The following is a 144,179-nucleotide window of genomic DNA, read 5'->3' on the forward strand; positions in this document are numbered from 1 at the left end:
CTTTATGTTTAAGGCCTTATGCATAGAGCTTTATGCATAAGGCCTCATGCGTAGTTTTATGCTTAAGGCCTTATGCATAAGGTCTCATGCATAGTTTTATGCTTAAGGCCTAATGCTTAAGACCTTATGCATAGTGCTTTATGTATAAGCCTTATACATAAGCTTTATGCTTAAGGCCTCATGCATAGCTTTATTTGGATAAAGCTTTTTGCATAAGGCCTAATGCATAATGCTTTATGAAAGGCTTGCGTAATGGCTTGCATAAGGCTCGCATAATGCATAGTGTGTTAAACATAATGCATAGTGTTTTAAGCTTATACATAGTACTTTAAACATAATGCTTGCATAAGGCTTCGCTAGCTTGCATAAGGCTTGCATAATATTTTTTTAATATTCTCTTTGTTTGTATAGATGTGGCATGGGTCGTCATCCTCTTGTCCCACAAACCCACAGGTTTAGGCTCTCATTGAGTCTCAACGACAGTTTTCTAGGGAAATAGAGGGCATCTTTGGCTATACTCCCACCCGTGAGCAGTTGGCAACCTATGCAGCAGGCACCCCTTTATCATCAGGTTTGCCCATAGCCCACAGACTCTCTTACCAAGCATGTTACCCTTGCCAGGCACTTCACCTGCCTTTCATTCACCCCTCATCCATTAGTCCCAAAGTTAGTGCTACAACATCTCCTACACCTCCACCTTCAGGAGATGTCACACCTCACAGTTATCATGTCTCTCATGAGAGTGGCAGTCATCGTCCGTTAGGGAGGGTAGTTGTGGAGATAGTTGCGATCGTACCTCATGCCGCACTAGCACTGAGAGTGGAGGTAGAGGATGCCTAGGGTAGTGCTTTGGGGGTGGGGATAGTTCTTTAGAGTCACCACCACATCATGGTGATATATCATATTATGATATCACAGATGTGGGTGGCATAGTTGATGACTCTCTGGGAAGGAGGTGGTAAACTACTTGCCCCATGCAGTTTTTGCACACTATAAAGACTGCTTTATACATTTTAAGCAGCAAAGGGAGAGCTTAGTGGATGATTGCATTAAAGATATCCACAAGAAGTATCCTAGTCCTCACAACCAAAGGTTTAACAGTAGATGGGTGTGACACAAAATCAAAGGTTTAATAGTAGATGGGCACTGCGACACAAAATCAAAGACATACTTAAGAATAGGTCTCTAGTAATAAGGAGACATGCAAAGGAGGAGAAAGCCCGAATGGATGCGGTCAAAATGGACAGAGTAAGCCATCTACTACTCATCATCATAAGGGTGAGTGGAAGAAAGCCAAGAAGGAGCTCTTAGAAGGAGTAGTGAACCAGCAACAAAGAGAAGCACGGCGAATACAAATGGAGCGATATGGATCATCGCACTTCGGATCTAGAGGTAGTGCATCATGGGAGGCCGAGTTTGTATGTATAGTGCAACTTCATGTCTTTTCTTTGTATTCTCTCTATTTGAGTTGTGTTATAATGTTTTTGTGATGTAGCGTGACATTGTGGGTAGAGATCCTACCCCAGCAGAGACTGGCTACCATCATCGCCACAATAGAGGAGATACACGGGATTACCTTCACGATGAAGGGATCATCTCCGACGAACAATACAATTGAGCAAGGAGAACACCAATGCAGGTAATACTTTTTATTTTTATTTACAAAACATGTTTCAACCTTTATAATACTTTCTATTTTTATTTATATATATCTTCACTTTGTGTAGGCACAAGGTGGACAAGACGGAGGACAAGATGACTCGGAGAGTGATGACTCCTCCGAGTAGTCCCCCGCTAGTTTTTCTTCATGTATAGTTTTGGTTTATGCATTCTAACGCAAAGTCTGACAACTCGTCTCTTTAGGAGAGTAATATCTTCCAATCTATTTGGAATTAGAGAAAAGTCAAAACGAAAAAGTTTTAGAAATTATAATGCTCAAACAGCGAATTAAAAAAAGAATTACAAAAGAGAAGAAACTCTTCCAATCAACTAGGAGCGTCATTGGATATTTTGCTTTAAAATATCAATTATTTTCTAGTGCAAGTGTCAAGATGTTTTTTAACTTAAATCCATACACAAAAATTTCTATATCATGCAAATTAACCATGTCCACACGTTCACAAATTTCACTACACGTTCACAAATAACAATACACATTTCTACATTGTGTGTTGTACGTAGTGAGTTATCAACAAACTGATATGTAATAAAATTGATGTTACTTTTAGACTCAATATAATTTGATGAAACTCTTACATGGGGTTAGTGCATTGTCTAAGAAAATAATTTTTCTTTGTGTATAAAGTTGATCCAATGAAAGATGTCTCTAGATTTAGATAGAAATCTAATGATCCAAATAGTCAAATTTTAGATGATAGTGAGTACTATAATTTATCAGTTTACTTTTTTTATATATAATAGTTCGATTTAGAGTTATAGTCTTTGTAAAAACACAGTTTTCAGTTTATAATGGATAGATTTTGAGCCATGAAAATGACAACGGTTTGTCATTTTGAAAAATTGATGGAAATTTGGATTCCAGAATCCACTTTGACAAAGTGGATTCTCGAATCCAAATTTCATTGAGACTAACGTTTCTATCGCGTGACATCAAAATTTTCATCCAAAAAAAGTGAAATTTTGGTCCATAATGAATGAAAATTTTGCTTTTATTAGATGAAAATTTAGTCCGTCAAAAATTTTCGTCAATGGAAAAAAATTTCATCAATTGAAAAAATTCCAATCAAAAAATTCGGTCGACGGAAATTTGAATTCCAAAATCCAAGTGGATCCAAATTTTCATTGACCGAATTTTTTTCGTCAATAGGATTTTTTCCGTTGACGAATTTTTTTTTCAATTGACCGAAATTTTCTACGAATTTTTTTTTAACGTGGATAAAAATTTTTGATGGATTTTTTTCGATCAACGGATTAAATTTTTTATCCATTACAAGTGAAATTTTCGTTCATTATGGACCAAAATTTCTCTTTTTTCGGATGAAAATTTCACTCTCACGATAGAAATGTTAGTGTGTTCGAAATTTTGGATTCTAGAATCCATTTTGTCAACAAAGTAGATTTTGGAATCCATATTTTCATCAATTTTTCAAAATGATTGATGTTGTCATTTTCATGGCTCAAAATCTAACTGTTATAAACTAAAAACTATGTTTTTACAAAGATAATAACTGTAAATCGAACTGTTAGATCAAAATAATGATAAATTGTAGCACTCACTACCATCTAAAATTTGACCTTTTAGATCGTTGGTTTTCTATTTGAATCTAGAGAAATCATTTCTTTCAATAAGCCTCTTCTATGGCCATGGACTTCATTATCTTAACATCAAATATATGCTCTAATTCAATGATTAGATGATGTGCAATGATTGGGATGAGGTTAGTTAAATTTTTGGAGAAGAAAAATTACATTTTTATAATTCTAAGTAAAGAATGTATTATACATTACATAGACATGCATGAATTATTAGTAGTTTTAAAGAATATTAGATCTTGTATTGACCTTGTTTTTTTCATACTATTATTTGACATGAAAAGTGGAAATTTTTTCACCTTTGAATTAGCAATATGTACATTTTTTCAATGTCTCTAAAAGAGTGTAAAATTGATCAATATTTAGGACTAGTGAAAAATCAAGACAACTTGTTGCAAACGACAACTCATGACTCTTTGTCGTTTTTCATGACTCACTGTTTAGACTATACAACATATCTCCATTATGGTCTCTAAAAATAAGTTCTAAGGTCTTTTTGAGAGTATGCAAAATGGCCAAAGTTGTGTTTTTAACATAAAACAGCCAAGTGCCCCACTTTGCACTCGAATAACTAAAAAACAAAACAAATTTGGCTTTCTAGAGTCTCATACAGTTTTGTAAAGTTTCCCATCATCTAAAACTTTTGTTTTTATGTGAAAATTGGATTCTAAATACACGGAAAGATAAATGTGTTGCAAAAATTGCATATCTAAATTGCCATTATGTAGAAGCATGTCTGCCATGGTTAAATAAACTTTTATCTTTATTAGGGAGTGATATAACTTTGATATACTCTGGAATTCACACCATCAAGGCCAAATAAAAAGCATGCCATAAATAACAGCTACATGAAACCACCACCACTTGACTTGCTTTGGTAGTGTGTGAAATGGAATCAAAGGTGATTTGAATTACAAAGATCCACTATATATAGGTAGATAAAAATATACATGTGACTAAAACACACAAAATCATGCAACTTACTCCATTTATATCAATCAAGACACATCCAAACCAAATTACAAGTTTATGCAAACAAAACAATGATAAAATATTTAATATATATATCCTTTATTAAGCCTTTCCTGCAAGGCTCTCAATGTCCTTGCATAAGGTAAGATAAAGAAAAGGTTTAGAAAAAAAACATGACTTTTAATTCTATGAATATTAAAAAGTAACTATATTTTATCTTACTTTCTCTTTCATTCATCGCCACTTGATATGTGTGAACATGGAATCACCACAATAATCCATCACATCATATAGAGGTAGTTAATAAAGCTTTTGGAAGAGTAGCCACATCCTGGAATCACCACAATTATCCATCACATCAAATAGAGGTAGCTAATAAAGCTTTTAGAAGATTAGTCATATAACATAATAATATCCTTCAAGAAGAATATGCTAGTCCAACTCTACACATTTGGAGGATTGCTACAGATTGGATGGCATTGCATCTATGAGAATGATAACATGTAGTATTACTCCACATTGGACGGAAACAACTCCAACCTAGGACCATCACAATAATGGTGAGATGTTAGAAACATGTTCCATTAGCTTACTAGACTTGTGACCATGGAAATAATGGAGATGTTTAGAAACATGGTTCATTAGTGTATTAAACTTTGTAAATTGAAGGCTTCAAAATATAATTAGAAGTCATACGTACCCAAGATACAAATAAGCCACATTATCTTCTTAGGCTGATTTTGGAGATTCTTCGATTGATTTTTCAACTACTATTTCTGTAGACACTCTTGGATGGTATAAGTTGTTACTTAGGCACTCTTGGATGGGATAAGTGCTCAAACCCAATGAGGGAACATTGGCCCCTATAGCAATAGCCTTTGATAGCTACATATGTCCATGAAACCTTCATAAGCTCACCTATGTTTCTTTATCACATAACTTTGTCAAACAATGAACCATAACTTCTTACCTTGAGTTTGAGAAGATTGTTTTCTTCCTGAAGAAGAGCTTCCTGTAATAAGCAAAAAAATTTAAAAACAAAATGCAACACACCACACAAATTACTTTTAATATTTTCAACAAAATCCACATCTTTAATTAATTTCAATATTTTCAACAAATTTCACATGATGTTGATGCTCTCATAGTGGACCACATTGACTCACCCACTCATGTCACACTCAAGTCACACATTTAAGTCATGCTCATTATGGAGCATTCTTAGAATCCCATGCACTTTCCTAACATCTCATCCACTTAAGATCTCTTATGCATGCCTAGCTCATTATCATTGTTGCAGTTGTTGGGGACGTTCAAAGTATCACAACTACCATTTTTTGAGGTAGATAAGGAAAACTAGAAATAGAATATACTCACTTCTTTGATCTGACACCCAATGAGGGTATGGTGATTCCTACTCAAAAAATTATCGTGTATATAGAGTTTATGGGTATGTTATGTTAGGTAAGTCTTATAGTACCTCAACTCCTCATAAGGCAATACTTGGTTGTTTTCATGCTCTTAACTAGTTTGGTAAGGTAATGCCTTGGTGGGTAACAAAACCACTCTAACAATTGTGAGAGATAAGTAATGACAATTGTTTCTATGTTTATGTCTGTGGGTGGCATTCTAAGGCAATGTTAGTCCTTGTCATCTTAGAAAACAAGATAAAATACAAAAAGTTGTTTTCCAACACCAAAATATTACGGACTCTAAATGCTATAATCTAGAGTGAGTCATCCCCAAAAGTGTCATAATCAAATTAAGCCTAGAGTGAGTCATTCCCAAAAGTGTCGTAATCAAATTAATCCTAACAACTAGGAACCTTAGAGCATCTAGAAACTACATGCTAGCATAAATCATTCCTAAAACGAACATGATCAAAGGCCAAGGATGCCTTTTAGAACTATTAACCGCATACTGATTTTTTTTTACTAGCCTTAGGCCCAAGATCCTCTTGTAGTTACCATTTTTCACCACCCATAGTAGGCACTTTTTATCCGCTTGTAGGCTATGCCACAGAGGAAGCACCTTGTCAGGTTTTGAAATAAGGACCTCCTAGTCCTTATTTCAAAGGAAGCACTTTTTATCCGCTTGTAGGTTATGCCACAGAGGAAGCCCTTTTTATCCGCTTGTAGGTTATGCCACAGAGGAAGCACCTTGTCAGGTTTTGAAATAAGGACCTCCTAGTCCTCTTATGCCACAGAGGAAGCACCTTGTCAGGTTTTGAAATAAGGACCTCCTAGTCCTAGGCATACACCTTCACCATTTGGGCTATATCCTCTCATTGGCTACATATTGGTGTTTTAGAAAAAATATTTACTGGGATGATCCTTGATGAAAAATATAGCTTGGAAAATATGCTTATAAGAAAAGTCTATAAATGTGCATAAAATGGATCTTCTTAGAAATTCCTCCTAAGAGAAATGAAATGGATACAACTTAATATAAGTCTTTTATATTTTAGATTTCCAACACTCATGCCATATGAAGAAAGAATATGCAACACAATGAACCTATATGGCCATATGTACAAATAAGAAGTCTCTCACTAAAAAGAGACACCTTATGAAGATGTCTATTTCTGAGAATGTAACATAGTTGGACCTAAGGTTGTTTTGCACTCTTTTTCATATTATATTTTTTTAAATACTATTTATTTCATTGATGCTAAATTTATATTCTCTATCTTTTTACCCATGGCATATGTATGATATATGATGGTCAAGTGTTATTTACCATCCAATATACAAGTTAGAAGGATAGGAGCCTTAAAGTTTTAATTTTGTTGTGTTTTTTTTCACTCCTATTATGCCTATTATTTTGTTGTAAATATGTCGACTCTTATTATGCCTATTATTTTGCTATAAATATGTAAATTCTTATTATGTCTATTATTAGAGTACACAATTATTACTAACTTGTTTCTATTACAAAGCTATTCATTAAAATTCTCTTTGGTAAATTTATAACTCAAATAGAAAAACATGTTTAGATATTAAATCAACATATCAGAGACTAAAAATGATATTTGTCATCTTATTATTGTTTATAAATCTTACCCTTTCAAAAATTTCTTGAGCTTTTTCTTGTAATAGTTGCACCTGTTTCATTGAACATAGAAAAATAATAACATTAAGAAAATATGATATTTTTATCATTTTGAATAATATTTTCACATACCATCCAAAGAAAAAATTTGTAATAAAATGTAAACAACACTTACCATTCTTTCTCTTATCTTGTCAAGTGCAATATCAATTCTATTTTCAATATCTTCAATCTCACCAAGATTCAAGTGCATGAGATTCTCACCCAACATGTAGCTGTAAAAGAGTTAAGAATAAGTGTCACATGATTCTTAGAAAAATTGTCACATGCAGTATACCCAATGTATACTAGACGTTTTAGCATAGTTGAGTGAACTTTTAGATCTACAAAGTGTACCTTTGTAGATTCTTTAAGTAGTCTATTTTCTCCCTTGCTATAAGAGCTTCGCGCCTCCAATACTATTTGAACAACCATTACAAACAAATGAAGATTACAAAGTTATTTAAACAAGAAAGACGAAAAAGATATTGTGTGACTTTATATACGTAAACAGAGTTCTTAATGATCCACTACATGTTAAAAATAAGAGGGTTGCTTAATGGTGGAAAAATGGACTAAAAACTAAGCTTAAAATAACATTCACACATAGTTGTTTCTCATACCACGGTACGAATCTATTCATACAGTACAGTTCCATACGATATCGTACGCTCTCGTAATGTACGAACTAAACTTTGAAGCTCTAGCCCCCCCTCTCTCTCAACTATCAAGACTCTCTCTCATGCTCTCTCTCAACTCTCAATCCTCTCTCAAGCATCTCTCTCTCTCTCCCCTCCCTCTCTCTCCCTCAACTTCTCAATCCTCTCTCTCAACATCCAGTCAAGCCTCTCTCTCTCCCTCAACTTCTAAACCCGTCTCTCTCTCTCTCCACTTCCTCTCTCTCTCTCTCTCTCTCTCTCTCTCTCTCTCTCTCTCTCTCTCTCTCTCTCGTGTAAAAAAAAACTTTATTTTATCGTACAATATCCCAAAACTTCATATCGCACCAAAAATTCCTGTACGATACAATACCTTACATCGTATTTTCATACTGTAAAAACTATGAATTCACATAGAGTAACTCACACAAAGTGTTGATTAGTAATAATAATAATGAGATTAACCATAATGAATAAGACTAATCACTATGATTAACTCATAAAGACAAGAGAACAAGGGTAGAGCGCACAAGGGATGGTGAGGACAATACAGGAAAGCCCGCTCTTGAAGAAAGGATGTAGAAGTGCCAACTAGAGCCAATTATAGCCCAGAGCAATAGAAGCGTCTTGAGAAAAGAAATGGAAGGAATCCAGATAGGGAAACTGACAAGAAAAAGTGAGGAAAAGGAAAAGGAAGCAAAAGAGGAAGAAGAAAGAATGTACAGAGGTCAAGGCATGCCAACTGACAAGGAGAAAAGCAACAACTCCGTGAAGGATTATCTACCCTTAGCACACTTGAATGATTTCAAGGATAATATATACCCTTATAAAATCAATATGAGTACAAATATGATAAATGCAAGTCCAAGTTCTACTACCTATACAATAATCCCATTTAAAGCAAAAAATGTTATTAAAAAAAACATGTTTTAGATTAGTGATTTGAGCTCTCAAATGATGTTCATTGTAACAGGGGGATGTCGGGGCTTTTAATACTGCTATGGGTAGTGCTTTTTCACTGCTCAGTAGCACTTTAAAAACGTTGTTGAACAACGTTTTTTTTTTGCTGAGCAGCACTTTTTCATTTCTCAGTAACATTTTTAGTACAAAAAAACACTTACACTGTTAAAAAAATAAAATACTACTTAGCAGCATGACCTAGAAAAAATACTCTCGCTTTTTTACCTCTGCATCGATTTTATCATTTGAATATTCTAACCTTCATACCTTGGGTTTTCTTGTAGGTTTATGTCTAGTCTATCACTTCTACCTCTCCCACCCTATCCTCCTCAAGCTCAAGCAAGGTATCTCTTCTCTTTTCCTTCATCTTCTATACAAACAAGTTTTCCATGAAAGCTTTCTTGTAAGTGTTTTCCTTATCTTTCCTCTCTTTACCTTTATCTCCTATGCAAATAAGCTTTCCATGAAAGCTTTCTTTTGAGTATTTCCCTTCTTTTCCCTCTCTTTTAAGTTCTTCTTTTTTTCTTTTTTCCTCATTGAAGCTTAATCCTAACCCTAGCTTTTATATAAAAACCTTAACATGCTTTCATGGAGAACTCTACATCAAAGCTCTCTATTAGGGTTTGTATGTAGAAGCTAGGGTTAGGATTAAGCTTCAATGAGAAGGGAAAAAAAAGATTCAATAAGTTTTCTATGTGATGCAAAAAAAAATTCAATAAGTTTTCTATGTGATGCAAAAGCTTTCATTAAGATTTCTATTAAGATTAGGGTTTTGTATGTGATGCAAAAAAAATTCAATAAGTTTTCTATGTGATGCAAAAGCTTTCATTAAGATTTCTATTAAGATTAGGGTTTTGTATATGCTTTTTATTAAGATTAGGGTTTTGTATATACTTTCTATTAGGATTAAGATTAGGAATACTAATACTTTTTTTTCTTTATTTGGTTTGATTTTATAGGTTATCCACACATACAAGCCTCATAAAGTAAGAGATCTCTCTCTTTTATGTTTTCTCTCTTATGCTTTTACATGTTATTAGGTTTGTAAGTTTTAGGGTTAGGGTTTGTTATTTTCTCTTCCACCTATAGACATCCTTTTGAAATCTATGCTTCTCTCAAGAGGTGGCCATATGCCTTAACCTCATGCATGAGGCTATACATAAAACTTATGCATAAAGCTAGTGCATAAACCTCATGCATGAGACTTATGCATAAGCCTCATGCATGAGGCTTACATATAAGGTTTTTGCATGAGGCTTATGAATAAGTTACATACATGAGACCTATGTATGAGATTTATGCAGTAGCGATAAGCCTCTATGAATGCGTTTAGAGAGCTCTTCATCTCTTAAGAGGTGGCCATATGCTTCATGCGTTTACATTTACATGAGGCTAATGCCTAAAGCTTATGAATCCATAAAGCTTATGCATTAGCCATATTAAGCCTCATGCATGAGGCTAGTGCATAAGCCTCATCCATGAGGCCTATACATTAGTTGTATACATAAGCCTCATGTATGTGGCTTATGCATGAGGCTTATGCATAAAGATTATGCATGAGGCTTATGCATAAAGACTATGCATGAGTCTTATGCATTAGCCATATACATAAGCATCATGTATAAAGCCATATGCATAAGCCTCATGTATAAATCTTATATATGCATAAGCCTCATGCATAAGCCTCATCTATAAAGCTTATGCATATGGCTAATGCAAAAGCCTCATCTATAAAGCTTATGCATATGGCTAATGTATAAATCTTACATATGCATAAGCCTCATCTATAAAGCTTATGCTCATCTATAAAGCTTATGCATATGGCTAATGCATAAGCCGGATAAATAAGCTTTATGCATAAGGCTTTATACATAAGCCACAAACATGATACTTATATATAAGCTCATACATAAACCTTATGCATAAGCTGCAAACATGAGGCTTACGTATTAGTCTTATGCATATGGCTAATACATAAGCCTCATGTATGTGACGGCTTATGTATAATCTCATGCATAAACCTTATGCATAAGTTGCATACATGAGGCTTATGTATTAGTCTTATGCATATGGCTAATACATAAGCCTCATGCATGCGACGGCTTATGTATAAGGTTTATGCATGAGGCTTATGCATATTTTTATGTAGGCTAGGAATGCATAGCCACCTAGCCTCGTGTAGGCTATGAATGCTATGTATAAGCCTTATGCATAGTATGCATAAGGCCTATGCGTGCGTCTTATGCATTAGCTGAGTGCTACCTAGGCATGTCGGTAAAACTACCCGAATGCATGGATATCCCAATATGTGTCCGGTGCTACCTAAGCATGTCGATAGACTTACCCAGGTAGCTATCGACACAAAGTAGCAGCTCCCAATGCATGTCCGATGCTACTTAAGCATACTGATAGCTATCGGCATTGTACATGGCCCTCTAAAAGGTTCTGTACAAGGCATTAATAAATAATACATCACTCAACACCACTCAAAGCACATCAGAGCGCAGACTCTGATTCATCGTGACAACATAATGATTGCACAAACATCAAGAAAGACATGATAAACACTGAGCAAAGACATAGTAGAACTTCTCCTTCCTTCATTCATTAGTGATCAGAATCAACGTTCCATCCATCTAATCCCTAGATGCAACTGTGAGGGTAATAACTACTCGATTCAGATCCCAAAGGGTACATCCACACGTAACTAACCCCCCAAGCCCTTTGACTAAGGTCTAAGAATTACATAAGAAAGCCCTAACACTTGGCACAGCCTGGTGGCTAAATTTTTCCCAAAAATTTGACCTGAACCCATCAATCCCTGATCAGCAAAATCTGATTTCTGCAGTAGACCTCTGATCATATAAAGAGTGTCTAGAACAAAATAAAATTTTCCTAAAAAGAAAATGCCTAGTGTTTGTTTGTTTATTTTATTTTATTTTTAAACTAGTGTTGAAAAACACTGTGGTAAACATTCCGAGCATCACTATGTCTGACCCAGTTGGTCAGTCTGAATCTCTAAGACCTACTCTCTGCTGTGCTTCCACGTCCATTTGAACCTCCTTTGCAATGTGGATCACCGTCTTAGGGTCTTCATCATCTAATAAAGCTTTATCCATACCCATCAGCAAGCTCACCTGCTCATCAGAGCTCTTTGTCTGAACAGCTCCAGATGTTTGTCCTTCAGCAGCACCTGCTCCTTCTTCCTGTGTTTGAAAAAGGGCTCTAATCTTCTTCAGCTTCCCTGCAGACGATTTCAACTTAACAAGCTTAAAAGGATTAGAACTTGGACTTTCCATCCCCATCATATGAGACTCCTCTGGTCTGATTGTGCTTTTCAGAGCAAAACCACTCGGCGTCTTATATTCCAGCATATCCTCTGTTTCATCCACCTTGCCCTGAAATTTGGACTTTTCAGCTACAAGCTGTACCACCTCAGCTTCCAATTGAGCAATGCGCTTCAAATTCACCTCTTGCTCCATTGTGTTCACAACGCCTTTGAGGTTCGGATATGGCTTGAAAACAAACTGCCCAATTCTTTCTCTGGTCTCTTTCCATATCACTGATCCCTGTTGGATCATTTCTGATTTGATTCTCCCCAGATCTGCTTCAGAGACCAGAACACCTCCTATAGAGAGTTCTTCATGCTCACTTTATATTTGCTCCTTCATCTGTTCTAAGGGTTCCAATCTATTTAGAAGCATCTTATTCTCTATTTCAAGCTCCACCTGTCTTTCAAGAAATCTTTGCATCTCTGACTCTACACTATCCTTCAAAGATGCTGTTCATTCTTCAAACAACTTCAGAGACAATATATTCTTAACCAAGTGACTAGTCTGTTCAGAGATCTCCTTAGCTGAAGAGACTTTCAACTCAGCCATGTCAGCATTTAGAGCTTTCAATTTCTTGAGCTTTTTCTACAAGCATTTGTCTAAATTGATCATTAGCCTTCTGCAACTGCTCTTCTACATAAGCTCGATTTTGATATTCCCTAATCTTTTCAACTTGCTGCAGACAGAACTGCCTTTAACTGCCGGACGGAGTCGCCTTCAAAGGCATCCCTTGCATCTTCAATAGATCATATCTTTTGCTGCCTCCTGCCACATGTTCCTTTTCACTCAACTGCATCTTCTTTGCCAACTTGGTTTGAGAAAGAGTCAGAGATTGCCCTATTCTAGAGACTTTTGTCCCTAAAAATGGTTCATCATCATCATCTATTCCAGACTGCAACATAGAAGTTGTAGCCTCTTCCAAACTATATCCTGCCTCCAAGAGACACCCTACTGTTTTCTGCTCCTCCTCTGTCAAACTATCTATCCCTAAGTTTCCTCTTCAGAGTCAGAGCCACTGTATGTGAAGAAAGTCTAGGGTCCACAGGCTTTGCAGGTATAACTATTTGAAAAGAGTCATAATCAAATAAGGCCTTAAGGAAAGGGCCTAGCCTTCTCTTACTAACTGCTCTCCTTTTATCCTTCTCTCCCACTTCAATCATAATCCTTTGATGTACCACAGTGGCCCAATCCACATCCACTCCTGCCTCTGCTGTAGCTAAAGGGGTATAAGATTCCTTTGACATATAATCTCAACCTTCTGGAGTAAAAGAACACGCTCCATAAACCATCGCAATTGCTGCTTCCTGGTGGCTTCTACTATCTTCAAATGATAATAATGTCTGGAGCCCACAGGATTCCCAAATTCTTTCTCCATATCCTCAGTAGAAACTAAATTCAAAGCTTCCAAACCTGGGTTAAAAGGTAATTCAAATACCTGAGAAATCAGAGGTGGAGTTACCCTTGTACCTCCTTTGAGTACTCCCTCTGTCTTTCTCAGCAGAGCTAGCTGTGTGGGAGCATATATATTGTCTTGCCACTCAGCCCAGGCTAACGTTGCATACCCGATCAACCCAATTGAAGTAAGCATATATATTGTCTTGCCACTCAGCCCAGGCTAACTTTGCATACCCGATCAACCCAATTGAAGTAAGCCACTGAACATTTACGTTATTCTCCAAATCCATGCTGTACTTGAAAGGTGCAAAATTTTCCATTAGGCTACCCACAGCAGTAGAAATATCCTTCATAGAAGTCTCCTCTTGTTGCTCCATCTCTTTAGAATCCGAGGTAAAACACTGCTCCACTTCTTTGCTTGGCGCTGAATGCTCTCGCAGGGACCGTCGAATTGATGTGGTCTCTGCCTTAGGTCGCCCTTGCTGCATAGCCTGCTTACCCTTCACCATGGCTAACCTCTGCCTAACAGTATTCAGAGCAAGAAGGTCCGGCCTAGTGGTAGAACTACGGGGCATGTGAGCAGGGAAATAAGGAGAACAAAGAGAAGAAGAATGAGGCACACAGTACATAGCACAATGAGGCTCGATGCCTCTGAAACGCAGATGTCACCTCTCGCAATCTCCCCTTCCATACACTGCTAGAATGGGCTAGATGAATTGGTGCATGCCGTCCTTTATAGGGATTCTCATGCATCACGTCGACCATTACCGCAAATAATGTCAGACAAAAAGTTAAATCAAGCCAATTGACAGTCGACTCGTACGAAATGTATTCCCCACCGTTCAAATTTAAAAATCCAAGCGGACTCTGATCCACACACAAGCTCTGAATTTCCTCTGTTCTCTGATCTTTTACTCTGCCCTGATCTGAACATGTACTCTGAACTACAGGGGGAGTGCCCACAAATGGCTTAAGTCTAAACCCATTCACCCCCTTTGGTACCAATGTTCCAAAGGCATCTGAAAGCATAAAGGTTCCTTGCCCCAAGTCTTTTTCAATTCTGTAGGGTCCAATGTACCTGCGCCTCAACTTCCCTGGGTGTGGCTAACCTCTGCCTAACAGTATTCAGAGCAAGAAGGTCCGGCCTAGTGGTAGAACTACGGGGCATGTGAGCAGGGAAATAAGGAGAACAAAGAGAAGAAGAATGAGGCACACAGTACATAGCACAATGAGGCTCGATGCCTCTGAAACGCAGATGTCACCTCTCGCAATCTCCCCTTCCATACACTGCTAGAATGGGCTAGATGAATTGGTGCATGCCGTCCTTTATAGGGATTCTCATGCATCACGTCGACCATTACCGCAAATAATGTCAGACAAAAAGTTAAATCAAGCCAATTGACAGTCGACTCGTACGAAATGTATTCCCCACCATTCAAATTTAAAAATCCAAGCGGACTCTGATCCACACACAAGCTCTGAATTTCCTCTGTTCTCTGATCTTTTACTCTGCCCTGATCTGAACATGTACTTTGAACTACAGGGGGAGTGCCCACAAATGGCTTAAGTCTAAACCCATTCACCCCCTTTGGTACCAATGTTCCAAAGGCATCTGAAAGCATAAAGGTTCCTTGCCCCAAGTCTTTTTCAATTCTGTAGGGTCCAATGTACCTGAGCCTCAACTTCCTGGCCCTAACTTGGAATTGTAAAGCATGACCCAATCTCCCACTTTGAAGACTTTGAACTTGACATTCCTATTCACCCAAGCTTGTCTCCTTTCTTGAATAATCTCTAAAACATAAGCACTCATTGCTCTGTCTTTCTCCAACTGATTCAGATTGTGCTGTCTATAGATCAGAGATTCTCTGAGTGGGAGTCTGCTTTCTGCAGCAACTCTCAAGCTAGGCACCACAAACTCCATGGGTACTACTGCTTCTAACCCATAAACAAGCCTAAAAAGGGTCATTCCAGTGGTTACTTTAAAAGCTGTTTGAAATGACCATAAAGCTGAGTCCAATTTCATATCCCAATCAGACTTGTTGTCTTGAACAATCTTCTTGATGATTTTAAGCAGGATTTTGTTTGAACTCTCAGCTTGTCCATTTGCCTGGGGATGATAGGGAGTGGAATTCTTATGCAAAATCATATGGGTTTGAGTCAGCTCTCTGATAACATCATTCAGGAAGTGTGTTCCCTGATCACTGATAAGCTCAATGGGACATCCAAACCTTGTCATGATGTTACTATACAAGAATTTGGCCACACTAGCTGCTTTATTGTCTCTGAGAGCCATTGCTTCCACCCATTTAGTACAGTAATCTGTAGCCACCAGAACATAACTCTTACCTGTCTTGCTCTTTGGCTTAATAGGACCCACAAAATCTAATCCCCATTTTTGAAATGGATCTAAAGGTAGCACAGGGTGGTCTGACATCCTACCTTTAGAATTGGGTTGGCCCACTTGCTAACAAACCAAACATTCCTTGGCATATGTGTGAGCATCCTTCAAAACTGTTGGCCACCATAGACCTGATTGTAAAATCTTCTTTCCTGTTATTTCCCCTGAGAAATGACCTCCAGACAACCCTGCATGTGCCTCTTGTACCACTACTGCTTGTTCAAAATCAGGAACAAATCTTCTTATTATCTGATCTATCCCCTTTCTATATAATGCTCCAACAATGACTAAAAATGGCTTGCTTTTCAGCACAAACTTCCTTTTCTGATCCACACTCATCTCTTATGGTAACATTCCATCAGTGGAGAAACAGCAACATTTGATCATAAAAGGAGTCAGAGCTCCAGCTCTGAACAACAAACAGATCAGAGTTAGGGAAATAATCATTAACTCCTACAGCATCTTCTTTACTTTCAAGTCTGCTTAAATAATCTGCCACAGCATGCTGATTCCCTGGAGTATGTAATATCACAAAGTCAAATTCTTGCAACAACAACATCCATCTTGCTAACCTTCCTGTCAACTGTGGTTTCTTCACAAGAAATAACAGAGCTTGATGGTCAACATGGAAGAAGACTTTGTTAGCCAAGAGATAATGTCGAAATTTCTGTAAAGAGAACACCATGCCCAAAGCTTCTCTCTCTATAACTGAGTAATTTCTCTCAGCTGAAGTTAGCATTCTACTTACATAGTAGACAGGTCTGAACCAATTCTTGATTTTTGCCTACATAAGAGCAGCTCCTACTGCAATGTCTGAAGCATCAACAAATACATGGAATGGTAAAGACCAATCAAGAGGCTGCAAAATTGGAGCTACCACCATCATCTTCTTTAAAGTCTGAAATGCCTTTTCCTGGGCCTCTGACCACCTGAATTCTACTCCTTTCTTGGTTAAATGTGACAAGGGTGCACATACATCTGACAAATATCTTAAATGTCGACTGTGCCACTTGATCTGACCCACAAACCTAGATGTTTCCTTCAGATTCACTGGGCTCTTGGACTTTATGATGCTCTGAATTTTTCTTGGATCCACCTGTATACCTTCCTCTAAAATTACGTGGCCCAACAAAACTCCTCTCTTAATTGCAATTGCACATTTGTATGGATTCAATGACATACCATACTTCCTGCATCTCTCAAAACCTTTCCTCAAGTGCTCCAAATGCATCTCTTTGGATCCAAACACAAAGAAATCATCCATAAATACCCTCATAAAAGGAGACAAATAGGGCTCAAACACTCTACTTGCCACCTATGAGAAAGCTGGTGGTCCATTTTTTAATCCAAAGCTCGTCATTGCGAGCACAAATGCTCCCCACTCTATAATGAAGGCTATTTTGTGTTCATCATCAGGGTGCATCCTGATTTGATTATATCCTGAGAACCCATCCAGAAAACTATACATTTGATGCCCTGCAAAACTGAATCTAGCAGAGTATCTGCAAAAGGTAATGGAAAAGGATCTGTGATGGTAGCTGCATTGAGCTTTCTATAATCCACACAAACTCTAATTCTTCCATTTTTCTTAGGGACTACTACAATTGGAGATAGCCATATTGCTTCATGTACCGGCTTAATGAATCCCACCTTGAGCAGCTTGTCAATTTCATCTTTAACCTGGATTCATTCTGTACCTCTGTTGGATAACAGGCTTAGCATCTTGCTTCAAATTAATCCTATTGGAATAAAATGCAGGATCAATCCCCTTCATATCTGAATATTCCCATGCAAAAATATCCTTGTATTCCATTAATAATTTCAAAAGATTGTCTTTGAATTCTCCTTCCACATGAACACTGACTTTGACAACTTTAGGGTCATTCTCTGTTCCTAAATTCCATTCATTCAGATTATCCTCCATAACTCTAGCTGATTTCTTCATACTGTTTTCATATCTTTGCTCTGCTATTGCAATAGCCTGATCAGTTGATAAATCATTCTGCATCTCCTCTAAATGTGATAGCTCTGATTCCTGTAGAACTCTGAACTGTTCCTTAGTCATCTCAGTCCCTATTTGAATATCCTATAATTGCTGATCTCTCTCCTCTTCTGCAGCTACAGCAAAACAATCCTCATAATCTCCCAAAATAGTCATCACATTTATATCAAACAGGGGGACAACTGCTGGATTGGCCTTCAAATATTCCTCTTCTTCATCATCTTCTACTTCATCTGCCAGGTGTATGCCTTGTGGCCACAAAGCTCTTTGCTCCTTTGGCATAAATATAGTAGATGTCATGGGTAAAGTCTGTTTCTGGTTTCCCTGTTTCAAGATCACCATATTAGCTCCCCAATCTTGCTGTAACTTAGCCTGCCTGAACCAGGGTCTTCCAAGGAGCATTGGGTAGGCCAAGTTCCCTGATTGCATCCTGAGTACTACAAAGTTGACCATAAACTTCAATCCTGCAATGAAGATCTCCTGGTTTTTTAGCAAACCTAAAGGTTTAAATCTCCTGTGATCAGCCATTTTAACCTGTAAAGGTGTTGGATGCAACTTTTGGCTCCCAAATTGAATATAAACTGACTCAGGAAGTATATTAACTCTTGATCCACCATCCAAAAGAACTCCATGTATGGGCTGGCCCTGATATTTGACTGATATGGCAGGAACTTTGAAATTTACATCTTCCACCTGAACAATATTACTCATTGAAAAAGTACTTTGAGGTGAATCAATACCTTTTCTTTGAAGAATTCTTTGAAACAGCAAATCTCTGAACCCTGGTACTAATGTCAGCAATTGGTCAAGAGAAATCTGAATTTTTGAATGCAACAGAGCTTCATAGAGTGAGTCAACAATAGAAATTTCCTCTTCTCCTTTGTCCTATCCTTGTTCTTTACAAACCCCTTCTATTTGTTCTAACAATAGTTCTTCCAAAGCTGGCTTCTTCTTGTCCAACTTCCTCTGAACCTTGCTTCTAACTTTCTCCTGATCCACCCATTGAATTGGACCTTTATTCAACTTTGTAGCTCGTCACTGCCAAGGCAGGAATCTGTTGTTTCCCATCCTTATCATTTGCATGGACTACACATCCAGAACAATCACAAGCAACATTCTCAACCATATCAGAGTTACTCTGAAACTGGTCCTCTATCACTATCACTGCATTTAACTGTGTTATTTGTTGGTTTTGCTGCATCTTTCCTCTCTGATTTTGATCTACTATAGGGTACCTTACAATTGGGATACCCCTCTCTCTACTATGCTTGCACCATAACTCACAAGCTGGACCCTATCTATGACCCTCTTTGTCACAATAAGTGCACTTCAATTCTCCTCTAAAATCAGATTGCCATGTTTGTCTAGGCTGTGATCTGAACTGTCTATTTGGTCCTCTAGCTTGAGTAGGAAAGACTTGATTAGATGAAGTTTCGTTCTGCTGCTGCTTTGACCTTTGTACATCGAGGGGAACTCTTCCTCTGAAATTTGGGTTATACCAGCAATTGGTTGCTAAATGTCCTTCCTTTGAGCATATCTGACACACTGGTTTATCATTTGTTAATATTGAGGCATACTTCAATGCTTTAAGCTTCTTTAACAGTTGTTCATCATCTAATCCTTTCTTCTTCTTTTTGCCCTTATCTTTGGACTTAGAAGATTTCTTCTTCTTTTTCCTTTTCAGGCTAGTTGATTCATCATCTGAATCTGAGTCACTATTATATTCTGAATTATCATCAGAGCTCTCTGAGTCTGTGTCTCCATCAGAGTCAGATTCCAAGTCTTTATCAGACCTCTTTTTCTTTTGCTTCTTCTTGGTAACACCCAACCTCTTTTCTACTCTTACTGCTGCTTGCACCAAAGCATCAAAACCTGCAACAATGTCTACATTAGCCACTGTTGTTGCTGATCTGATTTTCTTCCTTAATCCATTCAGGAAGCTAACATTTCATTGGAAAGCCTATCTACTCCTTCCAATCTTCGAGAGAGAACCCTGAACTTCTGAGCATAGTCCTCTACTAGCATTTCTTTTTGTTGAAGATCTTTAATTTTATTTATGATGTCATTGGCTATTTTCTCCCTTCTAAACCTAGCCAGAAAACTATCTCTCAAAGCATCAAAGTTTCCAAAATGTCCCAAACCATACTGGCTAAACCAATCCATTGTTGAGCCTTCTAAGGTAGCAGCAAACTGCATCTTCTTCACCTTTCCCCCATAAAGTGTGTCATAGCCACTAGCCTCCCACCTTGTTTGGAATTGGGCTACATGGCAGTCAGGGTCCTCCTTGGGTTTTCCCCTGAACTTTGCTGATCTCACCTTTGGGTTCTGTGCTGGTGGATTTTGAGGATTCATTGCTACCCCTCTAACCAGCCTCCTTGCTAAGACTGGTAATGGTTGAAACTGCAACCTTCTCCTACTACTTCCCCTAATAACTCTATTCAACAAGGTTCCCCCAAGAAATGTCCTGAAAGTGCTTGAGAATACTGGTGGATTTTGAGCATCCCAACATTCCCTACTTTTGCATTAACATTTGAATCACTATTTAAAATTGGAATGCCCAAATCCGATTCAGATTGTACCAAACCTGTCGAAATCCCTTCTCCTTGAACAGCATCCACAAACTGATCATGTACTTCTTCCTCATCATCAATATCCTCTACTTCTTGATCCAATGTTTCCTCCTCTACATCTTCTTCCAAAACAGTTTCCAATGCTCCACTTGTTCTCGGAGGAACTTCATAATCTGAATCATAATCATCACCTTCTTCATCATCATTTCTACCTGTTAAAGTAGCATCACCATCTTTGGCCCTTAACCTTGTATAATATCATCTTGAATTCCCCGAATTATCTTCAGACATCCGAGGCTAGCGGTCCTCTGAATATGTCATATCCTCCCAGAACTCAGGGCATTCGAACCCGCAGGATCGCCAATGTGTACATAGCCCTCTAAAAGGTTTTGTACAAGGCATTAATAAATAATACATCACTCAACACCACGCAGAGCACATCAGAGCACAGACTCTGATTCATTGTGACAGCATAATGATTGCACCAAGAAAGACATGATAAACACTGAGCAAAGACATAGCAGAACTTCTCCTTCATTCATTAGCGATCAGAATCAACGTTCCATCCATCTAATCCCTAGATGCAACTGTCAGGGTAATAACTACTCGGTTCAGATCCCAAAGGGTACATCCACACGTAACTAACCCCCCAAGCCCTTTGACTAAGGTCTAAGAATTACATAAGAAAGCCCTAACATGCATGCATCAGAAGAACCCAATGCATGCCAGTAGCTACCGGCATCCATCGAGAGTTCCCATTATGTGTCAGGTGCTACCTAAGCATGTCGGTAGCTACCTGCATGCCTAGGTACCTACCTGCATGCACTAGGAGATATGTATGTTGGGTATTACCTATGCATTCCTGTAGCTCTGGGGATACACTAAGAGCTTTCAATGCATGGCAATATCTACCGGCATGTCGGTAGCTTCCAATCTATGGTGGGTGCTACCTAACCATGTCGGTAGCTTCCAATGTATGCCAGTAAACTATCGACATGCATCAATAGCTCTCAATGCATGCCAATAACTATCGACATGTAGCAAGAGCTCCCAATACATGCTAGGTGCTACCTAAGTATGCCACAGTAGCTTCCAATGCGTTTTAGGTGCTACCTAGGCATACTGGTACATACTGACATGCACCAAAAGCTCTTGGAATGCATGTCGGGTGCTACCTGAGTATGCCGATAGCTACGAGCATGCACGAAGAGCTCCCAATTCGTGTCGGGTGCTACCTGAGTATGTTGATAGCTATGGGTATGTATCGGTAGCACCTAATGCATTGCAGGTGCTATCTAGGCATGCGAGTAGCTTCCAATGCATGCCAATAGCTACCGACATGCATCGGGATCTCCCAATGCATGCCAAGTGCTACCTAAGTATGTTGGTCACTATCGTTATACACTACGAGCACCCAGGCATGCTGATAGCTTCCAATACATGCCAAGTGCAACCTAGGAATGCCGATCGCTATCGACATGCACTGAGAGCTCCTAATGCATGTGCTAAGTGCTACCTAAGTCATCATGCTATATCTCATTGGAAAGATCTTAAAGACTAGATTCGTATTTTACAATCTTTGAAAAAAGTTGATTTGATTTGAAAAAAAAAAAAAGACATCAATCCATTTTTCTAAAAAAAGTTGACATGGCATTTCTTAGAGGAACCTTTTTTTGAGTCCAAATTTTGACTAATTTCTTCTCGTCTTTATTTCTCATATAATAAAACGTAGTTTACTTTTAAATTTATTTATGTGGAGCACTAATAAAGTGTTGATCACTAATTGATTTATTTTCATTTCATTTTGTAGGCTCGTCTTTTACATCTTCAAGTCAACACAAACGAGCCTCTTGAAGTAAGAGCTCAATATGTACACCTCTCTTGATGTTTTTCATTCTTATGATACACCCCCGAGTGCTTGGGAGTTTTTTTTTTAATTACTTATTTTGTAGCTTTATGCATAGAGCTTCATGAAGCTCTATGCATGAAGCTGGGATAGATATCTTTTTCTTAAAGTTGGGACAAATTGGGGAGTTCTATGAGAACTTTCCAGTATACCCTAGGTTTTTTTTTACAAGTTTATTGCTGTTGAGCCACGTTATTTCACTACTCAGTAGTGCTCCCAGTGCATCGAATATAGTACTGTATGTAGTAGTTCAATGACCCCAACATTTCACAAGGTTTGTAGTTATAATAACACTGCTAAAAATGTTCCTATATTGTCATTCTGTTATAGTGGTTGAATTGTTAATAGGATGCAAAACACATAAACATCAACACCCTATTTATAGGTTTGAACCCTCAAGTGTTGACATTAACACTTTACTTAAGCATTAATAACTCTATTTGTAGGGATTTTATACTATGCAAACTAAGAGAAGATTGAAGATTTGAGTGGAATAGAGAGTAAATGAAGCTATAAGACTTGTTGTTGTGAGCATGGAGAAATGATAGCTAAAGATTCTTTTAGATTTAATTAACATGATTTATACTACTTCTTGTGTTTAACATAAAGATTAAGAAATGCCTCCCAGTTTGAACCGCTTCAGATACTTGACGTAAGGTGATGTTCGTGATATCCTTGATCTTGTGGGGACTTATATGGGGTTTAAATTTTTAGTAGACTCCCTCCAATCAATTGATTTGAAATGATTTAAGTGAATGGGTGAAATAAAAAATTAGATTAGCAAATTAATTAAAGCTTGATAGTATTTATTAGTTAGACATCTTAGAATGCATACATGGTTAAGAGATGGTGGTAGGCTATGACAACAACTTAAAATTAGCAATTTAGGAGTGATTAGGTATAGATAGTAATGGAGTAGACTTTACCAGTTTGTATAATCCAAGTATAAGAAACATAATAAATACTATATTGACAAGATAATGATAATGCTAGAGAGTTGATCCAATACACACAAATTAGATGGGGGGCTTTAAATAGGTTGAGTATGGATTACCTTAATTGAGTATGGATTACCTTAATCCTCACCTACACATATGGCAATCATCTCCTTTGATTTTAGGTTCACCTCCCTTAAATTTGAGGCTCACTCAATGCTTATCGAAGACTTTTGTGCACAACAACACATGCCCACTTGAAGTAGATGCATTCTGGTGGTAGCACTTTTTTAGGTTTACAATTTACCAATGCATTTTCTCATAACCTTAGCAACACTTCTATATCTAAGGTGCATACACCCCCTCATTTTCTCATAACCTTTGCAACAATTCTATCTCTAAGGTGCATACACCCCCTCATTTCTAATTACTCTTGATCACTTACTTTCTAACAAAATAGTCATCTCTCCGCTCTAGGAATCTTAAAGAAAACAAAAACATGTGTGATGACTTCTAGCTCTAGGGTTTTTATCTTTAATATACACACATTAGTCAAGAACTTCTCACAAATTATTGGTTAAAAATGTTATATAACATTTTGTACATAATATTAAACTCATTGTAGAGTAGCTAGTACTTTTCTAACCATTTTCACTAGAAAATATTAAAGGTTTACGTTCCATTTCAAAGTTGGTGAAATTTTGTGAAATGTATATGGCCATTTTCACCAAAACCATAAGGCATAATAACATACTTGAAAATTAAACCTAAATTATTGAGTTCAAAGAAAAGAGCTAATGTCATTCATGTAAGATGTTTCTAGTATTCAAACATGGAGATATTACATAATGTGATAACTAAAATCCATATAGCAACATGATCTTTAAATTGTTCACAATTTTAGAATCATTTCAGATAGAATATGCACAAAAAATACTCCTTAAATATATAATCCTTGAATATCCGAATGAGAATGCATGCACTCACATAAATAAATTTAAGCATCAATGACTTAAGTTTATATAGATACAAAGATAGAGAGACAAACTTAAAATTCTACAAAACTAATACATAGTTTATTTCTATTTGGATGAATACCAATTTAGAGATATAGAGGAAAAATAAGAAAAGAAAAGAAATAAATATATACTATGTATTTTTATTAGATGAAAAATAAGTGTTATCGCCTTAATTTTACCTACCTCAACATCGTGAAGAAGACATTGTTTGGAGTCTTTTTTGTCTGCATACTCTTGATATCTATCCACACCATTCGACATGCTAGAGACATTAAAAATAAATAAGACATGTTATTTTATGATCTAGTCGTGATTAAAAAAAGAATAAATTCACTAATCTAACAACTTCAAATTTCTCAAAACAAAAGAAAATCATAAATTGAATATTTAATATTTTTTAAAGACCATGAAATCTTTTCTAATGATACTTTATTTTGAGTGTTACCACTTGTATCATATGTGGTGAAGTATATGAAGAATGTAGAAATTTGTAACCTTAATATTCTTACTATGTAGGAATAAAAGCATGCATAAATACCTATGATTCAAGGTTTTTAAAAAATACATCAATAGGAAGTCCATATTGTTTTTCAAACTTCACAAAAAAAGGTTGATCTTGATTCCATGTGATTTACAGTATCAACTTAAATCACACCTAATATAAACAAAAACAAATATGAAATCTCACCCATATCATCAATGCTCGAGTGTATGTATAGTGTGTACATAAAGATATGTCACTCTTGTAAACAAATATTATTTGATAGAAGTATTAGCATGATACCTCATTGAAACATTATATTACTTTGGATAAAAAGAGTCGATATAAGCCAGTTTAACACAACTTAGTGCTGCATGTGTGGAAGCCTTATTGTACTGATCCATAACCCTATGCTTGATTAAGAACAATATGCTAAATAAATATGATCTGCTCTGGCACTAGCATGGTTAGGCGCATAGACATTGAGCACGCCAAAGAGCTCATCATGCATCCTCAGAATAACATATTGTGCTCTACCCGGCATAATGACCCCGCGTTCCACAATGGCCTGCCACCATGCATCTGCAACAATGACCATACATGCTCCTCCATGGGGCCAAACCCTGCAGACCAAAATGTGTCCCATCTGCCAGGCATCACGGAACAATATCTCTGAATCCTGCTCTCACTCAAAATGGTGCTCCTACATCATCAGAATATCAATACTACCCCCAACCAGGCATCTCTGAAGCTCCTGCCTCAAGCATCCACGATAGCGTACATAGTGTGCACCGCCAAGGCCCTGTACATTCCATGAGATTATCCTCATGGATGACCTACTGAGGTGGAGGCTATCTCAGCCATACGGCGGGCCTTCGCAAGCGGCTTGGATGGAGAATAGTCCCCATCTGAGCGGCTACGAATCTGCCCACCCGGTGTGCTGCAAGAATCTCGGATCAGGCGCCAGTGGGGCTGTCCCATGGCGACTGCCTCCCGCTCAGAGAGAGCAACCTCGTGTATACATACATATCCAGGGTCGCGTGCTAGGTTTGCCACTATGCGAACCACTAAGTGGCGAACCTCGGAGGCATCCGCACTCCCGGAATCAAAGAAAAGTCAACTACCAGAGTCGGCCTATCACGTCTGTCACCTCCAGATCGCTCACATGGTGAGAAAACTCAACTGCCTGAGTCTTCAAAATGCTAAGAGTGAGATCCAGAGTCCACTCCTGGGAAGTGAAGAAAAAAGCGGAAGGTGCTCACAAAAAGTGACAAAGTTTGAGTCAAAGTCAGAAGTAGAAGGTCAAAGTCGGTAGCTGAGGGAGGAAGGATGATAGAGTGTCCACCTCGTCACCAAATTTAGTAGGAGGGGACATCATGTGCACACCCGTGCCATGACTAACCTTTAGCATGAACAACATAATCCCTATTTAGGACAACAGACAACATTTAGGACATCATTATCATCAGTATCGACATTATCACCATTAGCATCATTATCATCATAAGCATCATGGAGGACATTAGGGGAAATTTGGGCTCATTTTTGGGCTCTCTAAGGAATGCCACATCATAAAAAATGGGGCCATGGTAAATTTTTTGTGTAAAACAACTCCAAATTTTTCGGAGGTTGCATATACAAAATCTACTCTTCAAGATATTTCCATTGATATATAACATGATGGGGTCTGGACATGACCCATGGAAGATGTACAAAAAGTAGGTTCAGAAGTGATGATGTGGACCATTATGGTAGTCTTTAAACTTGATTTTGAGAAAAATGGTATATTATGAGCTTAGCAACTCCAAATTTTTTGGAGTTTGATATTATAATATCTACTTCTTATGATCTTTCTAATGATATGTCATATGATGGGGTTTTAATATAAGGTAAGAAATGTTCACCATGGCCCCCATTTTCAAGGCAAAGATGGTAAAAAATCCCTTAGAGGGCCCAAAAATGAGCCCAAATTTTCCCTAATACATTGGTGACCTCTCACACAACAACCATTAGTAGGACATTAGGACCTCAATGGAAGGCTTCTTGGGCCCTTTTATTTGGCAGTTTAAGGAGTCAAACCTTTTCTCTTAAGAAGAAACGTTTTCTAATTAGAAGCTTCAAAACGGCTACTTTATTCGAATTTGAATTTTGGGGGGAAAATGAAATTTAAAATCTAGCGGACAAAACCATATCATGTAACATATCTATGGAAAGCTCTTGATGTGTAGATCACGGATCTATAATCTCCACTCAAATCGGAGCTTGTATGTAGAAGTTATGGAGGTCCGAAATTTGTAAAATTGCCTCCCCCCCTTTTTGGGGAGAAAAGTGCACCCTTTGACCACTCTTACACCTCTCTTACAAACCCAACATTTCAGTCCACATGGCAACCCCCCATTTGGCTATTCCTTAATCACCTTGATTAGGCTTGGGCAAATTAAAGGGCCCAAGAAGACCCCATTCACTTCCTAATGACAACCAACAGGAACCTTGGCACAACAAGGGGGGACACATCAGGCAGCTAGGTGCCAAAGTGTAGGCCAAGACATGGGCAATCATAAAAGTTAGTGCAACATTTAATAAAAACATTATATGAATATGATTTGTCCAAGAATAGGTGGCGGACGACAACAACAGTAATAGCTCCTCTAGCATATATATAAGCATAGAGTCATAAATCATTCATTCATATCATCATGTCATAGATGTTAGAAGTCTATAAGTTAGTAGAAAGCATGCACAAGGCTAGAGGTCACCCTATTGGAGTAGACCAATAGCATTGAGCTCAGCTCTTTTTTGCATGCTGTAGCCTTGACACGGCTGGGAGAGACACGAGAGCGGGAGCGCTGCTTGAGGCGTAGCCTTGCTTCGCTCCAGCGCCTTCAAGAGCAGCAGCCTACATGTGAGTGGGTGGTGTCCTAGCTGAGCCAGGCACGCCAGGAGGTTAGAGAGGTAGAGGAGCATAGACATGAGTTCTACTATCATCGTCACCAGGCCGCACAGTGGACGTAACTTGGTGATAGAGTGACTGGGGAGTTCTTTGAGATTATCGGACCCCGCCATGCTCGAGCAGGTGTACGCCAGCTCAGGAGACAGGACGGCTCATTAGCCCACTGAGCCTAGGGAGATTAGAGCCATTGCCACTGAGTTCTATAGAGACCTGTGCTCTCAGCGGAGCCAGCCCCACCGAGGCACGTGATGCTTGCAGACAATGTACAGAGGAGGGTCACAGATTGTATGCGCACAGTTTTTGGTGAGCCTCTTTCAGAGGATGACCTGGTTGAGGCTTTGAGGGTCCTTCCACGCCATAGTTGCCCTGGGGAGGAAGGTTTGACGCCAGCCTTTTTTATGCGTTATTGGGACATTTTGGGGCCAGGCCTCCGCAGGGGCTTTCAGTATGTTTTGGACACTGGGGTGATGCCACAGAGCCTTTCAGAGGGCTTGATCTTTCTTATCCCCAAGGGGGAGGGAGTGTCTGATGATATTCGGCAGTGGAGACCTATTACGATCCTCAATACTGTCTACAAGGTCCTGGCCAAGGCCTTGAGTTAGGATCCAGCCCTTCCTTGGGGAGTTGATTCATGCTACCCAGATAGGATTCGTCAAGGAGCGCAGTATCCTTGACAACATTTTCACCTTCTGGGAGGCGATGGCCCAAGCTAGATTTCTCGACGAGGACCTGGTCATTATGCATCTCGACTTTGAGAAGGCATATGATAGAGTGGATTGGGGTTTCCTAGAGGGCACTATGCTTCGCATGGGTTTTGAGCCAGTCTGGATTCGAGGGGTGGCGGCTCTATATTCCACAGCTCGTAGCCAGGTGCTGATGGCAGGAGGACGGTGGCCGAGTTTTGAGTTAACCAGATCAGTCCGTCAGGGATGCCCTCTCGCCCCGTTTCTTTTTCTCTTCTTTGCTGAGGCCATGAGTATGTATCTGACAGCAGAGGAGGTTGGTTTGAGAGGACTCTAGCTCCCAGTCCGAGGAGGTTGGTTTGAGAGGACTCTAGCTCCCAGTCCGAGGAGAGGACCTGCTCGATTCTGAGTTTGCTGATGACACGGGATTATTTTTGCATGGCCAGGAGGCCAATCTTCAGAGGGCACAACAGTCGCCTACAGGTTTTTGGGGCAGCTTCAGGAGCATTGATCAATTGGCGCAAGACAGTGGCCTTTTGGATCAGTAGCACTCCCACTCTGGCATGGAGCCCAGACCCAGGTTTTAGATGGATTCCTCCTGGCACAGCAATGCGGTATTTGGGATGCCAAATTGGACTTGATTTGTCACCTGAGCAGCAGATCGCCCCGCTTCTTCTGAGTATTCAGAAGAAGCTTGTGTATTGGAGTACGGCTCGGTTATACTTGGCTGGGAGGGTGGTGGTGACAAATCAGGTGCTTTTAGCGACCATGTGGTACATCACGTCTTGCTGGATCTTCTCGAGCTCTTGCATCAGCCAGGTACAGAGGCTGATCAGGAACTTTCTTTGGTCTGGGCAGGACGGTCAGCCAGCCCGGATTAAGGTTGCTTGGGCAGTTATTACTCTTCTGCTGGCCCAGGGGGGCTTGGGCATTATAGATCCAGTTGATCAGAGTAGAGCCTTATTGGGGAAGCTTATTGTTCGGGGGTTGCTTCCAGGTGCTGAGCCTTGGAAGGAGCTTCTTTTTTAGCGACTGCAGGCTAGGGCTCCTCCAGCAGGGGCTTGGGCACCAGAGATACGATGGATATTCATTAGAGATGAGGAGGACAGGCCTCGGTAGAGGATGGGAGGACAGATTTGCCTTAAGCATCCTGCGAGCTTGGGAGCTGCTGAGACCGGGGCTTTCTTAAAGACCTCCTACTTGTGATGAGGAGCGGGCCAGACAGCCGCTCATATGGAGCCCTGCGGTACGCACTGAGCAGGGTCATATGTTAGGTTCTCGGCCTCGTCTAGCCTGGGGACCATTGGCGGCAGGCCCAACACGCAGTTTTGGAGACTGGCAAGCCTTTTGCAGTCTCCCAGAGGAGGTCCAGGTGGAGAGGCTAAGTCACTTCAGAGGGGGGCTGATTATGCGGGATGACATTCAGGAGGCACTCATTGAGGAGTGGTTCACGCCTTTCGAGCCAGTGGCCCCACGGTGGATGGGAGCCTTTACATAGTTGAAGATCCTGATTACTGTCAGAGCTTGCACTGAGGATGGTAAATGCCTCTACAATGAGATCCAGGATGAGAGCAGACTTCAGAGAGTGGAGGCGGAGTCGCCTTTGGTTGCAGAGTGCATCTTTCAGAGGATACGGATAGTGGCCACCGCCGCTGCTTCCCGGAAGTGGCATATTGATCCAGACCCTTGCAGATGTGGACTCTGATTGGCGCATTTGGGCATATGATGCGCACCCGACCAGTGGGACCCTGGCGAGTACGAGTGGCATGATCCTTATGCGTCCCCCGAGGCCACAGAGATTACCTTTTTCCAGTACACTGTTCGGTTGGGGAGGCATATTCTGACTGTGAGGAGGATGGTATCTCCAGCCGCAGCGTAGCATTGGCGGCTACAGGGACTCTCACAGGAGTTCCTGGAGGATTTGTGGGCCAGGCTCTGGGCTAGTCGACAGGCACACAGGATCTCGACTTTTCAGTGGTGGCTGGTTGCCCCACAGGGGCTCTGTAGTTGGCACCTGGCTTGTTGTCTACAGTGGTCTTCCGGCGGCCTGTGTCTGATGCGGCCACCCTTTGAAGACACAAAGACACTGCCTATGGGACTGTCGAGACAGGCGCAACACATTTGGCCGAGGATGCTGTGCATTTTGGTCCCCCTCTCTCCATAGGGCATGGCATGTATACGTGGGGTGCCGCTGCTTGGTCGACATCGTCAGGGCCTGCTCTGGGATACGAGTTGGAGCAGGACAGCCAGGCCATCAGATTCATTAGGGGCCAGCCTGGCCTTGTTCCTTCACTGGACTTCTCGTCCGTCGTCTGGACACAAGAGAGGGACCTACGATGGGAGCTCCTCAGCAGCCTCACCATCTGGTTCACCTGGAGAGCCCGGTGTTTCATGGCCTTTGAGGGGAGATTGGAGCCACCAGCAGAGACTATTTGAGGGATTTGGCAGGAGCTGATCCACACCCTGCGCGGACAGTATGACCGCATCCGGGGCGACTCGGCGGTGATCTTGTGACGCCAAGCCTTCCACACCGCTTGGCGTACAGCGACCCCTTCTATACACTACACCGCTTGGCACGCAGCGACCCCTTCTATACACTACACGCGGGAGCCCCCCGCTGGCATTACAAGCCACCTGTTTGGCTTTCCCTCCCTCCTATTGTATGATATAGCTCTCAATCTTTTGTACTGATCTTTGTACCTTTTTGCACCTAGGGAGAGTTTCCCTAGCTGCCTTGATTGGATCTGTGCTCTGCCTTCTTATGAGCAAGAGAGGTTTTTTATAGCCCAGAGGGCGGTTTTTTAACTAATGAAAGGATCTTTTCTCGAAAAAAAATAAAAATAAAAAAATACTACAACTCTCTTATACAAAGTTTTTCCAAATTCCTTTTGGAACACCTTCAAAAACGGACTACGAAACAGGGAAAAAATTATCGAAAAAAAAATCCATCTCAAGACACTGATGAAAAAAACATTTTACGACCTCCTCTTCCATCTCGACGAAAGCTACTAGCATGCACCTTTTCCGAAAAAATATCTCTAAAATCGTTCATGTGCGTGTAGCACCTAAGCTAATTAGGGCAAACAGACAATTGTTTGACCCAACGAAGGGTATGTCAGGCTTCCTAAGGCTATAAATAACGGGCTGTCATAAATCTAGAAAGCCAAAAAAAAACACGTGTGCTTGCTCATTAAGGAGCAATTGACAGCGTCAGACATGGCAACGATATTAGAGAGACTATGTGGGCCGACATTCTCACTAAACCCAATGGCTGACATCTTCGAGCCATTGAGATCCATGCCATAAATGCACCTCCCAATACCATTTGCAATGCCAATAACAAGAGTGTTATTGGGTTTTGCACCCCCTCTCACTTCAATCCCATCGAGCTTTGGTCTTTTACCTAACATTTCCACAAATCCTATAGGTATCAACCCTTTCCAACACTTGGATGCCCATACCTTGGACATATTGACTAGTTTAGAAAGGTGGTTGCCCAAGGACTAAGTGAGTCCCTACCAACAAGAGCACTCACATATGCCCTCAGTGACATACAAAAATATGGCCGTACAGATTTTCAAAATTCTGGGCAAATACAACGGAACAACCCATTCTGTTCAACTCATTTAAATGCTTGAATAGAGATGTGAAGCCTTTGAAATTCATAATTGCCCCACCAAGGTACATGTGTTGAACCTATGCTTGGTGGAAAAGGCTAGTCGATGGTTCATCACATTGATGTCGGCAATCAAGACCACCCTCAGAACCTTGAAGTCAGCCTATATCCATGGCTTTTAAGACAAGGTGATCAGTGGAGTGCAGCAAGAGAACTATATTCAATTGAGCGTAAACCAAACGAAACCATTAGAGACTTTAACCTTCGGATAAAACTCTTGGACTCACGATGTGAGTCATGGGAAAAATTAAATGATTCTCATTTGAAGAGATGTTTCATAATGGGCTTAAAGAAAAACAGCTTACACAACTTGATCATTGTATCAAATCCAGAAACATTTGATCAATGTTGTAAAAACGCAATACATTTAGATGACAACATGATGGAAGATGTTCATGATATGAGATTTCCTCATTTAAACCAAGTGAAGCAATGGCTAAAGAACAATTGATCTCGGAATTGTCATTTCCTGAATTCTATGCAGCCTTGCTTAAAAGCTCTCAATTGACATCTCTAAGAGAGGATGAGATCCTTCAAAACCAAACATCCTTAATTCCTCTCCAAGTGATGAGTGAAATGCCTTGTGTTAAGTGCAATCACTGCGACCATCCCAATCCCCATTGTGCGTACAAGGCACCTGTTTTTCTGTACTACATATATTGTAAAATCTTTGGTCATGATACTACCTAGTGTCCCAATTCATCAACAATTGACTGAAAAGCTCCATCTCTCGTGCACCAAACAGAAACAATCACAAGGGTAGAAACCGCTCAAGAAGCAGTTAAGTAAACACCTGAGTGTTTCTATTATCTTCGTGGACCCCACAAGTGGTAGACTGCACAGTTTGGAATACTTCCATGCCCATAATCACTGACACTTTGCAACTCATGTGCGAACGATGTGGCATTGATCATATGTTCCAAGATTACCCAAGGTGAGTTGCTTCACTACAACCTGTCTCACAAAATACAACTCTAAACATATTAAGTGTGCAAAATGAGAAATTGTCCACGGTACCCTTGAATGTGCGTATACGCTTACAAGCTAAGGCACGAGAAACAATAAAAAATAATGCAAAAGAAAACACTTACAAATGGATAGAAGAACATGCTTTAAAGCAGAACAACCCAAAAGAGAAAACAAAACCTTCTAAACCCAAGAAAAACAAGGGACAACAAACTATGGAAACCAAGGTTGAAAGAGAGGAAAAGGAAAAGGAGCCTGTGGAAAACATACAGCCAAAAGCTACACATGATGCAAAAGCATCCACCTCAGAGTCTACCACACAAACCACAACACCCATATATGCGACACAGAATACAAAGCCCGAAAGAAAATTCATTCTTGTCACATCATGGGCAAACATTATAAAAACCTGACAATCCAAAGAAAGTTAGAAGGTGAATCAGTTTCTAGTACGTCACTTAGTGAAGAAACAAGTTTTGACTTTTCACTCAGTGCACTTAATAGACCAATCACGAAACTAAAACCCGCCCAATCACCCCAAATTGAAAATCGTGATCATATGACATATGCGGAATGCAATAATCAAGCTTAGGAGAGCATGCTTAGCATTGTTGAGTGTTATACAGGATCACCGGTTGTGATTGAACCTCATAATGCCAATCCTAAAAAAGCAACCAAAATACAAGAACCAGAGGAGTATCACTTCCCCTTTCAAGAGGAAGATGTACTCTCTACGGAAGAGTCATTAGAGGCAGATTGCATGAATTATGTGGTTGAAAAAGCACGTAAGGAATTCAATGAATCCCTTACAAAATTAAAGCAGTCTCTAAAACCTCATTTGGAGGAGTGCTCTTGTCTCATGGTGAAGCTAGTATAGCATCAGCACTTGCACCTTTAAATGTTGGGGTAAAGGCATTATGCCCACCCTTATAGTGTGTACTAGCCCATAAGTTATAGTACATAGTACACTTAGTACTTTTAATGCACTAAGTGCACTATGTGTACTTAGTACACATAGTGCACTAGTGCAATATACATGTGTGATAGGGGAGTCACACACTCAATGCTTGAGTTGACTTATCCCCACAACTCTCTCTCTCTCTCTCCCTTGTTTCTCTGTGTATGTCTCCCACATGAACTCTAACCCTAATTCTTCTTCTCCCATTCAACTGGTATCAGAGCATTCTTGATCCCCTCCCTCTTCTTATGATGGCTGCAACCTGTTTTTCTCTTACAGAACTGTAGAGATTCCCTTCTTCACTCCTTTGCCCAGCTGCTGGGCAGCAAAGTACAGTGCGTGGGCTAATGGCAAAGCTCCACGAAGAAGCCAGATAACAGGAAGGCATAGGTGGAGAAGAAGGCGAAGAGCTGGACTTTGGCGTGAGCAAAGCATAGGGCAGAGTTGCATCGCTTTATCTGCAGCAGCGCTCACAGCAATCGCAGGCAGGTGAGCGGAAAGAGAAGGTGGCGGGTGTCCATACTCAGGCGATGAACTAGTCGTCTCGCAGGTAGTCGAGCGAACATGTCTATGAGTCAACACACGCAGGCGAAGGCAGCACGGCAACCGACGTTGGAGTGTTGCGAGACGGCCACTAGGCGGAGGCGGCATTCAACTGGCAGGTGGCGCTCAGTTCCCATCACGTGTAATGCTGGCAAAGGCGTAACGCTTACGTGTCCCCGTGGATGTCCTGTTGCCCACGAGGAGAGCTACGTAGCCCACACGCTGCCTGCTGCTGAGGCAGCTTTACCTGGCCGCCTACATGCTGCCCTGCAATATTGGATGTAGCCGTGGGGCAGCGTCAACAGCAAACGTGAGTAGGCATCGCTTCAGCAGCAGCAACTCCCGATTCAGCAATATCAACAAGAAGCACCCCCCCTTTCTGCAACAGCATCAACTGAAATTCAGCCTGCAAATCAGAGAAAAAATCAAAAAAATACCTGAGGTATTTGCTTCAATTTTTTGGAATTTGCATGTCCAATTTGCAATTGAGTAGGTACAATCATCAATTGAGTAGGTCAGGTGCCAAATTGCTCAATTTCTGAGCAAAATTAGCAAAATTGGGTGACATTGGTCACAATCAGGATCAATTTGCAAGAAATTGGATGTTGAAATTTGGGGCTTTTGATGTAATTATGCAATTAAGCATTCATACATGCTGTATGATGTGAGAAATCGCACATTCAGGCAAAATTGCAGCAAATTGCAGCGCAAATCAAGGGGCTTTTGTGCTGATTGGATTGATTTGCATGCAGGCACTCGTATTTGATGCTTTGGGCAATGTGTTGATGCCTGTCAAGCACTCAATGTGCTTGTAAATCAAGGGGCTTTCATGTATTGGATGTATATGGGGCCAGGGGGAAGCACTGTAAAGACTCTGGATGCCTTCATGTGCGTCAATGTACCATGTATGATCAGCAATTGATCTTAAATCAAGGGGCTTTTCAAGATTTTATGCTTGTTAAGCTTGGCAAAGCAGCAGGCAAGACTTTTATGCCTTGAATCCTCAGAAATCAGCTTGCAGTCAAGGGGCTTTTGCCTAATTTTCTGTTTGGGACTGTTGTATGCAGTGTTCGGGACTATAAAAGTCTGATTTTCACTCATTTAGACAGCCAAGAGAGCATTTATTGCTACTGTACCTGCTAGTACAGATTTGGTACAGCTTTGTACAAGTTTTGGCATGGCTGCACATTGATTTGAGTGAGCAAAAATCTCAATTTCAGCTGCTGTACTTGCCGGTATAGGTTTGGTACATCATTGGTGAGCACTTAGTACTGCTGTACAGTACTTTGGAAGGGGAACAGAGCACATTTAAGGTGCTGTCCTAAATCTGCAGCAACCAGATTTTGGTGATTTCATCACATACAGTGGGAGAAAAATTGCATTCGTGCTTCCGCAGTGGGAGATAAAGCTTGGGAGAACAACTGTGAGCACTTTGTGTGCTTTTGGTGCAGTGTTTGCACATTTTGCAGGGAGTCAGGCATTGACAGGTTGCATATTGCTATGGCAACCACAGGTGAGAGCTCTTTATTGCTTCACATCAAGAAGCTTGAAGGCTCACATAACTATGATATTTGGCAAACCCAGTGCTATAATGTGTTGCTCCAGAAGAAGCAGCACAAGCCTATCAAAGAAAGGGGTGTAATGCTTGCTTCTCTTACTGCTGAAGAGTGGGAAGATATGGATGAGCTGGCAAGATCCACCATCATGTTGTCTGTGTCAGACACTTTACTTTTCAGCATTCGTGAAGAGAAGACAGCTTGGGGAATGTGGCAGAGATTGCAGGACTTGTATGCCCAGTAAAGTGCCTCAAGCAAAGTGTATTGGTTGAAGAAACTCATAGGTCTTCAGATGAAGGAAGGGGCGTGTATGGCAGCCCATCTAAATGAGTTTAATGGTATTGTCAGCCAAGTCATTAATGAAAAGTTGGCAATGGACGATGAGTTCAAAGCCACTTTTCTCTTATGCACTTTGCCAGAGAGTTGGGACACATTCAAGACAGCCACTAGCAATTCGAATGCTATGCTGTCATATGCAGATGTTGAGGGTGCTCTTCTTCAAGAAGAGATGAACAGGAAAAACAACTCTGTTGGAAAGTCAAATGCAATGAATGCACATGGGAGATCCCAGCAAAGGGGTAAAAGCCAAGAACGGGGAAGGAGCAAGTCCCGCTCCAAAAAGGACTTGGAATGCCATTATTGTGGCAAGAAGGGACGCATCAAAAAGCAATGCTACAAATGGAAAAATGATCAAAAAGAAACGGGAAAAGGCAAAGATAAAGACAAAGATGAAGCCAAAGATGCAAAGCAAAAGGGCAAAAGTGGAGTCAAGATTGAAGAAATCAATGTGTCACATGCAGGTGACAGTGATGATGAGGTCCTATTCACGTCTTCACTTGATGCCCGTTCACTTCTTACAGGAGATGGTCATGGTATGCACTCATGGATCATTGATTCAGGTGCCTCCTTTCATGTCACAGGTTGCAGAGACTTGTTTGTCAGGTATACTGCTGGCAATGAAGGAGTAGTTTATTTGGGTGACAACCATGCATGCAAGATTCTTGGCAGAGGTGATGTGAGGCTTGTGTTTTCAGATGGCTCACAGCTTATGCTCCATGATGTCAGGCATGTGCCTGAGATCAAGAAGAACCTGCTTTCTACTGGACAGCTTGATGATGCTGATTATGTTACCACATTTGGTCGTGGAAAGTGGAAGATTAGTAAGGGCTCACTGGTTGTTGCCAGAGGCTCTAAGGTGGACACTCTTTACTTCATGCATGCAGGTGTTTGTCACCATGCTAATGTAAATGCAACCGAGCTGCCGGAAATCTCTATGTGGCATAGCCGGTTGGGACACATGAGTGTCAAGGGAATGGAGCAATTGTCTCGTTTTGGTTACTTGCCTTCTCTAAAGTTTTCAAGTTTTCAGTTTTGTGAGCATTGTATATATGGTAGGCAACTATAGTGCCCCCACAAGAAAGCTCTTGGACAGAAAGATGCTCAGTTAGAGCTTGTGCATACAGATGTATGTGAGATGCCTCAGCTTTCTTTGGGAGGGGCAAAATATTTTGTGTCTTTTATTGATGATGCCACACGCAAGGTGTGGGTTTATCCTCTTCGTTTGAAGAGTGATACATTCTCAGTGTTTGAGAAGTTTGTTGCTCTTGTTGAGAATCAAACTGGCAAAACACTGAAGGCTTTGCGTTCCGACAATGGTGGAGAGTATATGTCCAAATAGTTTCAAGACTTTTGTGATGCTAAAGGCATCAAGAGGGAGCTCTCTACTCCTTATGATCCTCCACAAAAGGAGACAGCAGAGAGGATGAACAGGACCATTAAGGAGAAGGTCCATTCTATGTTGTCACATGCTGCGTTACCTCATGGTTTTTGGGCTGAAGCTGTTATATGACAGCCGTTCATCTTATAAACAGGTCACCTAACACGAGGCTTGGTGGGAAAGTGCCAGAGGAAGTATGGACAAGGAAGCCTCCGTCATACAAGCACTTGAGAGTGTTTGGTTGCATTGCATACGTGCACATACGTAGGGAAATGCGCACCAAACTTGATCCTAAGTCTCACAAATGCATATTCCTAGGATATGGTGACAGAGGTGAAATGGGGTATAGACTTTGGGATCCCATGAATAGAAAGATTATACGCAGCAATGATGTCATTTTTGATGAAACATGCATGTATAAGGAGCCTGCAAGGCAACAGGAGCCTGGCAGAGTCATCTTTGATGATGATGGACATCATGGACAACAACCAAGGGCTGTAAATCAGCCATTATTGCAGCAAAACCAGCCCTTAAATGGTGCTGAAAATGGTCCAAATGGACAGCCAGAGATGGCAGAAGATATCCCTATGGATATACCACAGTTAGAGGAGATACCAGGCATGGAACAAGAGCCACCAATAGGTGATATGCAGGCTGGACAGCAACTTGCAAATGATGGTCATTGGGTATACCTATGGATATACCACAGTTAGAGGAGATACCAGGCATGATTTTTCAGCCTTATGGCATGGAACAAGAGCCACCAATAGGTGATATGCAGGCTAGACAGCAACCTGCAAATGATGGTCATTGGGTACGGAGGTCCACAAGACCCTCCAGAGCCCCTGTGACACAGGTTTGTTCCAGGGGTTGACTACTTGCTCACTGACTATGGGGAGCCCTCATGTTATAAGGAGGCTTTACAGAGGCAGACAAGGCTCTTTGGGAGCGTGCCATGAAGTCAGAGATGGATTCTCTGCACAAAAATGGTACATGGAAGTTGGTGCATTTGCCTACAAACAAGAAGGTTTTGCCTTGCAAGTGGGTTTACAGGCTCAAAGTTGCACCAGATGCAAAGCCAAGATACAAAGCCAAGTTAGTGGCTAAGGGCTTCAAGCAGGAATATGGTGTGGACTTTGATGAGATCTTCTCTCCAGTGGTCAAAATGACCACACTTAGAGCTGTGTTAGCTTTGGTTGCACATGATGATCTGGACTTGATTCAGATGGATGTGAAGACTGCTTTTCTTCACGGTGATCTCCATGAGGAGATATATATGCAACAACCAGAGGGTTATGCAGTAAATGGAAAGGAGAAGCTTGTATGCAAGCTGAAAAAGAGTCTTTATGGGCTCAAACAGGCACCAAGGGAATGGTATCATAAATTTGATACATTCATGAAATCCCAAGATTTCAGGAGGAGAAGTGACATAGATCACTGCTTATACACCAAGAAAGCTTTGGATGACAGTCTATTGATCCTCATCTTGTATGTTGATGATATGTTGATTGCCGGGAAATCTCGTAAAGAGATGGATGCATTGAAGAAGAGGCTGCATCAAACCTTTGATATGAAGGATTTGGGTGATGCAAATCACATTTTGGGTATGCGGATACTTCGGGACAGAAATCAGCATGTGTTGTATTTGTCTCAGAAGGAATACATTGGCAAAGTCTTGCAGAGGTTCAATATGGACGGGGGGAAGAAGGCTAGTACTCCTTTGCCTCCATATGTGAAACTCAGTGCTATGGACAGCCCATAGTCAGATAGTGGCAGGGCTGATATGGCCAAGATTTCGTATGCTTTAGCTTGTGGCAGTCTCATGTATGCCATGGTTGCTACTAGGCCGGACATTGCATTTGCAGTGGGAGTGGTTAGTAGATACATGGCCAACCCTGGCAAGAAGCATTGGGAAGCAGTGAAAGGTGTCATGAGATACCTGAAGGGCACACAGGACATGTGCATTTGCTTTGGCAAACAGGATGCATTAGTGCATGGTTACACGGATTCGGATTATGCCGGTCATCCAGATAACTGGAAGTCTACTACCGGTTATGTGTTTACATTCACAGGAGGTGCTGTGTCATGGATATCCAGGATGCAGAAGTGCACTGCCTTATCTACTATAGAGGCCGAGTATATTGCAGCCACAAAGGCTTGCAAGGAGGATTTATGGCTATCTCGGTTAGTGGTTGATTTGGGTTATACAGGGGATATTCCATTGTTGCATTGTGACAGCCAGAGTGCCATCCAGTTGGCAAAGAACCGTGTCTTTCATGCAAAGACGAAGCATGTGGATGTGAAGTATCACTTCATCAGAGAGTTGATAGAGAACAAGCAAATTCAGCTTGTTAAGATTCATACGGATGACAACCCGGTTGATCTATTGACAAAGAGTTTGCCTCCGGAGCGGTTTACGCATTGCAGACGCTTGATGGGCATTGGATGAGGCCAGTTTCAGCCTTGATATGGCCTTGTATATTATCATGTACATGCTGATTTTTTCTTTTCCTTCATTTAAGGGCACTTTGCCTTTAAGTGGGAGGTTGTTGGGGTAAAGGCATTATGCCCACCCTTATAGTGTGTACTAGTCCATAAGTTATAGTACATAGTACACTTAGTACTTTTAATGTACTAAGTGCACTATGTGTACTAGTGCAATATACATGTGTGATAGGGGAGTCACACACTCAATGCTTGAGTTGACTTATCTCCACAACTCTCTCTCTCTCTCCCTTGTTTCTCTGTGTATGTCTCCCACATGAACTCTAACCCTAATTCTTCTTCTCCCATTCAACAAAGGCTAAACATGAGTTATACCAAGACATAAAGATCTCCATAGAACATGACTGTGAGGACTCAAGTTTCCAAACAGAACTTAGTTAGAATTGTTAGAGGACCAAGTGTGCCATTGTACACATTGGGTACTCTTGAAAAATCTGAGAGCCAAAAAGAGGATAAGAGTGAATGGGAATATGAAACCGAAATGGGATCTAAAGCTAAAACACAAACTGAAATATCCATGGTTCCTCTTGAGGATTCTATCATGGTATGGTTAGATTTCCCTGTGGGCAATGATGTTAAGCACAAACGTGCATTGATTAGCCCTCGAGCTAGTCATAACATAATGACAATAGACACTTGGGTGTCATTGGGATAACCTAAAATCATTCCTAGAGACAATGGTCTTGCAAGAGGAGCCAATGGACAAAACATTGAAGTTCCAAGTTACTTTAGCTATGCTACTCAAACAATCGGTGGAGATGTGAAATTTTGATTCCATGTTACCACAGATTCCTTTGAGTATGATGTCATCCTTGGTGGAACTTGGATACATGAACTCGTTGTATTCAAAACACTTGATGAATCCATGCAAACAGTCACCTTGAACACTTCTGCTTCCTGCTGCAGACATTGTGCAATTTCTCTTACGGGAGGAAGAGACCTTGGAGGAGTTGAAACTTCCAACCTATCTTACTGAGCATATTCTAAGAAGTATGGTTGGATTGGAACTTTCCAATAAAATCACCACAATTCAAGCACAACTTTATCCAACACGTGAGAACAATCTCATGACCCTCGAGTTATGGCATTTGTTAGGTCAACCAACACTCACGGCTCATAACAGCGAGTCATGAAAAACGATAACAAAATCATGCAAACGACAACTCAAGTCCATTTTTGAAAAAAAACCAAAAATATATATTTCTTTTCAAATTTATGGAGACAAAAGACACACTTTCATGTCAAACATTTAAAAAAAACACTACTTTTGTGAAAAAAATGCATAAAACATTACTTACATTTTACTCCAAACCCAAAAATGTCCAATTAAAAAAGAATTACAAAAGAGAAGAAACTCTTCCATACTACAAGAGTCATTGGACCTTTTGCTTAAAAATCTCAATTATTTTTTGGTGCAAGTATCAAGAAGTTTTTTAACTCAAATCCATACACAACAATTTCTATATCATGCAAATTAAGCATGTTCACCCGTCGATAAATTTCACATTTCTACACTGCCTGTTGTACGTAGAATGTTATCAACAAACTGATAGGTAATAAAATTGATGTTACTTTTAGATCCAATATAGTTTGATGAAACTCTTACATGGGACTAGTGCATTGTCTAAGAAAATAAATTTTCTTTGTACACAAAGTTGATTCAATGGTTGAGTTTAAGCATATTTTAATATTAAGACATAGGTTTATGGAGTCCATGGCCATAGAAGAGATTTATTAAAAGAAAAGATGTCTCTTGATTTAGATAGAAATCCAACGATCTAAACGGTCAAATTTTAAATGGTAGTGAGTACTATAATTTAAATGGTAGTGAGTACTATAATTTATCATTTTACTTTATTTTGATTTAATAGTTTGATTTAGAGTTAACACCATATTAGATAATTTGGAAAAAATCTCATTCCCATTTAAAAAATGGGATCATAGTGAACTTGTCCAAAATTTTATCAAAACCCCCTCATGTGATATATCATTGGAAAGATCTTGAAGAGTAGAATCTAGATCTTGAAGATCTTGAAGAGTAGAATCTAGATCTTCAATCTCCAATAAATTTGGAGTTGACTTGTTTAAGATACATATAAAAGAAAATGGAGTGATTGATTCCCAAAATATGAGATTTTTTAAAAATTATCTAATATTGACTTAGTTATAGTCTTTGTAAAAATAGAGTTTTCAAGTTATAACAATTAGATTTTGAGCCATGAAAATGATAACAGTTAACGTTTTAAAATTTGGATTTCACTTTGTTGACAAAGTGGATTTTGGAATCCAAATTTCCATTAAGACTAACGTTTCTATTGTGACATTGAAATTTTTATTTTTATTTTAAAAAAATTGATCCATAATGAACAAAAATTTCACTTTTATTAGATGAAAATTTAGTCCATCAAAAAATTTCATTGACGAAAAAATTTTTCGTCAAAAACTCCATCGATGGAAAAAATTCTCGTCAAAAATTTCCGCTGACGAAATCCAAATTTCTGTCGCGGATTTTTATTTCCGTCGATGGAAATAAAAATCCATCAATGAAAATTTGGATTCCGGATTCTAGTATCCAAATTTTATCGACGGAAGTTTTTCTATTGATGAAATTTTTTTCGTCAAGACGGAATTTTTTTGGTCGATGAACTAAATTTTTCGTTCAATGAAAGTGCAATTTCTGTTCATTATGGACCAAAAGTTCTCTTTTTTGGATAAAAATTTCACGCTCACAATAAAAACATTAGTGTGTCCGAAATTTTGGATTCTAGAATCCATTTTGTCAACAAAGTGGCTTCTGGAGTCTAAATTTTTATCAATTTTTCAAAATGCAAGATGTTGTAATTTTCATGCCTCAAAATCTAACTGTTATAAACTAAAAACTGTGTTTTTGGAAAGACGATAACTCTAAATTGAACTGCTAGGTCAAAATAAAGTAAATTGATAAATTGTAGCACTCACTACCACTTAAAATTTGACTGTTTGGATCATTAGTTTTCTATCTAAATCTAGAGAAATCATTTTTTTCAATAAGCCTCTTCTATGGCCATGGACTCCATATACCTCCTTATCTTAACATCAAATATATGCTTTAATTCAATGATTAGATGAGGTGCAATGGTTAGTTAAATTTTTGGAGAAAAAAAAGTATATTTTTGTAATTCTACGTAAAGAATATATTATACATTACATAGACGCATAAATTATTAGTAGTTTTAAAGAATATTAGATCTTGTATTGACCTTGTTTTTTCCATTTTGTTATTTGGCACAAAAAGTGAAAATTTTTAAATTAGCAATATGTATATTTTAAAAAGAAGTTTAAAACTATGCTTATTTTGCAAAAAAATTAAAAAAATTTCTCTTCAATGTCTCTAAAAGAGTGTAAAATTGATCAATATTTAGGACTAGTGAAAAATCAAGACAGCTTGTTGCAAACAATAACTCACGACTCGTTGTCGTTTTATATGACTCACTGTTTGATCTTGAAAGAATTCCATTTACACAAGACTTGAACATGCCATGTTTGGGTTATTTTTTGTGTTTGAGTATGTGTTGGAAGCAGATTTGATCTTGAGGCATAAATGGACCATTGCTGGCCAAGCACCACTGTGCTTTGCTAGCGATTAGGTCATCAACATGATGGTCAATGACACAAAGTTGATAATACCATATTACACAGAAGAGGATCCAACCCTAATGGATTTCTATGATGCTCAAGGCAAATGGTCACAAGCCTTTTTCACAAAAGTCCCTCTACACAATGACCTACCATCTGCCTTAACGACCAACTCCGATTAAGCATCTACTCCTTCAACTCCATCCTCACCAACAAAGTTCGATGCCAAAACCATGTAATCAACCACTATTCCTAAAGAAGATACCCAACCAAAACCATCTATCACAAAGAAGGAACTCAAGGGAAAAGCCTCGGAGCAAATGCCTCTTCATCAACCAACCTCGCCAAAAGAGGGAGCTACATGCTCAAAAGCCTCCACATCAGTAACCACCACTCTACAAGGAAGAGACTTGAACCTCATCGTCAAACAATGCCCATAAGTTTGAAACTTGCAACCTTATTGCCAATCAATGTGAAGGAGGGCCCAAAACCTTCAACTTCCACCAAAAAGAAAAATCCACCAAGACAATACAAATCAAGTATCTTAATGGTATCAAAAGGTGGGTGGAGAAGAAATTACTTGTAGCCCAAGGCTCCTACGAAGGCCCCAATCCAATCTGGGTACCTTGATCATCAAAGCCTCTTCCTCAACCCAGCACTCAGAGGCCAAGGAAAAATAAAAGTACTCCCCAACACCGTCCACAAATGCCTATGTGAGTTCCTTAAAGAACTCCACCAAGTCAACAAGTGTGGGTACCAAAAAGATTACAAGCACAAGGGTACTACCAAGATAATACTAAATCTTGGATTCCCAAGCGCATCAAAAAGTCCCCTAAGCTCATTCAAAGAAACAAACCTTAGCACCAAAGGCATCAACCACCAAATTATAACGTTCATCAAAGATAGATACCTATGCACGTGCTTCAACAACAAGGATACTATGATGGAAATCCCATCATATGGTTGCCAAAATCAAACAAAGTGAAGCTAGCCTCGCTACCAACTTTAGCCCCTCAGCTTCACCTAAAGTTCGATAAGAATGGAGACCCAAGAAACACCAAGCAAGTCACTGAACCACTCTTGTGCATTCCCACAATGGTAACCAACTAGAAGCCTTACACTTGTGCACCAAAAATTCAAGAATCAATTTCCACGTATGCAATGGAGACTTATGAGCGCATCAAGGCAAACTTACAATGCTCTTTTCATCACCCCTCATAGGATGTGAAGCGTAAGTAAAGCTACGTGGTAGACATAAGAACCTATTCTGTCAATAAGGAGAGTAGGCACAAGAACCTTTTTCTCGTAAGGCAGTAACCAAAAAAAAAACATAAACATAAACACAAAGGAGTACCTATAAGTGGTTACAAACAACTCCCAAGGATCTTTCTTTTTTTTTCGAGAAAAGATCCTTTCATTAGTTATATAAAAATGCCCATAGGACTACAAAAGATCCTCTCTTGCTCATAAGAAAACAAAGCAGAGATCCAAGCAAGGCAACTAGGGAGACTCTCCCTAGGTGCAAAAAAATACAAATATCAGCACAAAGACTGAGGGGCTATATCATACAATAGGAGGGGGGAAAAGCCAAACAGGTGGCCTGTAGTGCCAGCGGGGGGAACTCGCGTGTAGAGTATAGAAGGGGCCGCTGTGCCAAGTGGTGTGGAAGGCCTGGCGCCGCAAGATCGCCTCATCCGAGTAAGATGCGGTCATACTGTCCTCGCAGAGTGTGGATCAACTCCTGCCAAATCCCCCGAACAGTCTCTGCTGGTGGCTCCAGTCTCCCCTCAAAGGCCTTGAAACACCGGGCTCTCCAGGTGAACCATATGGTGAGGCTGCTGGGGAGCTCCCATCGTAGATCCCTCTCCTGTGTCCAGCCGACGGATGAGAAATCCGGTGAAGGAACCAGGAGAGGCTGGCCCCTAATGAATCTGATGGCCTACTGGCTGTCCTGCTCCGTCTCATAGCCCATAGCAGGCCCCCTGACGAAGTCGACCAAGCAGCGGCACCTCACGTATACATACCCTCTGGAGAGAGGGGGGCCAGCATGCGCAGCATCCACAGCCAAATCTGTTGTGCCTGAGGATAGTCCCATAGGCAATGTCTCTGTGTCTCCATACGGTGGCCGCATCGGCCGCCGCAGGCCGCCAGAAGATCGCTGTAGAGACAAGTCAGGTGCCAACTGCACAGCCCCTGTGGTTGGACGACCAGCCAACCACTGGAAAGTCGAGATCCTGCGTGCCTGTCGACTAGCCCAGAGCCTGGTCCAAAAATCCTCCAGGAACTTTTGTGAGAGTCCCTGTAGCTGCCAATGCTCCAATGCAGCTGGAGAGACCAATCTCCTCGCCGCCGTCAAAATATGTTGCCCCAACCAAATAGTATACTGGAAAAAGGTGATCTCTGTGGCCTTGGGGGATGCATAAGGATCATGCCACTCGTACTCGCCAGGGTCGGCCTCGTTTAGCCTGGGGACCATTGGCAGTAGCAGGCCCAGCACGTAGTTTTGGAGACTGGCAGGCCTTCTGCAGTCTCCCAAAGGAGATCCAGGTGGAGAGGCTGAGTCACTTCAAAGGGGGGCTGATTATGAGGGATGACATTCAGGAGGCACTCCACAGAGGAGTGGTTCACACCTCTCGAGCCAGTGGCCCCACGGTGGATGGGAGCCTTTACACAGTTGGAGATCCTGATTGCTGTCAGAGCTTGCACTGAGGATGATAGATGCCTCTACTATGAGATCCAGGATGAGGGCAGACTTCAAAGAGTGGAGGTGGAGTCCCCTTTGGTTGTAGAGTGCATTTTTCAGAGGATACAGGTAGTGGCCGCTTCTCGGAAGTGGCATATTGACCCAAACCCTGCAGATGTGGACTCTGATTGGCACATATGGGCTTATGCAGCGTGCCCCTTGGCCCAGCTCTAGTGGAGAACCCAGCATATGACATTGCTCTGTGTGAACCGCTGGGCTCCAGATGAGCGGCTGTGCCGCTCCTCATCACAAGAAGGAGGTCTTTGAGAGAGTTCCGGTCTCAACAACTCCCAAGCTCGTAGGATGCTCAAGGCAAATCTGTCCTCCCATCCTCTACTGAGGCCTGTCCTCCTTATCTCTATGAAGATCCATCGTATCTCCGGTGCCCAAGTGCCCCCTGCTGAAGGAGCCTGAGCCTGTAGCCACTGCAAAAGAAGCTCTTTCCAAGGCTCAGCGCCGCCTGGAAGTAGCCCCCGAACAATAAGCTTCCCCAATAAGGCTCTACTCTGATTAACTGGATCTATAACTCCCAAGGATCTTAAATAGCCATTCCATTTTCTTAATCTTATAGCTTAGTATTCTTGTGGCTAAGTTAATGTAGCGATTGCTCCATGAGTACATATCCATACTCATGCACTGGTGGACATTTGTACCAAAGCCTCACCATTAACAACTTTTCAGGTACATCTTTGGATGGGGGGAGGGGGGGCATGGTGGGCAAAAACCTAGTCAATGGTACAACCCATCACCTGGAATTTTCCTTCAAATTACAAACCTCTCCAAACAACGCTACCATCTTCACAAATCAATGATCTCTAATCCTTAGTGAAAATATCCTCACAAGTCGATGTAATTCTTTCAATCCTCACCAACAAGTGGCTAGTTCAACAATGAGTAATTCAATAAGAGTCTATATGACTCACTTCTTGTACTTCATGTATGTCTGCTTCATAAGAGCACTTCAATATACATAAAAACATAAAAAGCACATGGGAAGAAGCATGCATGAACAGGTCCTACTCAACAACATTTGACAAGAATCCTACCACATAAAGGGACATCATCGAAGGCCAATTTCTTCAAATGATCAATGCTGCTTCTTCGATGAATCAAATGAGGAACTGGGAATTACCATCTCGTTCTGATGATTATGACTACGTTCCTCCGGATCCTTTCCTCTTCTCTCCCATTATTAACACTCTTAGCGTCCCCACACTAACACAATCACATGTAACCTTGCTTATGATTGCCAAAAACAAAGTGAGCAAAAAACCCCAAAAAAAACATGCTCACACATATAAAAATGCAATCACTTGTAAAAAACCCTACCCTCCAACCCCATTAGGAATTCCCAACAAACCACTAACCTTTTCATTCACTAACTAGCTTTTCTTATTCCTTCCAGAGGAACAAAGACCATTGAAGGTCACTCAACATCAAAGCCATCAAGGATACTCTCCTATTGTGCAATAGAGTCTTGCTCTTGCTAATCCTCTTGCTAATATCTCTCTCTAATGCATGCTAGTGAGTGTGTGTGTGATCTGAGATGAGAGGAGGGATGCGTACCCGTAGTGTAATGCGCCGGTGTGACAACGCTTGCAAGAGGCGCGATAGAATTGCTTCTCAAGGAGTTGTAGAGCTTGGAGACCTCAAGGGTTACGAGCTCGGCCATTGGAAAGATCCTCAGTTGCGGTTCACCAGGTAATCTCTTGTTGGATGTGTTTCAAGGGGGGTTAGGGTGAGCCATAACAACCCTTATCTCTTGAAGTTCCATCGCTTGCTTAGATGGATGCCTCCTTGGCATAATGGCTGAAAATGGTAAAAACATAATAGAAGGTTTAAATGAGTCGGAATTTGATAATCTAGGGCTCTATGGATAGATCTTTTGGCATAGTATATAAATATGCAATAATAAAAGATTTTAGGATAGCCCTAATAGTCTCTGTTTTAAGGTTTACGACACTGAAAATAGGAATTAGGCTATAGAGTACTCAAAAGTCATCGGATTTAGATGAATTTTGTTGTGTGGTCTTGTCATGACAAGTACTTACTATTTCTAAGAGAAGTTTTGACCAGAGTCAAAGTGCAGATATACTCTATTTTGGCTTTTTCCATATGGGTTTGACCCTCCAAAACGACATAGGATTCAGGTGTACTATGGATTGTTGGAAAGCCCTAATGATGTGCATCCATCCTATGATGTTATTTGTCCCAAATAGCTCGTTGTTTCTGAGGCTTGTTGGGAAGGTGTGAGAGAGTACTAAGAGCATATATAATCACAAAAACTCCATCACTAATGTGATTTTATTGAATTAGGGTTCTGTGAATCCGTAAATTTTGCTCAAGAGTTCTTTTGGTATCCATTTGCCTTCTGCATGTTCCACATGTTCCACCCTTGCTTCCGAGCAACTTTAGCATCCTAAAGCACCTTATGTGTGTCCACAAATTTCCTCAATCCAATCCATGCACGTAATTTTTAAAAAAAATTAACATTGTCTCCTTTGTATTAGTGACCAAATCTTAAATTTCCTATGTACTCAATCTATAATCAATATTCTCTTGACATTTGGCATAGTATCAAAGCCATATCCTCATTGCATCATACATTGCCCAATGGCATATTTCATGTGACCTTTTTGTGAGAAATATTGATTGTTGAGATGAAGAGCTTTGTTTGTTGATGGTGGAGAGATTTTCTTGTTGATCTCCTAGCAGCCAAGCCTTCTCACCCTCTTACCAAAGTTTAAATCCCATGGCAAGAGTTGAGGCCATGTCTTCACTCCATGTACCTAATCCTCCGATGTACCACTTTTCCAAGGCACTCATGCACACCAGATTCAAGACATGCTCTCCTTGGCTTCTCCACTTTAGCATCCTAAAGCACCTTATGTGTGTCCACAAATTCCCTCAATCCAATCCATGCATGTAATTTTTAAAAAAAATTAACATTGTCTCCTTTGTATTAGTGACCAAATCTTAAATTTCCTATGTACTCAATCTATAATCAATATTCTCTTGACATTTGGCATAGTATCAAAGCCATATCCTCATTGCATCATACATTGCCCAATGGCATATTTCATGTGACCTTTGTGTTGAGAAATATTGATTGTTGAGATGAAGAGCTTTGTTTGTTGATGGTGGAGAGATTTTCTTGTTGATCTCCTAGCAGCCAAGCCTTCTCACCCTCTTACCAAAGTTTAAATCCCATGGCAAGAGTTGAGGCCATGTCTTCACTCCATGTACCTAATCCTCCGATGTACCACTTTTCCAAGGCACTCATGCATACCAGATTCAAGACATGCTCTCCTTGGCTTCTCCACTAATTGCCAAGGTACCCTCACACACATTCAAGATTCTAGGAAGAGAAATGTGAATATAATGTGTGTGTGGGATTTGTGTAGAATGCTTGAAGCAATTAGTAACTTCACTTACAAGGTTGTTTGCATGATCTCATGTCAATATCATAACCATTTACATTTCATAGCATGTTCTCATCTTCAAGGCATAGTTCCATAGCTTGCAAAGGGTCTCAACACATCAAGTGTCCATAGTATGCCCTTACCATGGCATGAGAGAAGCATAGGTAATCCAACAAAGCATCACTTAAGCATAGATTGCATCAAAGCATTTGTATAATGAAGACACTCTCAAAAACCCTTGATTGGATATACCAATTGACTCAAACTTGCTTTATATGTGTGAATGTTGCGTGACGAGTGGTGATCAAGGCAAGGATGCAACACAAAGATGGAAGCAGGAAAACAAGAGACTTGACATTCTTATTTAGGGCTCTTGTAGAGAGTTCCAAGTTGTAGGTAACAAGAGTTCCAAGTTGTAGGTGAGTGTGGGAGTGGGCTTGAGAATAATCCCACATGGGAAGTTTTGGGAGTTTTAGGAGTTTTAGTATAAATAGTGGCTCATTTGAGAGCTCACACACACTTTGGGCTAAACTCATGCTTGAGCTCTCTTGAGACTAGCTTTCCCTCTTGTTCATAGATGTGCAAGCTCTTCTTTCTCCCCATCTACACTATTGTATGAGCAATGCTCTTCTAATTCAATGCAATGAGATGATGTTTTTCTCTCTTCTCATCTCTTCTCTAGTGTGCATGCTTCTTTGTTGATGCTTGTGGATTCTCTATTAGGCTTTGTGTGGTAGTGGATTCAAGCTTAAGCTTCTCCATAGCTTGTAGCTTATCCATGGGCAAGGCATTGCTTGAGTAGTAGTGAATGAGAATACATGATTATTTCAAGTTCCATTAAGCTTCAAGGTTTGTGTGCATGCTAGGGAAGTAAGTGCTTGAGAATGAAGTGTGCTTTGAGCTTGTGTGCTTATGAGTGAGCTTGTGAGTGCATTAGCTTAGCTTTCTTCTTGTATTGGATGTATGAATGAGTGGGATGATGAGTGAATGAGCTATGGCAAGATTGAGCTTGTGCGTGTAAAGTCTATGTCAAGGTAGTGGTGTTCATACCATTCTCTCCCGAAAGGGATAAGCTTCCATGCATCTAACCGGGTTGAATCCCCTAGCGATGACAGGAGTGTTTATCATTCCATTGGTGAGCTAGAAGTGTAGTCTACTTGCCTATATTGCATATGTAGGGAGACGACCGTCTTTCGAGTGAATCATGCAAGGGAATCTCTAATCAAGGCATTAACCATTCCATTATGCATCAGTTGTCTCAATCTTGTTAGATATGGTGTGAATTCTCAAAAATTATGAGGCATGCTTACCCTAATGATAAATCCCCAAACTTATCCATGGAGAAACACAAGACATAGCTCATAAGCCTTAAGACTTACCATTTCTTTCAAGCTTTGAAATATTGAAGCCATGCAAAAGAAGAAGACTTACCATTGTCCATATCATTGATTTTGGCATTCAAATCATGGTGAATAAGCTCCCAATGTGATAAAAAATGGGTGCAACACCTCTATAGAAATCACATGAAAAGTCGACCAGGCAACCATTCCATTGCAAAGGACAAATGTTGCCAAGACTCTTAGCACTTATTTAACCATGGATTTGGCGCCATAATGTTGATTTATCTTACAAAAAAAATGGCGCAGCCCTCTGTTATCCTCATAGCAAAAATCACCAAATCACCACTCCATTGGAAAACCTAGTGCTAAGCTTGATTAAGCTCTATTGACCATTTATAAGTGCTAATTCCACAGAAAAACGTGCAAGTGTGCATAAAACGATGACTACAAAAAAAAACATCCTTACAAATGAATATGAGCTTGATTGTGCTCTATGTGAAGAGAAAGATATGCACAATGAAAACGCTAAGGTTTGGTCAACAAGGATTGCAAGATGAAGGTTTAATAGCTCCAAGAATCAAGAAAAGGTGAGGGAGAAGGAAAACATTTTGATTAACCATGTTAATCTTGATTAGTGAATTAATGTATCTCTTCCCCAAATTTGTCCTGAAATTCAAATTTGATAAAGCCACCCCAAATTATTTGGTCCACCATAACCCATAGCCCCTAAAAGGCTAGGAAATAGATCAAAAAGATCAACTCAACTCAAGCAAGATCACCATATCTCCATTTCTTGATCAAGAAATTCAATAAAACTCAAAAAAATTCAAAAAAAATCCAAGAAAATGGATCAACATCAAAGCTCTGATACCAATGCAAGAAAGCAAAAGACCCACTCATAACATGGAGTAGATAACATGGGTGTATTCACCAACTTCGTCTCTAAGGGAGAAGAATACCATTGAAGCTTGGGCATAAGAGCTTCAAGAAAGGTAAAGTCAAAATGATCAAAAGGTTGTACCATGCCCATGAGCCCTATGTGTAATATAGCCCAAGGCCTAAAAGTACACATGTAAATGACCCTAAGCCCCAGTGCCTAGGCCCCATCCCCCATGTGCATGTAAACCAAATCTACTTCATTATAGGTATGGGCCTAGGCACATGGACCTTTGGTCCCTTGAGCATAGATTTGTGGGCATGAACATATTGGTTAGCGAGTGTGAAATAGCCACGCACTATATAAGTAATCTTGATCTAGGCTAGTATACCTTTTATCACCTTTATCATCTTTTGACATATATCTATTACATCTGCTTGGAGCTTACTCTTAGGTTTTCATGGTTGGTATCAAAGCTCTTGGCTTAGACCTTGATGTTTTGATTAGAGAATAATAAGTACTTAATCAATTTTTAGATTAGTGCTTTTACATAGTTTTTTGATTTTCTTTTGATGATGTTTTGAGTGCATTAGTAATAAGATTAATGGTAATCATTTTCTAATATGTGCTAATCACAGATTTCAAAACCCTAATTCCTACATAGATATGAGAGAATCTTGACTTTCTTTATTTTCTTGTTTTTTAAATTAAGGTTTTCAATCATTTTCTGAGTGATTTTCTACGAACTTTCTTGCTAAATACTCTTGATTAAAACTTCTTTTCATCAAGTCTATACATAAACATTAATTTTCCTCTATATTTGTCTAGTTTTGGAGAATCATTATAGTTTTGGAGGATATTGAAGGTTGCTGTGTATAATTTTTTTTTTTGGAAAAACGATCCTTCTATTAGTTAATGAGAAAACGCCAGCTCACCTCACAAGGAGGGATAATAAACACAGTGAACACCGGAGCTCCACCCCCGTGGGGCTGGCCGCTCTCTGGGGGGGGCTACCTAGTAGTACATGCGGGAGGTGAGAAGAGCCAAACTGGTAGTGCCAAGTGACATCCTCGCCCCTCTCGATGAGGAAGGGGCCAGGCTACCAAGTGCGGAGGAACGCCTTGCGGTGAGCTCTCATGCGATCCGAGTCGCCCTGAAGTTTCCCCCACTGTCCTCTCAAGGTGTGAATGATGTCCACCTAGAGGGCCTGTATGACCTCCGCTGGTGGAGTCACCTGGCGGTCTATGGCCTCCCTACATCGGGCTCTCCATATGTGCCAAGCCGTCATGCTGCTGATCATATCCCATCTATGCCCGTCCCCCTCCTGGGAGACTGCCGAAGAGAAGTCCCACTGCCATCGCCCTGTGAGAGACCTGGATGGTCATACTGCCAGGGACGTCCTCGTATCCAAGGGCCGGGCCGCTGTCCGTGGCCCAAGCCACCGCACCCCACGTCACCATCATCTCACCTGGCGAGCCTGCAAAAACCATCCTGAGAGCGCGCTGTCAGACCTGCTGTGCCTGTGGTGGGCAATCCCATAAGCAGTGCCGCTGCGACTCCTATGCATGGCCGCACCGAGGGTAGGACGCTGGGTGTCTGCCAAAAGCTAGCCAAGCCCCCACAGCCAGTCCTCTATGCGCTGTAAGCTAGAGAAAAAGCGTCACCTTTCGGGGCCGGAAGCTGGCCCAAAGGCGCTCCCAGAAGTCCCTAAGGAAGGCAGGGGAGAGCCCCTGTCGCCGCCAATGCTCGGCCGCCAACAACGGGGTGCCCGCTATCCTGTGCCTCTGGATCCGCCGCCCCAGCCTCGCTGTGTACTGAAAAAAGGGGGTGCCTGGGCTGGTAGGGGCCAAGTAGGGATCTCACCAAAGCCACTCGCATGGATCCCACTGATGAAGGCGAATAAGAGGCCTGCTGTCCCAAGCCCATAATCTCCAAGAATAGTCCTCCCCTAACGAGGCCGGTGAGGGGTCTACATGCCACTGTCTCTGATGAAAGCCGACTGTCACAATCATTTTTCTGAAAGATCTTTTGGGCTCGTGTACATACATGTGCATGGCAGTTGTGAAGAGTTTGGCTTTTGAATGCATTGGCAGAGTGATTTTGTGGATGGTTTTGTTTTGAGGCCGGTCCGGAACGTGGTCATCTTGAGTTGATATCAGCACTCGGCCGTCTGAATGTGTACACGTCCAAGAAATGGACTGGGCACCTGGTTGTGTTTGAAGATGTGGAAAGCATGGGCACTGGAAGGCTGGGTTTGAATGTGTGTGGAAACCGGGAAGCAATATTTGATGTGGCCAAGGTCATATTGAGTATTGGTGTGAAAGCTATTGGGGGTGGCCATCTATTAGGCTTTAAGTAAAATAAAAGAAATATAATAAGCGTGGCCAACCAAAGTAATAGCCACGTGGAGGCATATTTAACTGCCAGCGTGCAATCCAGAAGCTTGGCGAAGAGGTGGCGAGTCGGCAGCCTGCAGAGCAGAAAAGGGGAGACCGCTTCGGAGATGTGGGGGTCGCTTTGCTGAGGAGGCTCTCAGGCGAAGAGTTCTGGTCGTGTGGGCCGTGTGGAAGCTAATGGAGGCGACGCTCTGGTGACTCTACTGCTGCCGACGTGTGAGAAGCAGCCGTCTTGTACAAGGTAGCTGGTCGTGTGAGCGACGTGTTAACTGTTGGGGCCCCCCTTGTGAAAAGCAGCGAAGACAGTGGGTAGCTGCTGGCGTGGAGAGCATGACGTGTGGGTTAACGGGCTGTCCAGCGCAAGGAGAGAGAGAAAGGCTGGCGTGGGGGTTCTCTGGCACTACTGTAGGGCGAGCTGGTGGCGTTGAAGGAGACGGACTGGTGGACGTAGCTACAGACGTGAAAGAGAGCATGGAGAGGCAAGGGTGATGCGCAGCGTATGTGGAGGCGCTTTGGTGAGAGCAGTTGACTGGGCTGACGGGCTTGTGAAGTGTGGGCTGGCGTAGCTGAAGCGCAGGTGCTGGAGTCAGCCAAGGAGATAAAGAGAGGCTGGCCGCGTGTGGGAGCCAGTGGGACAGGCCGTCTTGGGGTCTAGGTGACTGTAGCGAGAGCGCAGAGTTGAGCGCCTTTGAGGTGTGCATAAGTTGCATGGGCTGGCGTGAGGAGGCCGCCTATGGGCAAGGTAGGTGCTGAAGGCATGCGTGGAGGGCACGCGCAAGAAGACTTGCAGGGTAGCTGGATGCGCAGAAGCAGAGAGGACGGGCTTGGTGAAGCTGCAGCTAGATGAGGAGCTGAGAAACGGCGACTGCAGGGAAGCTGCCGTGAAGGGTTCGGTCAGTCAGAGTGGACACTGAAGACAAGTGGACAGCGTGTGGCTGTGGACAGGTGATCTACGAGGGCTGGTGTGGGCCGCGTAGGTGAAGCCGACGGTGAAGTGGGCAGAGCAGGGTGCCGAGTGAAGGCAGAGACAGAGACAGGTGTTGCTGCTTGGTGGTGGGCCGGTAGCAGGGCAGATAAGCTGCTTGGGTTTGTTGTAAGGCTGATAGAGGATCAACACAGAGACTGAGAAAGAGATGATGGTCGAGCTGCTGCTGACGACACATGCAGAAGTGATGGGCTGTAGAGAGTTGAGGGTTAGCTGGTGTGGGTGCCTTCTGAAGTGAGAGTGGTCGGGTTTGTTGGGGTAAAGGCGTTATGCCCACCCTTATAGTGTGTACAAGCCCATAAGTTATAGTACATAGTACACTTAGTACTTTTAATGTACTAAGTGCACTATGTGTACTAGTGCAATATACATGTGTGATAGGGGAGTCACACACTCATTGATTGATGAGTTGACTTATCCCCACAACTCTCTCTCTCTCTCCCTTGCTTCTCTGTGTATGTCTCCCATGAATGAACTCTAACCCTAATTCTGGTTTTCTCCCCATCAACTGGTATCAGAGCTGGAGCTGGAGCAGGCCCGTCCTCTCTGTTTGATCGAGCAAAGAAACCTCTGTTAGCTGAGTGCTGGGCGTGAACGAAGGCAGCAAAAGAGGCGAAAGCAACACAGGCTAAACTGCAGGTGGCGCTCATAAGCGTGCGAATCAGTAAGCGATAGGCAAAGTGTTGGGCGGATGAGCGATGAGCGTGGACTGTCGACTACAGATGCTGTGCGTAGACTGGCGCTAAGCAAAGACGTCAGCGGCCAGTAGCGAAGGGAGCCCGTCGACGGCGAAGCCAGGCGAATACGTGGCAAAAATTGTAGCGCGTAAGTGCGCTAGGCGAGCGAAGCGCTACCAGGCGGGCGTTGCATCACAACGCAGGCGACAAGCGCATTTGATCGGCTGGTCCACAACTCGGGCTCGGGGCATGGTGGATAGCGATTCACGTGCAGCAGCTGCCTTGATCCTTGGAAGGTTTCTTCGAAGAAAAGGGCAGGCAAACCGAGGCCCTCTGAAGCACCGGCTGGACTGCAATCCAGCCTCCGTCCTTCTTCACTTGAAGGCCAACCACATCGTCTTGCAGCAACAGAGTGAGGCCGCCCACGTAGCCAGCCCACGTGGCCGCCCAGCACCGAAGGCGCCTCCGTACAGCACAGCAGCAGCAGCAGAATCCTCCTTTTTCTGCAGCAGCATCATCATAACCCCCCTCTTTTCCTGCAACAGAAATCAGAAATCAGAGGTATTTTGCTTCAATTTTGGATTTTCCTTGTCAATTCAATCAATTGAGCAGGTTCAGGTGCTGAATTGCTCAATTTTGAGCAAAATTGGCAAAATTGGGTGACATTGGTCACAATCAGGATAAATTTGCAGGAAATTGGTCAAATCAGGATCAATTTGCAGGAAATTGGATGTCGAAATTTGGGGCTTTTGATGTAATTGTGCAATTAAGCACTCATACATGCTGTATGATGTGAAAAATCGCACATTTGGGCAAAATCGCAGCAAATTGCAGTGCAAATCAAGGGGCTTTTGTGCCGATTGAGTTGATTTGCATGCAGGCAATCGCATTTGATGCTGTGGATAATGTGCTGATGCCTTACAAGCACTCAATGTGCCTGTAAATCAAGGGGCTTTCATGTATTTGATGTATATGTAGCTAGGGGGAAGCATCGTGAACACTCTGGATGCCTTCATGTGCGCCAATGTACCATGCATGATCAGGAATTGATCTCAAATCAAGGGGCTTTTCAAGTTTGTATGCTTGTTGAGCTTGGCAAAGCAGCAGGCAAGACATTTATGCCTTGAATCATCAAAAATCAGCTTGCAGTCAAGGGGCTTTTGCCCAATTTCTGTTCAGGACTGTTTTATGCAGTGTACAGGACTGTAAAAGTCTGATTTTCACTCATTTGGACAGCCAGGAGAGCATTTATTGCTATTGTACTTGCTGGTACAGATTTGGCACAGCTTTGTGCATGTTTTGGCATGGCTGTACACTGTTTTGAGTGATCAAAAGGTTCAAATTCAGCTGCTGAACTTGCCGGGACAGGTTTGGTACATCACAGGTGAGCACTTAGTACTGTTGTACAGTACTTTGGAAGGGCAAAAGAGCACATTTAAGGTGCTGTCCAAAATCTGCAGCAACCAGATTTTGGTGTTTTCATCACATAAAGTGGGAGAAAAGTTGCATTCTTGCTTCCGCAGTGGGAGATAAAGCTTGGGAGAACATTTGTGAGCACTTTGTGTGCTCTGGGTGCAGTGTTTGCACATCTTGGGTGCAGTGTTTGCACATTTGCAGGGAGTCAGGCATTGACAGGTTGCATTTTGCTATGGCAACCACAGGTGAGAGCTCTTCATTGCTTCACATCAAGAAGCTTGAAGGCTCGCAGAATTATGATATTTGGCAAACCCAGTGCTACAATGTGTTGCTCCAGAAAAAGCAGCACAAGCCTATCAAAGAAAGGGGTGTGATGCCCGCTTCTCTTACAGCTGAAGAGTGGGAAGATATGGATGAGCTGGCAAGATCTACTATCATGTTGTCTGTGTCAGACTCATTACTTTTCAGCATTCGTGAAGAGAAGACAGCTTGGGGAATGTGGCAGAGATTGCAGGACTTGTATGCCCAACAAAGTGCCTCAAGCAAAGTGTATTGGTTGAAGAAACTCATAGGTCTTCAGATGAAGGAAGGGGCTTCTATGACAGCCCATCTCAATGAGTTTAATGGTATTGTCAGCCAAGTCATTAATCAAAAGTTGGCGATGGACGATGAGTTCAAAGCCACTTTTCTGTTATGCACTTTGCCAGAGAGTTGGGACACATTCAGGACAGCCACTAGCAATTCGAATGCTATGCTGTCATATGCAGATGTTGAGGGTGCTCTTCTTCAAGAAGAGATGAACAGGAAAAACAACTCTGTTGGAAAGTCCAATGCAATGAATGCACGTGGGAGATCCCAGCAAAGGGGGAAAAGCCAAGAAAGGGGAAGGAGCAAGTCTCGCTCCAAAAAGGATTTGGAATGCCATTATTGTGGCAAGAAGGGACACATCAAAAAGCAATGCTACAAATGGAAAAATGATCAAAAGGAAAAGGGAAAAGGCAAAGACAAAGAGAAGGATGAAGCCAAAGATGTAAAGCCAAAGGGCAAAAGTGGAGTCAAGATCGAAGAAATCAATGTGTCACATGCAGGTGGCAGTGAGGATGAGGTCCTATTTACTTCTTCACTTGATGCCCATTCACTTCTTACAGGTGGTCATGGTATGCACTCATGGATCATTGATTCAGGTGCCTCCTTTCATGTCACAGGTTGCAGAGACTTGTTTGTCAGGTATACTGCTGGCAATGAAGGAGTGGTTTATTTGGGTGATAACCATGCATGCAAGATACTTGGCAGAGGTGATGTGAGGCTTGTGTTTTCAGATGGCTCACAGCTTATGCTCCATGATGTCAGGCATGTGCCTGAGATCAAGAAGAATTTGCTTTCTACTGGACAGCTTGATGATGCTGATTATGTTACCACATTTGGTAGTGGAAAGTGGAAAATTAGTAAGGGCTCACTGGTTGTTGCCAGAGGCTCTAAGGTGGACACTCTTTACTTTATGCATGCAGGTGTTTGTCACCATGCTAATGTAAATGCAACCGAGCTGCCGGAAATCTCTATGTGGCATAGCCGGTTGGGACACATGAGTGTCAAGGGAATGGAGCAATTGTCTCGTTTGGGTTACTTGCCTTCTCTAAAGTTTTCAAGTTTTCAGTTTTGTGAGCATTGTATATATGGTAGGCAACTACAGTGCCCCCACAAGAAAGCTCTTGGACAGAAAGATGCTCAGTTAGAGCTTGTGCATACAGATGTATGTGAGATGCCTCAGCTTTCTTTGGGAGGGGCAAAATACTTTGTGTCTTTTATTGATGATGCCACACGCAAGGTGTGGGTCTATCCTCTTCGTTTGAAGAGTGATACATTCTCAGTGTTTGAGAAGTTTGTTGCTCTTGTTGAGAATCAAACTGGCAAAACACTGAAGGCTTTGCGTTCCGACAATGGTGGAGAGTACATGTCCAAACAGTTTCAGGACTTTTGTGATGCTAAAGGCATCAAGAGGGAGCTCTCTACTCCTTATGATCCTCCACAAAACGGGACAGCAGAGAGGATGAACAGGACCATTCAGGAGAAGGTCCGTTCTATGTTGTCACATGCTGCATTACCTCATGGTTTTTGGGCTGAAGCTGTTATGACAGCCGTTCACCTTATAAACAGGTCACCTAACACGAGGCTTGGTGGGAAAGTGCCAGAAGAAGTATGGACAGGGAAGCCTCCGTCATACAAGCACTTGAGAGTGTTTGGTTGCGTTGCGTACGTGCACATACGCGGAAATGCGCACCAAACTTGATCCTAAGTCTCACAAATGCATATTCCTAGGATATGGTGACAGAGGTGAAATGGGGTATAGACTTTGGGATCCCATGAATAGAAAGATCATACGCAGCAATGATGTCATTTTTGATGAAACATGCATGTATAAGGAGCCTGCAAGGCAACAGGAGCCTGGCAGAGTCATCTTTGATGATGATGGACATCATGGACAACAACAAAGGGCTGTAAATCAGCCATTACAGCAGCAAAACCAGCCCTTAAATGGTGCTGAAAATGGTCCAAATGGACAGCCAGAGATGGCAGAAGATATCCCTATGGATATACCACAGTTGGAGGAGATACCGGGCATGATTTTTCAGCCTTATGGCATGGAACAGGAGCCACCAATGGGTGATATGCAGGCTGGACAGCAACCTGCAAATGATGGTCATTGGGTACGGAGGTCCACTAGACCCTCCAGAGCCCCTGACAGGTTTGTTCCAGGGGTTGACTACTTGATGCTCACTGACTGTGGGGAGCCCTCATGTTACAAAGAGGCTTTACAGAGGGCAGACAAAGCTCTTTGGGAGCGTGCCATGAAGTCAGAGATGGATTCTCTGCATAAAAATGAAACATGGAAGTTGGTGCATTTGCCTGCAGGCAAGAAGGTTTTGCCATGCAAGTGGGTATACATGCTCAAAGTTGCACCAGATGCAAAGCCAAGATACAAAGCCAGGTTAGTGGCTAAGGGCTTCAAGCAGGAATATGGTGTGGACTTTGATGAGATCTTCTCTCCAGTGGTCAAAATGACCACACTTAGAGCTGTATTAGCTTTGGTTGCACATGATGATCTGGACTTGATTCAGATGGATGTGAAGACTGCTTTTCTTCACGGTGATCTCCATGAGGAGATATATATGCAGCAGCCAGAGGGTTATGCAGTGACTGGAAAGGAGAAGCTTGTATGCAAGCTGAAAAAGAGTCTTTATGGGCTCAAACAGGCACCAAGAGAATGGTATCATAAATTTGATACATTCATGAAATCACAGAAATTCAGGAGAAGTGACATAGATCACTGCTTGTACACCAAGAAAGCTTTGGATGGCAGTCTATTGATTCTCATTTTGTATGTTGATGATATGTTGATTGCCGGGAAATCTCGTAAAGAGATGGATGCCTTGAAGCAGAGGCTGCATCAAACCTTTGATATGAAGGATTTGGGTGATGCAAATCACATCTTGGGTATGCGGATACTTCGGGACAGAAATCAGCATGTGTTGTATTTGTCTCAGAAGGAATACATTGGCAAAGTCTTGCAGAGGTTCAATATGGACGGGGGGAAGAAGGCTAGTACTCCTTTGCCTCCATATGTGAAACTCAGTGCTATGGACAGCCCACAGTCAGATAGAGACAGGGCTGATATGGCCAAGATTCCGTATGCTTCAGCTTGTGGCAGTCTCATGTATGCCATGGTTGCTACTAGGCCGGACATTGCATTTGCAGTGGGAGTGGTTTCTAGATACATGGCCAACCCTGGCAAGAAGCATTGGGAAGCAGTGAAAGGTGTCATGAGATACCTGAAGGGCACACAGGATTTGTGCATTTGCTTTGGCAAACAGGATGCATTAGTGCATGGTTACACGGATTCGGATTATGCCGGTCATCCAGATAACCGGAAGTCTACTACCGGTTATGTATTTACATTCACAGGAGGTGCTGTGTCATGGATATCCAGGATGCAGAAGTGCACTCCCTTATCTACTACAGAGGCCGAGTATATTGCAGCCACAGAGGCTTGCAAGGAGGCATTATGGCTATCTCGGTTAGTGGTTGATTTGGGCTATACAGGGGATATTCCATTGTTGCATTGTGACAGTCAGAGTGCCATCCAGTTGGCAAAGAACCCTGTCTTTCATGCAAAGACAAAGCATGTGGATGTGAAGTATCACTTCATCAGAGAGGTGATAGAGAACAAGCAAATTCAGCTTGTTAAGATTCACACGGATGACAACCCGGCTGATCTGTTGACAAAGAGTTTGCCTCCGGAGCGGTTTGCTCATTTGCAGACACTTGATGGGCATTGGATGAGGCCATTTTCAGCCTTGATATGGCCTTGTATATTATCATGTACATGCTGATTTTTTCTTTTCCTTTACTTAAGGGCACTTTGCCTTTAAGTGGGAGGTTGTTGGGGTAAAGGCGTTATGCCCACCCTTATAGTGTGTACAAGCCCATAAGTTATAGTACATAGTACACTTAGTACTTTTAATGTACTAAGTGCACTATGTGTACTAGTGCAATATACATGTGTGATAGGGGAGTCACACACTCATTGATTGATGAGTTGACTTATCCCCACAACTCTCTCTCTCTCTCCCTTGCTTCTCTGTGTATGTCTCCCATGAATGAACTCTAACCCTAATTCTGGTTTTCTCCCCATCAGGGTTCATTCTGGTGTAGTTGGTACAGCATGCAAGCGAGTGGTTCGTGGTGATTGGGGATGTGGTGTATCCTCGGCAGTGACAAGCCTGAGTGTTTTGTTAATGGTTGTGTGAGTAAAGCTTCTGTGTCGGGAGAAGCTTGTATACAGTGTTGTATAGCTGGAATATAATTGCTGGGTGTTTGCTTCTGTCTATGGTGCCCCTGTTTTTACTGTCTGTCTGTGAGAGAGTGTTCCAGCCGGTGGCTGGTGGTGCCCCCGTTCGTGTGTGTTATTCCAAGTTTGCGAGGTGGAAGAGCTGTAGAGGCAGGGTTTTCTTTCTTTTTTTCACCTCACATCCTTCTGGTGCCCCCACTGAGGATAGCTCTGGCGTTGTTCTTTGCCTAGAAGGGCGTGTGTTCCACTGAGGAGAGCTCAGGGATTGGTACAGATTGTCATGATGTGGTCTTATTCGGAATTTCATGGCAGGAAGGGAGAAGATGTGGTTGACTTCTTAGAACAGATGGAGTTGGCATGCATTAGCAACCATGTCACAGATGAAGAGCAGGTTCTGAAGCTGATAAAGATTTTCTTGAAGGGAGATGCCCGAAGCTGGCTTAAGAATTTTGAAGCACAGGATGTGGCAGGTGAGCCACATGGTGTTTTGACCTTGGACAGGTTGAAAAAAGGCCTTTTGGAGCGTTTTCAGCAAGTGGAGGATCCTAGTGTGCTTTGGCAGGACCTGAGCGTCTTGAAGCAGGTACATGGGCAATCATTGGATGATTTTGTGAAGGTATTTACATGTTTGTGGAGTAAGTGGTGTGTGACATTGAAGCAGGAAGTTCCTCCAATGTTTCTGAAGAAGAGCTTGTTTATTGATGGTTTGTTACCCCATTTGAGGGTCAGGGTTGAGTTGAAGAATCCCAGGTCATTTGATGATGCTGTTAGGGTTGCTAGGGGAAAGGAAGGCAAGGTTTTGAAGCAGATGGAGATGGGTATTTATCCGTATGAAGGGGTTGTGTCTGCGAGGGATAAGCAGGTAAATTTGGTTGAGGTGGATAAGAGTCCTATGCAAAGTGTGATTAGACAGGAGCCTCAAAGGCCGATACAGGTACAAAGGGGGATGTTTTATATGCCTTTTGACTTTTTTCCAAAGTTTGAAAAGCATGTGCAGGTGGATGAAGAGCAGATGAAGGAGCAAAGTGCAGATGAGGAGTTGCCAGTGGATTCTTCTCTGGATAGGGAGGTCATAGCTATGCAGGACAGTGATTTAGAAGGCTCTATTGAAGATCATTTGGATCTGGATGACATGCATGTACAGGAAGGTAACGAGGATGATGCCTTGGGATTGGCTGAGGAGAAGGAAGAGGAGCTGGATATAGAATGCTTTGAGGATGATTTTTTGCCAGATTTTGCAAGGGAGGAGGATGGGGTAGAGACTTGTGATGAAGTGAAGATGGTTTGTGATGCGGATGTGGAGAGTGTGGAGGAAGATCCCATCATCTTGGATTTTCTTGGACAGCTTGATGGTGATATGGTACCTGCGATGGATGATGTGGATGTTTTTCCATTATGTGCTGGGGAGTCTTTGGACGATGATACCAGGGGGGTTGGCAACACTGAAGAAGGTATGCATGAGGATTTAGCTGATGAAGAGCGTTGTGAGATGAGTATTGCGCTTGAGGATGATATCTGGGAAGTTGCTAGCCTTGATGAGCAGGAGCCAGAGATGGAGATGGATGCAGATATGGCTGAGAGTGTAACAAAGGCTTCTTTGCATGTTGCTGAGATGCTAAAGGCAAAGTCCATGAGGACAAGGGTTCTGAGCCAGCTGAGCTGTATGGTTGTGAGGAGATGCCTAAAGTACAAGAGCTGGAAGTGCTGGTGGACACTCCCATTGGAGAGGATGTGGATTTTGGTGTGCAGAAGGGTCAAGATGCTGGAACCTGGCCTTCATTGGTATCGATGGATGGGATGCCAAATGTTGGAATGCCACAGATTTTGAAGACGGGGAGGTTTGTTGTGGATGAAGTGGACGTGAGTGATGTTGTGATGCATGTGGTTGATGTCTGGTATGCAGTGACGCAGCCATGGTGTTTAACAGATGCTGGGGAATGGGATGCTGAGTTGCTGTTCCCTTTTGATCCTAGTGGATAACTACTGGATTTTCTTTTGACTGCTGAGCATGAATGCTCTAGCAGATGGGGGGGTTGGCAAAGTATGTCAGGTATTTTTCTGAAAGATCTTTTGGGCTCGTGTACATACGTGTGCATGGCAGTTGTGAAGAGTTTGGCTTTTGAATGCATTGGCAGAGTGATTTTGTGGATGGTTTTGTTTTGAGGCCGGTCCGGAACGTGGTCAGCTTGAGTTGATATCAGCACTCGGCCGTCTGAATGTGTACGCGTCCAAGAAATGGACTGGGCACCTGGTTGTGTTTGAAGATGTGGAAAGCATGGGCACTATAAGGCTGGGTTTGAATGTGTGTGGAAACCGGGAAGCAATATTTGATGTGGCCAAGGTCGTATTGAGTATTGGTGTGAAAGCTATTGGGGGCGGCCATCTATTAGGCTTTAAGTAAAATAAAAGAAATATAATAAGCATGGCCAACCAAAGTAATAGCCACGTGGAGGCATATTTAACTGCCAGTGTGCAATCCAGAAGCTTGGCGAAGAGGTGGCGAGTCGGCAGCCTGCAGCAGAAAAGGAGAGACCGCTTCGGAGATGTGGGGGTCGCTTTGCTGAGGAGGCTCTCAGGCGAAGAGTTCTGGTTGTGTGGGCCGTGTGGAAGCCAATGGAGGCGACGCTCTGGTGACTCTGCTACTGCCGGCGTGTAAGAAGCTTGTACAAGGTAGCTGGTCGTGTGAGCGACGTGTTAACTGTTGGGGCCCCCCTTGTGAAAAGCAGCGAAGACAGTGGGTAGCTGCTCTGCAGGCGTGGAGAGCATGACGTGTGGGTTAACGGGCTGTCCAGCGCAAGGAGAGAGAGAGAAAGGCTGGCGTGGGGGTTCTCTGGCGCTACTGTAGGGCGAGCTGGTGGCGTTAGAGGAGACGGACTGGTGGACGTAGCTGCAGACGTGAAAGAGAGCGTGGAGAGGCAAGGGTGATGCGCAGCGTATGTGGAGGCGCTTTGGTGAGAGCAGTTGACTGGGTTGATGGGCTTGTGAAGTGTGGGCTGGCGTAGCTGAAGCGTAGGTGCTGGAGTCAGCCAAGGAGATAAAGAGAGGCTGGCCGCGTGTGGGAGCCAGTGGGACAGGCCGTCTTGGGGTCTAGGTGACTGTAGCGAGAGCGCAGAGTTGAGCGCCTTTGAGGTGTGCATAAGTTGCATGGGCTGGCGTGAGGAGGCTGCCTATGGGCAAGGTAGGTGCTGAAGGCATGCGTGGAGGGCATGCGCAAGAAGACTTGCAGGGCAGCTGGATGCGCAGAAGCAGAGAGGACGGGCTTGGTGAAGCCGCAGCTGGATGAGGAGCTGAGAAACGGCGACTACAGGCCGTGAAGGGTTCGGTCAGTCAGAGTGGACACTGAAGACAAGTAGACAGCGTGTGGCTATGGACAGGTGATCTACGAGGGCTGGTGTGGGCCGCGTAGGTGAAGCCGACGGTGAAGTGGGCAGAGCAGGGTGCCGAGTGAAGGTAGAGACAGAGACAGGTGTTGCTGCTTGGTGGTGGGCCGGTACCAGGGCAGATAAGCTGCTTGGGTTTGTTGCAAGGCTGATAGAGGATCAACACAGAGACTGAGAAAGAGATGATGGTCGAGCTGCTGCTGACGACACATGCAGAAGTGATGGGCTGCAGAGAGTTGAGGGTTAGCTGGTGTGGGCGCCTTCTGAAGTGAGAGTGGCCGGGTTCATTCTGGTGTAGTTGGTACAGCATGCAAGCGAGTGGTTCGTGGTGATTGGGGATGTGGTGTATCCTCGGCAGTGACAAGCCTGAGTGTTTTGTTAATGGTTGTGTGAGTAAAGCTTCTGTGTCGGGAGAAGCTTGTATACAGTGTTGTAACTGGAATATAATTGCTGGGTGTTTGCTTCTGTCTATGGTGCCCCTGTTTTTACTGTCTGTCTGGCGTGGGTTGGGTGGTGAAGCATGAGAGAGTGTTCCAGCCGGTGGCTGGTGGTGCCCCCGTTCGTGTGTGTTATTCCAAGTTTGCGAGGTGGAAGAGCTGTAGAGGCAGGGTTTTCTTTCTTTTTTTCACCTCACACCGACCACCCGCACCCTCTGAAAGATACAACCCTGGAACTCATCCAAATCTAGTCGGGTCCTCTGAAGTTGGCCTCCCTCTCCCACCTCGAAGGTGAGTGGGGCGACTCTCTCTACTGAGCCGCAGACCGCTAGAAGGATCTCATGCCGAGTAAAGATGCCCATCCACTGTGGAGGTGGAGGGTCCTGTACTGGAGTCCGCCACTCCCGGGGGATGGCTGCCTCAATGTCCTGCCTCATCAACTCTCTGCCCCTCATCCCGCTGAGTCTCCTCTCCTGAACCTCTAGAGGCAGCTGCTGAAAACATATCCAGTCGTCTAGGGACTGGGCTGGGCCGAAACTAAACGGGCCCCACGACACGTGAGATCGCGATCCAACCATATGACCACTGGGAAGTCGGATCAAGGGGTTCCAGATCAATGGCTGCCTCAGGCGCTCCTGATCGGTGCCCGGGGGAGTCTGGAAGAGGGACGGCCTCAGATGCTCCCAGGCCCTCAGAAGGCTAGCTGCAAAACGCTCCTCGAAGCCAAGGCCCACTCCTCTGGATCGCTGCTCTGTAAAGATCCACCTGATGCTGGGGGTCCAGGGGCCGCTAAGAGAAGGAGTGCGGCTGAGAATCCTGGAAACAAGAAACTCCTTCCACGGCTCAGTGCCTAGTAGGAGGCCACGAACCACCAACTTGCCAAGCAAAGCTCGGTTCTGACAAATAGGATCAACTATGCCCAGGCCGCCTCTCTCCCTCGGCTAAGTGATCACAGCCCATGCCACCTTGGCCCTGGCGGGCTGCTCGTCGCCACCGGACCAAAGAAAGTTCCTGATGAGCCGCTGCACCTGGCCAATGCACGCCCGAGAGAAGGCCCAGCAAGAAGTGATGTACCACATGGTAGCAAGCAGAACCTGGTTGGCCACAACCACTCGGCCAGCCAGAGATAAACGAGCGGTACTCCAATACAGAAGCTTCTTCCGAATGCTCAGAAGAAGGGGGGCTATCTGCTGCTCCGGAGATATGTCGATGCCCACATAGCATCCCAAATAGCGCACTATAGTGCCGGGGGGCAGCCACTGAAACCCATCAACTGGCCTCCAAGTCGGGGGGCCACAGAACTGGCCCACAACCCACACGACTTGTGCCAGTTGATCAAAGCGCCCGAGGCTCTGCAAAACCTGTCCATGGCTGAGGCGAAGCGGCGGAGGTTCTCCTCCCCTCCCTGAAGATAGACAGCAGTGTCATCCGTAAACTCCGAGTCTAGGAGCTCCTCCGAGGTGCGGATGGGGAGCTGGAGGCCTCGTAAACCTGTATCCTGTGCCGTCAAGAAAGTGCTCATGGCCTCTGCCACAAAAAGAAAAAGAAAGGGCGCCAAGGGGCACCCCTATCGCACCGAGCACGAGAGCTGGAACCTCTCTCCGTGCATGCCCTGTATCAGCACCTGGCTATGAGCCGATGTGTAGAGTGCTGCAGAGACCCCACGGATCCACTGAGGGGGGGAGCCCATCCTCTCCATAGTGCCTTCCAAGAAGGCCCAGTCCACCCGATCATATGCCTTCTCGAAGTCGAGTAGGAGCGCTGCCAGATCCTCCTGCCGAAATCTAGCCAAAGCCGTAGCCTCCCAGAAAGAGAAGATGTTATCCAGGATGCTCCTATCCTGGATGAAGCCTGTCTGCATTGAGTGGATGATGTCCGAAAGGTGAGGCTGAAGCCGCCTGCTGTTGATCGCCTTAGCTAGGACCTTGTAGGCCGTGCCTAGCAAGGTGATCGGTCTCCACTGTCTAATCTCCAGTCTGTCTCCTCCCTCTTTGGGGATCAAGTGGATCAACCCCTCTGCCATGCTGTCCGGCATGTCTCCCGACTCCATGATCTCCTAGAATGCCAATCTGAAACCCCTATGTAAGAGTCCCCAATACCTCTGGAAGAAAGCCACTGAGAGACCGTCCTCTCCTGGGCATTTGCCCCGAGGAAGTGCCTGAAGAGCTGCCTCCCGTTCCGTATCCGAGAAGGGGGAGAGAAGGGAGTGCTACAAATGGGCCGGCACAACCGGTCTCGTGAAGCTCCAGACTGCCTCCTGAGCCTCTCTCACCCTGTCATCTGCTGGCTCAGCAGAGAGCAAATCCCTGTAAAAATCTGTGGCGATCGCCCGAACCCTGGGGGGATCCACCACTACCTGGCCATCAGCCTACCGAAGACGCCTGAGACCCTCTCGTCTGAAGCGAGGCCCTGTCGCCTCAAAGAAATCTCGAGTCACTCTGTCTCCAGCCTGTGTCCAAAAAGAAGCGCGAGCATGGAATCGGAACTCCACCCTCCTCTCCTCGATGGATCTGATCTCTGTGCGAGCTGACTCCATCTGCTCTAAAATCCAAGGGCTCGTAGGATCCCTCTCCTGAAGTCTCTGAAGGGAAGCTAGACTCCTCCGCAGGCTCCTCTCCTGCTCTCTGAAAGCCTCCAGACGATCGAGGGCAGCCTGTCTGAGCATCCTACTGATCTCCTGCAAACCCCTGTCAAGATCGCTGGCTGCCGATCCTCTCCTGAACTGAAGCTCCTACCAGACCTGCTCAACTCTGGTCGCAATCTCGGGCTCCTCTATGAGACAATCTGGAATCCGGGCGCTCTGGCCTCGCTCTCCTCTCGTAGGGTCCTCGATCTGGAATCCGGGCGCTCTGGCCTCTCCTCTCGTAGGGTCCTCGATCTGGGGAAGCACTGGAAAGTGGTCTGAAAACGAGGAGCCTGCAAGTATACCCACAGTGCCACCTCTATCGCAAGCCCACTCATCAATGTAAAACCTGTCGATGCGGGAAAGGTTAACTCCTGTGGCCCGTCTATCCGAGCACGAGAAAGATAAACTCCCCTGCAACCTGCCAAACTCCGAGAGAGTCCACGGATCCTGGCCTCTCACCTCCAGCACTAGTTCCTCCCAGGCAGCGAGCTCTGGCCCATGAATGGTCTCCTGGCTGCCCCTCATCCTGTCTGCTGCATCCTTCAGCATGTTGCAATCCCCCCCTAGGCACCAATGGTCTACCATGGGGAGAGACTGCCTAATGGTGCTCCAGAACTCAGCTCTCCCGGTCGCCCCATTAGGGGCGTAGAAGTTGAGGAAGCCAATGCGGTCTTCCCCAACCCGAAGGATGATCCACTGCGCTCAACCCTGGGACCAGAGGGCCAGAATCCACAACCTTGGATAGAAGCTGCTCGCTGACTGAGATGCATACTCCACCCTGGTTCCCTTGGGAGCCATATGCCGGTGACCAAAAAGTGTGACTCCTGCCTGGCAAGATCTTCCCGCAGGTGCGGGTATGCCCGGCAGAAAGGTGGTGCTCCTGGATGAAAAGGATATCTATGGGTCCTCCAACGAGAGCCCTCTGGATCTCCTGGCGAAGTCTGCTCTGACCAATGTAGCAGCGAGGTCCACCAAGACCCTGGATGTTCCATGAGAGGATCCTCATGGATGAGCTATGGCAAGTGAAGCAGCCGCCAAACTGGCTCACCCCTCTCAGCCGGCCCGGATGAGCTGCCCTCCACTCTGTGAGTCTTGGGCGCCGGCTTGGAGGGAGAATAGTCACTATCTGTCCGGGTGCGGAGTCTCTCCAAAAAGAGGGTGACCTGTCTCTGTGTCCAGCCCCACTCCACCTTCGCCCTGTCCAGGGCATAGGCGTGAGACCAATCCTCTGCATATATGTATCTAAAGGTAGGCTGCATCCTTGGGGCGGTGTGGAGGAGAATCAGTAGCACCGCCTCAACTGAGGTGTGGACCGGATCCGCCCGCCAATCTTCTATACCAAACAAGCTCATGCGGGCTGAGTGTAATCGGGTCTGCAATAGGTCCGTGAGCCCCAAGTCACTGAAGTGGTGAGAAAACTCCAGTATCTGATCACGCAAAACTTCCTCTACAGAGTTGCAATCCCATGCTGTGCCTGGGGCAACACTGAGAGGAAAGGAGAAGGCCACCATGCTGCTCACCACCACTGAAGGAGAACGAGAGGGATGGCACACCACGCAAACTTGCAAGGGCGCGACCAGTGTCTCGAACGGGCCAGCATCCAGCTGGAGACACCTGAAAAAACCGTAATCCACTGGGAGCCCCATCACTCGCGGGGCCCCCCCAAGGGAGGCTGGAGAGAACTCTGTGTGGCGGGCGAAGCTAGGATCGCCATCTCCACCGGCCCGGAGTGGCGGTGGAACAGTCGCTGAACTGAACTCTGGCCTACCCAGCTGCGCTGCCCCGGGGCAATGGGTGGTCTGGAGGAGTATCCTGGAGAGGCCGAGGGAGGGATGGTGGCTCACGGAGAGGAGGGGGGAGAGCGAGGAGAGGATGGAGAGGCATCTGCCAGAGGAGAGGTGTCAGGGGGGCCGCCGGGGGAGGCGGGAGCGGGGGGCTGGGGGGGAGAGGGGGTGGAAGGAGTGCTCATCGAGTGAGGGGAAAAGGGGCCGGGGGTCGCAGAGTGCGACCCGGGATCCTCAGGAATCTGCTCCATGGAGGGGCGGGCCCCCCCGCCGTGGGGGGAGGCAGGAGCGAGGTCTCCACGTGGGGGGCTCCACCGACGGCCTCAACGGGCACTGAGACTGAATCCTCGTCCATCAGGGTGGGACCTACTGGCCGCCTATCCCTGACTAGAGCATAAGTGCGGGTAGGTGCCTGGACGCCAGTCGGAGTCGCCTGTCCGCCAGCCTGTGCTGCCTGTTGGCGTCTGCGACGGTCCCTGCGAGTCGGGCGTTTCCGCCGGCGAACCTCCTGCCATCCGCTAGCCTCCTGGGTCTACGCGGCATCCTCCGCCAGGGCCTGCTCGTCAGATGATGGCGCCTGCTGAGACGAGCCAGGGATGTCCGGTCTCTGAGGTGGATGGCCACCCCTCAGGCCTCCTGAAGGGGGTCCAGAGGCGGCAGAGCATGAAGGATGAACCCCCTTGCGGGGACAGGCGCGTGCGAGGTGGCCCATCTCCCGACAGATGTAGCACTGGCCGGGGAGGCCCGAATACTCCACGCGCTGTATCAGATGTCCTCCAGAAAGACAAGGGAGGAGGATCGTCTTCTCGGGAGGGACTCCGGTGGTGACGGAACCACAACGCGAATGGCCGGGAGTCCTACTGCCCGAGCTATCACTGAAGCCGCTGTCTGAGGCGTCTCCACACCACCTGCCCGAACGCCTTGCCAATGGATGACAAGAGGGGCAAGTACTCCTTGCGGAGTCCAGGAAAGCAGATAGTGATGGGGAAACCTATCGCGCCTGCTATAGCGGGTCAGAAGCGGGGTCGAAACCGTGAGTCCATCGCGCCAGGAATGCCCGGGATGAGCGGAGGGCAATGGGGCTCCGAGCCAGCACCGTCTGAGCTGCCTGGGGGGACTCGAAATCCACATGGTAGTAGCCACGTCCCAAAAAATCGACGCTAACGATCTTGGCAGGCACGACAACGAGGCTGCCTTGCAAAAGGTCGCGAAGCTCTCTCCGCATCGGATGGCTACCCACTATCTTGCAGACCAAGGAGGAGGCCTCAAGAGCGGATACTGTGGAAACAAACAACTGATGATCTGCATCTGTGAACTCCAGACGGAGACCGGAATCGGTAGGGGTAGTCGGAGCGGCTTCCATGGAGTCCTCCAGAGGGAAAAGGCCAGAGACCGGGGTCACCAACGGGAGGGACACAGCCCTACGAGGAAACGGAGAGGCGAAAGGAGAGAGGATAGCGGGGGGCAGAGCGGGGGGGAAGGGGGGAGCTGAGGCGGGGGAGCTAGCGGTGGGAGGAGGGGCGAGACGGAGGGGGAGGTGAGGGAGAAGGCGGGGGGAAGAGCCGCGAAGCGGAGGAGAAGGCGGGGGGGAGAGATGGCGGGGGAGGAAGCGAAGAAGGAGACGGGGGGGGAGAGATGGCGGGGGAGGAAGCGAGGAAGGAGGCGGGGGGGAGAGATGGCGGGGGAGGAAACGAGGAAGGAGGCGGGGGAGAGAGGCAGAGGAGACGGCGGGGGACAAGCGGGGGGAGAGGGGAACGCGCTACGGTGAGAAGCAGCAGGGGGAAGGTAGACGGGGAGGGGAAGGTAGACGGGAGGGGGATGAGGCGGAGCTCGCAGGAGCAGATCGACAGTCCTGGTGGGAAAAAAATAGACAGACTACCTTTTCGCTTAGTCTAGTGTCATGTGATGGTAGCCATGGAAAATGGTGCTGTGTACATTTTAAAATACAATTCTTATCAAGAATTGGTGAAGATTGAAGATTCTATACAGGTTTCAATGCAATTAATAGTTCTATACGTAGATTTGAGTAGTGCAATGTGCAAATTACAGTCCTATTGATGAGAACTTTTATGCAGATTATTGTGCAATTTGTAGTTTAATTGTAGATCTAAATAGAGCTTACTACACAAAATCAAATTTCAAGAATCTTGATACAGAATTATAAAGTTTACAAGATTAAGTACACAAATCAATAAATCTTGTTGCAAACTTGAGCAGCAAGTGATTCTTGATTGAAACTTTCCTAATCTTGATCATTTCTTTGCAAGAATTATGTTTCTTTAAGGAAAATTTATTGAAACCTCAAGAAATCCATAAATATTACAAAGTTTTATGCAAGATAAACACGACTATACTGTTCTTTCTTGATTTGATGCAAGTAAACAAGATTATTGAATCTTGTTGGAAGCAATGAAAAATTATTGCAACACTTGGTGGTTTGAAGTGGTCATGATAGTTTATTGACTAAGAAGGAGTTTACAGCAATGATCTATGCTCATCAATGTGGTGAAGTCTAATCTCTTGTCCAAAGAAATATTGAACATAGATAGGTACACACTTACAGAAACCTAAATCCAAACAGTTGTAGTTGCAAGATTACAACTGTGTTGGGATTCGAACACAACTCTCTAGTGCAACCAGTGCTCAGGGTTCTTTAACCTATATGATGAAACCCTATGGGTAGAAACTTCTCTCTAACAAGGCTCAACTAGGGAAGTTTCTTGCATGTTAACCAAGTATGGAGATAGGCAAGAGATGAATGTCGAGTAGACTTAAGCAGACATAAGGAAGGGTGAAGTTGCCAAACAGACTTACGTAGATGCAAGCAAGTGTAAAGGTGCCATAACGTAGTAATCACAACCTGCACAGCTTAATCATGGTAAGCCTCTGAGCAATCTTCATCTCTATGCACATCCCACTGTAATTTGGCATCAAAGAGCATCTCCGGTTGGCCTATTTTGGAATCAAAGAGGACATCTCTGGTTGGCCTAGTATGGCATCAACAAAGAGAATGACTTCGGTTGGCCTACTTTGGCATTCATACAACCAGGTGTGAGTGGTGGGAGTAGGCATCAACTTATCATCAACAAAGAGCCAACAAAAAAACCAACAAAGCTAGCATACAGAGCCTTGTTCACGGGTGTAGGCATGACAATGATGTCGTCACATCTACAAGCTTTGCTTCAGTCTTCTTAGGCGGGTTTGTAGGTTCATCTTGATTTTAAACGCACATCAGACCAACCATCAAAATGTGGTGCTAGAATGTGGAGCAATCGATAAACCAAACCGATCAAATGTTGTTTCACATTTTACCGAGGTGAGTAACAAGAATACCTATCCACTTGCTTACTACCTTAGCTATTTGATTAAGTCCCAGTCTCAGCAGTGAGCATACTATTTTCATCCGTACCAACCTGTATTTTCCGAATGGACACTTCAATGTCTTGAAGAGCACCATACCAAAGGTCTGCAACTCTTTATACAAGCTTGTCTCTCAAATCATCAAGTTCAGATCAAACTTCAAGAAGTCTTGGTTTACTAGCTTTATCCTACTTCATCACATTGCACAGTTGCAACATTCAGTGCAAGTAATTGAGTTCCAGATTGAGGCCCACACTTAAGACGCTTGATCTTCTGCTCAATGCCAGGTTTCCCTGAGGGTCTTTGATCAATGGCCGAGTGAAACACAGCAGTGATGGGCACAACCCGGTGCTTGCTCTGCTACTGTAGGCTCACTTCCAAGGTGTAGAAGACAAGCGTAAAGTTTGTGCTTCCAAGGTGTAGAAGACAAGCGTAAAGGTTGTGCTTCTGCAAATGGCTTCATTGCCTTGATTGATTCAAGGCTCAGCCATCTTGGAGTGACTGCAGCACAGTAAGTAAGACTTCATCACATGAAAGGTTGTGCTTTTGCAAACGGCTTCATTGCCTCGATTGATTCAAGGCTCAGCTATCTAACTATGACTGCAACACACTAAGTAAGACTTCGTCATATGACTGCAGCATAGCAAGGCTTCATCGCCTTGATTGATTTAAGGCGGCTCAGCCATCTTGGGGTGAGTGCAGCATAGTAAGTAAGGCGTCATCGCACTTAAAAAAAGAAAGAAAACAATGTGACTTAACAAGACAAAACAAAAGAGAGAGAGAGAAAGCTTCATCGCCTAGGATGCTCAATGCAGCTCAAAAACAATCGACTTCCACCATCTCTAGCTGTGGAGAGCATAGAGAGGAGAAATGAAGTGGTCACCCCCATGAGCTAATAGGTGAGACAAGAAGAGGAAATGTTGGCTCTAGGGTTTTTGATCTTCTGCTTTTGTCCACACCATTTCCCATTATATTGCCCATAAACCTCTTAGAAATTATGTGATCTAGTATCCATCCTTAGTGGCAAATCCTTAGTGGTATCTTAGAATAAGTGGTCTAAGGTTAGAAGACCCTTGTTTTTCTTGATTGCTATGTGTAGGTCAAGTACGTGACTCCCTGATATAGTCATCACCTTTTAGGTGAGTAAGGTGAGAGATCTCAGGAGAGGTAGAGTGATTCTAGGCCTCTAGGAACCCCCCTCTCATGAGCCTATATAAACAGGGCATTCTACTTATTCATTAGTGAGATGTGTGGAGAGAGTAGAGTCCATACTTTGTGTACTTCCTTAGTGCTTAGTATACTAAGTGGTCCTTTGTGGAAATAATCTCCTCATTAGCATGTGTTTATGGTTATGTCTAAGTGGTGACTCTTGAGTATATTCCATTGCCCATTGGTCATATCTCATCTTAATCTAAGTGGTTGCATGTGTTGCTTCATTAGTGTGAGTATACTTATGTGATAATCATCTCCATTGTGTGATTCACTTAATCATTACCAAGATTAAGCTCACTGCATGTCTTTTAACATAGTATCAAAGCTCCTTTCCATGGGACTGTAGTCCTTCATAGCATAGCAAGGCTTCATCGCCTTGATTGATTCAAGGCTCAGCCATCTTGGGGTGAGTGCAGCATAGTAAGTAAGATGTCATCGCATTTAAAAAAAGTAAGAAAACAATGCAACTTAACAAGACAAAACAAAAAAGAGAGAGAAAGCTTCATCACGCCTAGGAGGCTCAACGTAGCTCAAAAACACTCGACTTCCACCATCTCTAGCTATGGAGAGCACAGAGAGGAGAAATGAAGTGGTCACCACCATGAGCTAATAGGTGGGACAAGAAGAGGAAATGTTAGCTAGGGTTTTTAATCTTCTACTTTTGTCCACACCATTTCCAATTATATTGCCCATAAACCTGTTAGAAATTATGTGATCTAGCATCCATCCTTAGTGGTATCTTAGAATATGTGGTCTAAGGTTAGAAGACCCTTGTTTTACTTGATTACTATGTGTAGGTCAAGTACGTGACTCCCTGATTATAGTCATCACCTTTTAGGTGAGTCAGGTGAGAAATCTTACAAGAGGTGGAATAATTCTAGGCCTCTAGGAGCCTCCCTCTCATAAGCCTATATAAACAGGGCATTCTACTTATTCATTAGTGAGATGTGTGGAGAGATTAGAGTCCATACTTTGTGTACTTGCTTAGTGCTTAATATACTAGGTGGTCCTTTGTGGAAATAATATCCTCACTAGCATGTGTTTATGGTTATGTCTAAGTGGTGACTCTTGAGTATATTCCATTGCCCATTGGTCATGTCTCATCTTAATCTAAGTGGTTGCATGTGTTGCTTCATTGGTGTGAGTGTGCTTATGTGATGATCATCTCCATTGTGTGATTCACTTAATCATTACCAAGATTAAGCTCACAACATGTCTTTTAACATGGTATCAAATCTCCTTTCCATGGAAGTGTAGTCCTACATATAGGATACATCTTAGTGCTTGTGGGTGTATGTGTGATTAGTTCACAAGCATTCTTTATTGTGTATCCCATCTTAAAGTGTGCATACACATGATGTGTGATAATGCCTGGATTCATCAAAACCAAAACCAAAGCCCAAGTGCAAAAGTAAAAACAAACCATTCAATCCCCAAGCAAATATTCATATTATATCAAAGACAAGCTACCTAGAGTGGTTAGAGTTCGTGTTCATACACGTACATTTATTTGGTGAAGGTATTCTTGAGTGAAGTTCTTTGTTGTGACAACCAACTCCATTCTAAAGTCCTAGAGCTATAAAGAACCTTCCTATTTGTGTAATTTGGGAACATTGTTTGTGTGTAAGGTTAAGTACCATGGCAAATATGGTGGGAAAAATGTTTGATAAAACAGATAAATGCAAGTACTATACTTGGTGCATCATAATGTAAATGTGTCTTATAGAGAGAGACATGTGGGGAGTGGTCAATGGCACTGAAAAAAGGCCAAATGGATATCCAGATCTCATTACCAAATAGAGCAATCTATAATCCAAAGCTTCATCCCTCATCATTTATGGGCTAGGTGATAGCCAAATTAATCAGGTGAGCTCAGTAAAGAATTCTAATGAAGCATGGCTTAGGCTCAAATCCATTTTTTGGTAAACCAATGCACTTGCTAGGTTCTTCTTAAGAAAGAAACTTTATAGGATGGAACAAGGTGACAAAACCAGTGTTATGTCAACGATATTAGATATATGATTGATATGTCAAACAATGATATTAGTTCAAATGGAGCATACCTATTCCGCCACAGTTAAGGACAAAGAGAAAAAGACCAAGGCTCCTTGAACCTAGTAATATTGCAAAAAGAAGGGTCACATCATCAAGGATTGCTTCAAAAGAAAGAAGGATGAAGAGAAGAAAAAGACGGGAAAGGTAAAGCAACAAGAGAAGGAGATGGCCAACTTTTCTTACACATTATTCTAGCCATTGCTATGTATGACATTTTATAACACATGGAACATTTTTATCTTAGTGGTAGACTAATCCAAGCACACCCTACGTGGTATGGATGCTTGATCAAGGGAGGGTGTTCGAAATTATGTGATCTAGCATCCATCCTTAGTGGTACCTTAGAATAAGTGGTCTAAGGTTAGAAGACCCTTGTTTTACTTGATTACTATGTGTATGTCAAGTAGGTGACTCCTTAATTATAGTTATCACATTTTAGGTAAGTCCAGTGAGAGAGATGAGGAGAGGTGGAGTGATTCTAGGCCTCTAGGCACCCCCCTCTCATGCCCCTATACAAATAGGGCATTCTACTCATTCACTAGTGAGACATGCGCAAAGAGTCGATTCCATACGTTGTGTACTTGCTTAGTGCTTAATATACTAAGTGGTCCTTTATGGAAATACTATCCTCATTAGCATTTCAGCATGTGTTTGTGGTTATGTCTACGTGATGACTCCAGTACATTCCATTGCTCTTTGGTCATATCTCATCTTCATCTAAGTGGTTTCATGTGTTGCTTCATTGGTGTGAGTTTGCTTATGTGATAATCATCTCCATTGTGAGATTCACTCAAACATTGCTAAGCTTGAACTCACACCATGTATTTTAACAAAATCTAACTTTTCCCTTTCACATTTGACCCAATTTTGATCTCTTCTCCTCTGTGGTAGCTATTAGAATCTTTTACATTTGATTTGAACACTAGCTCTTCACATTACTTTGTAAACTGTAACACGCGGAAGCTTTGTGATCGAATCGGTAACTTCGAAGCTCAGAATTTAGCAATCTTTCACGACAAATATAACACACAAGACTGAAGTAGATGAGTAGAAAATAGAGAGAGAGAGAGAGAGAGAGAGAGGGAGAAGAGGACACAGTATTGGGTCCCAAATACCCTCTCTAGGGCCCCCACCACGAATGGTGTATTTGCTTTATTATAATGATGTAAATAAACAAAAAAAAAAGATTAAATCTTGACCTGCAATATTCACCTTGGTTGGAGCACTCCCCTTGCCTGTCTTGACCCTTAGAACGCGTCAACTCCTTGTGAAATATGAGATGAATCTATTGAATTTCTAGAGTTGGGTTTATTTACCTCTACTGGTGCTGGTCGGCTAGTTCTACATGTAGCAATTCTCTATACGACTTGCTATAAAGTAACATTAAATGCTAAAAAGTCCAATGCTTTCACACTCTGTGCTGGCTGGCCCTAAAATCATTTTTGTCCAGTCACCTGAATGGGTTGTTTGAGAATGCACATGCTAACCATGGGCTAGCCCACAATAATCTTGGCCTAGTCGACTGGTTTGCCTAGGCCTGCCATGTTGGCCAAGCCCTAAGGCTGGCTGCCTTGTTGTCCAAGCCACCCTAGGTCTGGCTGACAACATGCTAGCCCAAGCATGGGCCTCTTGGCCCTCTCTAGGGTGCCTCAAAGACCTCCCATTAGACATGCAACCTAAATGCACCTAGAGAAGTTCGGCACCTGGTCACAAACTAGATACTCAAATTATCTGACATCATTCGAGAGGGAGACTCATAGTACGAACTGGCACTGCTTCATGTGCAGGACAATGCACACCTGGCCTCAGATGCATGGAGTGGAACCTTGGCTGACTTGTTCCCGGACTCGGCTCACATGGGACTAGTTTCCACTCCAAGTCCTGCACCTTGTTCAGATATGTCTACGTGGCATGTAAGTGTGGTATGCACATGACATCCCCTTCTACTTGACGGAAGCTGCATAGCCTCCAAATAGTCCATCTCAATAAAGTCAAGCCATACCGCTTCATGGGTCCCTCGGGCCTAAAGCTTTGTGAGAAACTATCTTTTTCTTCAGTCAGATCCATGCTTGAAGTGGTGTAAAAGGATCTCATCTGGAGCCATCACTTCAGCTTCATGAACTATATCTGTTCCACTTCGTCTTTCACTTCTAAAGGGATTGTACCTGCATACGGGTTTAGCGAACTAACATGGAACACATCATGCATAGTCTAGCTTGGAGGTAGCTTCAACTTCATTTCTTCATTCCACATTCAACCCTAGAGGTGGAGCCTTTACACACATTGTGCTTGATGAGGTGTGTCACACACCTTGATTTCTGTGTGGAGGATTGTTCACACGTGTTGTGATTGATGAGGTGTGTTCACACTCCTTGAGTATTATTTCACATGGAGTACTCATTGGCTTATGTTGTGTTCTAGTTGGCATCATTCATGTGCATTGACTCTTTGTTTGGGATTGTTCACATGCTTGGTGCTTTATGAGCATGTTTTCACATTTTTATTGTGGATGTGTTTTGCACATTTAGGGGTACTTTGTGGAGAGTGTATGCATATAGTCATGGGTTTTTGCTACTACTTTACCCCTCTTTCGAGATCGACACTCTACACCCCGTCGTTGTCATTGATATCACTATGTTACCATATCTCATATCCTGATGTTAGGAGGGATGCTGATGTATTATTTTCATGGCGTTATGCTGGTTATCATCATGAGCTAACATTTCATGTGATGGATCATATTTCTTTGCCACATTCACCCATGCTTTTGGCACTTCGAGGTTTAGGACTTCAGCAAACCCTCATTCATCGACTTCATGTTATGATGAGGCAAGCTACTCGTGCCATGAGTGGTTTTTTGAGCTCGAGGATTGATGTCTAGTGACTAGAGACAATTGTTTGAGATGAGGTGGATGTTTGGGATAGATGGTCTGGTTGGTCCTCACATGGAGATTTCATTGTGTCATTACTTGACTACCTTCAAACGGATGGTTCGGTATTGTTCACATGGGATGATTCTTCCTTCGGCATCTTACATGAGTGTTCTACTCTCTTGAGCCATTATGATTACGTCCCTAAGGACATGGACTACACCGACACAGATTCAGATGATGAGATGTAAAACACCCACATGCCTATGATGATATATCAAATACATGGATGTACCGCAGACACACTTATGATGATATTGATACATGTGCATGTGATGATACACATGCACATGATCATAGTGATACAAATGCACATGATGCTATTGACACATGTACATGATGATTGCGATGTGTGTGATTCACATCATGTGGGCATGATCTCAAGGGTAGAGATGGCAGTGAGCACATCAAGCATTGATACTTCCATTCTTTCTATAGATCATGTGAATACATTAGTTGGTCATGGAACCATTTTAGAGGATAGTGTGCATTCAATTAGTGATACATCTAGTATAGCACACGAGTTTATTGATTGTTCACATGTGGGTTCTCGAGATTCTTATGGGCATAGGCTTGAGTTCCTTATGGTAGATAGGATAGGCTATTCTTGTAGGGCTTTTGCATATGGAGATGTTCATGATACCACTATTCCTAGCCTTCATAGTGTACATGGCAGTGTTCACTTGGGTATAGTCTATGTGTTTGAATAGTGAGATATAGTGCATGAGGGTAGTGTTGATTTCATTGAGGTGAGATCTCATAGGAGATGCTGTATGATTAGTCATATAGATACAGAGAGTTTCACATTTGACTTAGATATTTTCTTGGATGCATTATTGATGGAGATAGATCCTATCTATGAGGATTACTTGAGTGACCTTGTATATTCTAAGATTAGGGATTTTATGGATGATGATTCTATTTATCTTTTATGTGTGGATATCTTGTCAGTCTCCTTGGTGACGCGATGACATTTATGATGATCCTATTGACCATATTATCCTTATAGAATCATGCACACATAGAGATATTTTCACATGAGGATATGATGCATAGTTTAAGTCATGCATATACACACATGAATATAGAATATTGTGCCTCATTAGTTTTGAGTTATACTGACATCCATTCTTACCTGACTTTGCATGATGCTAACTACGAGCTATGTGCATTTGGTTCCTGTGATTATCGATACAATCCTATGTTATAGGGAGAGACAACATTTACTTTCGGGTGCATCATTTGTCATTTGCAGTGTCTGATTCTTGATTATGTGGCTTGACATTCAGGTGCACCTATGGCACATCCTTGTCTTGGCTTGCACGATGGTTCTTTTGTGACAAGACATTTTGACATTCTAACCATGAGTTTCGAGTTCACCGTGTGGATTTCTTTAGTGCTGGACTCACATTATGACTATGAGAATGAGCTAGTTGCTAGTCTTTCCTATGCAACAAGAGAATTTTGGGCTAGCCTCATTATTATCAACGTTGGTCTTCCATATTTTCCATTTGATCCTGGTGGTTGGAGGACCATTACTTTAGAGTTTGGATGGTCCATATTTCTCTCTGATCTAGGTAATTTCATGATTACCTTCATCATCAAACGAGAGTCTATTATTCTTTCCATTTCACCTTGGGGGTCATACAACTCCTTGGCTTTGCTTTAGACTCAGAGGATGTATTGTTAGCTTCATCATCGGTTTTGCACAATATTCCTTTTCTCTTGATCCAAGAGGGATCATATGCCTTGATGATGACACTGACATTCAATTTTGGATGTGATTTTTGGCTTTTGTATGTAGCCTTTATATGTGTCTTTTGTGCACAACCACCCTTTAATTTTAAGGATGAAATCATTTTAGGAGGTTATGGTTTGTAATGAAGCAATTATATATGTACATGCACATGCATGGATATGGACTTAGTCACATGGACCTTGGGCCCCTTGAGTATAGATTTGGGGCATGGACATACTCATTAGCTTGTGTGAAATGGCCAGACACTATATAAGTGATCTTGGTTAAGGTTATTGCACCTTTTATCACCTGTATCATCTTTTGACATATGTCTATTACATCTTCTTGAACCTTATACCTAAGCTTTCATGGCAGTTAGGTGCTACTCCCTAGGATGAGTGGGACGTGTGTACTTCATACTAATGAGTGCAATCCCCTAGGTCTGGACCTTTACTGGCAAAATTAGATAATTGCTTTTTTGTCTCTTAAACTATTCTATTTTAAAGAAATGCAATTTATAAAGATAGTATCAATAAATGATAATGGTTTCAAAATCTTATCAAGATTAAAACAATTTAAAATTATGAAAATCACATTGTGCTAGAAAATTACAATACTATATCTTTCTTAAGAGATCCTTATAGTACATTACTATCTCTTAAAGTCTCCTTTACTTATAACATAAGAAAAGACTAACTCAACATCCCCATTATTTTATTAAATAACTTAAAACTCACATTTAAAATCCATGGCTTGTATTTGATTTGGTATCTCATCCTTTTTTTAATGCAAAAATATGTTTATTAATCTTCACAAAACAAAGAAATACAAAACTATGTTTTCGAGTTTTTTAATCCAAAATAGAAACTATATATTACAAGAACTCTCATTTGATATCACTGTAACTTCACCTTAATAGGCAATGTAACATAAGTAAAATACCACACATTAGGATAATGATCTTGATAGAACAACAAAAGTGAAATTAATAATTTGGCCATGAAGTAATGGTCTTAAAACTACTTTCATTTAAGAGATACTTTCTCACATACATACATGTCAAATAATTCTCTATGTTAGTTCTTATAGCTCACCCACCTTAATCGAATGTACTACATATTCTTACAAAAATGTTTACTTATTGTTAATGTTTTAAGGTCGAAAAAATTACGGATATAATATTTTCCAAAGCTTACATTAATAAAATATAAGATTTTTCACAACCCCTTAATTATTTATGTCTAAGATTTTGATTCTTGATCAATGCATGAAATAATGTACACATTACATTTTGATCAACTTAAGTTTATGAGTTTAAAATCCCAAACTCAAAATACGACTTTTCTTCTTGAAGAGATACATTCTTACATGCACATCCCAACTCAAAATACGACTGTTCTTCTTGAAGAGATACATTCTTACATGCACATCACATCATTTATAATTCTAGTTCATGTAGCTCATGTGCCTTTGTACATTGTCCTGCATATTCGTATTTAAGTGTTTTACATCCAGTAAGTGATGCAAGACCAAAGAGTTTATGGTATTGTGCATATTCTTATAGATGTGTTTTGCTTATAATTAGTACTGCAAGACCAAAGTAGTGTTTCTCAAAGTCTAGTGCTTATGGTTATATATCCTTCTTTGTTATACTAATCTTAATACTCTGTAAGCTTTTTAGTTAACTTGTAATTCCTTTAATGTATTCATGACTTTCTTTTTAATGAATGCATTACAACATGAAATAACTCACCACATTTTGAATAACTTAAGCTTTGGATCTTACAAACACATTTCAAATTATAACAAGCTACTTAAAACTAAACACTTACTTTTCGAGTAACAAACTTGCATATATAGCTCTGTCCTCATTGGCCACCTTAAACTAGTCTTATAAAATAAAATCTCCAACTCTATAGCATTCATAGGGAGTTGTGTTTTTTTTTTAATTTTAAAAACTATAAGTTTTCAAAGCAAATTCTATGAAAGTAGCTCTCTCCTCATTGGCCACCTTAAACTAGTCTTATAAAATGAAATCTCCAACTCTATAGCATTCATAGGGAGTTGTGTTTTTTTTAAATTTTAAAAACTATAAGGTTTCAAAGCAAATTCTATGAAAATAATCTCAATAAAACCTTTTAGCTTCAAAAAAAAACTGAACAAGTTCTAAGAGTATATTTTTTCATTGTTATTATGTAAATACAATCTACACAATTTTTTTCATGGTTTTTATTTGAACATAGTTTACACAAATTTTCTTTCTTGCTTAGAAATAATTTCGATATTGTCTTTAGTGTGGTAAAAACAATGTCCTAGAAATGTTACTATAGGTATGAAGCACTCGTATTTGGTACTTTATAATTTTACATGTTAAAAGTAAATTTATAAACATTTCATTTAAAGCAAGCCACCTAACCATGATTTATTCAAACTACAATCCCAAATTACAACACAAAAACTCTTGTATGTATGCATAAAGTATTCGCATGTAATTTTGAAGGCATTTATTTTTGTGCTTCTCCTCATATTCACATTGGATGATGATAACCTGAAGAATTTTTTCAACTTCTAATATGATTTTTAGTAGCCCTCGCATGCCAGTTATATAATGCTTTCACACACGATTATACTCCTATTGAAAAGTATTGTTCTAGCATATTGTGCTCATAGGCACACCTTGGCATCATTAGTATGGTGAAGTTTATTTGGTTATTAGTGATGATAGAGAACAAAGATGTTTTTAATGGATGTATGCCATCACGAGAATAGTTCATCACACACACACACACACACACACGTGCTTATAGCTCTAAAAATCAATTCACAAACTAAGGCCCAAATTATCTAGTGAGATTACACTCACACACACACACATGTCCTTATAACTCTAAAAACCAATGCACAAATTAATGCTTAAATTATTTTGTGAGTGAGATTAAGGCCCAAATTATTTCGTACTCTAGTTTTTATAGCTCATGTGCCTTTGTCCAATGCATTACATATTTGTATTGAAGTGTTTTTGTCAAGGTTATTGTTGCAAGACCAAAGAAATGATGATATACTACATATTGTTGTACACGTGAATTGCTTAGAATTAGTGTTGCAAGACCAAATTTTTAATGAATGCAAGACATCATGAGAATAGCTCATCACATTTTCATCAACTTAAGTGTTGAACCTTACAATCACATTACAAATTATAACAAACTAATAAATCACTTACTTTTTAAGTCACGTAACTGCTTATTTAGCTCTCCACTTCTTTTACTCCTCTTTGGGCACCTTAAGCTAGTCTTATAAGACAAAATCCAACCCTATATTTTTCGTAGATATTTTTCTTTAAAATTTTTCTATAACTATGAGGTCAACAAAGAATCCTACGAAGTATTCTCAACAAAAAATTATAATTTCAAAAGAATATATATGAGAAAATCTAAAAGTATATTTTTCCATGATTATTATTTGGACATACTAGTCTACACAGAGTTTTATTCGTGGTTTAGATTTGAGCATAGTTTACACGAAGTTTTCTTTCTTTTTGTAAACACACTTCAAATATTTTCTTTGGTGTGGACTATCCTAGAATTGTTGGTTTCGGTGATGATGCAATCTCATTTGGTACTTTATAATTTTGCGTACAAAAAGTAAATTTATAAACACTTCAATTTTCTTCCAAAAAATTACATCCTTTTAGTACTAGAAACTTGATATGTTTTCATAGACATTGAGTGTCTTGTGTTGAGTGCTTTTACTTTTAGAAGCAAGCCACCTAACCATGATTTGGTCAACTACAAATCCAAATTCTAACACAAAATCTCATCTATATATTCTTACGGTATTCGCATGTAATTTTGAAGGCATTTTTTGTGCTTCTTCTCATTTTCACATTGGATGACGATAAACTATGGATGTTTTTTTCCAACACCTGATATGACTTTTAGCAGCCCCAACATGATGTACAAGGTGCCCCACAAAGGATCGTACTCTTATTGAAAATGTTATTCTATAAATTATGCTCGTAGAGCTACCTTGACATCATGTGAATTGTTCACATGTGCACTTTTTGTATAAATGCAACAAAGAATCATGAATCAAAAGCTTGTTCGTGAAGGCTATGGAAGTGCGAAGAGGGTGAGAGCACCAAACCTTGACCAAATTACACCTTAGAAAAAATTTAGCTTTAAGGTCACCCTCTTCTTTAATTAAAGCGATGCTTCACATCCTTTAAATTAAACCAACATGTGTTTAGTGTGAATAAGCATAATCTATACTATATATTAATGGAAGACATTTTTTCTTCTACATGGCGGCCTAGAGACGAGGAGAACTGAAACGAGCTTTGACGAGGAAGGAGAGCTACGAGATTCTCCTGGTGTCATCAACGATTCGTCTTTCTCTTCTCCTGGCATCATCAGTGATTCATCTTTCTCTTGGTGTCGGTGTTTCCTATTTCTTCTCCCATGCCATACAAAGTGCCAAACACTGCCTTTTCCCTACCATTTGCCAACCGTCTGCAGCATCTGCATCTGCAAACTCCAAAAGTGAGGTAGGTCATTGCACATTCAATTCATGTTTTTCTGTCTCTTTATGTCGTCTCAGGCTTGCAAGTTAGTTTATGTTCAATGTTCAATTTGTGTATCTCTCTCTATATATATATTTGAGTGCATGGAGGCGACAACAAAACTTCATTGTAGAGGCCAGAGCGTCAGCTTATGAGACCGGTTTTTGTCAGAGGCAAGCTGGGCTGGTGTACACCAAGTGTTATTGCGGCTGTGGGGTCTTCCTACTCTCTATCCGAAGAGCTTCACGTGGGACGACACGTTGGGCCTGCTCATATCGGGCTCCCTCGCTACGTGTGCCCTTTTCTCCATCTCAAGGGGTGGCACAGTTGGCGACTTCATCCGATACGAAGACTACGCAGGCTCCGATATGCATCCACGAAGAGGAGCAATCGCACATAATTAGCAAACTAAAATAAAATATAGAATAAAAATATAATCTATAATATAAAGGTTAAGAACCGTTATGTTCAAAGGTTCCACCTTAGCTTACAATAAATTAATTAATGATGATGGCAGTCATCATTAATTAATGAATTAATGCGTGAAATTTATACACAATCAGAGAAAAAGAAGCTTGCATCCAAGATTTCAGTGCCTTGACGACTGTAGCTATTTTCATGGCGCCTCCTAAGGCACCAACTGAAATGCCAAACTATGCATAGTGATTCCTAAAATCATTAGTATTCTATTTGTCTATGTTTCTCTCATTCACACTCGCACTCTTAGACGCACGGACCATTGCAATTACTTTATGTGTGTAAAAATACATAAATTAAATACGATATATATATATATATATATATATGCCATTCCAAACAATGCCGCAGCATCGCGCTGGTCCCATACTACATATATTTATTAAGTGAATAACCAGTGTGTTTGACGTAGCCACCACAATAGAGTCCTTTGGTTGGGAGAATTCTTTGATGCACACAACTCATAATCTTAGCACAAATTCTTGAAGAAAAACTTTCTTGATTTCTATGGACAAGCTGGTTGAGTTGGAGTCTTGGAACATTCTCTCGCGCACACAGTACACACACCCACCACCACACACACACGTGCTTATAACTCCAAAAATCAACACGCAAATTTATTTTGTGAGTGAGATTATTCATCAAAGTATTTTGTGATTTCATCGGAGGAAATATCATTTTGATCGTTGGGGGCTGCATAGCAGCTTTCCTTGAGAAAGGAGAAGGCCGTTTGTTTATATTCTACTTGTACATAAACGCACACACCATTCCAACTCTTGAAAACACAGTAAAGCTTTAATTCATTATACAATGGAGAATTTAGAAGTAGAGTGCACCGCCTACCTGGAGCTGGCGAACCCGAAGAGCTTTCCAGTGGCGGAGAACATTGCGACGTCCACCTCCGCATCGAAGAGGACGGGACGGCCCTGGGAGGATGATGGTCGGTTTTCCGCAGGCGCAGGATCAACCAGCAGCAGATGGAGGGGAGGGGGAGGGGGAGCCAGGTCGGCTGCAGCTGATTGGGAAATAGTGGTACGGGACGACGTCATAATGGGTTGGCCGACCTTGCAAGTGCGAGGCGAGGGTGGTTGCCGGGTATGGTCGCGGCAGGGTGCAAGGTTGTGTGTATTTCTATGAGAATCGCAAGATTGCCTGTTTTGAGGAGGGGGAGGACGGGTCACGGGAAAACCTAGAAGGGAAAGGAGACCTGCTGCATACTCCGTCACGAAAGTGATGGCGAGGCCGGCACATGGAGTGTGGCGCAACCCTCTTAATACTTCACGGTTTCCGAGCGTGACCTATCTGCCAGTGCATGAGTTACTACTCCACAGGAAACAATTCTGTTTTTTTCTACACGAGTCCTTTTCACCACTGCAGAGTTTCATTTATTTATTTTGCATATGAGACGAACCCGTATTCTTTTCCCTAACCCTCTCGCAACTGGGTTTTTTTTTTTCGGGGGGTATTTTGCATTTTAGAATTTTGCAAATATGTCAGGTCGTGACTTGCGAGTCGTCTCGCGTGACCCGTGAGTCGGTTGGATGCGATTTATTGCCTTTGCAACTTGCAGTGGAAGAGTCGCGATTGCACTTATTTCGTAGCAGTACGTATCAACTACCCTTCGTCTCCTCCACGCTCCACGACGCGGCAACTTGCAATAGTAATCGCATTTTGTACACGGCGCACGCCATCGGCGGGCCACGGTTTTACCAGGGACACAATTAAACAAATCACGCAGACCCAAGGTACGTTTTTCCACGGTAATCCCCCTGGCTACGAGCACTGTCACGCATGGGCACTGGGTAGCAAGCGCAAAGAATCAGTTTAATTAGGAGGTAGGGGCTCAGTTTAATTAACCCAAGGGCAGCAAGGGCAAGGATTCATCCTACTTAGGAGGTGGGGCAAAGTTTCACTTTAATTAAAAGGTTCCTCCTTTCTCTCTTTTTTTATAAAAAGTAAAAACAGGAAAATATATTAAAAAAAGGTGAAATTACAGCGCCCCATGAGGAAGGTCCATGGGGGGACCCTGAAGACAACTAAACAAATGCTTTAGCTACAAAACCAAAAGCCCTTCGAACTGAACCCTAGAGACAGATGGCAGAAAATCCAGTGCTGATCATAACTGAAAAGGTGTAATATACCCTTCCAGAAACACCTGTATACAATGTAATGAACATGAATGACAAGGTGTAGTGAATCCCTCCATAAGCCTCCGTGGACTAAGCCCGATGAACCGCATAATGAAGCCTTCTGTGGCATTCCATCTCCAAGCCTTGGCACATGCTTTCCCTAGTTTTGGAGAAAGAAGAACTCAGCACTTTCATCCACTTCCTCCACGGCAGAACCTGCCAACGACCCGCTTCCGAATGTTCGTCACTTGGTTGAATTTGCTTGACCAACTTGAGAATACTGTCAAGAAAGAAAGAAATTGTGATTAGTTTTTATTTCATAGAGGGCTTCATTCCTTTGTTTCCAGACATGCCACAACAGGAGACATCTGACAGACTGCCAAGTTAAGGGGTCAAGTTGATGGCATTCCCCTAAAAGCACTTCTTTCCAGCTGAGCGGAAAGCTTCTAATCTTCCTAAAGGCATCATTAAGCACTCTCAAGAACTGTTTAGTGTCTGGGCAAGAGTAAAAGAGATGAGGGACGAGTGAGGGACAGTCTCCAGATTTGCTTTGCACCGAGGGCATATACCATTCCCGTGACCCAACTTCAGAGCCTTCTCTTGTGTCTAGCTTGCTTTGTGAACCACCAGCCAAGCCAGAATTGCATGTTTCCTTTCTTGGGCAAAGGCCCAGATTATTTTGAAGCAAAACGACCATTGATGTTTATTCCAGTTCAGAGACCACCTTTTGTTGAGTTTGAGATCCAAGTTGACTGCACTATGTGGGTTTGTAAGCTTGGCAAGGTTCATTGAAGAACCCCATCTAAGAGCTTTAGAAAATTCTTTGTAATCACATTTACTCTCATGAGGAATGACAACCTTCAATTCATTACATCTTTGCACAATAAGCTCAACACCACTCCGCTGTAAAGAGAACTTGTTACTTATTTGAACACTGTTAAACATACCAGATGAGTCGCATAGGTCTGCCCATACCTTCACCCTTGCTTTGAAAGAAGAGAGGCCAATCTGTAAGTGATCATTGGAAATCGGCTTAACCAGATGCCCAAACCAGACTGAATCAGCTGCATACACATACCGGCCCCTCTTGGTATACATTTGGAAGGAAAAGAGATTCTTGAAACCCATCCATGACTCCCACATTCTGCAACAGAGCTTGCTGCCGGTCGGAGAAAGGTGGGCCTTGGAGAAAAGAGCCTCGTTGAGAGAGAACCCTTTCCAAGCCGTTTTGTTTTTTAGCCAAAATTTGTCCACATCCCTTTTGAGCAGGTCTGCCCATACATCCTTGGAGAAGATGGCCCTTTGAATCCATTTTGCTGTAAGTTTTTCAGCAAGCATTCCGATGTTGATGATGCCCAAACCCCCCTATTCTTTATTCATACAGCATACATGAAAGGCAACCTTGCTGACCTTCTTTCTGTCTAAGGAACCTCCCCATAGGAAGTTCCCCATGATTGAGTTCAGGGAGTGCAATTGGGTTTTGGAGGGTCTCCAACAGGTAAGAAAATAGACCACATAGGGAATAATAAAGTGGTTAAGTACAAAGCTCGAGAAGCAACCCCCGTATTTATATGACTCCATTTCATAACCTGGTTTTTGAGCTTGAGCAACACGAAATCCCATCTCTGTTTTACAGATATATTAAACCCCATGGGTATGCCCAACAGCCTGAAAACTACCCCTTCCGGAATAGCCTTACAACTTGCGGCCAGAATTGCGGGAGGGGACACCCCTTCAAAGACTCTGAAACTGGTCTTGGCATGATTGATTTGAGAGCCACTGGCTAAACAGAAAAGTATCCAGGCAAGCCATGAAGTGGGCTGCAGTCTGAGCTTCATTACGGAGGAGTAGTGCATTGGTGTCATCAGGAAAGAGTTGCAGACATAAGGGCTCAGCTCTGTTAGGGACATAGATGCCCTTGATATTGTTGTTGGCTAATTCCTCATTCACCAGCCACCCCAGGGCATCAGCAACAATGGCAAAAAGCAGGGGAGATAAAGGGCACCCTTGTCTTATGGACTTCTTCAGAGGAAAGGTATCAGTAAGGGACCCATTAACAGCAACCCTTGAGGAAGCATTACCCAATGGTTCCTCCTTTCTCGCCGAAGCCTCACTAAACTTTCGAAAACCAAAAGGTCCTAGAGAGATGAGCCTTCGAAGCCTCACTAAACGTTCGAAAAACGAAGGTCCTAGAGAGATGATGCATCTTGAGTGCTTTTGTGCTCAAACGTGAATCTTGTCAAGGTTGCTCGACATTGGCGTACAAGCCTTCCATCTAGCAAGTACACCTCCTCGTTGCCTTGAGACTGAGCTTTTGATATTGCCGGATTTTGAGGTGGAAGGGGCACTTCTAAACCTGAGGGCTATTTTCTAGTCCACCCACTGCATCATGGGGATGAGTGCTTATTAGGCCTGCATCATTACCAGCATCATGCACAATGGAAATGAGCCTCTTCTTAGGCCTTTTGTTCAAGGTCGACAGAGCCTCTATTTCCTTGCCTCGCACTACATTTGGGCATGGGGGATGCACTCGCTTTCCTAGTGTTGCTCGAGAGGGAGAGAGACGAGACAAGAGACACCACATATGCTCCACAAGAATGAATCATTTAGTCACAAGTCACATATATATAGGCAAGACCTAGAGTGAGTTAGGGCTAGCTACAACACCCCCACTCAAATAAAGGTCTCCAGCTATGAGTAAAAAAAACCCTTGGGAGCACAAGGGAAAAACCCGAGCTCCTACATATAAATGTACAATGCCACCTTAAAGTCCATGTGCAATGTGCTTCTATATACAAAGTACAAAGAATAAATGTGCATGATGTGAAGTAATGTGTGAAGTGTCCTAAAGTCTATAGGCTATGTACAAATTGACATAACGTGAGATGTGCTAATCTCCAAAAAGAGAGGCCGCTGCAACTCTAAGTTCTGATCGCAAAAGTGTAAACCGAACTTCATGGAGTCCTTTGGTGAGAATGTCTGCAATCATTTGATCAGTTGGACAATGTTCTACCATTATTGATCCTTTCCTTACTTCATATCGAACATAGTGATAATGAAATGTTATATGCTTAGACTTGCTATGTTGCACGTAGTCCTCGGCTAGACTAATAGCACTTTGGTTGTCACATCTAAGAGGAGTGCTTGAGGAAGGAGAATGACCAATATCAGCAAGTAATTGTCAAAGCCAAACCAATTCACGAGCTGCTAAAGATGCAGCTACATATTCCGACTCTGTAGTAGAAACTACAATACAGTGTTATTTCTTGCTAGCCCAAGATACCAAACAGCCATTGATAAAGAAGCAATTACCACTGGTGGATCGCATGCACAAGCTAGAGCTTGCCCAATCAACATCTGAATAACCCAAAAGATTAAGAGAAGTTGATGAAGATATGTCTTCTTGACGGTGATGACACGGAAGCGGTATAGCTATATATGCCTTTATAGGGTGTCACACTTCCACACACTGATACAACACACCCAGAACACCAGACCCAAGAGTATGTACAAAACTTTATTCCAATTCAAGTCTTCGTCTTTACAGAGTTGTACATCCATCACATCCTCAGAACCATCATCCTCTAACACCCATTTATAATCAGCCCACTCCCCCTCAGCGATATGAACTATGACTGACCAGTACCCTGCATCACTCTCAAAATAAACAACCTCAAACATAGAACCATCTTCAAAGTACAGTTCTTCGATATCCGGACCAAACTCCAAGACAAGATACATATTAGAGGTGGGCTATCCTCAAAGCTTTTCTTCATATTTACAAAACTGTATTTTCAGGACAACAAACTATTACAACACAAACAACCCCAAAAAACCCTTACAAACACTGAGAACAACTACTCAGATGTCTACTGGAAAGATCCTTCACATTCTTCGTCAGACATTGTCTCAAAGACAAGTACTCCAACTGAGAGCATGTGAGTAGGAAACATTTGGAAGCTCATCCATTGCTCATCTCTGATAGGCAAAATCATAGAGCAAATATGACCATGCACTTCTGAAAACACTACTATTGGATTGATTTCATCTCCAAGGTCTATGGAATTAACCCGTGGTCCCAACTCCAAGATCAAATACATTCCTCAGATATAGATCATTTTCAGCATTAAAGCCTCCAAGAAAACTTAGCAAGCATTGTCTCCTTTGCTTCAACTGGGCCAGGCAATTCAGCTCTATATACTTCACAAAACCTCTCCTATTCTGGACCTGAAACACCACAAAAACACCTTCCCACGGTCGTAGCACTTCCAAATCCCCAAAATAGTCCTGAATTTTGCTGTTTTCAACAAGTATATTCACTGAAAACTCTCCCACAGGTCTCCTAAATTAGAAATACAGCATCAACCTTTGAATACTGACAAAAGACAGTCCTCAGGCTCAATTCCAGCCCTTGAACTTTCCCAAAACAGTTCGCCCAGCTTTAGCCTCTTTCTCTGGCCCCAAAACAGTTAGCCTCTTTCTCTGGCTCCAAAACACAGTAAAACAGGCCGCTCCTCCTCCTGGTCTCCTGGCGCAGCAGCAGATACAGCACAAAAAAAACAGCACACTTATCTTTTTTCCCTGTTCCCGAAAACCTCTAGCCTGGCCCCCAAGCTGGTCGCCCTACTTCTCTTGGTCTCTTGCCTCTGGAATCTTCGAAAATCACCTGTTCCTCGCGATGGAAATGCAGTTCCTGGCTCTCTCTTGTTTCCCGCGGCCTCCTCTCAACAAATTCAGCAACTGTTACTCACAGTCTGCTCTCCGGGCATTCGTAGCAAGCTCCACAGCCTGTCTCCTCTGCATCCATAGCTTCACAGCTCCTCTAACAGCTCCTCCAAGCTCTCCATCTCCACGTAAAACTACCAAATGAGCTCTCACAGGCTCCAAAACTGGGAGAGTTCCCCATGAGGCTTCTTGAGCCTTCCTATGCTGACACTTGGCATCCTACATGTCCTCTAGGTGTGTGGAACTGACACACACAGGCCTACATGCCTGCCACCTACTCTAAATCATGCTCCTATTGACACATAGGTGTCCAGTCAACACAACCCACCATCCATGTCACAGGGTACCTTAATTCCTCTTCAAAAACCTTGGAAATTGTGCCAAAACCTTTTCATTTTCTCTCTTTACTTTCTCCCTCTTGTACATTGAATTTTATCTCAACCAAAACTCAAAACTGACTCAAACTGATTACATATTCCTGAAGCTCTTAGTATTCTGCACAGTATATACACATCATCGGTCTGTGTTTTTGTCCACACATATTTAGCAACTCCCTATTTCTATTGAGACATTCGTGTCCAGCAGCTGTACAAACAAAGATGTGATATTCAGATCTTCTTCTGTACTCTCCACAACCTCCTGACATGCATCATAAGCTTCCCGATCTTTTTCCTTCAAGGCTAACATCAACCGAGCAAAATATTTCTTTAACCGCAGACCATTTACTCTTCTTTTATGCTTCTTTCGATTTAAATCAGTAAGTTGATAGCTTCCATTATTAAACTTTTTCTCAACTTTGTATGGACCTTCCCACTTTGTCTGGAATGCAGTATGAAATGTACTATCCAGCTTGCTATTATACCTGAGAACCAGATTACCTTCTTCAATTCTTTTTTGCCTCACCTCCTTATTCTCTTTCTCTTGTCTTTTCAATTGCATAGTGGCATAATGATCAAAAGCTAGTTCTCTGTCTAATTGAACGGTTTGCAAAGCCAACAATCTTTCTCTGTAACAATTGATAGGTTCATATCCTTCTTCAACTAGAAACTTCACAAAGCTGGAATTTCTACATCAATAGGCATGAGTGCTTCTTTCCCATAAACTAAATGAAATGGTGAGAATTGTGTGCCAGATTTCACCGCAACTCTGTATGCCCATAATACACGATTCATCTCTACATCCCAATTTTTGACATGACTTTCTGTCATTTTAGTCATCATCAACTTAAATTCAGCATTGAATTTTTCATTCAAACCATTACATTGAGGGTGATAAGGAGTGACATATTTGTGGTTGATGTTTAGTCTTCTGCATAAGTGGTCAACTACCTCTCCTCGAAATTCAAGACCATTGTCTGACAATAACTCCAGAGGAATACCAAATCTGCAGCATATATGTTCATACACAAAATCAGCCACTTCCTTACTATCTACTGTCTTCACCGCCCTCACTTCTGCCCATTTTGATAGGTAATCCACCGCAATAAGCATATAACACTTCCCTTTGGCCGTCCTGGGAAATGGTTCAATTGCATCCACCCCCCACCTCTCAAAAATGTCATATACCAGCATGATATTTCTCGGCTCCATTTTTAAGATTCTTTTCCCCATTCTCTGGCACTCATGGCAAGACCTACACCAGTGTTGAATATCCTTCTGGATGGAAGGCCATACATAACCCTCCAGTAATATCTTATGCAAAGCATAGCTCTGGTACCACTATTTCAATTGTGGTCCTGATACACAAATTTTAAAAAATAGTGGACAAAGCTCACTCTACCTCTCTCAAAACACCATAGCTTATTTGGAAATTAACTTGTGAGAACAGAAAACAAAAGAAGATGCATGATACACACATTGGGTGTACAATGCAGACCTGGTGGCACGATTACCAAGGACTAGTTGCTATAACACTTTTGGATGTGGGCCTGGCTTCTTGTACCACTATTTTCAGGAGGCAGTGTGGTCCTCCTGCACAAATTCAATAAAATAATGGACAAAGCTCTTAAATGCATAATGACCTCCACAAGCTCCCTCATGATTTGAAGATAGAATATGATATATTTCTTCCCTCCAGTGAATTCTTCTCGATACTTGATCAGCTCCTTGCATGTATAATTCATCCCCAATCATGACATAATGCTTACTCTTCCTGATAAAATGATACTTTTGGTCTTTTTTGAGCTCCTCAGGCAAGCGACCTGAGAGTAAGTAATCCACCACTTTAGACAGGTATTCTCTCCCCCTATATAATGGCTCTTCAATTTTTGCAATTACTGGGTTCTGATCAATTACCTCTTGGGCTAACTCATGTGCAGTATGATTGTCCTCCCACCGCACATGTTGAATACTCCATGCTGTAAATTGACACAGCAGCCTTCTAACATCGGCCAAACATCCTTTTAATCTCGGATTCTTCACCCGCCAACTACCCAAGACCTGCTTTACTACTAACAGGGAATCTCCTTTTATAATTAGCTTCTAAATTTTTTGTTTTAGAGCAGCCTGCAACCCCTTAAACAATGCTGCATATTCAGCCTCATTATTACTTTCGGCTTTCAGACGTATTTCATCTTTTAGAATCAGCCCTGTTGCCATATACATAGGCAGTGATGTGTGTGAACACACTTAGGACCGCCGGGGCCCTTTTTTCCTCTTTAGGAGGTTTTTTCCCCCCGCTTGTATATACGCCCATCATTCTAGGGCTAACTTATCTTTTGTACATTGACACAATCTAACACTTTGTGTTGTGTGCATTCTTGCTTCTTCTTCTCCAAGATTTGTGTGCTTTCCTGCAACCCTAATTCCAACAATTGGTATCAGAGCAGGCATCCGCTCTCAGGGCTATGCCGCCAGCACCCTCCGACTCACGTTCTCCGATTGAGGTGAGCTTTCACGAGCGCTTACAGGTCTCTATACTCTACAAATAAGCCCAGAGCGCTTGCGTTCTCAGAAATCCCATCTGATGTCGTTTCGGGCTCCGTTTTTGCATTTCAAGTTCTGCACAGGTGTTTTCGTCATTTTCTGCAAAAAATTTTGACAATGCAGTTTTCTGCAAAACAGGCATACGTACTCTATTGTGGACCGTGCTACATAGCACGAGTTGTTTTCTGTTCAGTCTTTGCTTCATTACAGGTAGCTTTTGCATCAGTTTCAGTCAGTGGCCATGGCTGATAATAGCAATGATGTATTTTGCATGTTATCTGCTGATGACATTGGATGGAGACAGCAACTACCCACTTTGGGCATACATGATGCAGCATGTTTTGGTTGCAAAAGGAGTGTGGAACATTATGCAGGGTATGGATGTACGTACAGGTTCTGTGGATGTAGGATCTGTTGAGGATGTTGCAAGTTCTAGCAGCTCTATTGTTGCTACTGTTTTACCCACTGCTGAACAAGCTCATTGGGATGGTAAAGATGCACAGGCTCATGCCTTGATTGCACTTTCTGTCAAACGTAACATCACCCCACATATTCGTTCAGCTAAAACAGCAAAACAGGCTTGGGATATTCTAACTGGTTTGTATATAGGTCGTAACGAGGCAAAAATCGCTTACCTGCGTAAAGCGCTAGAATTGAAGATTATGCAGGAAGATGATGACATGAATGTTTTTCTTGTTGAGATTAAAGATCTCAAAGAACAGTTGATTTCTGCAGGTGAGATTATTCTTGATCATTCTCTTGTGCAGACTATTCTTGATGCTTTACCTAAGATATATCAGACTTTTGCTTCCACGTGGAGACTTCTTACTGAGGACAGATGCTGTCAAGTATGATACTTTAGTCAACAAGCTCTTGCAAGAAGCGTAGTCCAGGCAGCAAAATAGGGCCAGGCAGCGTGCAGTTGATCAAGCATTTATTGCTGCCCAGTAGGCAGAGAAGAAGTGGTAAGGCAGTCCCTTCCACTGTTTCTTCTCCTATTAGTAGGTCTGCAACTTCTTCTCCTTCCACATGTAGCAACAATAAGTCTGAGAAGGCTCTTGATAAAGGCAAGAAAAAGACCAGGTGCAACTATTGTAAGGCAAATGATCATGTCATTAAGAATTGTCCCAAGCTAAAGGCTAAAGAGGCAAAGAAGAAAGAGTCAAATGCAACCACAATAGCGGATGCTTCTACAAATGTAGATTCTGCAAATGTTGTGCAGGATACAGAATGGGCGTTTAGCGTGTATTGCCACTATGACCCATCTGTACATGATGCATGTTTGGCAGTTTTTGTTGACTCTCATGTTTGGTATTTTGACAGTGGTGCTACAAAGCACATTACCTCGCATCGTGATATGTTCACTTCTCTTGAGGCTGTCCCTAATGGGGATACTGTCACATGTGCCAATAATGCTTCTTACCCAGTGAAGGGCGTTGGTAAAATTATGCTTACGGCTGCAAATGGCAGCGCTTTTACACTTTCAGATGCTTTGTATGTGCCAGGGATAAAGAAGAATCTATTGTCTGTCTCTGCGCTTGCTAGACTTGGACTTGTAGTCAAATTTGTGGATGACAGATGTACTATTCATGATTTGACTTCTGGTGATACGATTATTGTATCTGGCACCTTGTTTTGTGGGCTGTATAGGCTCAATTCTTATGACAAGTGTGTGGAAGATTCAGCAAATGCAGTTTCTGATCAAAAGGCAGTTTCAGATGCAAAACTATGGCATGCTCGTTTTGGTCATCTGAACTTTGCTAGTTTGCTGCGTTTGCAGAAATTTGATATGGTTGCTTCATTGCCCCCTCTTGAGGCACCATTAAAACATTGGTCATCTGAACTTTGCTAGTTTGCTGCGTTTGCAGAAATTTGATATGGTTGCTTCATTGCCCCCTCTTGAGGCACCATTAAAACATGTTTGTGAAGGCTGTATTTTGGGCAAAATGCAGCGTTCTGCGTTTCCAAAGGATGGTTCTGTGCGGGCCACTCGCAAATTGCAACTTGTACATAGTGATGTATGTGGGCCTGTACAAACTTCGTCATTTGGTAAACACTTGTACTTCGTGACTTTCATTGATGATTACTCAAGGCATGCTTGGGTATATCCACTAAAGGCCAAGTCCGAAGTGTTTTTGTGCTTCAAACAGTTTTTGCTTATGGTTGAAAATGTATCCAATTGTAATGTGGGCACCCTCCGTTCTGATTGAGGGGGAGAGTACATGTCTAAAGAGGTTGATGCATTTCTGGCTAGTCGTGGGATAAAACACCAATGTACAGTGCCGTATACCCCTCAGCAAAATGGTGTTGCTGAGAGAAAAAACAGGTCACTTATGGAGATGGCACAATGTATGGTCAAGAGCCAAGCTTTGCCGCACGCGTTTTGGATTGAGGCTGTCATGTGTGCTGCATATGTACTCAACAGGTGTCCCACTAAGGCCTTGCAGTCTATTACTCCATATGAAGCTTGGCATGGCAGGAAACCTTCTATTGGTCACTTGCGTGTCTTTGGTTGCTTGGCCTATGCTTTAGTGCCTGTGCAACAACGCAGAAAATTGGATGATAAGGCTGTCAAATGCATTTTTGTTGGTTATAGTGCTGAGAGCAAGGGTTACAGATTGTATCATCCATAGTCAAAGCGTATCTTGATTAGTCGAGATGTTGTTTTTGTGGAAGATGCTGTGTAGCCTTTGTTATCATGTACCAAAGAGACAGGTGTGAGCTCACGGGATGTATTTGATACGTTGTTGCCTCTATTTATAGGTGGGAATTCAAGTGTAAGTCCTAATGAGGCAAATATTTAGCCTATGTAGATTTCAAACGACATCATAGATCAGCCTATTTCTGATGCAGATTTACAGGACATAATTCATGAGGATAGGGCTAAAAATGAGCAGGCTAGAGGTATGCCTAAATGGCTGGTGCAAACCTTGCGTGATAGTAAAATTGATGCACTTATATCTAGTCGTACTCGTTCAGGTTTTCAGCATGCCTCTTATGCATCAGATTGTTATGCTTTGGTTGTGTCTAGTATGTGTGAAGAGGAAGAACCTCTTTCATTTGATGAGGCACAAAAATCAGAAAATTGGTTGGCTGCAATGCAAAGTGAATATGATGCTATAATGAAGAATGGTACATGGTCTTTGTGTGATTTGCCTATTGGTAAAAAGGCCATTGGATGTAAGTGGGTTTTTAAGTTGAAACGAAAGCCAGATGGCAGTGTTGATCGCTATAAGGCTAGGCTTGTCGCAAAGGGTTATGCTCAAGAAAAGGGCATTGATTTTGATGAGACCTTTGCTCCCACTTGTCGTATGACTACCATTCGTAGCATTTGTGCATTGGCAGCTCGTAATGGTTGGAATGTACATCAGCTGGACATAAAGACTACATTCAGAATGGAGATTTGCTTGAGGAGGTGTATGTATCGCAGCCTCGTGGTTTTGTTCAAAGAGGGCAGGAAAACAAAGTGTGCAGGTTGGAAAAGGCTTTATATGGTTTAAAGCAAGCTCCACGAGCTTGGTATGAAAAGATACATGCATATTTGACTGCACATGGGTTTCAGAATAGTCCAACAGAAAGCACTTTGTATGTTAAACGTGTGGATGGTGTACATCTAATCATTGCTCTCTATGTCGATGACATGCTGCTCACAAGACCAAATGAGAGTCATATTTCTAATTTAGTAAGGCTGATTTGAATGCCTCTTTTGAGATGTCAGATTTGGGGCATTTGCATCATTATTTGGGGATACAATTTAAGCAGTGTGATGGAGGTATTGCTTTGTGTCAGACAAAGTATATTGAGACATTGTTGTGGAGATTTGGCCTTGAAGACTGCAAGCCTATTGCTACTCCAATGGAGACAGGTTTGAAGTTGAGTCTTCATGATGTTGGAGATCACTTTAATGTCACACTCTATCAGACAGCTGTTGGTTGCCTCATTTATGTATGCATTACGAGGTCGGACATTCAGTTTGCAATCTCACAGGTGAGCAGGTTTATGCATAGCCCAGGGTCTTAGCATTGGAAGGCAGTTAAATGCATCTTTCGCTACTTGAGTGGCATCATACATCTTGGGTTGTTTTATCCCAAGGGGGGATCGTTGCCGCCAGATTTACATGCTTTTTCAGACTCAGATTGGAGTGGTTGCTATGACACAAGAGTATCCACAAGTGGTTTTTGTTTCATGCTCAGTAGCTCATGCATATCTTGGTTGAGCAAGAAGCAACCTACTGTGGCCACTTTTAGTTGTGAAGCTGAGTACAAGGCAGCTTTCACAGCTACGGTTGAGTGTGTGTGGCTTAGACGACTTATGGGCTGATTTGGGTGTTGGACAGAAATCTGCCACCTCTATCTACACTGACAGTCAGAGCACATTGGCAGTTGCGAAAAACCTAGTTTTTCATGCTCGCACAAAGCACATTGAGGTGCATTATCACTATGTAAGGGAGAGACTCTCAGCAGGAGAGATCAGCTTGGCCTATGTGCCAACACAGGACAACCTCGCCGATCTTTTCACAAAGGCGCTTCCTCGTGAGAAGTTTGAAGCTTTCCGCAAAGAATTGGCCTTGCTCCCCTTTGTGGATTGATCTACTTCGGGCATGGCACTCCCATATACATGAGTGCCAGCTCTCGTTTACACCATCACTCCCAAGGGGGATTTGTTGCCATATACATAGGCAGTGATGTGTGTCAACACACTTAGGACCGCCGGGGCACTTTTTCCCTCTTTAGGAGGTTTTTTCCCCCGGCTTGTATATACGCCCATCATTCTAGGGCTAACTTATCTTTTGTACATTGACACAATCTAACACTTTGTGTTGTGTGCATTTTTGCTTCATTTTCTCCAAGCTTTGTGTGCTTTCCTGCAACCCTAATTCCAACAAGCCCGCCTTCTGAATCTTGGATTATATAACCCTCGGTGGCCTGATGTATACTCCTCTTATACGAACCATCAAAGAACAAGACATGAGCTCCGGGAATGATAATTTGTTCCTCTTTTTCTATCTTTGAATCCACTTCCTTCACCAAGATCGGACCTTCCTTATATGTCAGAAGATCTGCCAGAGTTGCCTTACAAGTATCTTCAATTAAAAATGAGAAATCATATTCTTGAAGCTCCACCAACCATCGCATCATACCTTTTGAAAGCGAAGTACCGTTCACCAACTGAGGGAGAAGAGTATAGTTCATCAGAACCACTACCAGACTCGACAAAACCAATTCAGCCTCTGTATATTTCCTTTCTGCTTCCGTCTTCACTCTACTTGCATAATATACGGGTTTCATGTATCTGGACTCATCTCCTCTTTGCATTAAAATTGCTCCAACCACATCCAGACCAAAAGATGGATTCACATAAAAGACCTGGGAGAAATCTGGGGCTCTTACACTGGAAATACCTCCCAATACCTCCTTCACTTTCTCAAACACTTCTTCGCATTCTTCATTCCATTGCAACAGTTCTTTTTTCATGGCCTGTTAAAGAGGATAAAGCAATTGAGATACTAAATGAATAAATCTTGCCATATACTTTACCTTCTGGAAAAGTCTGCCAGCTGCCTGGATGTTGATGGTGTAGATAATAAGATAAGAGCTTTTATTTTCTCTGGATCAGGTTCAATTCCATTTTGAGTTATCATATGACCCAATAGCTTCACTTTTGAACATCCTAAATGACATTTTTTAGGATTCACTACATCATCCATTTTAGAAAATACTTGCTCCAATTTATCACCATGCTCCTTTTGAGAACTATATACACATATATCATCCAAAAAAGCTCTCACAAAATCATCTGTAAGAGGTGCAAGTACTCTATCAGTATTCTTCTGATACCATGAGGGCACATTTTTCAAACCAAATGGTACTACTCGATAACAATAACAACCCCACGGTGTAATGATAGTGGTTTTAGCTTGGTCTTTCTCAGCAATTGAAATCTAAAAATACCCAAAGAAGCCATCGCATACACTATACCTCTCGTACCCAGCCACCCTATCTAAAATGTCATCAATGAATGGCAGAGGATAGTGATTGCTTTTTGTTGCAGCATTTAGAGGCTTGTAATCAATACAAACTCTCCACCCACCTGTATGCTTTGGAGTAATGACTACTGGATTTTAATCCTGCCTTTAATAATTTACTCAACTCTTCTCTCTCAACACGGGCAATAGCTCTATTTATTCTTCTCAACTTCTGAAATACTGGCTTCACACCCTCTTTCAATACTATAGGCATTGGTTCACATTTAAATCTTTGGATCTCTTCATATGAGGTAATGAACAAATCTGGAAATTTATGTATTACATTCATATATTCTTCTTTTTCCACTGACTGCAAATTGGGATTCAACATACGCTGTAATAGCTTCTCTTTCTCTGCAGCACTGGGTGGTGGAGGCTGCATCAGACTGTCCATATCTTCAAGTCTACTCTCTTCTTCCTCCTTTGACATCTCTTCAGCCTTGCATTATATACTCATCTTCTTCTTTCACTAAAAATGATACTTGACCTTCATCATCAGAAGTAGAACTTTCTTCCTCAGTTTCACTATCTGTATATTCATCAACACTTGTTTCTTCAGGCTCACTCTCCATTTCCAGCTTGCTACTCATACTGAACTTCATGGCTCTTCCTCTCTTATTATGTACAGTTATAGTACCCTTCCTCCAATTTTGGATGGCACCCATCTGTCTGAGCCAGGCCTACTTAAAATCAGTGGATAAGCTCCCAAACCAGCTGGCATAATATGGCAATTTATGCTGCAATTCACACCAAAAGCAGTCACTGGTACTCCTGTACATATACCTAGATACTTCACTTTTGCATGATTCGCCAATCGAAGTCTAAAATCTGAAATAGCATTCAGCTTTAACCCCAATCTCTCCATGCAGGACTGAGTCATTACGCTGATTTGTGCACCGCCATCCACATATGCTTCTCCAACACTCACACCTCCACACCAAGCATCAACCGACGGGCAGATATCAGGAAGGTCTTCCATAGGCATCAACTCCATTTCACCTTGCGTGGGCTCCTGCTCATTTGCTTTCCTCGGATTTGCCAACCTCTTCCACTCTCTCTTGAGCTTCGGACACAATCCAAGCAATTGGGCGAAAGTTATATTGGCTGCCCTTTCTTTTAAATCACCCATCAGGGTGTATTCTTCCTGACCTTGACCGATACGCAACAACTCTTTCCACACATCATTCAGGCTTTTTACACGGGAAAACTGTGTCAAAAATGCAGCTCTAGCTACACGGTACTCAGGGTCCTGTTGATGAGCATTCCTGTGTGTAGTCACAAACATCTGTAGCCATGCTTTTGCATCACCCTTTAAGTAATAAGTCAAAATCTGAGAGAGGATCTCCGGGGTTGCCCTGTCTTTCATCAAAGCTGTAAACTCCATCTTTTCTAGAAATTTAAACGCACTTTCATGTGGTAATCCCCAATATTCTGGAAAGTCCTCAGCCATCTCTTCAATCTTTCTTCACACAGACCCTTGTCTTCTTTCACAAATCGAAGGAAATTTTTTCCTCTATGGGGGCACCAAAAGGTGATGACACCGAAGCGGTATAGCTATATATGCCTTTATAGGGTGTCACACTTCCACACACTGATACAACACACCCAAAACACCAGACCCAAGAGTATGTACAAAACTTTATTTCAATTCAAGTCTTCGTCTTTACAGAGTTGTACATCCATCACATCCTCAGAACCATTCATCATCTAACACCCATTCATAATCAGCCCACTCCCCCTCAGCGATATGAACTATGACTTACCGGTACCCTGCATCACTCAGAATAAACGACCTCAAACATAGAACCATCTTTAAAGTACAATTCTTCGATATCTGGACCAAACTCTAGGACAAGATACATATCAGAGGTGGGCTATCCTCAAAGCTTTTCTTCAAATTTACAAAACTGTATTTTTAGGACAGCAAACTATTACAACACAAACAGCCCCAAAAAAACCCTTACAAACACTGAGAACAACTACTGAGATGTCTACTGGAAAGATCCTTCACATTCTTCGTCAGACATTGTCTCAAAGACAAGTACTCCAGCTGAGAGCATGTGAGCAGGAAACATTTGGAAGTTCATCCATTGCTCATCTCTGATATGCAAAATCATAGAGCAAATATGACCATGCACTTCTGAAAACACTACTATTGGATTGATTTCATCTCCAAGGTCTATGGAATTAACCCGTGGTCCCAACTCCAAGATCAAATACATTCCTCAGATATAGATCATTTTTAGCATTAAAGCCTCCAAGAAAACTCAACAAAACACTGTGTCTCCTTTGCTACAACTGGGCTAGGCAATTGAGCTCTATATAGTTCACAAAACCTCTCCTATTCTGGACCTGAAACACCACAAAAACACCTTCCCAGGGCTGTAGCACTTCCAAATCCCCAAAACAGTCTTGAATTTTGCTGTTTTCAACAAGTATATTCACTGAAAACTCTCCCACAGGTCTCCCAAATTAGAAATACAGCATCAATCTTCGAATACTGACAAAAGACAGTCCTCAGGCTCAATTCCAGCCCTTGAACTTTTCCAAAACAGTTCGCCCAGCTTTTTTCTCTGGCTCCAAAACACAGTAAAGTAGGCCGCTCCTCCTCCTGGCCTCTCCTGGCAGCAATAGATACAACACAAAAAAACAGCACACTTACCTTTTTTCCCTGTTCTCGAAAACCTCCAGCCGAGCCCCCAAGTTGGTCGCCTACTTCTCCTGGTCTCTTGCCTCTAGAATCTTCGAAAATCACCTGTTCCTCGCGATGGAAATGCAGTTCCTAGCTCTCTCTTATTTCCCGCGGCCTTCTCTCAGCAAATTCAACAACTCTTACTCTGCTCTCCGGGCATCCGTAGTAGCAAGCTCCACAGCCAGTCTCCTCTGCATCCACAGCTTCACAGCTCCTCTGACAGCTCCTCCAAGCTCTCCATCTCCATGCAAAACTGCCAAATGAGCTCTCATAGGCTCCAAAACTGGGCGAGTTCTCCAGGAGGCTTCTTGAGCCTTCCTGTGCTGACACTTGGCATCCTACATGTCCTCTAGGTGTGTGGAACTGACACACACAAGCCTGCATGCGTGCCACCTACTCCAAATCAAGCTCCTACTGACACACAGGTGTCCAGTCTCATATCCCACCATCCATGTCACAGGGTACCTTAATTCCTCTTCAAAAACCTTGGAAATTGTGCCAAAACCTTTTCATTTTCTCTCTTTACTTTCTCTCTCCTGTACATTGAATTTTTTCTCAACCAAAACTCAAAACTGACTGATTACATATTCCTAAAGCTCTTAGTATTCTGCATAGTATATACACATCATTGGTCTCTATTTTTGTCCACACAACGGCGATATACAATTTTTTAAATCTGAAGTGCCCTTCAAGTACTTCAAAACACGTTTAGCTTGAGACCAATGTCTTGTAGATGGAGAGGACAAGTATTGTCCTAACAGATTTGTTGCAAACAGAATATCAGGACGAGTGCTCATGCTGCCCACAAATGTAGAGCTTGCAAGACAAGGAATGTTTGCCGAATGTGCAGTAGCCAATCCAAACTTTTGAACAATATCTTGGATAAACTTTGTTTGACGAAGAAGCAAAATACCATTGTGGTGACGATACCTTTGAACTTGAATACCAAGGCATGAATGGATGTCACCAAGATTCACCATATCAAAGCCTGCTGAGGATAAAACCTTTTTTACTTGTTGCATGAAAGATAGATTATTAGACACAAGTATAGTGTCATCAACATAAAGGGCCAATATCACAAAATGGTTATCCACATTGCTCTTGATATAAAGATTTGGATCATCAGAGATGTAAGGAACAAACCCCTGAGATGTGAGAAATTGATTAATCTTGATGTACCATGATCGTGAAGCTTGTTTTAGTCCATACAAAGCACGGTGGAGTTGGCATACAAGATGTTTCTTTCAGGGAATTGTAAATCCTTCAAATTTCTCCATATATATTTCCTCCTTTAAGTCTCCATTAAGAAAAGCCGTCTTAACATCCATTTGATGTATTTCCAAATCAAACTGAGTTGCAAAAGCTAATAGTACTCTAAAAGATGCAGGGAAGAAGAGAGCTTTAGCTCTTGCAAGCACACACTCACAAAACCCTAAAAGAGAACACACAAGGTGAGAGGCTGAAAATATTCTTCTTCTTCACACAACACTCAACACACCATATGAAAAGGTACTCAACCATACATACTAGGGTTCTCTATAGTGTGAATCCAACTAAATGAGCTGGCGCTATAACTATGCCAGAGTGGCTGTCACACAGCCTCATCCCACTGGCCGCATATCACCCATGATCTCATCAACCATGCCAGTGGTGTAAGTGTGGGGCCTATCCCCCAGGCGGGTCATCAGTGTCCACCATCTCACTAGATGAGCTCGATATCTCAACACTTCCCCTCGAGCTCAACTCCATCTCATGTACACCAAGAGAAGCCCTGAATTTGTGGAGCTTCTCTGTACCCAATGCTTTGGTGAAGATGTCAGAGACTTGATCCTGTGTGCTGACATAAACAAGGTTAACGTCTCCTACCAAAACCTTCTCTCTGACAAAATGGTAGTGGACCTCTATATGCTTCGTGCGAGCATGAAAAGCTGGGTTCCTGGGCAATTGTATACTGCTAATGTTGTCACACAGAAAATGACAACTTGTCTATCCACCACTGATAGACCCAAATCTGCAAGTAGCTTTCTCAACCAAGCTACCTCACATGCTGCCATAGCAGCACCTCTGTACTCGGCCTTTGTACTAGATAGAGCAACCGTAGGCTGCTTCTTGTTGCTCCAAGTCACAGTAGCACTCCCCAAGGAAAACATGAAGCCACTAGTAGATCTTCTATCTGAGATACTACCAGCCCAATACCCATGTACACATATCTCTGTCCTAGTTTCATAAAATAGTCCACAATACAAAGTAGACCTCACATACCTCAGTATGCATCTCAATGCATCCAAATGTAGCTTCCGAGAGGAAACCTACATAAACTGACTCACCAACCCAATAGCATAGCTCAAATCTGGCCTGGTGATCGTCATGTAGATCAAGCTTTCTACTATGCACCTATACATAGTAGGATCCTCCAAAATCTCTCCTAAATCTGCACTCAACTTGCCATTTTGGATCCAATGGCACTGAGATAGGCTTACAGCTTGTCATACCATACTTGGACAACATGTCCAAGCCATACTGTCTCTGTAGTAATCCAATACCATGTGGTGGCCTAATCAACTCAATGCGCAAGAAATATCTGAGCTCCCCCAGATCCTTCATCTCAAACTTCTGTCTAAGCAAGATCTTTACATCAAAGATCTCTGCATCATCATGGTCCCCCGTAATGATTAGGTCATCTACATAGCACAACCCCTTATCACTGTGTCTCACATATAACGAGAAATCTGCATTGGCTACATGAAAGCCAATAGTGACAAGATATTCAAAAATCTTGTCAGACCATGCTCTTGGTGCTTGTTTTAAGCCATACAAGGCTTTCTTCAACCTGCAAACATGTTCGGGGTGACTCACATCCTCATAACTAGGTGGCTACAATATATACACCTCTTTCCTGCAAATCCCAGGCAAGAATGCATTCTTTACATCCATCTGATGTAAAGACCATTACTTTGACGCAACCACTGCTATCACAACTCTCACTGTTGCCATCTTGGCAACTGGGCTGAAAGTTTCCTCATAATCAATGCCATATGTCTACGCATATCCTTTCGCTACCAATCTAGCCTTGTGCTTGCTTATGCTTCCATCACTATTATGTTTTACTTTGTACACCCACTTGCATCCAATGGCTTTCTTGCCTTTAGGCAATTGCACTAAATCCCAAGTCTCATTTCCATATAGTGCATCCATCTCCTCATCCATAGCTTTCTCCCAACACACATTTTCAATAGCCTCATCAATGCATGTGGGCTCTATAACCTGTACAACTTTTGCCATGTATGCATAGTGATGTGCCACATAACCATCATAGGTAAACCTCTGCACAAGATTCTTCACTCTCCTAGATCTTTGCAGCTTTGCATTCATGGCTTCCATAGCCTTCTTTACACCAGGTGTTCTCATAGCTGGTATCCCAAGATCCTCATCAAGGCTCATCTTTGAGCCACTAGACTCTCCATCAACATGAGAATGCCCTGCACAAATGTCAGACATACTAAGGGGCTCAATCACTTTCTCTTTGCCTTTATGTGATGTACTAATCACATTTTCAGGACTGGTATTATGACGCAACCTGCCACTCCATGGTCTATCAACTGAACCACTAGATGAGGACTCTCCTGGTCCACTCAAAGACTGTGATTGCTGACTTGCATTCTGTGCAACCACATTTCCACTCACATCAGTCCCAAACAGCTTCTTTTTTAGCAGCATACTAGTTGCTCATCTCATTAAAAACAATATCCCTGCTTACCCTCAACTCACGTGTAGCAGGGTTATAATACCTGTATCCCTTTTGCTCAAGGGAATACCCAATAAACACATATTTTTCAGCTTTTGGATCCAGCTTAGTTCTCAGCTCATCTGGCACATGCACATATGCAATGCATCCAACGACTTTCAGATGAGACAAATCAGGTTTTCTGCCCCAGTAAACCTCTCCTCTGGAGTTACATCATGTATGGCTGCAGTTGGAGTCCTATTCATGATGTAAACAGCTGTAGAAATAGCCTCAGTCCAATAGCTATGCGGCATATTCTTCTCTCCCATCAATGCTCGTGCAATCTCAGCAATGTGCCTGTTTTTTCGCTTCAGCAACTCCATTTTGCTGTGGAGTGTATTTGCATTGCGAATACCATTCTTCTTCAAAAATTCAGAGAACTCATTGGAGAAGTACGCTCCCCCTCCATCTGACGTTAGGCACTTTACATATTTCCCTGTTTGCTTTTCAACCATAACTCTGAAATTTTGAAAATGAGTGAACACCTCACCCTTCTCCTTCATGAAGTATACCCACACTTTCCTTGTGTGGTCATCAATAAATGTCACATAATACCTGCAGCCTCCCATAGACATGGTCTTCATAGGACCCCATACATATGAATGCACAACATCTAGTGCATTTGTGCTCACATTTCTGTCACGTGGAAATACATGCTTTGTTTGCTTTCCAAATTGGCACGCTTCACATATTTTCTGCATACCTTCAACTTTAAACTTTGGCAGCCCTGTCACAATTCCTTTAGTCTGCATAGACTTCATTCTCTGCACATTCACATGTCCAATTCTTTTATGCCAAATGTCTATGTCTGCAACAATTCCTGAACCATTTTTAAACATCGCAGCACTCACTTCAGGCATGTTTACATTCAATGTAAACATTCTTCCCACTATGTTGCCTTTGCAACCAACCCGCACTTGTCTTTAAAGTCTTCAACATAACAACCATCAGGGTTAAACCGAACCTGCAAACCCTGCTCAATCATCTGGCCAACTGAAACCAGATTCTTTGTTATGTCTGGAACATGAAGTACATCTGCAAGGTACTTCACTTTGCCAACCTGCATAGACAATGGCACATCTCCAACATGGGCAATTGGATGAGCAGTGTCATCCCTTGTTTCCACAAAACCTGGTCTTTCAAGGTTTTTCATCTCCTTGAACCACTCCCCATGACTTGTCATGTGGTTAGAAGCACCTGAATCAACGTACCATACATCATCTTTATGTGCTGCTTCAACATTTTTAGACATGGCATTAACGACATGCTGCATAACAAACAACCTTTCATTATCCTCATTGTTTCTATTGCTCCAGGATGCATAGTTGTTTTGCTGCAATTTCCCATTTTGCATGTCAGCTTGCTATTTATAACAATATGCCTACACATGTCCAGGCTTACCACAATAAAAGCATCCACGTGTATCATTATACTGCCTTTGCCAATTTCCATGACCTCTTTGACTCCCCCTGCCTCTGAATTGGCCTCTTCCACCTGCGTGTTGTTGTTGTTGTGAATTCTGGGACTGTTGTTGTTGTTGCTGCTAGCCATAATTCTGATTACCTGTTCGGCCACCTCCTTGGTCGCATCCATAGCCTCCTCTACCTCGTCTTCTTCCTGAACTTGTGTAGAAGGCATGTTGCTCTGAACTGTTTTTGTTTTGTGAAGATTGTTAGTCTTCACCCAAGCTCTTCTCTTCTATAATCAACATAGACACCAAATCTGTGAAATTGGGAATGTTTTCCTGAGTCTCAATATAGACATCTTGAATGCCTTGTATTGTGGCATGAGACCACGTAGACAGACTTCCACCTTACATCATCATCTATTGAAACGCCAATAGATGCAAGGGATTCCACAATACCCTTGATCTTCAATGCATAGTCATTCACAGACATACTCTTTTTCTCCACATTATGTTCATTCTTCAACTGTATCTTTCGTGCCTTGGTATTTGTTTCATAAAGTTTTACCAAGGTGTCTCATGCCTCCTTTGGGGGACTTGGCATCCTGTATGTGCCCAATCATGGTGTCCTGTGTATACTGATAAAGAGCCAATACATAACTTTTCTGGCTCCTTAGTTCCAATCCTTGAACTCTTTCACATGTGTAGGAGTCAGATTGATCTCTGGTATCTCCAGTGCCTCTTCATGCTCACGTTTCTATATAGTCCCAGTAACCCTTTTCCATCAAGAAATTTGTCAACCTGAACCTCCAAGCATGGAAGTTGTTCTTATCAAGCTTCTTAGCAACAATCTAGTTTATGCCATCATTTGACATCTTGCCAGACACACAAGTTTACCAGAAATAGCACTCTGGTTTGTCCTGCACAAACTACTGTATTTTCTACCGCAGTACTGTACTACACTCAAATGTCACAACAACTAGTGATTTCAATGTGCATACATGCGCCCAATGGTTGGCAACTGTTGACCTCCTTGCAGCACACACAATGTTTGCACAACCAATTTGTCTTCGTGCAGTTCTTAAAACAGAGTTCTGCGCAGAGAATCGATGACTTACCTGCAGTGCTCGAAATCGCCTACTTTCTGAAAAACTGAGGTCCTAACGCGCCCGAGATGCGTTTTCGGCCTGAAAAATATAGTCTGATAGGACAGTATACTTCCCCTATAGCTTTACTCCCGCGAAGAAAGCTCCTCAATAAGAGATCATTTATCGGTGCCTCCCATAGAGCTCCCAACAAGGGTGTAGTCGCCAACATAAATAGGGAAGAGTAGATGAAGCTCTTACCCTCGTATCGCTTCCTATGCTCCTCTTGCTTGCAGCTCAGCCCTTAGCATGAACCAGGCTCTGATACCATGAAAAGATGCAGGGGAGAAGACAGCTTTAGCTCTTGCAAGCACACACACACACTCACAAAACCCTAGAAGAGAACACACAAGGTGAGAGGTTGAAAATCTTCTTCTTCTTCACACAACACTCAACACACCATATGAAAAGGTACTCAACCAAATACATACTAGGGTTCTCTATAGTGTGAACCCAACTAAATGAGCTGGCACTATAACTATGCCAATCTCTAGAACGGCTCACACAGCTTGTCATCCCACTGGCCGCATATCACCCATGATCTCATCAACCATGCTGGTGGTGTAAGTGTGGGGCCTATCCCCTAGGCGGGTCATCAGTGTGTCCACCTCACTAGATGAGCTCGATATATCTTGAGCAATAGTACTCGAATGCTTGTACTACGAACTACGAGTGAAAAAGTGTCATGGTAGTCAATCCCTGCAATTTGTGAGTATCCCTTTGCAACTAAACGAGCTTTGAATTTATCAAAGGATCCATCTGCCTTTGTTTTAGTCTTGTAAACCCACTTACATTTGATAGGAGTACAATCAAAAGGTAGATTGGTAAGAACCCATGTACCTTTCGAGATCAAAGACTCATATTCAACTTCCATGGCTTCCTTCCATTATTCCTTTTGTGGAGAGGACATGGCTTAGGACATGGCTTGTGCATAAGTTGAAGGATCTTCACAAACAACCAATACATGATTAAAGGTTTCAAGATCATCATCATATACATGATTTGCACCATGCTCAAGTTCAATAGGAAGATCAACATAGATATCAAGATCTGTAGCAGTCTCCTTTGAAACTATAGGATGAACATCAATAGACTTGTCTCCAATATCCATCAAAAGAGTGCTGTCATTATGCAAATCATTGTCCAAAAGTAGAAAAGAAAAAGAAGTGAGTAATGTTTTTGTATCATCATTATCATCTGTGGACCACGAACCTCCCATCAATTGCTCATTCAATATAGCATCTCGACTAACAATTGCTTTTGAGAACTTGGATCGTAAAACTTATAACCCTTTGAGTTGTCAAAATAACCAATAAAAATAACCTTCAAACCTGAAGGTTATAGCTTGTTTCATGTCTCTTTTGGGACTTGAATGTTAGCAATACACCCAATGACTTTGAAATGTGGAACAGAATGAGTTTGGCCTGTCCAAGCTGTGATTGGAATCTTACCAGAAGGTGTAGTAGTTGGAAGATGATTTTGAACAAAAACGGCTGTCAATACTACTTCTGCCCAAAAAGAGCGAGATAATCCAGAATGAATAAGCATGCATCTGATTGCATTCAAAATTTTACGATTCTTTCGCTCTGCAACTCCATTCTGTTGGGGAGAATATGGAATGGTATACTCATGGTGGATGCCGTGGTTGATGCAATGATCGTGAAATAAGTTGGAAATATATTCACCACCATTATCACTTCGAAGAATTTTGACTCTTCGACAAGTGTGATTCTCCACAGATATTTGGTACCTCTTAAATGTGTCGAATGCTTCTAATTTATGTCGTAGCAAAAAGACATTTGTATACCGTGAATAGTCATCAATAAAAGTAATGAAGTAACGGTAGCAACAAGACTTGGATGGAGGAAAGGGTCCACAAATATTAGTATGAATGAGATCCAAAAGATTATTTGAATGAATATTTGTAGACATTGGAAATGGCTTACGATGATGTTTGCCTAGAGCACAATATTCACATATCCCCATATGCGGGTGAGATTTGAGGTCCATACCTCTCACGAGATCATGACGATGAATATCAAGAAGCTTTGAGAAATTTGAGTGAGAAAACCGATGATGCCATAGCTTACAATCCAGATCTCCTAGAGTGTTGTAACAACATTTGCAACATCCTCATTCAATGAAAGTTCAAAGAGATTACCATGTCGAGGAGCAACCACAATAGTGGTGCCATCCTTTTCGATGCGACACTTTGTATTATCAAATCCAACAAATAGACCAAGATCCACAAGCCACGCAATAGAAAGTAAGTTTCTTTGTAAATCAGGAACATATAAAACACCTCGCAGTATTCTGGTGGTTGAGGAAGAAGCTCCCAAATACAAATCGCCAATACCCATTACTTGGCAAGTTGTATTATCAGCAAGATAAACCAATTTCTTGATAGGAATTGGATGATAATTGTGTAACCATTGCAATTGATATGTCATGTTGCCAGTAGCACCAGAATCAACAATAAAGAGAGAACCATCATGAACATGTAGTACCTTTTCTAGAGAGACATTATAATGAACCAAATTAGCCTCTTGATAAACATTGTCTTCATCACATGAGGATTTTGTTGAGTAGCATAAGCTTGATTTCGAGCTTCATCATAACGCCTCTTGAAGCATCGACTGGATGAATGCCTTGTGCTCCCACAATATTCACAGGTTGCAGAAGAGGAAGAATCGCTTGATAAATGAGGATGCTTATTTGTAATACCATGTTCTTCATCGTACTCTCATGTCCAACATTCAGATACCAAGTGACCAGTTCTGTCACAATAAGAACAACTCTTTTGAGGAAATCTCAAACGAGAAGAATTACCTCCTCTTTGGAAGCCATGAGATGTAAATTGGGAGGAGGAAGAAGGGCATTGCTGAAATGGACGTCTCCGGACAGCAAAGGCTGTCTCTGATTCTGTGTACTCTTGGGCAATCATGACCATTTCATGAGTTACCGACGTCTGATGATCATGACGTTGAGAATATTCAATCAAAGAAATACATGTATACTCAAAGTCAATTCCATCCTTGTTAAATAATATAGTGACAATATTATCATACAAAGGATCCTTCACCATATATCAAGAAGGTGTGTAACCAATTGAGTTCGAGGAATAGGATCCCCAGCAGAAAGTTGAATCATAATACCTTTGAATGATTGAATGTGACTAGACATGGATGTACCTGCCTTGAATTGAAGCTTGCCCAGAAGATTACGGAGATACAGAATCTCTGTAACAGTTTTCTTCTCAAACATAGTGATAAGATAGTCCCATATAGCATATGATGTGGATAACGGATAAACATCTAGCATGAGTGAATCGTTAAGGGCAAAATGTATATACCGACGAGTAGCCTTATCACACGACAAATCCAGTGTGCATGATCAATTTTCCACTGTTCAAAAATAGGACCTTCGTTAATAATAACATCATTCTGAAGTGGATCAATAGGTTGAGGGGCATGCAAGAATACCAAGAACAATATCTGCCAATTCGTCTCCTTCCAAAATTAATAGCATCTTGTATTTCCAACCAGGAAATCCTTGGCCTTGGAAAAGAGGAACACAACGCTACCCAGAAGAAGGAAATCCGTTAACAAGTATGGTGTTTGCCATGTCGGGTTGTGAGAACACGTACAAGATAAGATCGTAGAACTTGCAGACCATGTACGAGATATAAGAAACATAGCCAAAAATAGGCATGGACCAGACGACGAGCATAAAGTGATCGTGTAAGGAATAGAATGTGAACCAAAATTAGAACTCTAAAAGTGGAGACCCGTGTCTCATGCATGTAAGCAAACTTAGAGGTCCATAAAAGACAAAAATAATAATAAGAAAAAGCACTGCGTTAAGAAAAAGCACCACATTATGATGCAACTTGCATGGCAAGTTTTGTATCTCATTGTAGCTTGTACAGCAAGCATCCGTCTGAAGCTTTCACGGAAAGCTTTGACGATCAAATCCTGCTTACGACTCACAGACAACTACCTGTTTGGTCTCACAAAGAACCTGTTTTACTGTTTTAGATGCAGTTTGCTTGAACTGTCCTAACTTTTGACTCAGAACTCCGATTGACAAACCGTTTTGATAGGATTCACCAGCAATGTACCATCTACGCACCAGCACCGATTAAGAAACAATTCTAATTACAACAAGTGGAGCTATAAAATCATGTAGGCAACATATATTTTTGTTTACAATTTGTTAGGACCATCCAACAACCAGCCGCCCTCCGAAGCATGTTGCAAGTTCCCCACCATCGATCTCGTGCCTCCACCCTCCTAAACATCTTGTGGGATTTAATCTTTAGGCGATTGGTTGAAGGTGAAGAGGAAAAGGCTATTTTAAACAAGTAGCTTTGTCGGGCCTTTCAACCACTCAATGGGACTCAACTATTATGCCTTGAGAAGCCTAACTCCAAACTGAACCCAATATGCCATGGGAAACATGCAATGCATGAGTGAGGTAACTCTCACTTACCTCTTTTTCATTTTCTTCTTGAACCGGGGACTCCTCATGAATGGTAGCTCGTCTCAATGGAAGCACGCCAAAGTAGCTCAACAAAGCCACCACAACCACACCTCAAGTGTAGCCACTGCTCTCTCTCACTCCCTCCCTCACACACACACTCACACAAGCATTGAAGGCAAGAGATGGGCAAGGTTTGAGAGAAGAATAGATAACTATCTTCACTTGAGAGCATACAAGAGTGCACACGAGAATGAGGATTTACAGTTACAATTTGACCTTTATAAGGCTTGGCTCATAGTGTTCTCACTTGGTCAGCCAATGTTGAAAATGAGGTCCTAGTGCATCCAAGACTGCCTACACTAGGGCAAACACCTTGTCCTAGCTAGTAACTCTAACCTTATTATCCCATGGCATACCTTTCATGTATAAGCAGTGATCGCACATGTAAAACAATCCATTACAAGAGAGATATGAATTCTCTAGTGCCTAGGCTAATGACTGTCGACATATGTGGTGGCCGACCACAGTGTCATAGAAGTCTTCGACAACACTTAGCATGCTCCCCTTCCTGATGTAGATTCCGTCCTCGGAAGATGTCATTGAAGAAGATTTTAGGTCACAAGAGATAAAAATGATGTAAGGCTTGGGATGATCTGCATGATGGCGACAATAATAACAAGTAATATGTTCTTGGAGCAACAAGTAAAAGCTAACAAGGAAATAGTTGAACAAGCAGTTATGAAATCAGGGATAAGACTGGTTAAGCTTCCCAAAGATAATACAAAGATGAAGATTAATGCAGATCTAACTTAGAAATAGGTGCAAGTCTACGATTCATGAACTGAGTTCAAAAAATATGCCTATAGTTATGACCACAGTCTTAAACATAATGACGCACATACAAACCACAGATATATGTTAGCTCTCGAAGTAAAACTGCATGTGATTAGATGATGACTTACATAACAAAAGTATATATTTTTTATATATTTATATATATATTTTCTTCTTTTGTGAAATGAAGAGTGATAAACTACCACCCCGTGGAAACCAAAGCAATAGCCCAGTGACTCCCACAAGGATATTAAGAACCGCTAAGAGCCTCCCAAAATGATGGTTTTTAGTGAAGCAAAGACACAAGGTTCCACCCTATGAGAAATCAAGGCATCGGTCTTATGGTACAATTGCTAGTTTTCCAAAGACCTACCAAGATTCCACAGAGAGCGATGGCATCTTCTTGGTCATGTTTTTTATTTTTTTATTTTTTGTGCTTTTTTTATAATGTAACAACCATCTTTTTCACTCACACATTACCTAGAGAGCTAAAATATAGCTAAAGATGGTTTAATAAATGTAAAATAGAGAGCTTGGCATATCCTTTGGCATAGTTTTTCTTTAGATACAGAATCGTAAGACTATCATTATTTAAAAGAAAAGATGCTAGCATTAATATTCATCTTGGAAGCTACTAAGAGAAGGGCAAACTAGTCAAGTGCAATGCAATTATACTCTTCAAGGGAATAATTGAAGTATAGAATTGCAAAAGAGAGATGTATGAAGAGCCAGTTTTGAGTACACTTGTTTGATTTGAAGCTCCTAAAGTCTTTGCTTATTCTTTTTCTCTTGATCTTGGTGAGGCAAGTAGTTACTTGTCAAGAATGAAATGTTTTTGTGTAGGTGTCTGCTATTGTAGAAGACTTTGTTGTTGCATCATGATAAACTTGAAAAAAAATCCTCAAGGAAAGCTCTGCACATGTTGATTAGCCACCCAAGACTATGAAGTACATGCTTGCTTGTCATTGATTAGTGCTCTTTCTCTTACTGTTTTTTTTATTTTTTACTTTTTTGTATTTTTGTGATTATGAAAGAAATAAATAATGTTTAAGCCATGTATAAAGTATTAATGCTATACATGTTGGGTCAATATCAATTTTTATGGTATTAAATTTTCCAACAAGCTCCCTCTTGATGTGAACATGGTAAAATGTCAGGGAGTAAGGTGCTGAAGAGGGTTTTAAGGAAGGTGAGACTATCTCCTTGGGCCACCACCTCAAGTTTTTCCTTTACTCACTTTGGTGTAAGCTTGATGAAACCATCCTTTCCAAATGCTACGTTGAGAAGGCCTAGGTGATGGTACACATGTGAGTGGTTGAGAAGTGTTTACATCCAACTGAAGAGGTGGCAATGTTTTTCAAAAGAGTTAATTTTGCTTATGTACTCTTCAAGAAGATTTGGAGTTCAGTAGCATGAGGGGGTGTCTATTTCTTCTTGAGGGGGTGTTGCACTGAAGAGTTGGAGTTCCGTAGCATAAATCGATGCTTTGATGGGTGAAGAAGAATCCATTTTTTCTCGAGAAAAAGATCCTTCTATTATTTAAAGAAAAAATAGCCATAGAGAGCTAGATACAACCACAAAGGGCTAAATACATACCCCTCATTTTAGGGCGAGAATCACATGATCATAAGGGGGAAGAGACGCTTCTCCTCCGGCTGGCCGCTCTGTGAGGAGAAGGCTATCTCATATAGGGGGAGGGGGGGACAACCACTCAGGTGGTCTGTAATGCCAAATGGGGTCACTGCCTCTATCTGTGAGGAAAGGGCTAGACCTCCAAAGCCTCAAGACAGCTTCTTGCCACTTTCACAAGAACCTCCTTGTAACTACCCCACTGACTGGAGAGGGTGTGAATGGTATCAAGCCATATGCTCCTGATGGTCTCATCCGGTGGAGTGTTGGTACCCTCAATGGTCTCATTGCATCTAGCATGCCAAATGTTCCAAGCTGTTATGTTACTACAAATCTCCCATCTCAGTAAGAACTTGGTCGCTCGCCAGTCATGTGTAGGTGGGGTTGACTAGTACCACTACAATACGATGGTGAGAGACCTGAAAGCCTAGCCCTCCCCCATCCTCCTTATAAGCCTTGACCACTCTAGCCTCTGTGGCCCAAGAGACAGTGATCCCCTGTCCATAGAGAAGATGCACAGAATCCGCTACCAAATCTGTTGAGCCTTTAGGAAATCCCAAAGGAAATGTCTCTGAGACTCTTGGGGGTGGCCACACCACGGGCAGGCTACTGGCTGACCTCTAGTTGCTAGCCAAGTACCGACCGCCAAACTCCTATGTGCCATCAACCAAAGAAAGAGGGTGATCTTTCTAGGTTGAAAGTTGTCCCATAGTATCTTCCATAAATCAGAAAGGAAGCGTAGTGAGAGGCCTTGACACTGCTAATGTGATGTGATGGCGATGTGACATCTATCTCGGGCATCTGAATCCTACGTGGCCTAGTCCATTATAGGCAAACAAGGGGGCATCCAGAGTCTCCTCTCGATCCGTTGGATCATGCCAAGTCCACTCTCACATGTGAGAGGTCGGCACTCCCAGATCCATAGCTACCATAATCTCTCCCTGGCCACATTGGCCGATGCTGGATCTATGTGCCATTCTCATGCTCGAAAACCAATCACCCTCACCCTCTGCAAGTAGGTCTATGGATTTTTTATGTTAAATCTTGGTTTTACTCCCCCCTTCCTGAGTTATGTACACTCAAAATCTTTTTAGGTAGCCAAGTTTGGAGGGGTGTTGTAGACACATCCATAAGTGCCTCGCCCTTGTCTACTCTCAGTGAAGCAATTGCTACTGGTGGTGGAGTTCTCACAGTTTCTATTTGGATAGGTCTCCTCTTCCAAGTGTGATTTGGACATTTGGGCACATTGGTTATGGTCATTAAAAGAAGAAACCTTGATGTACTTGGGTTGGGGTAAGATGGTAGTTTGCTTTTGCTTAGGGACCCAAATCCAAGAATTTCCTTTATAAACACCCTATGCTTGTAAAAGCTTCTTTTGGATCCACCAAGGAGTAGTTTTTGTAGCTTTGACCTCCTCCATTAAATGATGTTATTGTTTCTCCCACTTCTTGTATGCTTTGGTTTTGGTGGAGAGGAGTTAATGGTCAGGCAAACTATTGAACTTCTTGGGAAGTCTGCTCCCTAGTAGATTCATATGTGGACTCTACAACACGTTTTGGTTTTCGTTTATGAGCTCTATCATTCTTCTTCTTGGGAGTAATCGATGGAGAAGTTGAGGTCGAAGAATCTTCCATTGATAAAAACAGTGTAGATGGGTTCAAATCTGCTTCAAATCCATTTGATGGCAAAGATCCCTCTTTGTGATCATTCTTGAAAGCCATCAACTTCACTGAAGGTTGCATAAAGACCAGCGTTTTGCAGTTAGGATGTTCTACCATATGTTCAATCTCTTTTGCAGAGTCACTTTTACCTTTTTCACTTGTCACACCCAATTGTAACCAAGGGTGATTGGCCCTTTGAAGTTACCTTTAGGCAAGTCTAGGAAGTCACCAATCAGGTGTGCTAATTATCAAAAGGTGACAATTTTTAACAAACCAAGCACTTTTGTATTTTTATTCTTACTACCGCTAACTCTAGCTTCACTTGATTCAAGCTTGGGTTTTCCTAGGCGGCAGCAAGCAGCAAAAAAGATTAAGTTGTGCATGGTTTTTGCATCAATCAAAGCACTAAATAGCACTTTCCCATAGGGGCTACCTAGTTCAATGCATTTGTTTTTGGTTCCAGAGCTGCCATAACAAGTGTTTCAACACATGAAGTAGTGGTTTTTGGAATAATCTCACTCCTGTGATTAGAGTTTCAAGATGTGGCAACATTGCAATAGTTTTCCAAATATGTGGTCGTGGCTATGGTTTCACTAGCTAACTAGAGGAACATATGGATCACTAGCTAGGATTTCATATGGAGATCTATTCATGCTTGTGTGTTAGATGATTCTTGAATCTTTTCTTGATTTTGTGGAGTAGTTGATAGCTTAGTCAAAAATCCCAGGGATGGCATGCTAGATGCAATTCGTGAATTGGCTATGGCTTGTCCCCTTGCTTAGGGGCTTGATAAACTTAGGTTCATCTACCTTTGACAACTCTTAAGATTTGTTGGCAGCATGAGTAACAATGTTTTGCTCTTTTCTCATTTCTTCCATAGAGTGATCCAGTCCCATCATCATTAAAAGAAGACTCGGTTCGATTACAAGGTCCTCGATGGCTACTTACATAAGTGCTTGCCAAACCAAAGGATAGCATTTCTCGGTGACAAGATCCATAAGCATGTTTGTTGCTATGTTATACTCCCAATCTTGTTCCTTTTGAATTCCTTCCATCCATGTGCTCAAGGGTGTTTGAGAATTTTGTTAAGGGTTCATGTCTATTGTACCAATCTTGTTCCTTTTGAATTCCTTCCATCCATGTGCTCAAGGGTGTTTGAGAAGTTTTCATGTCTATTGTACCAATGGTCTCTTTTTTAAATAACCCTAGAGCTTGAAGTAGGTGATTGAGGAGATTTTGGGCTATCTTTAAGGAAAACTATTGGTGGTATGTCCACTAAAGAGTCTAAATATCCGATAGAACTAGCATTTGAGCACTTAGCACTAGCAAGCTGTCCTCCTTATGGGTCCATGGTGGAGTTCCTAGTTGAGCTAGGCATATCATTCATAGCTTGTGAGCTTGATCTAGGAAACTCAATCTCCTTAGCTACCCTAGAAACATTAGTAGTGAGCATCTTGTTGCCATCCCCCTCATGTGGAGGTATATTTGGAGCTTGTTTTTTTGGAAAGCTTGGTGGTGGCATAATAGAAGTAGCACATGATGGGCTTTGAGATGAATTTCCCACCAGTTCCAACATGCCAGATTCTACCTTATTTTCTTGAGCTTGTGGTCTGGGAAAATTTATAGGTAGGGAGGTTGCAAGCAAGTTTCACTCATTCTGAACTACAATGCAATTGGTAACCTCTTGAAAATGCTCAGCTCGTTTCATGGTACCAGATTATGACGGTCCTAAATCTAACCATATCTTAATCATGCAACTTAATCTCAAGAAACATTAAACTCACTTAATCCTACTATTTCTACATAGCAATACAATCAAATCAACCTTCTCAAATAGCAATCAAACATGCATGCCATATCCAAGGTTCTTATCACATAAGCAAAGAATGTTGTACAATCTTTAGTGTCAGGGTATAATGGGTGTCCATTATGTGTGGGCCACAACTTGAGGCTCGATACTCAAAGTCTATGAAGAAGATAGTATACGAGGGTCACAAGAAGTATCTCCCAGTGGACCATCCTTTGCGTGAGCAATTTCTAGGGAGGTCTCCTCGCATATAGAAGAGCAGTGATTGGAGGACCCTATGGGAGTTGGATCCAACCTGTACACCTCCAGGAATAAAGCATCTATCCATTTTCCATTAACTTCCATACTGGAATGACCTTCTACTGAACCATCTTCTTAACCCAATGAACATTTTCAAGAATATAGGCAAGGTGATTTTGAAAACCATCATAGGAGCAAAGGAGAGCAAGGCACAACAAGATGATTTACAAGAGGTTCACAAGAGGTTCAATGCATGCACCACTTATGGGCCCAAAATAGAGCAGATGGAAAGGTGAAGCTACCAAAAGCACCTTGGTTCATGAGACAAAGGATGAGCAACGGCGTGTAATAACGAAGTGCATTAGTGAGTTTCGTACCCCTATAGGATGCATGCATTGCTTGAAGGGAGCATTTACAAAGGACGATGAGCGTAGTGGCTTGAAGAGTCATGATTGGTGTGAGGCAGCTTAGGAACACAGGAAGGCCACTATAGCTCGCCGACTCACCACCTTCGGAACACTCACAAGCACAAGGGGCACCACCAACTTCTCTAGCTGGAAAGAAAAAATCAACAGTAGACCACACCTTTCCTCATATCCCTACTCCTGTACCCTCATCCATCCACCACCATCACACACCACAGGCTCAATTCGGAAAAGCAAGACACCTCTATTACTTAATCTGCAACTCAATCGTCGGGGGAGTACAGAGGGGAACTTACAATTGTCCAAACACAAACACAGAAAATAGTAACACAAGCTTGTCGAGCTCCAGCCTGATCACATCAGCAGGCGAGCTATCACACAAAGACAAGTTCACAACTGCCACCACTTCTGTTATTAACACATCACACACTCCCTCTCATAGCTCACACAGCACCACCCGCCTTGCAATCTTGCAATAGATTTGTTTCCCTTGTCTGTGGTGGCTGTAGCAGCCCACCTTCTCGTGTTCTCTTGAGTAGCCAACCTGTAAGTGCCCAAGAAATTCCTTCTTCGCTAGCTCTACCTGCTCACGAGCTCTCTTCCTTCAGGACGACTGCACCAACAAAGCCCTGGCTACCTTCTCTGTATGCCTGCAGAGCAGCTACCCGCTATCTCCACCAGACTCTCCTCTGTCTGCTCTGCATAGCCACCCGAGAGGTCTTCCACAACCAAACGGCCACCCTCTACACGTTGACTCCTCTCACCATTTACGTGGACTGCTGAAACCCCATCCCCTCTGCCCACTCCAGTCGTGAGCTCGCTGACAACGCCTGAGTCGCCTTCTCGACTGTCTTCCTCTCTGCGCAATCACCAGCCCGACCTGTGCAGCATTCCCTTCACAGCTGTGGGCGCCCTCCTCACCTCTCTGGTTATCTGCAGTGCTTCAGCCTCTTCACTCGGTGCTTCATACTCCCCAGAGCACCCTCGCCTCCACCATCGCTGATGGCTAGCTTTTGTACCCAGACGGCTCCCCTGCGTTCTTCACTCCCGTCTGCTGTCGCCTTCAGCAAGGTGACACACGACTTCTCGACCCAAGTTGTGCCTTCTCTACGCCTACAGATCACCCTTCCTCACTTGGTCACGCCTCTTGCTGCAGAATCCCAGGATCACCCCACTCCTCTCTGCAAGCGGCCACCTTTTTTCCTCTCTACAAGCGGCCACCTTTTTTCTTCTCTGCAGCGCCTCACACACCAGCTACTCCAATCTTCACTTCCGTCTGCAGCAGCTGCAACGCCTCCACTAGGCCTCTGTCTACACAAGCGCCCTGCAAGGGCGACCTTGTCTTCTCGTCGGCGACCCCTCAACTCGCCCGTCTTTGCTACAGGCCTCTCACAAGGCGGCTCCCTTACCTCGTCTCGCCTCTGCAGCAACTTCACCACACGTCATCGCCTCAGCCTCAACACTCTTCACGTACATAGTCGGCCTCTCTTTTTCTTGCAGCGCCTCCAAGGCAATTTTCTTTTTGGACCCCCGCTCCTACTCCTTGAAGCGGCCACTTCATCTTCTTTCATGCCCTTGCCACCTTCTCGAACATCTGCTGGCGGCCAACCAAGCCTTCCATGTGGCTATTAACATTATTGGCCACATGTATTATATATATATATTTTTTTCCTATTTCAAAGCTTCAATTAGATGGCCACGCTCTCCTCTCTTTATTTTGTGCTTCAGGTTCGCGCGCGCGCCCATGACCTTCCAAAACCAGTGTTACCCACAGCCATCATCATCAGCATCATCTTACCAAACCCGACAATTTCCCAGTCGGTGCCTTGCTTTTAGTAACCATCTGCACACCGCACTGTTGCCATAAAACTTCCATATCTCAAGCATCTGCTCCGGAAAAAAAACACGTGCATACACTAGCTTACTGTAAAACCACCCGGCCTATACATTTCCTAGGGCATTCAAGGCAAAGTTTTATTGCACACCATGCATCCCATATGTACACGGACTCAAAACACCTTTACAAAAAAATGCCTGACATACTTTGCCCAACCCCCAGCCTGCTGAATCATTCATGATCAGCAGTAAAAAGCATTTCAAGAGCTAAATCCATATCCAAAAACTACCCTTGATTTGGAATCACATCTTCAGACACTGCATCCTGCACAATTACCATCAGACGTGCATAATACTTCTTCAGCCTGTATCCATTTACCCTGGAAGCATGTAAAGTCCCATCTAAATCTGCCAATTGATAGGTACCGTTTGCAAATCCTTGCATCACCAAAAAAGGTCCCTCCCATTTAATTTGAAACTTCTTATGAAAGGAATTATCCAGCCTGCTATTATAACGTAATACCAAGTCATGATTCATAATTCCTTTGCTTTTAATCTTCTTGTTGAACTTCTCCAACGTCCTTGCCTGCATATCTTCATAATGCTTCAAAGCATTATCCCTATTCAGCTGTGCTTCTTGTAAATGTAACAGCTGCTCTTTAAGGGCATCTTTAGGCTCTTCCAAAAGCTTTTCCAACATTTTAACAGCTGGTATATCCACCTCAATAGGCAATAAGGCTTCCTTCCCATAAACAAGATGAAATGGAGTGAAACCCGTACCAGTCTTAATTGCTGTTCTGTATACCCACAAGGCAGCAGGCAACTCCAGATCCCAATTCTTGCCTTGTTGCTCTGTCACCTTAGATAAAATCTTGATCAATTCACCATTGAAATGCTCATTCAGGCCATTACACTGTGGATAGTAAGGTGTGGTAAAACTGCGACTGACTTTCATCTTTGTACACAAATAGTCCATAAGCTCTGCTCTGAAACCTGGACCCTGATCAGAAAGCAATTCTAATGGCACACCAAATTTACAACAGATATCCTGATATACAAACTTTGCCACCTCCTTAGCAGTAATTTGTTTCACTGCCTTTGCTTCTGCCCATCTAGAAAGGTAATCAACTGCAGTCAAGATGTAGCACTTCCCTCGGCTGGTAATAGGCAATGGTCCCATAGCATCAATTCCCCATTTTTCAAAAACATCATAAGCAAGAATTGTCTTCCTCATCTCAGGCTTTAATATCCGTCTACTGCTGTGAGCTTGGCATTGTTTGCATGACCTGCACCAATGATTAACATCCTTATGTACACTTGGCTATACATAACCTTCCTGCAATACCTTATGCAAGGTAATCTTTGAGGCAAAATGTCCACCGCATGCTCCTTCATAGTTTTCCTTAAGAATTTTGTATATTTCTTCCTTCCAAGGTACCCGTCGCATTATCAAATCAATTCCCTTCAAATACAAAGCATCACCAACCATCACATACCTTGCAGCTTTCCTGATGAAACCATATTTTTTTTATTTTTCAATACCATTAGGAATCATCCCTGTCAACAAAAACTCCTCAACATCCTGTAAATTCTCCCTGCCACAATAAAATGATGCATGAGCTTTAAGAACAAAAACTTCACCAATCATTCCCTGGGCTGCTTCATGAGCCTCCTCATTATGGCCTCGATCCACATGCTTAAGACTCCAGGCTTCAAATTCCTTTAACAAACCTTTAATCTTGAAACACATCTCTTTGAGTAACCTATTCTTTGACTTCCAAACTCCCAATACCTGTTTTACCACAAGCAATGCATCTCCTCAAATGGGAATCCTGTGTACACCATGCTTCAAACATATTTGCAATCCAACTTCCAAAGTCAGATACTCCGCTTCATTGTTGCTATGTGCATCCACCTTAACACCTTTCTTAAAAACAAGGCAACCCTGTGGATCATAAAGCACCAAACCTCCTGAGGCTGCATCATGGCTTTTCCTATAAGAACCATCAAAATATTAGAAGTGTGCATTCACCAATTCAGCCGCATCCTCAACTGGCGAGCAGGAAGCAAGAAGATTCATAATTCCAACAGAGATACTGGCAACCAAATCTGAGGTTATTCCAGCATTTCTGAACACCGTAGAGGAGATGTAGAAAACAGCATTTAGTCCTACCAGCTGCTGGAAAGCAAACAAGGCCACTTCAATCACCCCCACTTTTCTATAGCGAACAGTGAACAATTCCTTGTAGGTGGCTTGCTCCAGAGACCTGCTCGCCAGCTCTTCAGTCGCCTTCTAGCACTTAGCGGCTCCCTTTTCCTTTGCTTGCCCCCCCTTCTAAGCGGCTCCTTTCAGAATGACCAGGGCCCCGCTTTTATCACCAATCAGTTCCTTGCTATACAAGGCGGCGCTGCGGCTCTGCAGTTCGATCAGAGCCCCTCCTCCTCTCCTCACGAAGCGGCCATCCCTTATGCCTGCAGTCTCTCTGTTCAGCTGATCACTATTGACGCCAGCTCCCACACTTATCTTGCAGCTGCGCCTCTGCAGTTCGATCAGAGCCCCTCCTCCTCTCCTCTCTTTTACTGGCTTCCCCGTCAGCTTTAATCACCTTCCCTCCCAAGCGATGTGACCCCCTCTGTGTATCGCCAGGGAGCAACTCCTCTTGCTCTGTAGCCTCACCTGCCTCTACATGACGGCCACACCACTTTTATCTCAGCAGCTGTAGCGCCCGGTCAGTAGAACCCCTACCTCTTGTGGCTCTCTGCTGGAGAAGCTTCTCCCTCCCCGTCTCTACCCGACTGTACAAATACCCAGCCCTCCTTTTTCTCACGAACCGGCCCCTCCATGTATATCTGCTGCTGCACACGCCCAAGAGCCCATGTTTTGCTTCCCTTGGCACTGTCCTCTGGCCATGCCAAAGAGCTCCCGAAAAAGCGACCTTCCTTGTATACCTGTAGCTGCGCTGCTCTTCCCCACGTCTTTTTCTCTGCCCTTCGATCAGAGCCCCCAGCCTTTCGTTTCCACGAGCGGCCACCCGTGTCTATCTGCAGCTACGCGCAACATCCGCCACCTCCATGCTTCGCCATCCTTCCAGGCCTTCGAGCTAGCAGTCCTTCACGCCTCCATGTGGCCATTCTTTATTGGCCATGTTAATGTATTATTTTTCATTTACCTAAAAGATGGCCACCATCAAGGCTTTCACACTCATCTAAAGGCTACCTTGGCCCATTAATATTAATTGCTCCATGCTCCACACACCTCGTAATGCAACCTTCCAATGTCCACTCTCACTTGGACGCGCGCACAAATTCAGGCTACCAAGGAGCTGATACCCATCTCCAGCCAACCACATTCCGGACAAGCCTGCAACAAGCTCAACACAAACCATTCCACCCTGTACGTCTGGCAACGCATTCCAAAGCAAAACTCTCCACACGCCATACATCCCATATGTACACAGGCACTTAATCCCATGCATCTGGATTTGCATTTAATAGCCTCACATGCATGGTTTGTTGACTCATCTCCCACTCGGTGAAGGAATCTGCCTCCTTGGTCACGCTCTTGCAAAGCATTCGCAAGTTGGCACTGATGAAGACAAGGTCATTGGCACACTCTACCCCGAGTCGGTTCCTCTTCCTAGAGGCAATGTGGCTGTAGGTACTCCAAAGTTGCTCCAAGCAAGAGGAGCTGACGGCCTCGCTAAGATGCGGATGGCAAGCTGTTGCAGCTCCGGTACCATCTGAACCAAAGTCCTCCCACCATAGAGTAGCACCAACTTTGGAGCGGTCAACTTGTGCATCATGACAGCCATAGGAGCCATGAAATGACCTCTACATCAAAAGCTGGTCCTTGATCTTGCGCCGAACCGATGCATCAAGCACAAGATGATCCAAGATGATCCTCCAGCCAGCGCTCACCTCCCGGTCGCTCTCCTGCTTGCTGCCTTGGAATTCTGGGTCCACCACATAAGCTGTTGCATGCAATGGAGAGAGTAGTAGGAATTTCACCTTCCTAGACACAAGGCATGGATCTCCTCATATCTGTCTTCGTCAGGCACGAAGTCTTTCAACTTCTCTATCATGCGATCCATGGCCTCATAGACCTTGCCTATGCATGTTTGCAAAGCATCTACAATCCTCTCAATAGGTGGACTATGGGCCTCACCATAGCATCTGTGCTCTTCACATGCTCCCACCAAGAGGCGTCATCTGCCCGTAGCCTACACTCTTGGCCAGTGTTTGTATGGGACTCTTGTATGGTGACAAACTCGTTCGCTAAGGAAAAGCCCCCTTAAAGCACCGCTACAATCCTTCAACTGGCCTAACATGAGAAAGTTGTAGGCAAACCGGGTGTCGGAATATTTGAGGAGAGAGAGATAGGACCTCTTGTTGAACTGAAGCCGAAGTCTTTGGTGGTTGAGGACAAAGGAGACCATGGTGTTGACCTCCTCAATGAGCGGGCTGATCCATGGTAATGCCCCAATGTCCTTGAGGAGGTTGTTTAGGCAATGAGCCATACAAAAGGACACCATGACATGTCCATACATACCTTGGAGAGAATAGCTCCTGCTGCCCTATTGGAAGGCTCCCCATCTGCAACAAAGCCCACTACATGCTCAGGGCCAATGATCTCCATAGTGGTAGCCCACTCCGTCGCAATCACATCCGTGCTCTTCCCAGTGCCGGATGCATCATGAGATGAGATGAAGTACATCTCTCCGTGGGAATACTCCTCTTGCGGGTGTCACTCCATCCATCCACAATGAGGGAGACTCCGTTCCTCTCCCATTGCCGCTTTGTGTTGTCGGCCGCTTGCTCTGCAATGCTCTTCTCCTTTCGAGCAATGTAGTGTGCATGCTCTCGGATGAGGGGGACGTATAGGTTGAGCCATACTCCCCAATCTTCTTAACCATGACCTTGAACTATTCTGACCTATTTAAGAAAGTAATTTACTAATGAGAAGGGGACTAGGATGATGAAAACATGAATGATGAATTGGCAATGATCGATTGCACTTACCTAGCCGCTTTAAAGGCAATGTGGTCGTGGAAGAAGAAGCGGGCCACCACCATATCCACCTCCTCCTTCAACTTGGGGTTATTCTCCCCAAGTGTAGATTCTCATCGTGGGCCACATAATGGTTGAGAGGCCGTGGAGATGGAGGGTGCGGACGTCAAGGATGGAGTAACATTCTGACTTGATGGTGAAGGTGATGGTGTGCATGATCCCGATCCACCACATGACTCCATTGTAGAGGCTTGAGTTCCTCTCCCCATCGTCGCGGGATCCACTGTAGCCACTCGTGGTGTCCTTCTTGTCGCTTCGATTGCCTCGTTAGACGCTAAGCTTGTCAAGAAGTTCCCGTCTTAGAGATGAGGAGGACAGGCCTCAGTAGAGGATGGGAGGATAGATTTGCTTTGAGCATCCTGAGAGCTTGGGAGCTGCTGAGACCGGGGCTCTCTCAGCGACCTCCTTCTTGTGTTGAGGAGCGGGCCAGACAGCCGCTCATCTGGAGCCCAGCAGTTTGCACAGAGCAGGGTCATATGCTGGGTTCTCGGCCTTGTCTAGCCTGGGGACCTTTAGCGGCAGGCCCAGCACATAGCTTTGGAGACTGACAGGCCTTCTGCAGTCTCCCAGAGAAGATCCAAGTGGAGAGACTGAGTCACTTCAGAGGGGGGTTGATTATGAGGGATGTTATTCAAGAGACACTCACAGAGGAGTGGTTCACGCCTTTCGAGCCAGTGGACCCACGGTGGATGAGAGCCTTTACACAGTTGGAGATCCTGATTGCTGTCAGATACTATGAGATTCAAGATGAGGGCAGACTTCAGAGAGTGGAGGAGGAGTCGCCTTTGGTTTGCAGAGTGCACCTTTCAGAGGATACGGGTAGTGGCCGCCGCTTCCCGGAAGTGGCATATTGACCCCGACCCTGCAGATGTGCTCCCGGATTGGCGCATTTGGGCATATGCAACGCGCCCCTTGGCTCGGCTACAGTGGGACCCTGGGGAGTACGAGTGGCATGATCCTTATGCATCCCTTGAGGCCACAGAGATCACCTTTTTCTAGTATACAGTTTGGCTGGGGCGGCATATTTTGACGGCTAGGAGGATGGTCCCTCCAGCTGCAGCGGGGCATTGGCGGCTACAGGGACTCTCACAGGAGTTCCTGGAGGATTTTTGGGCTCGGCTTTGGGCTAGTCTCGACAAGCCCGCAGGATCTCGACTTTCCAGTGGTGGCTGGTCGCCCACAGGGGCTCAGCAATTGTTTACAGCGGTCTTCCGGCGGCCTGCGTCCGCCGATGCAGCCACCCTATGGAGACACAGAGACATTGTCTTTGGGATTGCCCTCAGGAGCAGCAGATTTGGCTACGGATGTTGCATATTCTGGCCCCCCTCTCTCCAGAGGGTATGTTTACGTGGGGTGCCGCTGCTTGGTCAACTTCGTCAGGGCCTGCTATGGGATATGAGATGGAGCAGGACAGTAAGGCCATCAGATTCATTAAGGGCCAGCCTTGCCTGGTTCTGGCACCGGATTTCTCATCCACCAACTAGTTTCAGGAGAGGGATTTATGGTGGGAGCTCCTCAGCAACCTCACCATCTGGTTCACCTGGAGGGCCCGGTGTTTCATGGCCTTTGAGGGGAGACTAGAGCCACCAGCAGAGACTGTACAGGGGATTTGGTAGGAGTTGATCCACACCCTGCGAGGATAGTATGACCGCATCCGTCGGGGCGACTCGGATGAGGCGATCTTGTGGCGCCAAGCCTTTCACACCACCTCGCGTAGTGGCCCCTTCTATACCTTACACACGGGATCCCCCCGTTGGCATTACAGGCCACCTCTTTGGCTTTTCCCCCCCTATTGTATGATTTAACCCCTCAGTCCTTTGTACTGATGCTTGTATTTTGCAGCACCTACTAGGGAGAGTCTCCTAGGCTGACTTGCTGTATTCACTGCTCTGTTTCTCTTATGAGCAGGAGAGATCTTTTGTAGCCCTACGGGCGTTTTTATATAGCTCTAATGAAAGGATATTTTCTCAGAATTTTTTTTTGAACATTTAAAAAATGTTAAATATCTAAGCTTCGAAGAGTTTTAATTTTTTAATATAATTCTTATAATTTTTTAATCGATATTAATTATAATTTTTAATATTAATTAATAATTACTAATTTTAGTAAATTAGTTAAAAATTAATAGTTATTAATAATTAGTAATCTCTAATTTAATAATGTGATGTTAGATAATATTAACTTGGGCCAATGGGCCAGCGATTCAATTCAGATTAATGGGAGTGCACCAGCCTTCGACTCGTCACTCTCAAGTCATATTGTATATAGTTGACCCTCATAGTCATCACAGCAGCACCTTACCAAACCGCAACCACTTAGGTATATAAGAACACTTCTACGTTTATCTTTATGGTTAGTCACCCCTGTTTTCCAAGCATCGAGCAATTCTAAAATAATTAGGACCTGAATAATAATACCTTGATGTGAATTCAGAGGCAACAATATTGAGGCGGGGACCTCACTCCTTCCTTCGAGTTAAGTCAGTCGACCCGCCCCGTTGCTGGGAGTATGCTAACTCGGCGTTGAGTCTCTGCTCTGCTAAGTTCCTAACTCTCATGAGTCTACTCTATGACTGCCTATGAGCAAACGTTGGCCAACTTGAGTGTTGGTAGGGGGATATGACCACTTATTCCCGATGTAGCCTACTGAGGTTCACTGGGGCATGCAGTATACACCAAATAAATGTGGATCTAACGCAAAACAAACAAATGTAGCACACAGATCACTGAACACCAACTGGGTTGACCGCTAAATAAATAGCATAGAAACATGATACCTTAATGGATAATGTTAACGATCATAGCGTATGAAACAGAACTAAAATACACAAAGATGTAACAGGAAGATGAATGTATAAGTTGAAGATAACAAAAAAGAATAGTCTTCCTTATATTTTAATTAAAAAAAAGAAAGTGATACAATCGGCAGTAGCGAGTCTTATGTAAGGATCAGTATTCATCCATTTATAGTGCTTGCTTACAGTATTTGTCAGTACTATGATGATAAGATGTGTCGACTGAGTGTTTAAGGAAGCATCGTTTCCTGCAATAAAGTAGGTAGGCCCTACTGGTTGACGGTGCTAACATGCACCTATTCGCCAGCAGCAGCAGCTACTACGGCGCTGGCCCACGGCTCCCGGCTAGCCTCCTACAGCTAACACTTGGCACACCCGATGGGTCAGATTCCCAATTCGATGACTTGAACCTACAATGTTGTTGTCTTCTCAACTATTAGATTCCTTTTAGCTTTTGGGCGAGTTCTGATCATAGCTAATGGAGGTGTTAATGATGACATCTAGTTCAATGCTTATAGAGGCCAGATCGTGAATGTTGTGGTAGCATGCACGTCTTGGAGGAGTGCACTCAGAAGGTGAAGGATGGAAAATGCCTTCCATGAGATTAATTATGGGGATTTCTTCCTAGAAGAAAACTTCCGAAAGAAAAAATTTGGGATAGTACGTACTTCTTCCCATCATACTTGCCTTGAGTTCCTTGATGTGAGCAAGGATCTCGGCGGTGCCGTGGTTGTTGATTTGTTGCTGGTCTTTGTCAAACATTATCATGGTGATTAGTCAATCATGCAGTTGGTCATAGTTCTTATGGAGAGTAGCAGTGGAATAATCCTTCAGCACTTCCAACAGCTGCAGCCTTCCTATATTGATAGGTGCCTGTGGATTTAGTGTTAGCAGGTTCTATGGGGGTATCTCCACTTTTGATGCTTTCCTAACTTCACCACTTACTTCATAGGGCAAAGTGATGCTCTAAGCTAAGGATGGCTCTACCTATGCTAGTGATACCCCAACTATATATCGGGTAGGAGCACAGAGATTGGAGGAAGAGGAGTTGCCCATGATCCTTGAATATGAGCCCTTGTGTTTTCATGTTCCTCCCTATTAGTATTGGTGGTAGTAACTTCATAACCAGACTTTATCTTTGTAAATAGTCTTCTGGTGTCATTGTTGTTGTGTCTCCAACTTCGAGAATGTTGAGTTCTTTGTCCTCTCTCCACCAGAGTAAATTTCTTTGTCATTAGAGCTATGATTGTTGTACTGGTTGTTGGCATATCCAGGAGTGAGGTTTTGAAACCCATTCTTTGATCTCCAATGTTGCGAAGAAGGTGGTTCTCTTTGTGGTGGCTGTCATCGGGTTCTCCTTTTGTTGTAAGGATCTTTACTGCTGCCACCGCCAGATGACTAGCCTTTGATGTAGAAATTTGTACGAGGACCTAGACACATCTGTCGTGGATGGTGGCTTCCTTTTCAAGGTAATGGTAACTTCAACTTGTGTAAACAGAGACACAAGAAGGAACTAGGGGATGTTGGGTTTTGGGAGTGTGTTGTACTTCATGGGCTGTGGATGTACAGACAGGTTGTTCTTCAGTTTTGGACATGGGGGTTGGATTTTCTAGGGTTAGAAGTTCGTCTTTGGGCAGATATATGGTTTTCTTCATGGCTATGTGCAAAGCATGTGTAAGGAGAGAGAAAGTGTTGAAGGTCGCAGGCAAAGGGTTATGGCTTGGAGCAAGAAGGGGTTCTACATGCAAATAGATAAATACACCAAGATTAGTTGGTTTTTTTTGGGGGGGGTGGTTAAGAGTTACCATGTAGCATTGGCACATGCAACGGTTGAAAATTCTTGATGAGACTACGTCATGTCACTAAGCACTCGAGGCAAATCTTTCATAATTGTTTGGAGAGGGTCGTTGTCATGATGGTGATGGATGCTCAGGTAGTGGATTGTTGGTTCTGTCACCTTAATGAAGGGATTCAAGAGCATCGGTGCATGGTAGGGTCACATGCGATAGCTGGAGACCCGCTTCTAGAACTGTGCCGTTGAGCATGCCAAGAGAAGGAAAGTGCTATCATAGAACTTTTAGATGATTTAGAACGGTCATGTCCACCAGAGCTTCAATTTTTCGAAATGTGGACCCATGCAAGACTAAAATAAGAGGACCACATCTTCGTCCTTGAATATCCAAAACTTGAGTGGCGATCGACCCATTTCTTCCTTCTTTTCTCGACAACTGTAGGGTGACATAGAAACTCATAGAAACTCTTGAAGCGAGCTTCGTCCAGTGCAAGGAGCTCGTCCAGGGGATGCTGAAGGGACTCTTGTGGTCTTAACTTTTCTACAATGGTGATGTGGAGACTTGGCACTAGGAATTCCATTGGTTTGACTACCTCAGTGCCATAAATTAGTTTGAATGGTGTCATTCTAGTCGAAATCTTGTAGGCTGTGTGGAATGCCCATAAAGCTGAATAAAGCGTTTCATACCAGTCATTCTGATTTTGATTGACCAAATGAATCTTCTTGAGGATTCTGTTGGTCGATTCAGCTTGACCATTGGCTTGTGAATAGTATATTGAGCGTTTATGAATGATGAGATGTTGGGTGACTAGTTCTTTGATGACATCATTGACAAAGTTCTTGCCTTGGTCACTGATCAACTCGATCGGGCATCTTAAATGAGTGATTATCATCTCGTACAAGAATTTGGCAATTGATTGTGCTGTGTTATCCTAGAGAGCATGGGGTTCTACCTATTTGGTGTTGTAGTTTGTTGCTACTAGGATATACTTATGACTGGTAAAATGGACCGAGGGCTTAAATGGACCTACAAAGTCAAGGCCCCATTTCTGGAATGGTTCTAAGGGAAGTATTGGGTTGTGTGGCATCCTGTCTCCATCATCTGGCTAGCCAAGACGTTGTCATATGTCACATTGTTTAGCCCATCTGTATGCATCACCAAGTACTGTTGGTCACTAGAGACCTCCTCGGGAGGATTTTCCTCCCGGTGCCCTCTTCATTGATTCCTTGGTGAGCTTCTTTGAGGAAAGTGTCCTGCTCATGTGGTAAGATACATCTCTAGAGGATTTGGTCGATTTTGTATAGTTGGCCAGCTATCTATGACTTGGAAGTGCCAGCTCTACGGATAGCAAATATGCTTCTTCTCATCTCTAGAAAAATTATCCTCCATCAAACCTATGACAACAAATGTTAGCATTTCATCATACAATGTCTGGGGGGATGGGGATGATTGTGTCAGTTGTGATGAATAGCTTAGCATTCGATAGGTCATCTACTACTCAAGTTGGGGCTTCCCCCGAGAGGATAAATAATCTACATTCGAATGATTGGCACTTGGGGTTTGCACTATTTTGAACTCAAATTCTTAGATTATTAGTATCCATATGGCTAGCTTTCCTGCTAAAATCTGCTTATCCACCAAATACAACAGGGAAAAGTGATCCACATGAAAGGTAAATTTATTACCCAATAGGTAGTGCCAAAACTTGGTTACTGAGTAGATCATGCGAAGGGCTTCTCTATGTGTGGTTGAGTAGTTGTGCGCTTAGCATTAGAGAGCCTTCAACTCACATAGTACATATGCCGGAACCATTTCTTCTCGGCCTCTTGCATTAGCACACTGTCAATTGGCGACATCAAAGGCATCCACAAAGACATGAAAGGGCAGGTTTCGAGGTTGGACAATTGGTGCTTCTGATAGTATGATCTTGAGACATCGAAATTCTATATTGCATTCCTCTATCTAGTTTAAATATGCTTTCCTTCACTACTTGATCAAAGCTGTTTTGATCTGCACCATCTGTTGATTCACAAGGGCTGCTACATGGGCAAGGTATCTTAGCATTCGACTGTGTCATCTAACTTGTCCCTGAAATCTTCTTAGCTCTTTCTCATTTGTTAGAGTTGGGGCTTTCCGGATCACCTTGACCTTGGCCAAGTGGATTGCTATTCGTTCCTTAGAAATGATGTGGCCTAGTAGCATTTCACTTTGGATAGTGAAGGCACATTTGGCTGGATTCATGCTTAATCTAGAGAGTCTGCATTTGGCCAAGCATAGTTGTGGGTGCATCAAATTTTGAGATGTTTTTCCAAAAACACTGAATTCATCAATGAATACTCTCATAAAGGTGGTCACGAAGTCAACAAAATTTTCTTAGACCATGTGTTGAAATGTGGCAGGAGCATTCTTGAGGCCAAAAGTCATGACATTTGATGCAAAATCTCCCCATTCTATGATGAATGCTATTTTTTCCTGATCTTCCGAGGCCATTTGAACTTGACTATATCCACCGAACCCATCTAGGAATGAATACATCTCATGGCCGGCTATAGCATCAAGCATGGAATCTGTGAAGAATGACAAGGGAAAAGGATCTGAGATGGTTGGTGCATTCAATTTTCGGTAATCTATTCAAACCCTAAACTTTTGGTTTTTCTGGAGCAGTGCTATTACGATTGGGGACAACCATGTTGCTTGATCGATCGGATATATGAATCCAACTTGTAATAGCTTATTTATTTCTTCCTTCACCCTTTTGGCATAATTTTAGTTCACCCGGTATCTTTGTTGCCAGATAGGGATGCCATCTTCTTTTAGATTGATCAAGTTTTGGTAAAAGCTGGGATCAATCCCCTTCATCTCAGTGTAGCTCTCCAAGTAAAGACATCTTTGAAAGAAGTGTGCAACACATAGACTTCTTCACAGAACTCAGTTCCCAGCTTGGCATTGACTAAAACCATCTTGGGGTCATTGTCAGTCTCAAGGTTCATTTTCATCAATTCATCCTCTTTGACCCTCTTGGAGTGCCTAAGATCTAGGTCTCTTGGTCTTATCTAGGGCAAGACCCTCATGCAAAAAGCCTTCTCAATGGTTGCTTCCACATGCCCAATTTCATCCTCCACTTTTAAGCTCTATTAATCACAGTGAATAATGCTTAATGACCATCATTAGCAATCATTTAGAAGAAATTGAGGTTAATTAAAGGCAAAATTGAAAAAGTAGAGGGCTATTCCATTGTGGAAAACTCTTTGTTGCATCAAAATTCATCTCAACCACTTGCATTGCTCAAACTTAAGTGATTCTTTCACCGCATTAAGTTTATAGTTTGCAAATCACTTGTAAAAGGTTTAGATACTGCTTGAGAACTAAAATGAAGGCTCAAGTTAAGACCCCCTTCTCATCATAGAGCATGTAGCATTTGTCTCAAGATTTAATGGTGATGGGTTTTACACATGGCAAAGCAAGACCATGTACTTGTTTATGCATAAGGGGCTTTCGCACCTTATTAAGGATGAACAAGTGGAGGTTGATCTACTTCAAAACAACAAAGCATTGAGCCTTATTGCTCAAAAATATTGATGATGATGTGATTAGTCACATTGCTATGATCAGGGATGCCAAGTTGGCATGGCAAGAACTCAAAAGATTTTCGGCACACCAACTCAAAGAGCTCAAAGATCAACCTTCTCATGTAGTTTTACAAGCTCAACAAGAAGGAGACCAAGAAAATGGCACAACACATTAGTAAATTCAAAGGTATCAAACAGAAACTTAGTGCATTATGAATCTATTGTCGTATTGTTAAAAAGTGTTGACAAAGAACCTTATAAATCTGTCAGGACTATGGTCCTACGGAAGTCGAACCCTAGAATAAGTTAATAGCTTTCGGAGTCTCGAGACTCCGAAAGCTATTAACTTATTCTAGGGTTCGACTTCCGTAGGACCATAGTCCTGACATTAGTCCTGACAAAATCACTTGTTGCTACAGTTAAAAATGTGCACAACACTAAAATTCAAGATATAGAATCATCTCTACATGAACATGAATAAAACCTCAAGGATAAAGAATCATTCAAATGACATTTAAGTGAGCAAGCAATATATAAAAATGGTGGGAGATTTCAAAGGACAAATCAATCAACATCTCAACTTCCCAAGATGCTATCACTATGGAAAACTTGGTCATACAAAGAATGAATGTCCTCAATAAAGATAAATCAAAGCTTGTTTGTGACTATTATGGAGAAACTTGTCACCTAGAAGAAGATTTCTATCACAAAAAGAAGTAGGAAAACTACATCGAGGCCAAAGCTGCCCTAGCTGAAGACGCGCTCTTCTAGAGAAAGAACCGTTGTACTTTTGACCCCTGTTATCAATCATTTAAATGCAAAGAGAGGAATTCCCATGATATTTGAGATCCAAGAAATTAAATGGAAAAAGATGAATTTCTAGCATAATTTAAATTATGAGTATTTATCAAAAGTGAAATTTTGAGCATAATTGAGAAATATGGGTAGAATTGATTTTTTTAAATCCCATGAATCTTTTACTCAAAAGAAGAATATTGAATATATTTCACTTGAGAAATTTGAGATAGAGTATGAAAATATCCGTCGAGAAAAAGTACCTTTAACTAGGCTAAGCAATTGGCATAAATTTAGAAAAGTCTCATCGGTATCGAAAATAGAAAATGTTACTAAATGTGAATAAGACATGAATGTGATGTGATAAGATGTGAGTGGATGTGATATAATATAAATGGATGTGGATGTGGATGCGGATATGATGTGATGTGATGTAAATGGATGTGGATGTGAATGAAGAGATGAGAATGAGATGTGAGGATATGTGAAAGGATGTGATGTGATGTAAATGGATGTGGATGTGAATGGATTCTAAATGTTTGTAGATATTATGATATAGTTTTAGAATACCAAGAGAGGGTAATATAAGGAATATTCACATAAGTTTAAGTGATGGGGTGAGTATTGTATACTTCTAACCACCTATGGCTTATGTCCATTGATAACTCTCGGCTACAACCTCGTAGTTGGCCGGTGTGTCAGAATATCATCTGGAACAAATACGTCCAATTTTTTGATGCTGTTGTCTAGGATTTCATAGTTTTGGAGCACCTAACACCAACTACGAAGGTTTAGCACAATTGGGTGCAAGGGATAAAAGTAAATATCTTGTGGATTAGTTAATACTACATCCCCCAAAACATTTCCCATAATGATAGTGGGATCAGCATCGCGTTTACTATTTTGCTTAATAAGTGTTAGTTTTCCTAGTCTTAGGTCCTCAAACAGATTTATATCATATTGAAGCAATGAGAGGGTTAGTGTAGACAAAAAAAGAGTAAGACTTTGAGGAGGGGAAATTAACCTATCTCCGAGGCTTGCTCAAGGAGTAGGCACATTTCATCTGTAGGTTCTTGTCTTTGACTTTGATCTTGTCTAGCCAATTGATGTTCCAATTCTTGGATACGAGAGTCATTGGTGCTGAGGAGGTTTGATATGGTTATTTCTCTGACCATCCTGTTAGCATCCAGCTTCTCAAAGCGCCTTGTTGCTTCTGCTTGTGCACGTCTAGGGGTAGCCTCCCTTCCCTGAGCCTCTATGATTCTTTAAAGTCTTTCGACTACCAATCTTTGACTATCTTGCAGCTTTGGGCTACTTGCACCATTTCTTCTTGGTGTGCAATCATCATTCTCTACATCTCAGCTTGATTAGTGCTTATGGTGTCATCAAGCGCTCTTACCTTCTCCGTATTTTCCTTGTTATTTTGTTCTCCTTCTTGTTGTTTGCAAGTGGGTCACTCTGCTTTCTGCTTCCTTTAGACTTAAGGATAGCATTTGGATTTGGCCTTGTAGCTCTTCTTCTTTGGCTAGGGAAGTGTGATGGAGCTCTTGTACCTATTGGGCATGGATGGCTGCTGCAAGATCTTGGTTATGGGTGGCTTCCTTCTGAAGTTGCTCTTTATCCTGGTCCAGCTGCACTTCTAAATCAGTAATATCTTTAATTCTTCGCACAATAATTTGGCTGAGAACCAAATTATTATTTTCCAATGCTTGGTACCTGGCCTCTTGCTCCTCGGTTGCCTTTAAACTCTTCATGATCACATTCTTATGGGGTGGCCTTTGGTGCTGTTAAGTGTCCTTGCAAGGTCTATACTTAGTTGTTTGCTTCTTAAACTTGCTTCCAGAGTGTGGCATTACAATCACCATGAAGCATATGTGTCGTGAGGAGATGGCACTACTATACTCATTATTACTGGTCGTCCCATAGTGAAGCACTTGTGGCCTCTGCCCCTTCCAGTCTTGGATGCGAGAGATTTAGTAGCTCATCCAGTCCTTCCATAGTTTCCTCAAAGGATTTTTCATAGTCCAAATTATGTAGGAATGACAGTTCTGGTATCACCTCTTCCTCCTCTAGATGCCTCCTTTTTCTTGGACTGAGTGTATCTTCAGCCCTTGTTCTTTTATCTATATATAATGGAGCTACTCTGACTTGCACTGGGAGCGATGTTGCTTCTTCAAGTTCTTGGGGTTCTTCTATGGGCACTACTTTTGCTTGAGTCTGAGGCTGCATCCCCGCAGGTGTGTCTAACATAGTAGAATTCTTTAGGGGAGACAAGTTTTTGAAGATTAACTAAGCTGGGCTTTGAGGAGGAGTCATTTGTTGTGCTTCTTCTTGTGTGGCCTCGTTGAGATGCTCTAGTACTTCCTAGTACGACTTGATTTCTTGTGCAAGCTTAGCCTCATTCTTTGTGTTTCTTCAGCCACATGGTATGACACCTCTCATCTTTCTTTCAGTCTTCTTTTTTCTTCCTCTCTTGATCTCCTTCATTATCGCCTTAGTTTCTAGGAGGATATCTTGTCCCTCTTGCATTTCTACAGTAGTGAGCACTGGTTTCTCTGTTAGGTGGGGCATATGCCACTCCTTGTTTTTTTTCCTTTTTGTTTTAAATTGGTAAGAAGGTTAATTCTGATGGGAAAGGTATTAGTGCTATGAACAATAAATGAGGTATGTTAGCTGCGATATGACAAGGTCAAATTAAGTACCATGAAAGTGCAAGTGTTAAAATCGTGAAAGTGCAGGCCGAGAAAGTGTAGGTGTTAAAACCGTAAAAGTGCAGGCGGAGAGGGGTAATCCCGTGAAAGGGGGGAAATCCGTGAGTTGTACTTGGAAAAATCTTTTTGATTCATAAGCCTTGGGAAAGTGATTCCAAGCATATATGTATATACATATGTATTTTCTCATGTATGCATTACATGCAATATCATTCTGAACTTCTTCAATGTTTTTATGGCTCTCTCTCTCTCTCTCTCTCTCTCTCTCTCTCTCTCTCTCTCTCTCTCTTTCAGTCTTCGAATCTACTTTTTGTAAATTGTATTTAACATCTCACAAAATGAATTTGCTTTTGTTGTTCCACCACCGTGAGACGAGTTGTCTTGAAGTACCATGTGCATGCTTGATAATGAGATTTTTCCATTCCTTGTGTATTCCATACTGCAAGTGGTCCATAGGTCTCCAAAAAAATACACTATGGTTTAGCAGGATATGCTACGAGATAAAACAAACGGTGTCATGCTAGTTATTTAACATTTTATTATTTGCATCATGTAGAATAAAAGGTTGTTAACATTAGTTATTGTGGCTTACCAGATAAAAGGTAATATCCTTTTTTTCCCATGCTTTCACAATGGAGTTTACAAGAGCTTTGATATCCTTTTTGAATTTTTTGGCATAGTCATATTTAGCTTTAGATTGTTGGAGAAGCTTGACAACAAAAGTATTTAAATGCACCCATACTTCCATTCTATTTTTGTCCATTGTTGGATCACTTGCCTGATTTGTGGTGCATTTATGTAACTCTTTCCAGCACTCCCAAACTGCATTCAATTGTTTACCTTCAAAGTTAGACAAGAACCTGCTTGCCTTTGCTCCACCCATTGAGATATCAGCTATAACATCACTAGTTTCTCTTAACTTCTTTAAGTCTTTCTTACGCTCCATATGACCTCCATGGAAACCCATCTTTGATAATAACAAAGCCTCAAATTTTTCTATGCATGCATCAGACAATTTAGTTAATCTAGGACCTTCCTTGCTTTTGATTGAATAAGCATAGTCCAAGTTAAATCGGATTAGTTTATCTATTATTCTCAGCTCTGCATGTAAAGTACATATGTGAACCCTTTCAAGGTTAATGGGGAAGATAGGATCCCAAACTGGTAATGGTTTTTATTTGTTTTTTGTTTTTTTCCTAGACTTCTCTTTAGCTTGCTTTTGATTTTCTATTTTTGAAAGAGGTTGGCTTGAAGCTTCTTGTATCAACATCACTTTATCCCTTAATGGAGGTAGGCTTAGGTTCCTTGATGTGTCACACCAACAATTATCTTTTTGTCCTTTCATGTAGTATAAACATGGGTATGCTGCTACATTTGGACTTGATGTTAACTACCAACAATTATCTTTTTGTCCTTTCATGTAGTATAAACATGGGTATGCTGCATTTGGACCTGATGTTTAACTACTCCAAACATGCATTCAAGAGCTTTGAGGTTAGCACTCATGTGCCGTTCTATAGTGAATAAACCAATGTTCTCCATATTAGTATATGTTCAATGCCCGCCTCTTAGCATGTATCTCACATTGATGTGTGGTGCACATTTTTATGGCCCCCATTTTGTGGAGAAGCCATTGGTGCACATATCTTTAGTGGAAGCCCTAGCTTAGATGCTAGAAAGGGTCGTAGTTGTGAGCATTGATGATTAGGAGATGCTAAGGGGTACAAGCATTAGATGGGATTATTCCCTAGAATATTCCCTTAGGAGATAAATTCATCATTAGTAGTGGACGGTGGTTGGTGGGGATGCGTTATGAATATGCGGGTGGTGAGCCGCGTCAATGCAGCGTAGCCGCATTGATGGTGGTTGGTGGGGGATGCGTTATGAATATGCGGGTGGTGAGCCGCGTCAATGCAGCGTAGCCGCATCAATGCAGCATAGCCACCCACGTCTTGGATGAGTCCACCGTACTACCTGTAGCACTATAAATGGACATAGCTGGCACAAGCAAAGGCATCCAATGCTTGTGAGCATATATTCCCTACACTCTCAGTAGGCCCTCCATCCATATTCTATCTAGATCGCCATCTAAGATCTACACTAGAGTGCACAAGTGGACATCACCATCATATTGTACCCATCTCTTGTTTGGTATGATCAGAATTTTAAAATTCTCTCTATTGTATCATCTAGTGTACTTTCTCTTGATGTATCTGTTTCCACTATGCCATATTCTTACATGGTATTAGAGCACTAGGTGCTCTTAGTAGCAAACAATAGTACAAAA

The 144,179-nt window shown here is 42.5% G+C and overlaps 1 protein-coding gene and 1 pseudogene across 2 annotated transcripts; one reads left to right on the forward strand and one right to left on the reverse strand.

Moving 5' to 3' along the window:
• Positions 1–4,472: 4,472 nt before the first annotated feature.
• Positions 4,473–88,679, reverse strand: LOC147626660 (MADS-box transcription factor 23-like). 2 transcript variants are annotated; one of them, XM_086816969.1, is made up of 8 exons: positions 88,264–88,676; positions 24,692–24,770; positions 7,693–7,754; positions 7,472–7,571; positions 7,308–7,349; positions 5,216–5,257; positions 4,946–5,130; positions 4,473–4,785 (listed from the first exon to the last, which is right to left on the reverse strand). In XM_086816969.1, exons 1-7 carry the CDS (start codon positions 88,467–88,469, stop codon positions 4,975–4,977), a joined length of 687 nt encoding a protein of 228 aa, XP_086673095.1. In that variant the 5' UTR covers positions 88,470–88,676; the 3' UTR covers positions 4,473–4,785; positions 4,946–4,974. The 2 variants fall into 2 exon arrangements, with proteins under 2 accessions (XP_086673095.1, XP_086673096.1); XM_086816970.1 differs by lacking the exon at positions 4,946–5,130 and having other exon boundaries at positions 88,264–88,679.
• Positions 29,719–30,327, forward strand: LOC147626661 (uncharacterized; annotated as a pseudogene).
• Positions 88,680–144,179: the final 55,500 nt, after the last annotated feature.

Source organism: Cibotium barometz, chromosome 22 (genome assembly GCF_041138505.1).
Source record: "Cibotium barometz isolate CiBa-2024 chromosome 22, ASM4113850v1, whole genome shotgun sequence".
In the NCBI taxonomy this organism is placed as follows: domain Eukaryota; kingdom Viridiplantae; phylum Streptophyta; class Polypodiopsida; order Cyatheales; family Cibotiaceae; genus Cibotium; species Cibotium barometz.

What these genes read in the sequence shown, in the direction of transcription:
- LOC147626660 (XM_086816969.1), bottom strand. Translation starts at nt 88,469, where the DNA reads ATGACGTCGTCCCGTACCACTATTTCCCAATCAGCTGCAGCCGACCTG. An exon ending in GTCTTCTTCACGATGTTGAG is followed by an intron (nt 7,755 to 24,691) that starts GTAGGTAAAATT and finishes TTGTTCAAATAG; the next exon opens with TATTGGAGGCGCGAAGCTCT. An exon ending in CTCAAGAAATTTTTGAAAGG is followed by an intron (nt 5,258 to 7,307) that starts GTAAGATTTATA and finishes TGCTTATTACAG; the next exon opens with GAAGCTCTTCTTCAGGAAGA.